We start from the raw sequence: 144,179 nt of genomic DNA, 5'->3' as shown, positions 1-144,179 counted from the left end.
ATGTTTGGCCTTTGGTCATCGGGCAGGGGCTTGTAAAGACCCGGACAGATCCAAAATGTGTTGGAAATGCGGGGAGACGGGTCATGTTGCAAGAGACTGCTGGCAGAAACCAAAGTGCGTGCTTTGCACTCCAGAGGACGGGAACGACCACCAGACGGGTGGCTTCAGATGCCCTGCCTACAAGAGGGCGATCGCAGGCCAATAACAATGGAGATTACCCAGATAAACCTGAATCATTGCGACACCGCACACAGTGATGCCACTTTTCCCTGAGGTCAAATCCGTAGATTTGGCTTCAAGTCTACTTATGCTCGTATATGCTCCATACTTTCCGTACGGGACTCTTTCGATTGACAAATCATCCTTGCCAATAAAGACAAAACAACTCACTAAATGCGTCACATGTTCAGAATGAAAATTAGTAAATACCAAATAAAAAAATCAAAAGGTACGTAAAATTAACAGTTTGAAATTCTAAGCGATAAATACAGACTTCCAAAAATGAGAAATCGGTGACGATAGATGTTTGATAATTAGACATGAGGGAAAAAATATATCTAACAACGATGTGACAATATTCAATTATGTTTCTTTGATATCTTGAGAAATAATAAAAAATGAATAGTCAATAATTTTTCGAAGAAATTATGTTAAATCCGTAGATTTTAAATGGTCTATCCGTAGATCCGTAGAAAAGACAGAAATCCGTAGATCTACGTATAAATCCGTTGGCATCGCTGACCGCACACCAACTGTTATGGCAGTCAACGACGGAAACTGAGTGTGATGTTGCGATTATCTCCAGCCAGTTAACTGCTGGACCAGTTAACCGACAGTTTGACCGGACGAAAGCCGGTAATCATTGGAGGTGACTTCAATGCCTGGGCTGTAGAGTGGGCAGTAGACTCACCAACACAAGAGGATATATTTTGCATGAAGCTCTAGCGAAGCTAGATGTACGTTTGTGTAATGAAGGCTCCGTTAGCACATTATAAAAAGATGGAAGGGAGTCTGTTATCAGATATTGCATCGGGAAACAGAACCCTGTGGTGAATCGTAAAAGCATGACCGGTAAGCGAATATGGAAAACGAACACCTTCGACAATGATCTCTTCGTTGAGGCACTTCGGTCGGACAGCGGATCAGAGAACACCGATGCGGGTGAGCTAACAAGAAGGATGGTTACGGTTTGTGACGCTACAATACCGCGAAAACTGAAGCCAAAGAATATACGTTGTTTAGCTAACTGGTGGAACGAGACGCTCCGCACGCTACGCGCTGCTTGTCTCAGAACTTGGAGACGAGAGAGCGAGAATGGAGCCAGACAGAGAGGAGCGTTTGGTGGCGTTTCGGAAAGCTAGGGCTGCTTTTAGGCGCGAGAGCAAGAGTAGCAAATCGAGTTGCTACAAGGAGCTGTGCCGAGAAGCAGATGCTAATCCCTGGGGGGATGCGTACCGAGTCGTGATGCAAAGATCGTTTGCGCGTTTTTATTCACAATAGATTGGATTTGATGCCAGCTACATCTGTTAAAAGAGAATAATTTTGTATTTACTAAAACATTCTTGAAAATTCTATAGCTTCAGCATGTTACCAGTCTACGGTTGAGAGTATGTTTAATAACTTGATTTCTTGGAGCTAATTGAATAGATTTTAACTAACATAGATTAAAAATGAAGGTAGTATATGAGGCAGTATAATAACTGTTATTGTATATTATTAACATACGAGAAGGCTTTATTGTACCAATGCAAGAATTAAAAAAAATATTTTGGGTAAGATTAAGTAAGGTACTGATACTAGTTCAAAATTTGTTCATTCTTAAGTCATATGTATATTTTCAGTAATACTACCCAGACAAACGCCGGTGGCCGGGGCACCGTCAGCTGGGTAATTAGTTCATGGTACAGCCCTCGCAGTGCACCGCGACGCCGATCGTGCCCGGGGTCAGCAGCTCAATACAAATCAATCATGCTGAAACCTCGGTCACGACAAGAGCAATCGAGTTGATATGGCAGCGAAAGTTTTCCGCTATACAGATATATACAAGATATCATCACCACCGGCTTATTGATCACGAGAGCGATCATAGGAGCCGATAAGATTCTCCTCTCTCGTACCGTTCGTGCACAGATTCGAGGTTGAGGTGGATTGGCTACCTGCTCGGTTCCCCAAGGCGTCCGATGACCTGTCTTTGCTAGCGACCAGCGGAAGACCATCAACCGGCAAGCGGAATGTCTGCTTCATGAAAAAAAGAACGGACGAAACGATTACCTGTTCACAGCATTTCATAAATCTCCGAGGAACACAAGAGGAAATATTTGGTTCAGCTAAACCCTTTCGAAGTGGGAAATTGTGAATGATGATTCGTAGTCAAGTAATAGATATCTGTATTCAATACGAACTCGGACAAATCACTTATTTTGTTAAACCCCATCTGCCGCAATAACTGGTGGCATAATCTCTAGAGCTACGTATCGGAGTTGGCATGGACACGATGTCAAGATTGATTCTACGTTGATTGCTATCCATTCAATGTTTGCATATAACCATTAGGGTGAAAAACTGCTCTGAAGTGTTGAAAATGAATAGATCCATAAACATCAAGGGTTTTGAAACGTTGATATCAGCTATGGATATTTCGCATGATGATCTTCGTCTCTGTTGCAGTAAATGATTTTAAATCTATATAATATTTCAGTTACGAGAATAGTGCTATGCATTAGATCAATGTCCAAATCATGCATAAGTCATACTTTATTACGTACCGTGATTTTTGTGAGGTCCCCGCAAGGATTACTTCGAGAGAATTGCACGATGCTTTCTTCATATGGAACGACTTGTTAAAATGAGCCTAATGGTTGCAAACTGCTCAAATAAATCATGCTTCAAACGCATGATTCCTTAAGCTCCGACTCTTAACTGTAGCAAGGTGCTCGATATACAACGAGATGAGACGGTAAGCATTAAATCCGATACGATCGATGGAATTTTTCTTTGCTATATTTTGGCGCTCGCAACGTTTCACGGGTGAAACAACGTTGGTTGGGTATTTCCTGCTAGATAATACAATTTATTACATTCCATAGCTATATTCAGTATGTCTCTTGACGCATGGAACCGTAGAAATAGTAGAGAGCACGTGAAACAGGTGGTTAGGACATAAATCAATTCGGTCGTTTAAATGTTTCTTTAAATTTATGCAATTGTTCGCTGAGCAGAAATGGTTTATTTGTTTCAAAATAGGAACATTTATATTCCCAAACATGTTCAGAGCAACCCTGAGAAATACGGCAAAAAATAGAGGAGCTTGTAGAAATATTAATCTGAGCTTCAACAAGTCGTTTTAATCTATAACTATAAAATGTAATTACTTTTTATATAAAATTTACTTCCAATATTTCAACGTTTTATTTTTTGTTGAGTTCATGTTAACGACCTAACTCAGATTTTTACTTATCACGACTGGAAACAACACAGTTCGAAAAATTCTTGTAATTTTACATCTTATCAGATGCACATAAATGGAGCGTCATATTTTACACAAATTTATATTCAAGACGATGAAAAATTGTGTTATTTGAAAATTACATGGCCTTAAAACGAATGGAATAAAAATCAAAAGATCGACAGCAACAACGCGACCTGATCCAACAACGCGACCTGAACATTAGATCACAAAGCACACCAGTTAGTCGACTGAGCCACAGAAGCACATATTTGCTTGGCTGGTGAATCGTGCATATAAATTCATACAGTCTCACTTGGTAGCCGAGTGCAAACTACACTCGGAACCAGTAAATTTTTAAACGAATGAAATATTGCGTCATTTGAGAAGTTAAGTAGTTATGAATTGTATCGTTTGTAGAATTATGTCACCTGTAAAATTCATAATTTCTTTCTGTGTATTCTATAGGATTGGAGCCACACTCGAACGTTTGGAAACACCAGTTCGTACAGTTAGCGATTCTAATAGACATTTCAAAGAATGCAACAGGTAAATAAATTTGAGTACTATTAACCCTTTGTGCCAAACACTGTCGAACACTGTTTGTTTGGGCATACATTAGCATAACCTTTTCAATTTTAAACAGTTTTATCCCAAGTTGATAATAATTCTTCGGTTTTAGTATTTTCGCTCTAAATGACGGATTAAAATTTTAAACACATCTCAACCTGTTGTTCCAAAACCTTTACTGAGATCCGAACAAAAGTAAAAAGCAGTCTATTTTTATAGACCCTATTATTTGACTCTAAATTTGCGAAAATTGACTCAGTTGAGAACATGAAACATGAAGAGCATTCCGGTTTTGAGTTTTTGACTACTATTTTAGTACTTCTGGAACCGGGAGCTGGGAACCAGTGTAATTGAACACAATTCACTAGACCAGAAACTAACATAACCTATTAATTGAAACAGTTTTGAACCAAATTTAGAAGGATTTTTATGCTTTTTTGGGCTCTGTATGACAGATTGAAGTTTCATACACACTGCCCTGTATTTCCGGAACCAGAAGCCGGAACTGGGTACAATTCTAACATAATACTTTTCATTTTAATCCGAGTTTTAAAAGAATGGTTTAGCCGTTTCTGATTAATTGGAGTGATTTCCGTTTCGAAGCACATGAGCACTTTTCCGGTACTTACGGAACCAGGAACGATGATTCGGTGTACTTAAAGTCAACGTATTTGGTCATAAACTACCCATACCTGACGAATTGAAAAATGTTACGTCTATTAGAATGTATTTGGCTTGATTTTCCCGTCTTATTTATGAAAACACGCTCCTGAATATGGAACTTTTATACTTATCAACCTGTAATTCTGGAACCGGAAGTCGTATCCGAATGAATCTTGGTAGTGTTATATGGGGTTTGTAAGACCTTTCATTTGAATTCAAGCTTGTAAAAATTGGACGAGCGGTCTCTGAGAAAGTCGAGTGCACTTCGAATCCGGATGAAATTTAATAGCACGCTATTGGACTACAAGGCCTTTAACCGGAAGTTCTATTCGGGTAAAATTCAATAGCAACCTATGGGACCAAAAAACCTTTCATTTGAATCTATGTAAGAGAGAATCGGTCCAGCCATCTTCGAGAAAATCGAGTGCACATTTTTGTTACATACACACATAAGTTAAAAATCGGTTTTCACAGTGATTGCATAACCTTTCTATATGAGAATCGTGAATCCATCATGAATAGTTTCCGTTTCGATTCCCAAGCTTGTGATAACTATTGTTATTCAAAGAAGACAAAATTCATTCAATTCGCTTTCACATTTCATTCTAGATAAAACAAATCCGCTCATGTTAGGAACGGCAAAAAAACAAAGTACCACGGAGAAAATAAAGTTGTTTGCTGCAGACCTTTGATAAGTGAACTTGGGAGCTAAATTAAGGAGCGATTGCATCTAAAATAAAACAACTGAGTTTGCTTCAATTGGTTCCGCCAAAATGTTTTGTAAGGAGTTGGAAGAAATTCAGTTCGCTAAGGACAACCACAACGTGCATTATGTGGATCATAAAAGCTTCAAGTACAACATACCAATTCATATGGAAGATAATGCTATAGACCTACGAGTGACCTTTCCTCAGCCGCTACACAGAAAGAAATTATGTACTTTACACTGACATAATTCTACAAACGATACAATTTATAACTACCGACCTTATCCAATGACGCAATATAAAATTCGTACAGAATTCTTTAAGCACCGAGTGTAATGTGCATTCGGCTACCAAGTGCGGATGTATGGATTCATATGTATCAATTATTTACTAAGCTTATATGAGCATCATGTCTATTCTATGTTAAATTAACCATGCCGGTTTTTGCCTTTCTCCTATAAAAAGGTTATGCAATCACTTGAAAAACCGACTAGTGAAAATTGGCCCGGAGGACCAAGTGTCGTATACAATTCGACTCAGTTCATCGAGCTGAGCAATGTCTCTCTCTCTCTCTCTCTCCGACGAAATTGTTGCAAATCATTGCAATCATTCTATCAAGACTAGCATTTTTAATTCATAGTGAGTTAGTTTGAAAGTTACCCCCTTTCCAAGCATATGGCAAGTTAATTTACATTTTTGCGTACAACAAAAATATCAGAATGGCAGAAAGCAAATGATGCCATAATAGTAATAAGCAAACTATGTAAATAATGGAAAATTAAATCATAATCCAATATATAACGCATTAAAATATAAATAACACAGCAATATTTATCATTTTCAGTACAAAATCGATCGAATGGATTAGACAAACAATTTTCAATGCTTTACAAATGATAAGTATTCATTGATCCAACAAAATAGCAATGGCAAATTTATAATTCTCATTTATCGGGTGGTTGTACTGAGCCAATTTCTGTTAATTATGGGATTTGCAGTTTTTGATAGTATATTTTAATAAAACGAACCAATAAGCACACAGTTCGAAAAAATCTTGTGATTTTACATTTTATAAGATGCACAATTTATATTCAAGAATATGTAAAATAGTGTGGTTTGAAAATAACATGGCTTCAATTCGAATGAAATAAAAAACAAAAGATCGATAATAAAAGGTGATTTTTTAAGAGCTTGAGAACTTTTTTAAACAATAAAACGCATAAAATTTGCAAAATCTCATCGGTTCTTTATTTTAAACGTTAGATTGGTACATGACATTTACTTTTTGAAGATAATTTCATTTAAATGTTGACCGCGGCTGCGTCTTAGGTGGTCCATTCGGAAAATCCGCTTTTTTATCGACAAATTTTGTTCAGCGATGAGGCTCATTTCTGGTTGAATGGCTACGTAAATAAGCAAAATTGCCGCATTTGGAGTGAAGAGCAACCAGAAGCCGTTCAAGAACTGCCCATGCATCCCGAAAAATGCACTGTTTGGTGTGGTTTGTACGCTGGTGGAATCATTGGACCGTATTTTTTCAAAGATGCTGTTGGACGCAACGTTACAGTGAATGGCGATCGCTATCGTTCGATGCTAACAAACTTTTTGTTGCCAAAAATGGAAGAACTGAACTTGGTTGACATGTGGTTTCAACAAGATGGCGCTACATGCCACACAGCTCGCGATTCTATGGCCATTTTGAGGGAAAACTTCGGAGAACAATTCATCTCAAGAAATGGACCGGTAAGTTGGCCACCAAGATCATGCGATTTGACGCCTTTAGACTATTTTTTGTGGGGCTACGTCAAGTCTAAAGTCTACAGAAATAAGCCAGTAACTATTCCAGCTTTGGAAGACAACATTTCCGAAGAAATTCGGGCTATTCCGGCCGAAATGCTCGAAAAAGTTGCCCAAAATTGGACTTTCCGAATGGACCACCTAAGACGCAGCCGCGGTCAACATTTAAATGAAATTATCTTCAAAAAGTAAATGTCATGTACCAATCTAACGTTTAAAATAAAGAACCGATGAGATTTTGCAAATTTTATGCGTTTTATTGTTTAAAAAAGTTCTCAAGCTCTTAAAAAATCACCCTTTAGCAGCGCGACTTAAACAGAGAAACATTAGATCATAAGCTCACCGGTTACTCGACTGTACCACAGAAGCACTTATCTGTTTGTTGAATAATTGATACATATAAATCTATACAGCGGCCCTTGATACAGGATTGCAAATTACACTCGTAGCATGTAAAATTCTATGCGAGTGGAATATTGCGTCATTAGAAAAATTCAGTAGTTAAGAATTGTACCTTTTGTATCGATATGTACCGTTATTTCCAATCTTAGGGTCAAATGAAAGGTCTTATGGTCCTACCAAAAATTACTGCATATTTTCGGATACAACAAAAAATTAAATCGTCATTTAGAGTGCGATGGCAAAACTGTACAAAATCTTCAAAATCAGAATGAAAACTACACAGATAAAAATATTTTGTGATTTTACATTTATTTACATGCACATATTTGGAGCAGGCAATCGAATGGAAATTTACATTACAAAACGAAGCGGTTTGTAAATATACAGTCTTGTTCAATGAAAAACTAAATGAATTTTAATATAATTTTACATCAATCATGGTTTTAAATCAGGTTTTCGTTTCAACTGATGTCTATTTCATAGTACTATCGGTTTAAATGTCGTGTAAGTTTCATCTTTTCTTTCTGTGTAGTAGAGTTTGTACGTTATGTTAGTTGGGGGCCGTGCGAACCGTCTTCGATTATATCGGTTCTCGGGTTCCAGCGCCGGAAGTGCATATAACAGTGAACCCACTTCGTTTTCTTAAGGATGACCTACGCGAGGAAAGCACTATTTCATTCTGTATGTTATATCAGTTAATGCACAAACAATCCCTTAGTTTCTTTCAAAAATCGAAGAGAAAATTTTGGATAGAATACCACAATATTATACATGGGAAAGGCATCATTACACCACTAGGTGGATTAAAACAGGTTTTTTAAGAGCTTATTATTTTTTTAAACAAAACTGAATTCGTTCCGTCTCTAGGTGTTGATCACTCCCTGCATCTGTATTGTATTATATGTATATACCTATGCATTATTCTCACCTGAATCTCAATCTCACCACAACTAGAATATGTAAATTTACCTGTAGATTGATACGTGTAGAATAGCTCCCTCTGTTAACGTCATAATGACAGGTAGAATTAGAATACCATCTCCTTTTTTGTAAAACTTGTGACATGGTAATGACTACCTAATGACAGACTATGGAATATTCGGGTATATTAGCTAGTGCTATTGAATTTTGTGATGCAGTACTTTAAAAGTGATTAAACAGAGCGGAAGAAGTAAAGTAGAATTTTGCAACGTTAGAGTAACTTAGAAGTGTTTGGGATAAGCAAGAATGTCAACCAAAGAATTCGAAAAATTTTTGAATGGTCCTCTTATTTCATGGGTGAGTTGTTTATAACAGTTGTCGTACTCATAAGTCATTGTACATAATATATTCAAAACATTATATAATATGTTCTCGATGTATTCATTATATTTGATTCTGAACAGATTGGATCATGCCTTCCTCGACACGAGAAAATTTCTGAATACGAATTCCTTTTAGATGGATCAATTTTGCACACTGTGTACCTTCAAATAGATCCCGAGCCACAGTATCACCCAATTAAGTCGAAGAATGAAGATGACAGTGTATGGGCTACAAGCAGCCTACAAAATTTGGATATTGTGGTGCGAAATCTACAGTGCCTCTACGATGAAGAGTTCAATCAAATAATATTAGTTTTACCGGATAGTGAAATTCTTTGTCAGTCACCAGAATCGCTAGCAGGCTTGGAACATATGAAACTGTTGATAACCCTCTTGTTAGGGGCAGCTGTTCAATGTCCAAATAAAGAAATATTTATAGCTCGAATCAAAGAACTGGATTTGAATACACAACTTGAAATAGTAGATATCATTAAACAAGTCACAGACAGTGAAGCTTTGGTACTTACACGTGAAGCGCTAGAACAACTTTCTCCGGAAATCATGTGTCAGCATATAGCTCGGTTAGTAAAAGAGCGTGACCAATATCATAACAAATGGATCTCGACAGTTGAATCTGCTTTAGATTTAACGGACAGTTGTAGCTCAAAAATTCTAAAACAACATTCTAGTACAATGGTGGATCTAAGCGATTACAAGTTCAGACTGAGAAAGTTACGGCAGGAACTTGAAGAAAAATCGGAAGTAATCATGGAAATCAAGGAAGAGCTTGATGACAAAAGTAATCAGTTTGAAAAACTTCGAATAGAGAGTGAAGTTTGGCAAACCGAAGCAAAACGAGCAGCGGTTTATCGAGACGAGATAGATATTTTGCGCGAACGAGGAGAGCGAGCGGATCGTCTTGAAGTAGAAGTGTTAAAACTGAGAGAAAAACTACGCAACGCTGAATATTATCGTACCAGAGTAGATGAGCTAAGGGAGGATAACCGCATCTTGTCTGAAACAAAGTGAGTAGTTTCTAGATAATAAAGATTTAAATTTACTCATTAATCTACTATTACAGGGAAATGATAGAGGAACAACTGCTCCATTCTCGGAAACGCAGTGATCAGGTTCTAATTCTTGAGATAGAGAATATCAAACTCAAACAAATGCTGGATGATTTCTCACAGGAACGTGACAAGTACAAAAGTAGATTGCAAGATCTTTTAGAAGAAAAGGACAAACTGCAATTGGCGATAAATAACTTATTGTCTGGGTCTGACACAGTTTTTCAATCAAATATAGAAGAATGCATATCGTACAATGACAAGAGCTTATCTGTGCAGTTAAGCACCGACGCGCAGGTAAAATCTTTAATAAATATGTTCTTGAATGCAGAATGTTAACATTAGTTTTTCAAACAAATTTTATTTTTAGTCCCGTGCCATCAAAATGGAGTTGGAAAACATGCGTCTACTAGCAGCTTTAAACAATCATCAAGAATCATCCCTCCACGATTCACATCGACTGAAGAAGGAGAAAACCAAACTTACTCTTCGAGTTGAGCAGGCGCAAGAAAACAATAATCGATATGGATCAGAAAATGTAGATTTAGAAAATGTCTTGCAAAATGCATTGAACGGGAATAAAAATCTACAAAATGCTTTGGAAGGCATACAGCAAATTCAGAACAAACAAAATGAAGATTTTGAACAGCTTTGTCAAGCAGATTTTGACAGGCAGATAGAAAGCCTTACTAGGGACAATGAACGATTCCAGAGTCAATATGAGAGTGTCCTGCGAAAAACAATTGATTTGGAGCGATCGTTGGATTGCAAAATGGAAGAAATTCAGTTTCTAAATGAAAAATGTGAGGAGTATAAGAATCAACGAAATGAACATCTAGATCTGCACATGAAAGTAGCAACATTAGAAAAGTTGATCGGTATTCAGGCAGAGGATTTAAAAAAGTACAAAGAAAAGTTGGAACAAAAGGAAAATGAATTGAACGAAACTGTCATAAATCTCAATGAAAATAAGAAAGACATTGATAAATTACTGGTTCAGTTGAACAAGATGCAACTTCAAGAGACCGATCTTATACAGAATACAACACATTGTAACATCTGTCGAGAACAAAAACAACAAATCTCAGCAATGACGAATAAAAATGAAAATTCAAGTTCACAAGTAGAGGCTGAAAAAATCCTACTCTTGCAACAGATCGAAGACAGAAAGCAAGCCTATGCTACTCTTCTACAAGACAAATTTACGTTAGAATGTCTTCATGAGCAACTGACCAATGAATATGAGTCACTCAAGAGCAATAGAGAGATTGTAAAGAATAATATTCGGGAATACAAAGTGGAAAATAATGATTTGAAGGAACGATGCCTGGTACTTGAGAAACAGCTGGAAGACTACAAACTTCAGTGCGCATCTATGAAGGATGATGTTACCAATCTAAGAAATTTGAAATCAGAAAACTCAGAATTGAAGGACGACTTTCGATGTTTGTTTACAAATAGTGAACGGCTTCAAACAGAATTGAAGAATGTTGAGGTCGAGTACAGATTTTGCAGATCGGAGAACAATCGACTAAAACTCCAGAACACGGAGCTATATGGAGACTTGAGTAACAAAATAGAGCAGCTCATGAATCTGGAAATCGAGTACACAAAATTACACCAACGATTTGAGGTTTGTATTCTTTGGCTAGAGTCGAGCTATGTCCTGTTTTAATAATCTTTTATTTTTTAGATTATTGTCCAAATGAATTCTAATCTTGATACAGACAGGCGTACTCTCATGGAGCACGTATCACAAGTGTTGGCTCAGTACAACGAGCTTTTGCTTCATTCTCTAGAGGATAAACAGCACTATCATGATGAAGAGAAGAACTTCACAGATTACGTAAATAATTTACTGCGTCAAAAGGAAAAGTTAGAAGAGAAAATCATGGATCACTATCGGAAGCTAGACAATTGTACACCGAAAAAGTAATACATTACTGTTTTTTATTAATATCAAGGTAGCCATTTAACAATGTATTTCATATTCCACAGGAAAACATTCGGTCTAAATTTCGTCAAAAAAGTCCGCAAAGCAGGCACAGAATTAATTAATCGAGTTCCTAATCGGGTAAGAACATTGAACTAGTGTACAAGTTTTCCTGTTTATATTTATATTCCAATTTGACAGAATCGTCGTTCCTGTATTGATGAACCTAGAATGACGCTCGTCCAATTCGTAGTTGGATCGGAAACTGACGGAAACGTGTCGGATAACAGCACAGAGGAATCCATTCCGATAGCAACAGATGCTAATCTGTCACAGTAAAATTGGGTGCTGTTGCAACTGCATCGAGCGTCTTGATAGAAAAAATCATCTAGTCATGTTGAAAATGACCCTCTTCTAAAACGAAGTCATGTAATTCATTGAATTATTTAAATAAGACTTTCGTTAACTCAATTTATCTAATTTCATCCCATACGATAATCAGAGGATGAATAGACTAAGTTCTGTATGATTATAAGATAAAGTGTGAAATAGCAAGTACTATAATATTTTTGATTTAGGTGTGTATTTCATGAAATAAAATAATTATTCATTGCTGGTATATGATGCTTTTCTAAATATTTGGCTACGCTGTGAAGAACATTTTCAGTAAATTTATGATGTAGGTTTGATCAATTTAGTATCACACTAAGCTTTTACTGGTTGGTATCAAAAATATGCTGGAAACAAACCATAACGTCCGTTTCAGACGCATTTATTCTACACTTGTATGAGAATATACGTCAAACTAGGTATAAATAAGAAATGCTGATTGCATTGAAATGTTAGATTATTATAACTGTTTAGATTATATATCTTCGAAATTTCATAGCAATAATCATAGCAAATATTGAATAATTCACAGCATTATTTATTGCATATGGACCAGATGACAGATCACATGAATTACGACAGGACAGAGGATAAACAGCACTATCATGATGAGGAGAAGAATTCACAGATTATGTAAATAATTTATTGTGTCAAAAGCAAAAGTTAGAAGAGAAAATCATGGATCACTATCGGAAGCTGGACAATTATACACCGAAAAAGTAATACATTATTGTTTTTTTGCCTTTCTCATATAGAAAGGTTATGCAATCACTGCGAATACCGACTTTCGAACCGAGGCCCGGAGGGCCGAGTGTCATATACCATTCGACTCAGTTCGTCGAGTACGCAAAATGTCTGTGTGTGTAGGTGCGTATGTGTGTATGTAAGGTTTTTTTGCACTAACTTTTCTCGGAGAAGGCTGAACCGATTTTCACAAACTTAGATTCAAATGAAAGGTCTTGTGGTCCCATACAAAATTCCTGAATATTATTTGGATCCGACTTCCGGTTCCGGAATTATGGGGTAAAATGTGCAAAAAATTGTGAAAATAAGTGCACTAACTTTTCTCAGAGATGGCTGAACCGATTTTCACAAACTTAGGTTCAAATGAAAGGTCTTGTGGTCCTATACAAAATTCCTGAATATCATTTGGATCCGTCGTCCGATTCGGGATTTATGGGGTAAAATGTGCAAAAAAAAGAAAATATGTGTTCTTATTTTTCTCATAGATGGCGCGACCGATTTTCACAAACTTAGATTCAAATGAAAGGTCCTGTGGTCCCATGCGTAATTCCTGAATTTCATGTGAATCCGACTTCCGGATCCGGAATTATGGGGTAAAATGTGCAAAAAATTGTGAAAATAAGTGCATAATTTTTTTCTCAGAGATGGCTGAACCGATTTTCACAAACTTAGATTCAAATGAAAGGTCTTGAGGTCTCATAAAAAATTCCTGAATATTATTTGGATCCAACTTCCAGTTCGGGAGTTATGGGGTAAAATGTGCAAAAAAAAGAAAATATGTGTGCTAATTTTTCTCATAGATGGCGCGACCGATTTTCACAAACTTAGGTTCAAATGAAAGGTGCTGTAGTACCATGCGTAATTCTTGAATTTCATGCGGATTCGACTTCCGGATCCGGAAATATAGAGTAAAGTGGGTTAAAATTGTATACCATCTCTGAAAATGGGGAAAAATCTTAAACAATTTTCTAAATCGACCTCAAATCTTTTCCAATTGATAGTTTTTATCAGTAGACGGTCAAACAAACTGATTTCGGTTATTCTTTTAAGAATCGAAGAAAATTATTGTGAAGAATACTACAGTATTATATACGATAGTATGATTGATATGAGAAAGCCATCATTACACCACTAGGTGGATTAAAACAGGTTTTTTTATATCAAGATCGTCATTCAACAATGAATTTTAAATTCCACAGGAAAACATTAATTTTATAAATGCTCAAATACTGGGGAAAGTGAAGAATTCCAAGCCACACTTTGATTCTGGCTGATAACTAACTCGAAAATTTGAGAAATGGAGATTCAACTGAATGAAAATATTATGTTTTAGATGATAAATTACAAAAAATATATTCTGAATATATTCAGAAAACAAACAAAAATTGTATTTTGACGATAATTTAATGTTAATTCGCATGAAAAATCATTTAAGAATAAATTAAATACATTAGGGAGCATTAAACACAGTGCATTAGGGAGCATAACATACAGTACTGTAGATGTTTGCTTTGAATGTCGCGTGCTGGAAACTTTCATGTTGCCTACTATCCGGGCAGTCACACATGAATGTCGCGCAAACCATACAGATGAAAGTCGCATGTGACAGTCATGAGCGAGCGCTTCATGAATGTAGTGGCGACAGTCTTACTCGTATTAGGTTTTTTACCGTCACTGCTAACCTCAATCGGATGAACGCATTTTGACAGTTCAGCAGTACTGTTTGTAAACAGAAATTTCTTTTGTTTGTTTATTGACAAATTGGATCAGACCATTTACGGTCCGTATCGCCTAAATAAAGTTTTAAAACATTTGTTCACGATTGAATACGGTTCGTTTTTGATATTTATTAAATAAAAGTGACTAGTTGCAAAGTGTAAAGATGATTGTTTTAGATGTGCTCTTCAAATTTTTGTTTAATCTTTTTTGTAAACAGTACCGCTGAACTGTCAAGGATGAATACTTGTTCATTTGTGTCGTCACGATAAAAAACCTAATTTGGCGATGAATATAACGAAAGAATGATAGTCATCAATAGACCCGGCTGCATTTCTTTTCGGAGCGAATTTCATTTCTGGTAATTAACTTTCATGAAGAAATTCAAAACGGAGTCATTAGTGGCTGTTTTCATCTCGATGCTGTTACATGAAATGGTCAAATTTCATACTATTATTGCGAAAGGAAATCGCATGATTTGAATGGAAAAGGAAGTGAATATTGATCGAAAATCACAACATTTTAACATTTAGGGTTGCCAAACAGCGCATATTTTCAATTTTTGAAAAAAAATGTAAAACAGTAATTGATTGTAAAAGCAAGATCTCAGATTTTTAATACAATTTTTTTATCGTATGTGCATTGTTCGATATATAATATAATATAATATTTTTGGAAAGATACTGGTTTCAATATCCAAGATGGCGACTTCCGGTTCATCGATATTCGTTACAAACCATCACAATTGGGGTATTTTTCGAACGCTTTCGATGAGTAGACGTCAGAAAACGATGTTTGAAGTCGTTCAATTTCCAAGTTGGCGACTTCCGTTTTATCGATATTCGTTACAAACCATCAAAATTTGGGTATTTTTTAAACGGGTTTGATGAGTAGAAATCGAAAATCGATGTTTGAAGTCCCTTCAATATCTAAGACTTCCGGCATACCATTATTCGTTACAAATCATACAATATCAATCATTTTACTCATGAAATTTCATGAGAAGCCATGGTTCATGATTTCATCATTAAAAAATCGTGGTACCGGCAATAGATTTTTACCCGTGTAAGTATCGTTTTCAACTTCTACTCATAAAATCCGTTCATAAAGTGCACATATTGGAATGATTTGTAACGAATATCTATATGCCGAAAGTTGCAATTCTGGATTTTGAAACGGCTACCAATATCGTTTTTTGACATTCACTTATCAAATCTGTTCGAAAAGAACTAATATTGTGATAGTTTGTAACGAATATCGATATGCAGGAAGTCTCCATCTTGGATTTTGAAACGGCTCCCAACATCGTTTACTGACATCTACCTATCAAATCCGTTCAAAAAACACCCATATTTTATGGTTTGTAACGAATATCGATACGCCGGAAAGCGCCATATTGGATTTTGAAACGGCTTCCAACATCGTTTTTGGCATCTACTTATCAAATCTGTTCGAAACATATTCATATTGTGATGGTTTGTAACGAATATCGATATGCCGAATGTCGCCATATTGGATTTTGAAACGACTTCCAACATCGTTTTCTGGCATCTATGTTACTTATATGTTCGAAAAATACCCATATTGTGATGGTTTGTACCGATTATCAATGAACCGGAAGTCGCAATCTTGGATTTTGAAACGGTTTCGTTTTCTAACATCTACTAATCAAATCCGTTCGAAAAATACTCATATTGTGATGGTTTGTTGCAGATTGATGCGGCTTACATCGATCTTATGGCGGCATTCGACCGGGTAGATCACGGGATCCTTCTAAAGAAATTGGAGTTACTTGGCGTTTCTACTCGTGCAGTTTGTTGGTTCAGATCCTATTTATCGCAACGCTGTGTGCGAATTTTAATTGGCTCGGTTATGTCGGATGAGTTTCGAACCTTTCCGGAGTTCCACAAGGTAGCATGCTTGATTCTTGATCTACATAAACGATGTGTCTCTGCTTTTGCCACTGCATTGTCGATTATTTCACGCAGACGACAAAAATTTTTAAAATCATCAAGTGCCTTTCGGACTGCATCGAATTACAAAAAATGCTGAATGCATTCCAAAATTGGTGCTCTGGACTTTAACGCAGAAAAATGCAGGATTATTTCGTTCCACCGTAAAAAGGCTCCAGTTGCTTTCGATTACAAAATCTTAGGACGCTTCCTCGCCCGAACAGAGCACATTAAAGATCTTGGCGTGATTCTGGATCGTGAAATTACTTTCAAGTTACACTGTGACAATATCATTCGTTAAGGAAACCGACAACTGGGCTTCATCTTTAAGATTTCGTCCGAGTTCCGTGATCCTTTATGTTTGAGATCCCTATATTGCTCGCTGGTTCGGTCATTGCTCGGTTTTTACCTTCGTCTGATCCAACGCAGCTACCGTCATACGAGGACCGTTGCCGTTTACTACATCTTGAACCTTTGGAATTGAGAAGAACATATGCTCAAGCATCATTTGCTGCGAAACTGCTTCTGGGTAGTGTGGACTACCCTGCTTTACTCGAGCGACTAAATTTGTATACTCCTGAGAGGCTTCTTCGACAAAGACGTTTTCTGCTATTGGATACTCGTAACACACAATATGGTCAAAATGAGCCATTCAGATCCATTTGCAACGATTCAATGAATATGCCGAAATTTCAACGTGTCGTCTAATGTTCTTTATCTTAGATTACTTAATCGTTTTCGTTTTGTCTATCATAATAATGTACTTTAAGTTTTACTTTTAACATTATTTTTTTTATTCATTAAGACATACATTGTCAGATGAAATAGTAAAAAAACAACAATAAACAATAGCTCCGGAACCGGAAGTCGGATCCGGATGAAAATCAGGAATTCCGTATGGGACCGTGAGACATTTCATTTGAATCTAAGTTTGTGGAAATCAGTCAAACCATCGCTAAGCAAAGTGAGTGAGATCCATTTTGGTATATGACCACAATTTACCGGGAACCAGGATAGCCGGAATCAGTTTGTTTGGTTGCCTTCTGATAATGACTGTCGATTTGGGTACCTTTGAGACTAGTTTAGAAATTTTTTTACGTGCTTTGTTTCGCCGGTTTAAGTGACGGTGTACAATATTGAACACACTTTACCTTATAACTCCGGAACCGGAAGTTGATTCCGGATGAAATTCAGGAATTCCGTATGGGACCATGAGGCCTTTCATTTAAATCTAAGTTTGTCAAAATCGGTTCAGCCATCTCCGAGAAAACCTAGTGAGATTATTTGACACACATGCACACACGCCACACACACACACACACACACACACACACACACACACACACATATATATATATATATATATATATATATATATATATATATATATATATATATATATATATATATATATATATATATATATATATATATATATATATATATATATATATATATATATATATATATATATATATATATATATATACACGTCTCCGTTTTGTCCGGAGTGTGAGTATATTGAAGAAACACCTGAACATGTGATTTTCGATTGTCCCCGGTTTGCGGAAGTACGTAGGGAAATGCTTGCCTTAAGGGTGGATAATATATCTGTGGAAATGTGCGTGAAGAGGGCATGTGGAATGCAGTAAACAGAGTGGTAACACAGATACTCGCGGAGTTGCAGCAAAAAAGGAGAAGGGATCAGTGAGTAAGCGTCGGCTTCGTCGGGGAACTCTCTGTCGCGGTAGGCTAGATCCTTCGGCGGGGACTAGTCGAGTAGCCACCACAACACCGACTTGTGTCGTTGGGGCGCCAGCGATCCAGAAGCTATGCTCCAACTGGAATCGCCGGACCGACCTCGGCACTCTCTCGTGTGTCCCGTGTGGTGTAACAGGGGACTCGGTGTCGGGAGAGCCTCTTTCGCCGGGGAACTCTCCATCGGTGTAGTCTAGATCTTTCATCGGGGATTAGACGAGTAGATCGTGGCGTAGCACCGTTAAGATAGTCGGGGCACCAGTGAACCGGAAGCCATCCTCCAACCGGCATTTACTAGTCGGTTTTAACCTTTCTATATGAGAAATATACAATGGTTTTAAAAATATTTACCAGGCATAAATTACGCAAAAATGTTGGAAAACCTTGTAGAGGATGAGCGATTATGCAGAAACAGTAATCTGTATATAAGTTAAGCTGAGAATATTGCAAATAATAAAGATTTGTGGATTTTGACCTTGTTATTCTTTTCCGTGTACTTTGCATAGCTGAGCAACCCTGCTTTGTGTTCATACATGTGCACGAGATGTAGAAAGAGCTAAGCATAACAAAATGCGAGACAAGTAGATCCATACTTGATGTCCTTGTCACTCGTTCAATGAGATAGCATGGATTTGTGCTTCAGTTTTTAGACGAATATAGATGAGAACGGACGCGTATTTGTCTGGATCCTGTCGAGTCACGACAAACCTATGTAGTTTTCAAAACACAAAAACACTGTTGGAATTGCCATCTTACGATGTAAACAACAAAATCACTTGATACGGGAACCTAAGGCTCCGATGTCTCGCTATCGACAAGAGATGCGAGGTAAAAATTCAAATATCTACAGTCAGCAAGTATGTCTGGCAGCAATTTCTCTATAAAGTATGATACGCTAAACTGACTTGGCGAGCAAAAAAATTAATTTTAACGAAAGTCTGCGAAAAACTCGATTTTCAAAAGTCTGCGAAAGTCTGCACAACAAAAAATGTCTGCAACACTATATACGAAATCTGCAGATTTACAGACAAATCTGCAGATCTAGCATCTCTGCTATCGACTGACGCATCACTTCCAGATTTATTGACAGCTAATAATGTGAGGGGAAAGATGCTGGCATTATCAAGTCATAACAGTTCGGCGGAAAAGTTCGTATTGTTTAATAGAAACACACATTTTTTGCCAAAATTCGTTTTTATTATTCAACATAATTGCCATCAGAGGCGATACAGCGATTATAGCGATCTTAAAACTTTTCGATACCATTTTTGTAGTACGATTTGTCCTTTGCCTCAAAATAGGTCTCAGTTTCAGCGATTACCTCTTCATTGCTTCTAAAGCTTTTACCAGCGAGCATTCTCTTGAGGTCTGAGAACAGGAAAAAGTCACTGGGGGCCAAATCTGGAGAATACGGTGGATGAGGGAGCAATTCGAAGCCCAAATCGTTCAATTTCAGCATGGTTTTCATCGACTTGTGACACGGTGCATTGTCTTGATGAAACAAAACTTTTCTCTTCTTCAAATGAGGCCGTTTTTTCAAATTTCGACCTTCAAACGCTCTAATAACGCTATATAATAGTCACTGTTGATGGTTTTTCCCTTTTCAAGGTAGTCGATGAAAATAATAATAATAACCTTACCGGCCGATTGTTGAGTCTTTCCACGCTTTGGGTTCGGTTCATCGCGTGCAGTCCACTCAGCTGACTGTCTATTGGACTCCGGAGTGAAGTGATGGAGCCATGTTTCGTCCATTTTTATATATCGACGAAAAAAATCGGTTTTATTTCGATATAACAGCTCCAAACACTGCTCAGAATCATCAATTCGTTGTTGTTTTTGATCGATTGTGAGCTCACGCGGCACCCATTTTGCACAAAGCTTTCTCATATCCAAATATTCGTGAATAATATGTCCAACACGTTCCTTTGATATCTTTAGGGTGTCAGCTATCTCGATCAACTTCACTTTACGGTCATTGAAAATCATTTTGTGGATTTTTTTCACGTTTTCATCGGTAACAGCCTCTTTTGGACGTCCACTGCGTTCATCGTCTTCGGTGCTCATATGACCAGTACGAAATTTTGCAAACCACTTACGAATTGTTGCTTCGCCCGGTGCAGAGTCTGGATAACACTCATCAAGCCATTTTTTTGGTATCGGCGGCCCTTTTTTTCATCAAAAAGTAGTGTCTCATCAACACACGAAATTCCTTTTTTCCATTTTTTTCACAATAACAAAAGTAGCTTCACTCAAAATGCAATATCTCACAAACTGATAATCAGACAGCTCAGCAGTTCATTACAGTTTGAATGTAATCGTCACATTATCACAAAACCAATATTTCCTCTTCACAGATAGTCTGAGTGCAATTGAAGCCATTCGCTCAAACATGACTGGCAAGACTGAACCGTTTTTCCTGGGCAAAATAAAACAGTGCCTAAACGACATATTGAACAATAATTATCTAATCACTATAGTCTGGGTCCCGGCTCATTGCTCCATTCCTGGCAATGAAAGATATTTTAGCCAAACGTGGTGCTATTGAGGGTGAAATTTATGAGAGACCGATTGCTTTCAACGAATTCTATAGCGCGTCTCGCCAAAGAACACTTGCCAGCTGGCAAGCTTCTTGGGATAAAGATGATCTGGGTCGGTGGATGCACTCAATTATTCCGAAAATATCGACAAAGGCATGGTTCAGGGGACTGGATGTGAGTAGGGATTTCATTCGTGTGATGTCCAGACTCATGTCCAATCACTACACGTTACATGCACATCTCCTTCGAATTGGGCTCTCCGAGACTAATCATTGTGCTTGCGGAGAAGGTTATCGGGATATTGATCATGTCGTTTGGACATGCGTGGAGTATCGTGATGTCAGATCTCAACTAATAAATTCTTTGCGTATCCAAGGTAGACTATCCAATGCCCCAGTTTGAGACAGTCTTGCTTGTCGTGACGTTCCATACATGAAACTTATTTATCATTTCATAAAGAAAATTGGAGTTTCAATTTAATAAAGGCCCCTTTTAAAACTTAGTTCTGATTCCAGCTGCGTCCATGAGTTCAACCAATAGCTAAATTAGAATAAAAGTAATGTAATGATACAAATAAACTCGAAACAGTTTATGAATTTATCAACAAAATGTCTGAAAATAACAGCTTATTTTATAATTTATAGAAGTTTATCGTTTGGTTCAAATAATATTTCCGAGTAGATTTCATAATTAATTACGAGTTACCTAAGATGATATTTAAGTAATAAGAGGAATATGTTTTAATACATTCAAATCGTTGTGACTATGTTAGAATTAAATTAGGATAAAAATTTTATGTAAAAGTGATGCTACGGCGAAGAAAAACTTATGTAAATTGCCTTAAGAAATAAACGTATTTATGAAAATAAATAAAATAATCAGACAGCTGTCAAATTTATACACGTATCTTTTGAAGGTTGGTACTAACTGAAAATGGTATGGATTTAATTCTAGTGGCGCCCTCTCATAGAAACGATACGAACTTTTCAGCCGATCTGTTACATACACCCCACATTCTCTCTCGACTCAAAAAAAATTAACAAATCGATACGGAAAACCATCTACCATTGAAGAACATATTTGTCAAGATTGTTTTGATTCCATGCTTGTCGCTTCTCAAGTAACTCATTGGACGTTAGGTAACAAGCTCACAAAGAGTTAGTACCTGACTATCGTACGATAATTGTTGTATCGATACAGTTTTATAACATGTTTATTCAGTTCCACTGTCTGCGTCAATTGTAAACTAATTGCTAACTTTTCCTAGCTTATGCGAAGAAAATATTATATTTGTTCTAGAAAGTATTATATAAGATAAATGACATAAATGATGATGATCATTTTACCAATGAATCGAGTGTTCGATTTCAAATTTATAGCATTTCACATCTATTTAATGATCAATTTTGAATCAGCATAAACCATAAATGAAACATTAATTTAATTTCTATGATTGTCACTAATGAAATTATCTTGAACAGAGCAGTGAAAATTCCTCCAACTCAATTGAAACCGAATGTGAACGATCTCTTCACCCTCTAACACAAACAATCTTCGCTGACGTACCGAATGGGCAATTCAACCACCGTCAGTTGATCTCTTGAAATAACGAAATATCCCTTTCAATAGAATGAGGAAACGTCCTTCATATGAGGTTCTTCTAAACATTCAAATTGGTTCAAGATAATAGATGATAGCTAAAATATCAATAACAGAATAAACAAAAATTAGTTGTTTTTTTTATTAAAATGATATTTTTATTCAGGCCTATTTGCGTACAAGCTTTACATAGCCGATTGTGCAAATTTTTTCAATGAATAATTTTTTGTATTGGATCTCGTTGTCACCCTTTTTCTAGGGGGAGAGGAGCTTTCATTTCCCTCCTGCGTGGATGGAATTACCTTACGTAGTTGCATACGTACAACTCGCACGGATACCGGGGAACAAATTACGCCATACTTCCCTTTCGATGGGAAGAACTACACCGTACTGCGACGTTTTCCCGAACGTACTGATCGCTGGTCTGCGGGGGAAGATCATGCACGCATACTTCTATTGCATTGTCCACCATGTACACAGGGATTTTATATTTAACATTGTTATGATCAATACTGTGCACCTTGTTGTTAACCGAAGCGAATGCAGTAGCATCTCTTTCACGTTTGAACATAATGTACACACAGTTAGACGCCTTGTTGAATTGACTGTCACCTACATTCTTAGTGCTAGATGCATTCGTTTTTTAAGTAAGATTTCAATTTCATTTGCTGCTGGTCTAACTTTGCAGCGTTTGAAATCTATACAAATTGAATTTGGTCTTGTAGGCCAAGTTTCAGGTTTTGTTAAATCGTATTTGCCCATTTCGTACACTCTATTGTTCACTACACTGTATTGTCTGTGAGAAGCTATTTCGCTTGTGCAGTGCTTCCAGAGTTATTGACAGCTAATAATGCGAGGGGAAAGATGCTGACATTATCAAGTCATGCATACACCCCACAGGAATCTCATAAACCACTTGATTATTGCAGAGAGCACAAAACTCGCAGTTGGTTTGTTCGACTGTTATTGAAAAAATCAGATGAATTTGGACATCATACGAATTGAGGAATGGACGAGGGAACGTGGAAAGCCAGCCCGAGTCACTTGAAAAAACTTTTTTCCTTCTGAAAGTCTGGTACGAGTTTGATGCGCTCTTCTCAAACAAACCTTCAGATGGGTTCAAACCCGTTTAGCAAGGTTTTTCATCATTTGGTTGGATATTATATTTGTTGTGTGGAGGGAGTCTTGCATTCCCGTGGTATACGCGTAAGCTCTTCGGCTTCCCTTCCTGATTGATGATTTCGGGGCCACGACAAGACTACCTGTATTTCTTGCTAAATACTCAAACTGATAGTGGCTACACATAAATACAAGTGATAGGTGGTTTTTATTTTATTTTATATCATCCGTAAATTCATTTTTTCTGCTGAGTGGATGACGAGTGGATGTACTATAATTTCTCCCATATCATCGTGCCAACGTCACTGAGTATGTTTGACACAGATTCAAGACATTCTTGAAACATATATTCAACTGGTGAATTACCTTTTTTATGAATTGAGTCATATGTGGATTTACTTAATTTTTAAACTTCATAATGATTTGCTATGTATGGGAGAGGTGACGATTAGTGCGCACCTAAACTTTTTGAAGTATTACAAATAAAATATTACTTTTATCAAGATCATAAACACGTCTACGAAAACATAAAACCTTGTTTTCAATATCCTCAAGTGAACGATTACAATTATTATGTTACTTACGAGTATAAAAGCCCCAAAATAGTCATGTTTTGTTCCTAATAGTGCGCAAATTAAGGTAATAGTGCGCAGTGGTGCACAATTATGCGCACAATGAATTTTACGTAGAATTCAAATACTCGAGTTTTCCGTAATACTCGGAACACTCGAGGATAACTTCGTTTGAGTCGAAAAGCTGTTACTAAACCAAAGAAAACGTGATTCTATTACAAATAAATATAAAGCTTATTTTCTAATGACAGATTTCATATTTACGTCTGTCGTAAAAAAAACTCGGCGGCAACCAAATGGATTTTATCCCGGATCCGGGATTCCAATACATGCACACGCCGGCAGCTCAGTCATCGCCGATGAGGAAAAAAAACGTTCCGGATAGTCCCGTCCCGGAATAGTGCGAATAGGCTTTTATTCTGTCTCTCTACCTGACCTGACCACCGCTAATTCCTAAAATAATTTGTCTTCGTATATTAGCCAGCTTATATGTTTTCCAAAATTATATTTATTTCAATTAGTGTCCTGTTCAAGTCAACAAATATTGGAATTAGTTTTGCAATGATGGTCTTCCAAAACTTCGACCAGTAACAATAATAACATATTTATTATTTATTTGACTCTTATGTTCAGAATTTAATGTTCGTTTTCTGGACAAAGAATTGACACAAAACTTTAAAATCGTATCTCCCAGTAATTGCCCATTGGGTTGTTATCGCCCATATAGGATGAAGTAGTGCCCGCAGGCAAAGTCTTGGCATTACATTCCTTTGGTGGAATTTCGCCTTTCTGTTTCAACAGACTTCGCAGCCGATTCTTAGTATACAGAATCATTGCATGGCTAGTACTATGGATCCTACTGACACTAAAAATCCTTCCAGGTCGAGACTCGAACATACGACAACTGGCTTGTAAGACCAGCGTCCTATGCATTGAACCGCCAACCCGGGGTGCCCGCAAGTGATCTGAAAGTATTACTGTGAGAATTGCAGATTGAAATTGCTCCATGTACAGATACCAATTTTGGATCGATAATTTCTAAAACTCATCAAGAACAGCACTTGACTTGACTTGAAAAATAAATACTCTAGTATAACACTTACCCTTACACACTATTCTCATACAGTTGTTTTACACAAATAAATATTATAAAAGTGCTTTGGTATACCACGATCCAATTTTCCAGAAACACGTTTTTGAAAGATATCATTCCTATCGGTTAATCTGTAAGAAGTATCACATAAAATTGAAAGGAAGCAAAGCTTTCCAAGTCACTCTATGAGGTAAACTTAAAATGTTACGGATAGAATTGTATTGAACATTTTTTTGAACACACTGTCCGTAAATGTTATCATTATTGAGGCGATTTTTACATTATCAAGTACATATCATATCCACATTGAGCTAATAAATGTTAACAAATATTTCTGATTCCTTGTGTCACAAGTTGTCATATTATCATACTATCTAATATACTCAAAGCGAGTTTTCACTTTCCAATGTTTTACTCTCAATAGCTTACAGAATGTGACTTTCGGTGTAGTGCAACATAATTATTTATTGTCATACGCCCTAATTTTATTACAACAAGTTTCATTTTGCGAAGCTGACGTCACCACAATTATTGACTCAAGTACCTGTATTAAATAGAGAAATAGTCTTCAATCGCAAACTTCTGAACAAAACATTGTCAAATGTGCAATTTGTTGTGGTTGAATGTTCCCCAAATCACAAAGACTAATACAAAGGTTGTTGATTCCTTCAAATTTACTCAGTAACTAAAACTGGCTCATTCATTTGTAGAGTTCAACCATTTTTGAACAATTAATCTGAACAGATTTTTATAGTAATTCCTAATCTAAGGCTCTCGGTAGACAATGTAAGTTGTACAAAATAGATTGCATGTCTGTTTGTGATTTGTGGTAAAAATGAACTAATTTCATACATTTTTCTTTATATTGACTAGTGGTTTTGTAACCTGTTAGCTGATTTTCATATTGTATTCCAGTTCCTTTAACAGAGTTAAAAGTCTAACATGTTTAACCAGACTAAACCAAACTGGCTCTATTTTTCATTCATCACATAATAATTGCTACATTATTTACAAGCGAAAAGTATCGGTATGTTACTTATCCTTTTTGGTTCACATACTGATACTGAATAAGTCTCTCGTGACGGAGGATTCGTTTGACGGTAGGAAGTACGTTTCGCTCTCGGTGTCATCCACCAATAGGCCGTGCTAGTCGCGAAGGTCGAAGCACTCACTGACAAATCGTCCCAAGGTGTGATAAAGATGTGGTCGAACACCAGCTAGACTATGGTCCTCGTCTGGGTAGGTCTGCAGAGAAAAATGGAGATGCACTCAGTCTAAAGCAAATAATCACTGACTATAAATAATTAATTACCACTAGTTTAAATTGAATATCGTGAGTTTCTAGTGCTCTCGATAACTGCATTGCCTGTTGGTAGTGAACATTATCATCGTACGTTCCGTGAATCAACATGTAGTTTCGATTTCGAAATTTGGAAAACAATGCGGTTAGTCGCGATTGTTCATAGCCTTGAGCATTGTCTTTCGGTAGTCCCATATATCTCTCGGTGTAGATGGAGTCTATGAAGAACAGTAATTTTTCATAAATCAAATAAATAATATTAAATAAAGCCCTTTCACCCATACCATAGAACGTCCAATCCGTCACTGGGGCAACCGAAACAGCACATTTGAATACATTCTGATCATCCTTAGCTAGTGCCATAGCAGAAGCATAGCCACCATAACTCCACCCCCAAATTGCCATCCGTGATGGATCAATAAAATGTAATTGCTCTGCTAACTTCTTGGCGGTAGTGATTTGATCCTCAACTTCAACTGTACCCAGATTGCGATAAATTTGGAACAGTAATTTGTCTCCGCGAAGACCAGAACCTCTGCCATCGATTTTTGCGTATATAACCGACCGGTTTGAGCTCAAATGGTGACCCCATCCAATGGACCACGAACTGGTTACTGAGTTGGAATTCGGTCCTCCATAGACATCTACCAGCATAGGATATTTCACTTTGCCACTAAGATCAGCTCCCGGTGGAAGAAGAAGCATTACTTTTGAAGAGAATCCGTTACCGAGATCGATTTCATAATACTTAACAGTTGGAAGGGCTTTATTTTCCAATCTTTCACGAAGTTGGCTGTTAGATTCTAGTGACTTTACCGGTTTTAAGGTTACAGCTAAAATAAAGAACGGGAATCGTAATTTTAGTTCAGTCGAAATAACTATACTAGGCATGCCTGTTAATAATATGGGATTTATTAATAGAAATAAATTTTTTAATTTTTCAATATATTTAAGGCGCACTACTTTAGCTCTAAGACGCCGAGGACATTTCTTAATAGTACTTTGATGATTTATGATTTTGATGAGTCTCCAGTTGGTGGTCGTCAGTAGCTGATGAGATGGATTTTACATGGGATAGTCCAGATGACGTAGGTATTTATCGATCGTGGCTGCATTTGTTTGTTTCTGTGGGACAGCAAGAAACACCCCCAGGTTACGAAGGCCAATAGAAATACATGTTGATGGTAACTAATAGGTTCGAGATATTGATTTCAAGTAGACGCCTTTGAAAGCTATGATTTTTTCTTCTTTCCGCATCAATACCATCGAGAATACCACGTCTAAATAATTCTTTGTCTTTTTAAGTGAACCATTTGTAAAGCCATCTTTTCACATCTTCATAGCGCGTGCGATATCGATGAACATCTCATCTGAGTTCCGACATGATGTTTTCGACCGCATTTGTTTTGCTGAAAAATGACTTTCTCTGGTTTTGTGCAGTATTCTGGTCGTTTCAAAAGCAATGCTGGATTCAATTCCATCATTTACTTTCGGTAGATATTTATATTTACAGATCTCTCTGTTTTGAGAAGGTTGTAATGAATTGATCGCACCAAGTCTTTCGCTCGACGCGTAATTGGGAAGTTAACTACCGCGTGAACCCCTAAAACCCTTCCTGTATACGCGTCTGATTGTCCCATATTATATAGGATTTCTTATATATACGGTAGAAATGCGCAGAATAATTTACTCTCACACTCGATTAGGTATTGCAGTTAATGCCGTTGGATGATCGTGGTCAACCCATGATTTTATGCGCTTGGGATTATAAAGATAAACCCAATTCTCATCTTCCATCACGATTCGATACAGGAAACTCTTCGTTTCTTACTTCAGGAATCAGAACGAATTGGCTGAAGTGGCACGTTTCCCTAGTTATGTGGAGATTTGTGCCTTGCCGTAGCTTCTCATCAGTTTCCTGATGGGAAGGGAAGGATAAAAGAAATATGAATGGAATTGTTGAATAGGTGAGATGGGAAAACTGCACACAACATAAAGAAACAAATCGTTCTGCATCCCCGAAAGGATGATGAACGATCTGCAGGTGCCAAAATGCACAGTTAATAAAACCTCCAACCCCCGAGAGGATTTAGAGATTTCACAAAAGCGACATCATTCTACATTTCCGGAAGAAGGCAGAACATTTCGCAGTATGTATGGACAGAAGTAAATTCGGCATCCTCTAAAGGATGCCAAATAATCTGCTAAAACCTTTTTAAGGACAATACAGGAGAAATTCATTCATTCCAGAAAGAACGATGAACCCTTTTAACTATAGATCCTTACCACATTGGGTGAAAAGCGATAGAATAACCTTCATTTTAGCTCCGCATACACAGACTCAACCGTGTATGGGGAAGCAAAAACCCTGACACGAAGTTGCGTCAATGCGGGACAGTTATATATCAAATGATATGAAGTACGTAATCACATTCACACAAATCACATGAATAATACTCAGCACGTTGAATAGTAGCCATATGATAATTGAGTATGCAATGTCCAGTAAGAGCTCTGGCCAGCAATGCAATGCAGGAAAAATGCAGTAGACACTTTGACTTTTTCAGAATTAAATCAGGTAAAAATGCTTTTGTCTGAACGATAGTTTGCAAGCTGCACCAGTTGCAGGCATGTTTGGATGCAGCCCAAGAACGAATCTTGTGCTCTATCCAACTAGTTCAAAGTGGTAAATCTGGTTCAGGATCAACAAAATCATTCGTCGCACCAGCTCTAGCCAACTCATCAGCCCATTCATTTCCAGTAATACCAGAATGGCCGGGTACCCATAAGAAGTAAACATCGTTTAAAATGCTGAAGTCTTCAATTTGAGTTCGACATGCGATCACTAGATTCGACCGTGAATCATTCGAACTGAGTGCTTTTAAAGCTGTCTGACTGTCGAAACAAAAATAAATGAAGAGCCGATTGTATTCCACACAAAATCGCGTGGATTTCTGCTTGGAACACAGTACTGTCGCGACCGCCTTTGGGAATAAATTTGACAATTATTTCCTGTCAAGCTCTTGGAATATATCCTGACGCAAGACTGAAAGTAAGTATTGTCTTCAAAACAAGTTTTAAATGTTCATCCTGGGAAAACTCCATCCTTTCCAGAAGAGTTGTATGGAGCAAAATTCTCAACTGCCCATTTGTCCGATTCAATCGTCACAACGCTTCGAGCAAGGGCCCAAGAATCGTAACTACCCGAAACTGTCCTTGATGGGTCCATACATCTTGGAAAGTGAGTGTTAAAAAGATAATGAAGTACATCACCTTCATCAAACAAGTACTCACCTTCTGAGGTTCTGAAGAAACCGACATTGAAGTCCTTAGACTTCGAAAGTAACTTATTTAATCTACTAGCCTCGTTGAGACTAGAGACATTTATGCAAAGGCTTTTCCAACCACTTCGCTCAGACGATCGAAGAGCATTTTGGTAAAACCTTCGAACCGACTCAAATGCCACCGACCCATCTCTGGGTCGGTGGTTTCAAGCTCTTCTGCATAGTATCCTTTGTCTAGCAAGTTCAGCAGTCCACCAAGGAGTTTCTGTAGTAGTTCGCACAATCCGAAGTGGACAAGCCTCTTCATATGCTGTAAATATGAGTGAGTTTGTCTCGTCGTCTCGTTGTTGGTTGGTACCCGAAAAATCTAGTCGCCAAACCCTCTTCATAGATTTCCCAGTTCGTAGATTTGGGATAACGATATGTGACAATATCAATTTTAATGTTTGAATGATAAAAACCTGTTTTAATCAATCTAGAGGTGTAATGATGCCTTTCTCATATTACTCATAACATCAAAAATATTACTGTGGAATTGGCAAAAACTGTACATTAAATAGAAATAGGAAAGTTTGGTCGGACTTAATTTAACAAATTCTACAAATCCTGTTTACCCTGTAGTTCCGGAACCGGAAGTAGTATTCACAACAAATTTAAGAATTCCATATGAAACTGTAAAACTTTTCCTTTGAACCTATAAGTTTGTGAAAAACGATTTGGCCATCTTGAAGGAAAGTGAGTGAGACCCTTTTGCAGTTTTTCTTCCGAAACTGGATTCAGATGACCGGTATAGCCTAAGTTGCTTTGTTTGCCAGCAACAAATAGGACTTAAAAATTGGAACAGTTAAAGCTAGACTAATTATCGCATGCTCTATTTCGAATAAATCAATTAAAAGAAATCTAACAAACGAAGCGAACCTGCGTTTCTGTTACTTCTGCATATGTAAGTTAAGCTAAACAGCATGAATCAGCAGCATAAAACATGTAGTAGGATTATTATTTTTATTTTCATTATTGACATCACTACACCACCGGCACGGTAGTACTGCACTACCGGAAGTTAAAAATCTATATTTTTTCAAATAATTTTAATTTATTGACATTTGTTTAATCTTTCGGTCGTACTGATCATAAAATAGCTATAATTTTTATCAACCGCAGCACTGTGTTTTACCAATATTACACACTAGTAGCAGACATCCGTAACCGTTTCGATTTCTTCATAGCGTGTACGAAATAGAATAAAGCACTCATCGTTTGTTTTGTGTTTTCTTCTTCTTTCGGTGTGGTAGGTATTGTCGTTCTATATGGTGATTCGAAAACTTTGAAAATCGGTTCAAGCATCGCAGAGAAATCGAAGTGAGTTCTATTTTTTAAGTTTTTCTGTACCACTTTCGGTGCTTCCGGTACTGCAAAAGGTGGGACCAATAGTGCCGAATTCTTCTTTTATGCCCACAAACCAACAAGCTCTGCAAACCAGAAGAATTTATCAGACAGTTTTATGGGATTTGTACCTGTTTTTGACCATCGTTCGTGAAAAATACTAATGAAATAATTTTTTATATAAATCTAGGAAATGAAAAATGCCATGAAAAATAAAACATTTATTTCAGAAAATTAGCATAGAATTTTAACGACTGAAAATAAAAAGCAACTAATAACATCGTGGGATCTCGAAGCCTCCAGAGATCGGTTTGTTGTCATTGCCATTCAACCGAAGCTGAAGTCGAGATCCGAGAACTCCCACAACACTACCGATGCAGGTTGAGTTCGCATCACATTGGTCCAGTGTCTCTAGTTTCATACTGATTCTGAACTCGTTTTTCGGTGGACCAACGGCCTGTTTGAAGCATTCGACAGGAGCGGCACACTTCCGGACTCACGCAGGCACTCGGTCCAGTTGAACACATGGAAACTTTCATACTGGAATGGTCCGGTCGATGTAGTAAAAAATTGTAAATAAATAACATTTCTCGCAAATATCTACACTACTCCCACTTTGAGGGGCACTGTTCACGATTTTCAAAATCGAGTTTTTCACACTGGAAATTCACGTAGATTGTTTGACGTTTGGTCAATTCACGTAAATCTTATGTGATGACTCTATTCATTTTAGGGGATGTTCGTGTAACATTCAATTTCTTCACGTAAAACATTCAATTTGACATTTGAAACCAGTTTACATGATTTTTCAAGTGAATCGAACGTGAATTTTTTATTGAGTGTGATGTTAAAGTAAAAAGCCTGTTTTAAATACACTTCACCCTATCACTCGGATCCGGATGAAAATCAGGAATTCCGTATGAGACCGTGAGACCTTTCATTTGAATCTAAGTTTGTGAAAATCGGTCAAACCATCGCTGAGAAAAGTGAGTGAGATCCATTTTGGAATATATGGCCACTATTTCCAGTGATTCCGGAACCGGATACCGGGAACCAGGATAGCCGGAATCGGTTTGTATAGTTCCCTACTGATAATGGCTATCGATTTGTGTAGTTTTGAGACCAGTTTAGAAATTTTTTACGGTTTTTGTTTCGCCGGTGTGACGGTGTACAATATTGAACACACTTTACCTTATAACTCAGAAACCAGAAGTCGGATCCGGATAAAATTTCACAGTAGCTTCAAAGATAATATAAGCTTTAATTCAAATCAAGATTTGCGAAAATCGGTTCAAGCATCGCTGAGAAATTGAAGTGAGTTCTATTTCTGGAGTTTTTCATCACCACTTTCGGTGCTTCCGAAACTGGAAAAGGGGGGACCAGTAGTGACGAATTGAGTTTAAACTAGAATTAAGCAAACTAGAAAAAAATTTCAGAGAGTTCTAGGGGATTTGTACCTGTTTTTAACCATCGTTCGTACAAAAATACTCATGAAATTGGTAATTTACATCTTTTCACTCTTTAGTTCCGAGTCGAATCCAGATAAAATATTTTACATAGTATCAGAAAACAATAAGACCTTTCATTTGGATCTTAATTTGCGGTTGAGCTGTTTTAGAGATAATCGAGAGCAAATTTTTTCTCAAATTCTCACATATTACCATATAACTCCGGAACCGGAAGTCGGATCCAAATGAAATTCAATAGCAGGCTATGGGACCATAATATCTTTTATTTGAATCTTAGTTTGTTAAAATCGGTTTAGCCATCAATGAAAAAAAGTTAGAGCATATCTTTTTGGCACATATCATCCTATATCTCCGGAACCGGAAGTCGGATCGAGATGAAATTCAATAGCAGGCTATGAGACCATGAGACCTTTCATTTTAATCTAAGTTTGTGAAAATCGGTTCAGCCACCTCTGAGAAAAGTGAGTGCATATTTTTGTTACATACATACATACATACACACACACGGACGGACACACACACCCAGACATTTGCTCAGTTCGTCGATCTGAGTCGAATGGTGATTGCATAGCCTTTCTCTGTGAGAAAGGCAAAAATGGCTCAATAATTTCGACGGTGAGCTCATTCTTGTTTGCAGAGACATCTCTTGAAAAAATCCCGCATTATGTAGTGGCACACCTGGTATATCTGGTACACTAAAATTAACTCACCCTTATTGTTGTAATTCCACTCAAACATTTCGCTCCAAGGAACGTTTGGTCCCTTAGCTTCCAGTATCAAAAAGTTACCTTTTTTACTCATCTGTGCAGTGAAATACTGCTGCTCAGGGCTTGAACCAACTACACAGCTCAAACATTGCGAAACAGATCCTTTCTGTCCTAAAATTGCATACACATGAAGTACATGCGAATCCTGTTCCGTGTTAGCTGTGTAAAATATCAAATTGCTCTCTGAATCCCATTTCAAGATATCTTGCACAACGAACTTCCCTTTAGTTATGGCTTCACTGCCGTTAGAGGCAGTTGATATCAACATTACATGCCGATTCTGTTCGGACGATGAGATGAGGGCAAACTGTGACCCATCCTTGTTGAAAATCGGCGAACTAAACAATTCCAACCAACCACCATCACTCTTAAATTCTTGTACCTCGCTGCATATGTTGCTTCCATCGCACGACTTGACTATAGCGTGGTTCTGAATCCGGTTTTTCCAAATCGATATTACACGATCATTGGTTGCCCAACCAACGGATGTAATAATATGATCTGCTTCTGGTGTTATCAAAGCCATAGGAGGATCAATCTCGATTTTAGTTGTTGGATTTGCTAAATCAACTTGATACAAGCGTACTACCGGGTTTGGCGTTCCAGATTTCGGATAGTGGACAGCAAGCTCGTGCGGGTATTGGTATCCTGGAATTCCAGGTGGGCCGTAGATAGGAATCTTCATAAGTCGTGTATTCTCATCGCTAAACTTAATAAAAGCTATCTTTTTGCCGTCCGGTGAAAACCATGTGGCAATATTAGTAGAGAATACTTCCTCTTCATACACCCAATCGGGAATACCATTATAAACGCTAAGAGCACCATCGTCAGTTATTTGCACTTCCACTGCATCCGGTGATGATTTGTAGTAAATATTGTTTAAATGTACAAAAATTAATGCGTTCCCCACGGGGCTCCACTCAACGACATTCAGCTCCTTCTATAATGTGTAAAGTGTTCGATGGTTCACTATGAAACAAATTCAAATCATTATTAAATTTACTCACCCGTTTGCCTCCAACATTTATGGGGATCACTCTATTTTGTTCCATGTCCACAATATCGTAAACAGCCAAAAAACTGTGACGAAATATCTTGCGATAGTTCTGCGCCACTAGCAAATATCGCTCATCCGGTGACAAATCGAACTTGAACCCCTCCAGCAAATCTAAATGATTCAATCCGAGCAGAGTCTTCGTCTCGTTCGTAATCGGATCGTACGCAAGCACCTGTCCCATTTCATCTCGTGTTATAATCTTCCCACTCGGGGTCCACGTACCTCCAAAATCTCGTGCGACGAACTTTCCGGTTAAGAAATCTTCCAGTGTAATGGGATCCAAGTGTTGAACGATTGGACTGCTATCGCCATTATCGGATGAATCGTTGCCGGTGAACACTACGATCAACGTGATTACTACGGCGAGTAATATTGCAACTCCACCGCCTATAAGTAGGTATTTTTTGGTATTCCGTTTTTTTGAGCCAACAAGTTCCTGCAATTTTTAATGAAAAATAAAAACATTCAATCATTTGGTTTGAACGTGAAATAAGTCATTTAATACTAATAGGATTCAATATGTTTCGTTGATAGTAGCCATTCACGCCATACATATATCAATCAGTTGACATACGTATCAGTACATGACTATCTTTATCGTTTACTAAATCCCATAGACAGTACATACATTTTAAGAACCCACCATTATCAGTTGAAACCGCAATTCAATTCTGATAACTGCTTTTTCTTCTTTCTTCTAGGTGGCGTCACCTCACTTGAGATGACGCCAGTTGGTGGCCGACTATAATTGCCAGATATCTGACTTCGTAAAAATATCATTGTATATTCACAATTTTGCTTGAGCACCTGATGTTTGCAAAGTGGGTACCATGTATTGTTACAACATGTATTGATCGTTACGATGGTTAAATTCCATGAATTGAAATAAGAATTGCTACCGCAATTCTTTTTTCCCTTTTTTTCTTTTTTTCTTTTTTTCTTTTCACAAATTAAAAAAAGGATGATGAGGTCATTGCTGAGACTGTAGCGTTTTTCGAAGCTAAATAGAAATCATGGTATAAAAATGGTGTAGAAATATTGGAATGCCGAAGGAATAATTCTATCGTTCCTCATCAATAGGACCTAGTAGCAAATGTAATTTTCCTCTTTACTTTCTCTTTTGATTACGGAGTCAATTTCTTCAATGTTTCCAATACTAATCGGAAGTGTGAGATATTGACTTCACAATTATGCGTCAAATATGAAGTTAATCCAGCAACTCGAGTAAGAATAAGTAAACAATGAGACACTTATAGTTAGGCTCTTTTGTACTGGAACTAGAGATGGGCAAAACAGTTCATTTCAAAGAACAGTTCAGCACTGCAGAGTTCTCTCAGAAGACCTAGTTCTCCAGAGCCGCTCGTTCGTTCTTTTGATAGTTGGTATGCTTGTGCAAGCACTAAACGAGAGCTTAGATTTGTTAGATTAAGCGAACAAAAAAAGTGAGGTTTCGTGATGACGCTTTCTTATTAGAGAACTATCGTTCCAAAAAAAAAGAATCATTGATCATTCATTCTTTCACAAGAACTAGTTCCTTTGAACCGTCCACGATCGCATTGCCCATCTCTAACTGTAACGATATAATAGAATTGTTTCTAAAGGAGAATAAAATCGAAATTTGGAATAAATTGTCGTTTTATTTGTCATATCATGGACTTTTTGATCAACGTGTAAAGTCATAGTTACCGGTGAACCTTACTTAAAGAAATACTCTAAGAAACTATTGGTTCAAGAAATTGCTCTCGGAAACCATTTATTATCATCAATAGGATAATTATACCAATATTTAATCTCATCATCCCATTCATGTTTCCAAGAAGCAATAAACTATTTTCATATAGGAATATAGGAATGAATAGTGGACATAGGAAGATTAAGTACACGGCTTCCTTACAGGTTGATGAAAAAATACAAAATTAAATTGCCATTTTTTTGCGCGTAAAAACATTATTACGCACAATCGCTTCAAATGCGCACAAATTCTGAATAAATACACACGTTTTATTTTTTTTCTATATTTGAAACACAGATAAAACGCTGCTGGGGCTGCCAGTTTATTTTGTTATAATTTCTAGATTTAAATTTTAAAACTGCCATAAATTCTGCATCTAGAACTAGAACACTCCTGAACATGCCCTAATCATGCGAAAAACATCAAAACAATTTGCAAACAGTTTCAACAAGACTGTTTTTAGCTTTTTAATGGATTGTTTTGCATTGACACTTCTCATGAATTTTTGGTTAATAAATTTGTCAATAAAACCAATTTCATTTGTGTTTTCTTTGTGCTGTACTTCAGTAATGATGGTGATAGGTAAATAGAAACAAATCTTCTGATTTAATAACAAAATTAGTTGTCAATGAGAATTTCGTGTTGGATTGAAATATTTCTGGTTTTTGTGCAGGATATTCGCCAACTAAACACATTCTCTAAAAATAATTTTTTTTTTCAGCAAAGTTAATTCTCAATTTTAACTAATTTCATAGTTACTTTGGAAATTTTGTTGTTAAAATCAATCGCTATTTGAAATTCTAGTTTTTGTTTTGTCGTGAATACGACTTTACTATGAGCGCCTTTTCGAAATTAGCCATATGAAAGAATGGGCAGAACTTAAGCGTGAATATCTCGACTTGTATCAATGGCAGCAACATAATTATTTCAATATTTCATCAAAAATATGATCAGGAATTTAGGATAATATTTGGAACAGTGTGAGATAACCACAAACAACTCAAAAACTAAGTTTCCTCAACATTTGAAAACAACGCGGAAAACTCTTTACTTTCGTTTGAGTTTTTCGCGCAAGGACGACAATTTAGAATTTATAAAAACGTTATAAAAGGGGAACCGTGGTCGAAAATCGATCATTTCTTTTTGTGCGTTGGATGGAAGCGGACGTTAACCGAGAAGACGCATTTAAACAGCGGCATCGGAGAGCGCACCTTCATTCGTCATCTAACACTCGATGTGGATAGACGAATAACCTACTACGACTAATTTCGATTTTGTTTTATTGTTTATTCGCAGTTGTCTACCTACCCAAGCTATGGGTAAAAACCGCCATAGATCCGAGAAGGATCCAAAGGATGCTAAGCGTCTGAAGCCAAGTGATTAGGTAAACGACCGTTTGCTGAGTAAAAACCAATATGCTGATCTGCCAGTTGATGTCGAAGAGGAACTGCAGAAGAAGGAAAAAATGCCGCCTTTCTACCTGAAGGGCTTCCCACCAACTCTACGCTCGGATTTCAACACACTGATCAGCAAAGGACTACAGGCAACAATCCGTTTATGTACTGAAGGCTACAAAATAACTGTCCCGGCTTTGAACCACTACAAAGGAGTGGAATGTTATCTGAAGCAGACAAAAGCGGAATACTTCACACACGATATTGCCGCCAACAAACCTATGAAGGTTGTACTTCGAGGACTACCCGACATGATGGAAGCCGAACTAAAGCAGGCACTGCCGGAGGCTGGACTAAAGCCTTTGATGGTGTTTAAAATGAAGCGACAAAATACGGACAAAAAGTTTAGAGATCAACTGTACCTGATTCATCTGGAGAAGGGCTCCATCACCATGAGTCAACTGAAAACGATTAAATCGTTATTGCACATAATCATCGAATGGCAAAACTATAAACCGGTACATCGGGATGTCACACAGTGCACGAACTGTTTGAACTACGGACATGGAGCGAGGAATTGCCACATGAAAAGTCGGTGCGGGAAATGTGCCGAACCACACAATACCAACGATTGCCTACTAGATGACATCGCTGTAAAATGTGTGAACTGTGATGGCGACCATCCATCTACTAGCAAATCGTGTCCCAAACGTGCTGAGTTCACAAAAATTCGACAACAGGCGTCCCGCAAACAATCAACGCGCAAGAATGTTCCACAGAAGGATGAAGTTAATTTCCCACGGCTCCCACCGAAGAGGGATATTCCGAATTTGCCGCCACTTCCTCGCAGCAATCCTAAAGATTCAGCCGCTGGATCACAAAAAGAATCTTCCTCAAAAATCTCTCCTGGATGGGGCAACAATCAACCACAAGCAAAGGATGACTCTGGTGATTTATTTTCTGCTGAACAACTGATCGTCATTTTTGAAACAATGACAACAAAACTACGAAACTGCCGAACGCGGTTAGATCAAATCAACGCCTTAGGCAAATTCATCATCGAATATGCAATATAATGAGTTGGTTATATTAAATTGGAATGCTTGCTCACTCAGGAGCAAAACTGCTGAATTGTCCGACTTTCTTCAAGAGAAGAATGCCGATATTGCTATTTTAACTGAAACTCATCTTAAACCTGAAATTTCTATTTTTATTTCCAATTACAGGATTCACAGGCTCGACAGGGCAACTACCAGAGGAGGGGGAGTTGCCATTGTCATTAAACGATCCATTCAGCACAGGCTTCTGTCAGCCTTTAAATTGCAACTCATAGAAGCCATCGGAATTGAGATTACAACGACGATGGGACCCATCATCGTCATTGCAGCGTACTGCCCCAAACAAACCAATCTTCGAGATGGTACGTGTGCATCATTGAAGCGAGATCTGGCTATGCTCACTCGACGACAGAATAAATTCATCATTGCTGGGGACCTGAACGCACGGCATGAGCTGTGGGGAAACAGAAGACAGAATCGAAACGGATTTGTACTTGCCGAAGATTATGAAGCTGGACAATACAACATCCTCGCTCCGGATCAACCAACGCGACTTTCCAGATCGGGAGTTCATTCCATTTTGGATATATTCATCAGCAACATCGCCATAGACAGCTCTCCGGTTGTCTTCAACGAACTCTCTTCCGACCACTTTCCAGTAATATTGACGTTGGGATCTTCACCAGACACAGTGCCTTTTCAACCACGGAGGAACTATTATCGCACCGATTGGGTCCAGTTTCAACAAATCGCCGACCAACTTATTAATATCGATTTGCCACTTGATTCCCCGATGGAAATCGATGCAGCCCTATCTTCCTTCCAGCATTCAATCACAGTCGCTCGTGATAGGACGGTTCCAGTACAACATATGCCGAGTTCCTCTCTTCAAATCGACAGTGTCACCAAGAAACTCATCCGACTTCGGAATATCTACCGGAGGCAGTATCAACGAACTGGCATCCTAGATAGGAAGATTACTTATAACAACTTAACTAGGATAATCCAGGAAAGGATATCTGAGCTTCGCAACAGGAACTTCCAGCAAAAGCTTCGAGAAATTCTCCCACATTCAAAGCCCTTCTGGTCCTTAACGAAGGTGCTTAAGAAAAAACCGAAGCCTTTTCCTCCTCTGATGTCACCCCAGGACGCAGCTGAAGGAATACCTTTAATCACACCAGTAGAGAAGGCAAATGCGCTAGGCCAGCAGTTTGTGTGTTCTCACAATTTAGGACTTAACATTGTTAGTCCATATGAAAGAGCCGTTGCTGATAGCGTAGCTGAGGTTGAACAATCAGACAGCTTGGTTCCTGAGGAAAGTAGAGTCACTGCGAATGAGCTGATGGCTTTTGTGAAAAAATCCAAAAATATGAAGGCCCCCGGTTTCGACAACACATTCAACATTGAGCTGAAACATTTGAGTATTCGCTCATTTGTCTTCTTAGATAAAATTTTTAACAGGTGCTGGGAGCTTGGTTACTTCCCTTCAATGTGGAAGTTAGCTAAAGTTATCCCAGTTTTGAAACCGGGGAAAGATCCTTCCTTTTCCAAGAGCTATCGACCCATCAGCTTACTCTCTGCCCTATCCAAGCTGTTTGAAAAGTCAATACAAAGGCGAATTCTTGCTTTCGCAGATGAACAGGATATAATTCTAGAAGAACAGTTTGGGTTCCGGAAAGGAAGATCCACCATCCACCAACTCACAAGGGTTAACAACGTCATCCAGCAAAACAAATCAGTGTCCAAAACGACTGCCATGGCAATATTGGATATTGAAAAGGCATTCGATAATGTGTGGCACAATGGACTGGTGTTCAAACTGCATCGGTATAATTTTCCCATGTATCTTATTAAAATTATCAAAAATTATCTTGCAGATAGAGCATTCCAGGTCTCTCTGAATAATGCACTTTCAGAAAGATTTACTATTCCTGCTGGTGTACCCCAGGGAAGTATCCTAGGTCCCATTCTATACAACATTTTCACATCAGACATTCCACCTCTTCCAGGTGGTGGTGTTCTGTCACAATTTGCTGATGATACTGCCATTTTTTACAAAGGTCGTGTCATTAATGCTCTGAAGAATAAACTACAGACAGGTCTGGACGCTTTAACGAAATATTTTACAAGCTGGAAAATTGTGATCAATGCAGCAAAACCTCAGGTCATCTTGTTTCCACATTCAAGATCTCCAAAACTTGTTCCATCAGACGAATGCCGAATACGATTCGGTGATGAGGTCATTCAATGGTCCGACGAAGTTATCTATCTAGGACTCACCTTTGACAAACATCTGATATTCAGGTCACATGTTGACAAAATCGTTCAAAAATGCAGCATACTCATTAGGTCTCTGTATCCGCTGATTTGTAGAACATCTAAACTATGCCTGAAGAATCAGATGGCTGTCTATAAACAAATCATCTACCCCGCAATTGAATACGCAGTCCCTGTTTGGCGGGGCTGTGCACGAACACACAAACTTAGGCTTCAGCGCATTCAAAGTAAGATCTTAAAGATGATTCTAAATCTACCCCCTTGGACAAGGACTAGTGAAGTACATGAGATGGCCTCATTGGATATACTAGAACAAAAATTCGAACAATACTGCACGAAATTTGAAGAGAGGTGCTCAATCTCTGAAATACAAATAATTCAAAATTTGTACTTATTAGGTTACGGATAGTTATAAGTAGGTAGACATTTTATAAATAATTAAAATAAATATTATGATTAAACATTATTATGTAAAACAAGAGTAACTAAAACACCTAATATTAATAACGAATCGTATGAACAACAAAGATGAAAGGCCAAAGGGTCAAAACACTTGTACTGTAAAATGTTGATGTAATACACAAAAATAAGAATAATAAACAGATATTTATGCGAAAAAAAAGAGCGCACCTTCTGCGTGGTTAAAGACCTCAAACGCTCATTTGCCTTCCGGTTTGTTTGCAAAGCTAGTTTCAATTCAAGCAAGAACGATTGCACCAGACATCAGAGCTGCTGGTCGTTTGCATTGAAGAGAAAGAAAACGAAAAACGAACGTTGTACTTAATGTTTTCGTGATCCACATAGTGCATATTGTTATTGTCTTTTGCGAATTGAATTGCATCCAACTCTTTATAATCCTGGATGTAAACAACATTATTTGTCTTATTGCATTGAAGTAAACGCACACGTTTAATGTCAAGATGCATTAGCTTCTTAAGCAAACCTTCAAGTTCTCGTATAGACACGGAACGACCGAAATTAGCTCTATGCCTAATTCGACTTTCTGTTTCTGGATTAGTTGATTTTAACAACAAAATTGACAAATTAACCATTAAATTAGTTGATTTATTTGCTGAAAAAAATCTTGTTTCTAAAGAAGATGTTTAGTTGGCTAGACACAAACCAGCACAATTTCATTTGAACACGAAATTCTCGTTGGTAACTTATTTTGTAGTTGAAATTAAAAAAAATACGCTGTTTAATTGCCACCATCGCTGCTAAAAGACAGCACAAATAAAATAGTAATGGAATGGGTTTAATTAACAAGTATATTATATAAAAGCTCATAAGAAGTGTCAAAGCAGAACCATTCATTAAAAAAACAAAAACAGGATTGTGTCTGTCAAATTGCTCAAACATTATTTTGATATGTTTTATATGTGCTATGGTATATACTTATTTAAATTTCTGATTGACTGGTATGTACAGAAGATGGTAAACTCCTAGTGAAAAGCGTTTTTATGCAGGATTTGTGTGATTCTTAAAATGATTGTAAATAACATCGGTCTTACATGGTACAGCGAAATGAGTTCTGGATTTCAAAGATGCTGGTGATGACAATCAATTGAAAAAAAGTTTTTGTTCATATCAGCAGATGCGTTATGACTCTAATGCTAATTCTGTATGAATTATTCATTTAGACCTAAGTAACAAAAGAAAACAAACCGAGCTGCTTATGTCATTTTGTTGGGATTGTTCTGATACACGCACTACCCGAAAACTATTACACAATTCACTACATATTCATTAAAAATATGTTAACACATTTGACGTATGTCGAAATCAATGAAAAATAATCGTTAGTTGGCAATGTTTTGACCAAGGTAGCAAAGCATAAACAAACGTGTATGTGGTACTTACGACAAAGTTTTTCGAGTTGCTATTGGGCTTGTTAAAACGTGATTAATCCACCTAGCAGTGAGATGATACCTTTTTTTATCAATACGCATGTGTTTTTTGCATGGATATTCTTAGGTGTTTTAGTTCTCATGACATTATTTTAATTATCGTCGTTTTAAACGGCAAATTGAGATTTTAATCACTCATTACCCTGTATTGCCGAAACTGCAAAACATATCGAATTTCAATCTTAGCGTGCGACAATCGATTGAACATTCCATGAGATGTCGAAGTAAGTTCCACTTTAGAGTTTTTCGTCATTATTTATGGTACTTCCAAAGCCGGTATTCAGGAATTAGCATAGCCCAAAATGATTCGAATGGCCATAAATTATTACGCCAAACAATTTACATGAAATTTATAAACTCATCATCTGTAATTCCAGAATCGGATAAAATTCACCAATTTTGTATGGGACCTTAAGTCCTGTAATATTTGTTTTTGAAGTTCGATTTGGTCTTTTTTGAGAAAATGATTGAGCTTTGAGAATCGATTCGATACTGGAACCGGAATTCTAAAATCGGTGTAGCCGAAATCAGTTAAATTCACCTGAGCAGTGTGTAGACATCTTTGAGAAATTGTAGTGCGAAATAAAATTTGGGGGTACATTCCGAATCGAAAACTGAATACCGCTTAAACTGAAATAAATTTATTTGGTAATCGACTATCCAAATCTGCAAACCCGATAAACCGAATTAATTTATGTGAAATGGACATTTTTATACTAATCACCCTGCATTTTCTAAACCAGAAGTCGGATCTGACTAAAAAGTAAGAGGTTTTATAGGATTTTAAGACCTCTCATTTGAATCATAGATGATTCTTAGATTTCATTTGAATCTTAGATCGGTTCAGCCATCAACGAGAAAAATTAATTGCATTATTTTAATTTCGTTTCACATATCATCCTGTGGTTCCGCAATCAGAAGTCGGATCCAAACGTAATTCAGGAACCTTGTTTGGGAGTATACGACTTTTCATATGAATCTGAGTTTGTAGAAAACGGTTTAACCATCTCCGAGAAAATTGAGTGAAATTATTTGTCACACACGCATTTGCTGATCTCGACGAACTGAGTCGTATGGTATATGGAAGTCATGTTTTCCAGCATTTATTGCTGTAAATAGTTTAAATCAATATAATTATGGAATTACTTCCAACTCGATAATGCTGGTATCATCTGGTTTACATATGCCATATTCGAAAGATTATGTTGCCAAAAATGAACCGTGCTAAAATTGGTCCGAGGCAAATTGTCATAAAAAAGGATGCTGTACACAGTCTTTTTGGTACTTAGAAACAATTATATGTAACAGTATAAAAAATCGTGTTTCATGTTGCTCCCAAGCATTGCTTTTTCATACAGCGCTCAAAATTCCTTCTACTGGAATAAGGCTTACACAAAAATATCGATATCTCCGTTAAAAATGGACGGATTTTAACAATCTATGGCTTGTTGGATAGGTATTACCGAGCGAAATCTAAGTCTGGAAACATATTCTGTTTTCAAGGTCAAATGTGACAGATACTGTCAAAAAACAAATGTCAAAATTTTGACATAAAACTTCGTATAACTCAAAAAGTAAACATCCGATCTCAAAACCATTCAATAGCGTTCTGGGTGACGTATATGTCATTCGGCCCTCCGGGCCTCGGAAAATTTTTCGAAAGTTTGAGCGAATTCTATACCTATTTTTTATATATATAAAAAAAGGTAAAAAACGCTGAATAATTTGGAAATAAATTTATTTTTATTTCAATCGTTGAAACCGTTATGTATTCTTCGTCAAACGCAAGCGAGAGTTCACAAAACATACTAAAAACGAATCGACAGTCGAGTTTGACTTTCACACAAATGCGAGTAATAAAATAACGAATGAACACTGTGACGACCAAACAAACAGAATAAAACGACTTATGTGTCAAGTCAATCAGAAAAAATATCTAATGTATTCGATCAAATTACAAAATGATGTAAGTGTAAGATGATAAGAGTGTTATTTTTGCTAAAAAGTTATCTGACTAAAAATTGTGAATTAGTCACTATGATACGTTGCACGCAAATTGAAAGATTTAGTAAAGAGAATCAATTGTTTCAACTACTTATTTTTAAATAGGAACTAAAAATGTGCGATTATTTTTCAACATCGCCGAAATGCTACATTCATCGCTCCGAAAATGTCAGGCAGAATTATTCCTGAAATATTGACGAAGGCATGGTTCAGGGGACTGGATGTGAGTAGGACTTCATTCGTGTGATGTCCAGACTCATTTCCAATCACTACACGTTAGATGCACATATCCTTCGAATTGCACTTTCCGAGACTAATCATTGTGCTTGTGGCGAAGGTTATCGGGATAATGATAATGTCGTTTGAACATGCATGAAGTTTCGTGATGTCAGGTCTCAACAAAGGGGCGAATAGGGTGTAACACTTTTAAAAAATCATTTATTATTTTCTTTCTTTTTTCTGATAGTAAAACATTTCAAGAATATTCAGTGAAATTTTGAAGCCTATCGGAACAAAACTCAACTAGTTATGGGCCGTTATCTTTGCCGATCTCATACAACGAAGAAGTAAGAACTGCGCACACAGGCCCAAGATTTCTGCTTCGAATGACTTAGAAACATGACAAAACATTCTCGAAATGTTTCATTATAACAAAATACAAAAGAAGAAATATGGCATTTTGAGAATGTTAGAGCCTACGTGCTCCCTTGAGTAATAATTTGTTTGCTTCGATTTTATAGACAATACACATTAAACGCGTTTTTCTCGAAAGCAAGTTTTGAAAGTCCGTGTTCATCGTCATTCAAAAACTACTCATATTTTGCACATATTCTACATATAAAAAAACAGACCCCAACGTTTTCCTTTTCGTTGTTTGTTACTATGGGGAGGTTTTACAGCTACAAAATCACTTTGGGTACTTTTGAATTTAAACAACCACCAAAAATTCAAAAAAATAAAAAAAAAATCAAACAGAAACGTTGGGGTCTAGAAAATTCTCACTATTCTATTCTAACTATGCTGCTTTGATTTGTTCACTTCTGATTAGTCTGCGCTGAGATACAGTGGACACCCCAAACATAATTTATAAGAAACTTCCTCAAAAATGCCTCTTCACCGACGTATTTCTCGATATTTTTCCACGAAAAAATTACAAAATGTTGCTCGAACTAAGCTTTTTATCATAGAAAACATTTAAATTTATTTTGTTGAACGATAGTTCTGACAAAATTCGCAAAACTGATGATTTTTTCATCATTTATTATATCGTTTAACATTTATTTTTTATCGTTTTCGTTTTCGCTAGCTGGCAAGATAAGTGAGACAGAGATGCCAGGTGCACAAATTAATCAGCGTTTCACGGAATTTAAAGCAAAACACAAGTTCTCGCTACTTTCAAATGCTCTGTTTTCCTTAGCAAGTTGAATGTTTTTCGGGGCTCTTCGGCAGACTGTGATCGGTTTCAGAAATCGGTGGAAATCTGTGTTATTTTTAAAATCTGTGCATGTTGAAAATCTGTGAAACAAAGATGTAAACCTGGCATCTCTGCTTAGCATTCCTACACTCAAATAAAAATTCGTAACGAAAATGAATATTATACGAACATACCCTAAAACAAATAGAGTCATCACATAAGGTTTACGTGGTGAAAATGGCGAGCAGAGGCCCTCAAAGTGTAAGTAGTGTAAATATTTGCGATAAATGTTATCTAATTACAATTTTTTTGTCTGCGTTAGTCCGGAAATGTGCCCGCACCTTAGGGATGTCAAAATATGTGCTTTTTGCACAAACCAACAAAACTCCTAAATGTTCAATAGGAATTGACCGTTAGTGTAGTATCCGTGTATCGACATGACATGAAATGACATGAAATTGTTTGAGAAAATAAGTGAAATGTGAAAACATCATGGCTGCAACACAAAGTGGATTGCGGAAATTATTTGACGTGGACCAAAAGTCACGAAAGGCGAAGTGCAATCTAGTGGCACAACAAATTTATGGAAAAACTTTTCAGTACATCATAAAATAATGCCGTAGTCGACAATATTATTTTATTTCTAAATGATTGCTGCGCAAGTATCATTTGATACTTACAGGTATCGATACTTTATTGCCTTTTGATACCTTGTATCGATTCCCAAAATTTTGGTATCCCGATACCCTAGGTATCGATACTTTACATTCCGAGTACCATCCCTACTGGTCCTTCTGAATGCTTCGAACAGGCCGTTGGTCCACCAAACACGAGTTCAAAATTGGTATCAAACTAGATACACTGGACCCATGTAAAGCGACCTCAACCTGCATCGGTAGTGTTGTGGGATTTCAAGGATCTCGACTTCGGCTTAAGTTGGATGGCAGTGACAACAAAAACGATTTCTGGAGGCTTGTCGATTCGAGATCTAACGATGCTATTAGTTGCTTTTTATTTTCAGCCATTGAAATTCTATGCTAATTTTCTCAGGTACCTAAATTTGATATGAACTTATACTGTCCATACTCGCATATCAGTCCCATATCGATTTTCGCCAATATTGAGTTAGCTTGTGGAATGAAATCTATCCTCTATGTACTCGCAGAAATTCAATAAAAGTTGAGGGTTTGTTCAGTACAATGTGAAAAAATATAAACTCATGTCTGTCCCATATGCAAAGTACCCGCATATCAGTTCCATTTAGTGCAAATTTCAATAATTTTATTTGTTGCAATATTGGAATAGCAAAAGTGTATTAGCGATATTTCATATAATACTAATGATTTAGGATTAGGTAGCACAATAAATAAAAAAATTCGGAAATATAATTTTAATCGTCTTTTTCTCGACATGCCGATTTTCCATATGGGACTGATATGCAAGTATGGGTAGTAGAGATAAATGTGATGTGAACAGTGATTTACATTTTACCTATGAGACACATAACTTTTACTGGATTATGCATTAAACAGCTTTAAAAGCTGCCAATAAGCCATCGTCCAAGTACCATGCGCGCTGGTGGTTTTAGGAAATTTTCGATGGAAATCTTTAAAAATTTTCCAAAACCAAAAACCTTTGAAAGACTTTTATCGATCTGCTTGTCTAAAAATGTGTCTGAATGTTATCCTTCCAGCCAGAAAAAAGGATTATTATTATGTCATCGCCTTATTGTTCTAAATAATTGTGAAATATCAAAAAACACTCATTTGTTAGAGCTATTTTTCATAACACTCGGAAAAACTTCCGAATTTTTAGCCAGTTTTGCCCTGCAGGTAGATAATAGTTTTTCGAAGGTCTGTATGTTTTTGGTTTTGCAAATTTTCAAATATTCCATATTTCTCAAAACCACCCGCGCGCATGGTACTTGGACGATGATCTTAAATGCCAGTCCATTAAAACCTACGTGAAAAGTAGGGTGGAAAATATTCACATAACTTTTCACGTAACTATAACATGATTATTATTTTGAGTGTAGTAATAAATTAAATACACGATGTAAAATGATATGGTGAAGAATTTACATCCGTCGAATCACGCCCAGTTACAATTACAATTATGAAACTGAAAATTACAAATAATTTAATGTATATATAAAGTATATGACGGAAATACTTTATCATAAAAATACATACCCGAGAACACGACATATTAGGCCTACAATAAAATTCAGACATTAAGTTTTAATGTTTTCAAACATTAGATCTGGGTGCCGAAAACGGTTTTTTCTCCACCAGTAGATTAAAACATTCTTAATATATTTATACATCGTGAACAGAGCTGCCAAATAAGTCATGAAAATCTGTAGAAATTAGTGATTTTCATTTGTAATAAGCTTAGGCTCATTTGAAAGCCACTATTAAGTCATTGATCAATTTCAAAGATCGAATAACTCTCAATTCTAGTTCCTGAGATTGAATGGAATAAATGACGTAAGCTGCAAACCATACTTTTCATATCAGCATTCTATTTTCTCGGAAGATAATGCTCAAGCCCAATTTTACTATTACTTATGTTTCCGGTTCAGCGAATGTCACCGAGTAAGCGACGTTTTTCAAAGTTTTTCAAATTTTTAAAATTTTCTTAATCTTATGTAATCTTTGATGCAAAATATAACGTTTAGCGTGGTTTTTATGAATATTACCAGTTCGTATTAGTTGGAATCAGTAAATATATTACCAAATCCAAGAAAGATTGTTGTTATTATTAACTGTCAATTATAATTGAAATAGCAACAATGTCACTAAATTCTTTAAGTTTTTTCTGATTTTACTAAAAATATTAGTTGAATGAAAGAGGAGCGTGTCCTTGCTAAGAAATAACAGCATGTAAATGTTGCAAAATCAACTAAAAAATTAGAAAATTCAACCAATTTTTTAGCATTATTAAGGGGCTCAAAAATAACAAACCTGAATTAGCGAATGTAAAAAACTAAAATAAGCAAATCAACGATTTTTTTCGCCAAAAAGCTGATTTCGGTCTTTGCGCGGAAGGTCGAATTTAGCATAGCCTGAAGTCAACAATAATTGTATTCTTTCGTAGCGGCTTTGTTTTATCGACTGACTTGGATGGGATGTGAAAGCTAACTGCCATGGAAATTATGATTCTTGTGAGATTTAAGATGGGACACTGACCCTAAGCAATCCAGTATTGATTAATCGGGTTGTCATAACTTAGAATATTTCACTACAATTATAGTATTTCACTAAGAAGGACATCTTCGAGAATTTTTTTTTTCGGCCATATCTTTCCGGAACCGAGCAACGCCGGGTCATTCAGCTAGTATATAATACTAATAATGTTATCGTTTTCTCAAACTTGTGTGTGTCCTTTCCGTTGATTCTATATAATTTTAGAAATGGGGAATACTTTAATGAGGTCATCATATTTATATATTTTGTTTATTTTACAAATTGATTTTAAGTTGTAATATAAGTTTGATTGTGATTTCGCCACACAGATGTGGTGTGTACACACATGGAGCATGTATGTATGAGCAGCAGTCATGTATGAGTATGAACAGTAGTCATGTTTGATCGAGATCCATTCTCAACCTCAACATAATTCAAATTGTATTTCACGGATCACGGATTAGGACGAATTACGAAATATCGGTAGCACGCAGCGAGTTGAACAACAGAACACTTTCTGAACAGATTTTCAATTCGACTGGCTCTTTATTCTTTTGTGGAACCAATGCTTTAACTCTTATACACCTATAGTAAATATACATAGAAGTATAGAAACAAACTATCAAACATCATCAACGTGAGAAATGATGCACTATCGCAGCAAAATGAACACTCAACTTATGCACTTATGGCATTGAACTATTCTCTTCCGTAGCCAAGCAAGCAGCATAACGGAACAAACGCATTACTTATAAAACATTTTCAACTGCACATATTTAGGCAATCGTTAAACCTATGAATGGCTATTCGCTACGGCAAAACAGCTACTCAACTGTGGATTATTATGGTCAACCACGTGCTTGTTAATGCTACAAAAACAGGGAAGCACCCAGTAGAAAAGAAAATCGAGTTTGGTCAGTTGACCGCTCATTGGTCACCAGTCGAATGCTACATTTTTTCATTTCCTGTCAAATATAGTCTGCCTCGAGCAGGGACGGGAGTGATTCCAGTTCGATATGAATGCTTCAACCAGTCGTGTATTTCCGAGGGATGGCTAACAGCAAAGTTTCCTGAAATGCTTACATAAGACCTGATCCTGATACAGTTTCCTGAAAATGAAAGCTGTTTGATTGAAATAAAGCAGATATCCCACCTTAGCAGAACATTGTTATGTAGTTAACGATTCGCTTTGCATTTGCTCTAAAAAATGCTGTTCGTTAAGCTTTTCAATAGTACAACAATTTTGGAATTGATTCATATATAACCAGTTACATATTATACTGACACAAAAACAACAAGCTGAAATTAAGCGACGTCATGACTGGTTAAGTTTCGTGACCGGCATATGATCAATTCCATGCAATGTAGTGACCACGCAAGTGCAGTTGGAAACAGTAAACAGAAACCATACGCGTTTAACTCAAACAGTGAAAGTAATTGACTTCTCGATTTAGCATGATTATTTTGTCATTTGCACTGCTGTCCATGTTGCTTTGCTTGTTGAAAATATACTTGAAAATTGGATAAACTGAGATGAATATTCGAGAATTCGAATGGTCATTGAAGATGACTTTAGGGATTAACATACGTGATGAGTAAATGACATACGTGATGAGTACGACATTCTTCGAATTTCTGGTACCCTAAAAAGTCCTGGCATTATTTTTTTTTTGCATGTGTTATGATATATACATATTTAAATTTTCAAACCGATATCTAAAAACTTAGTGGAAAGTGTTGTTTGTGCACAATTGTTGTGAATGTAAATAACAATGTTTTTCCTTTTGCAACAGTGAAGTGAGTTTCGTGTGCTGCACTCTAATGGTATATGTCAAACAAAATTCGTTGTATCTTCCAACATGACAATATTACAGCTGGTTTATTCAGTAGAAAGCTGCATCGAAGCAAGAAGAAAAGTAAGCTTTCTTCTGTTCACAACACAGTTTTGGATCTAGAAAATAGGGGTTGGATGGGCGGTTGCTTTTCTCTATAGCTCCTTGTTGTTTTCGCTTGAACTACGCTGTCCGGAGTACTATTTGTATTTGGTTATTGCTTTCGGAGTGCAAAAAGTTTTCATTAAGAGAGTCACTGTCAAACAATTGAACGAAGAAAATAGTGATTTTGAATAAAAATAGTTTCGCTGATAGCAGACTGCCTGCGTTTCATTTTCGTTTATGTCTTTTCCGTAAATACAGCACAGGAGGCCGCTATCATATTTATACCTGCCAAAATAGTAAGGACAACCTCAAATGCATTTTTTCTGGGCAGTAGTGTGCCGTATAGTGGCTAGTAGTCATTACAGTATGAACCATTTTTCGGTGACAGCTGCAGCTGACGGAATTTAATCTTGGCTGTTATAACCAAATAAAAATTTGACAGTTCTCCACTTTCACCATCTACCGACCAAATCGGTAGTCTGCAAAATCGGTTTTATTCAAGACTGTTTTCGTCGTATATCGTGAACTGTTCTGATATTATAATATAATACATTTCATTATATTATTGACAAAAAACAAAGTGATATGAAAACTACCAAATGATAATCCCTTATGAAATATTTGGCTATGGATAAGTGCGTTCATTTAAACATGTTTTTTTTGTGATTCGGAGATATATACTGAGAAACTTTGTCAGCATTGTTAGAAATTATAATTGATTTCTAATACCAAATTGAAATAGAGCAAAATTACTCGAATTATCAATGTGGTGATAATATTATTTAGTATATTTAGTAAAAATAATGTATATATATATATATATATATATATATATATATATATATATATATATATATATATATATATATATATATTTTACTAAATAATAACGGATAATCTATTTTGGAAAAAAAAATCGACATTAAATTTGTTGCGAATTACAAGGGATTTGACATCACATTTCTCTGAAGTTGTAGAAACCTCTATAGTTAATAGATATAAAATTCGAGTTGTTGTTTACGATTTGAAACAGGCAAACAATATTATAACCTGTGAATTATTTACTTTTGAATATCGAGTTTACATTCTATCGAAGGAGGTGGAAATTGAAATTGGTGTTGTCACTGAAGCAAATCTGACAGCCGATGATATAATTAAAAATGTAATTGGTCGTTTCTGAAACTCCATGCTTGAGGAAGTTAAGATACTCGAGTGCAAGCAATTGTACTTATCATCTATTGTCGACGGAAATATCGTCCCTCAGATTCGTTTCGAGTAACATTTGCCGGATCAGCGTTGCCTAGCCATGTCTCTATCGATAAAATTCGTCTTCCTGTTCGGGTTTTCGTACCACATGTTATGAATTGCACAAACTGTAAAAAAATCGGACATACAGCTACTTATTGTAGTAATAAGTCTAAATGTATCAAGTGTCAAGGGCCCCATAAGGATAATCTTTGCGATAAAGATATTGAAAAATGTGTTTATTGTGGAGAGAGTTCTCATGATCTCACAGTATGCGCTTCATTTAAGTTGCGTAAAGATAAAATTAAACTTTCTTTAAAAGCATAGTCTAAGCGCACATATGCAGAAATGCTTAAAACAATTATTGATGTCCCCTCACTCGAAACAGAAAACGGTTTTTCAAATCTAGAGCCAGAGGGATCTGACTCTGATGAAAAAAGTGAAGTCACTCCTCAAGGTTCTGTTAAGAGGAAGAAGTCCTCCATCCAATTACCAAAAAAGACACCTAATATTACACCTTCAAAACAAGATCCCCGTCACTATTTTTTACCTGGAGCTGTTAGTGGAATGTATTCAACAGTTTCACTTTTTCTGTACCATTTAATTCCACTATTTCACTCTCACGTTATTACACTTTCACACAGTCACTATACTTTAATGAAGCATAACAAACGTTACAATACATATACGCGTATTTCGGAATGTTACTTACATCCTTCTTCAGTGTATCGGTTTTATAACCTTCCAACAGCTAGAACTTTTTTGAAACAGTTATCAGCTCAATGACCAGTTCTTTCAGGTTTTGTATCATTTGATGGATGGTTTATCTTCCGCCGCATATGATCACTGTCACTGTCCTGCAGTCAATCACTGTCCTGCAGTGGAATTGTCGAAGCATCACGCAAAAACTTGATTCATTTAGAGTTTTATTGCATGGTCAAAAATGTGATGTATTTGCTTTGTGCGAAATATGGCTTACATCAAACATAGCTTTAAATTTTAATGACATGAAAATAATACGTCTCTGTGGAGACTCTCCGTATGGCGGAGTGCTTTTAGGAATTGAAAAATGTTATTCCTTCTATAGATTAAACATTCCTTCGACTTCTAGTATAGAAGTTGTTACTTGTCAAATAAACATTAAAGGAAAGGACATTTGCATTGCTTCGGTATATATTCCTCCAAGAGCTCAAGTTGGACAACGACAGCTTAATGAAATTGTCGAAGCCCTCCCTGCTCCACGATTGATTCTGGGAGATTTCAATTCGCACGGAATTATGTAGGGTTCCGTTTACAATGATAACAGATCATCCTTAATGTATAATATTTGCGACAATTTCAACAGCAGGTAGCATGACACGGATTCCAAGACCTCCTGCACGTCCACAGTAGTTTTTCAAGTGTCTTAAGTTCATTGGAAGAGCTCCGTCCACTTGAAAAATATGACTTCCTCGTTTGCTCGATTCTGGAGGCAGCAGAACAAGCCCAAACCAAACGATTTCTTGGTCCATCATCTAACAGAAGGCTTCCAAACCCTTAGTGGGACAAAGAGTGCTCAGATGCTAAACACGCGAAACAAAATGTTTTCAAGACGTTTTTAAAACGAGGAGGAGGAACTCCTCAGAGTTTTGAAAAATTCTTGATTTTAGAAATCAAGTACAAGAGCATTCTTCGGGTTAGAAAATGTAGCTATTGGAGACATTTTGTCAAAGGTTTGTCAAGAGAAACCCCAATGAGCACTCTTTGGAACATGGCCAGACGAATGAGGAAACGTAACGTGGGAAATGAGAAAGAGGAATACTCGAACCGATGGATATTAGATTTTGCGAGGAAAGTTTGTCCAGATTCTGTTCCTACGCAAAACATTATTTGGGAGTCTTCTCCAAATAATGGATCCATTGATAGCCCCTTTTCAAAAATGGAATTTTTCATAGCAATCATTTCTTGTAACAATAACGCTCCTAGGTTGGACAGAATTAAATTGAACTTGCTGTAGAATCTGCCCGACCTCGCAAAAAGGCGTTTGTTGGAATTATTCAACAAGTTTCTTGAGCAAAATATTGTTCCACCTGACTAAAGGCAAGTGAAAGTTAACGCCATTCAAAAGCTTCCAATCATAACTCATATAGACCCATTTCAATGTTGTCCTGCATCAGGAAATTGTTCGTAAAAATTATTCTTCGACGTCTCAACACTTGGGTCGATACTCATTTTGGCTTCCGTAGAAATAAAGAGACGAATGACGAATGCCTTGCATTACTTTCGTCTGACATCCAAATTGCCTTCGCTCAAAAACAACAAATGGCATCTGTATTTTTAGACATTAAATGAGCATTTGATTCAGCTTCCATTTATGTTCTTTCAGACAAGCTCCACCAACATGGACTTCCAGCGGTTATAAATAATTATTTGCACAACCTTTTGTCAGAAAAGCGCATGCTTTTTTAACATGGCGATTTAACAACATTCAGAATTAGCTACATGGGCTTCACACAAGGGTCATGCCTCAGTCCGCTCCTTTATAATTTCTACGTGAATAACATTGACAGCTGTCTAGTAACCTCATGTACACTAAGACAATTGGCAGATGGTCGTCTTTTCAAGAAAGCCTGATCCCGCGCAGCTTCAGCTTCATATGATGGGAAGAATGATAGCGCCGGTTTTGAATTTCAAATACCTCGGGGTGTGGTTTGATTCCAAATGCACGTGGAGAGGACACATTAGATTTCTGATAACAAAATGCCAAGAAAGAGTAAATTTTCTTCGAACAATAACAGGATCTTGGTGGGGTGCTCATCCGGAAGATCTAATAAAATTGTATCAGACAACGATACTTTCAGTGATGAAATATGAGATTCGTTCCGCTGCAAGCTCTCATATTATAAAATTGAGCGAATTCAGTATCGTTGTTTGCGAATCGCCTTAGGCTGCATGTATTCGACACATACAATGAGTCTTGAAGTTCTGGCCAGAGTTCTTTCATTAAAAGATCGCTTTTGGGAGCCTTCATCACGACTGCAAATAAGATGTGAGGTACTGGATCACCTGGTTATTAATAACGTCGAAAGACTAGTCTAGCCCCAATCTCAAACAAGATTCGTGACAGTATATATTAATCATATGTCACAGGAAATCAACCCTTCAATATATATTCCTATCCCAGTCAGCCTCCTAAATGTCCCTGACTCAACTTTATTTTTCGACACATCCATGCAGCGCGATGTGCGTGGAATTCCGGATCATCTACGCTCGATGGAAATCCCAGAAATATTTTCAAATTCAGGCGTATTGACTCTCAGAAAATGTTTTACACGGACGGATCACGAATTGAAAAGACTAGTGGGTTTGGTATGTTCAACTGTAATGTTTCGGTCTCGGTTAAGCTTAAAGAACCTGCATCTGTTTATTTAGCAGAGTTAGCAGCAGTTCATTTTAGCTTGATTGTAATTATCACATTATCTACAAATCATTATTTTCTTTTCACAGATAGTCTGAGTGCAACTGAAGCCATTCGCTCAAACGCTACTGGCAAAAATAAACCGTTTTCCTTGAGCAAAATAAAACAGTGCCTGAACGACATATTGAATAATAATTATCAAATCACAATAGTTTGGGTCCCGGGTCATTGCTCCATTCCAGGCAATGAAAGAACCGATATTTTAACCAAACGTGGTTCTATTGCGGGTGAAATTTATGAGGTTGCTTTCGACGAATTCTATAGCGCGTCTCGCCAAAGAACACTTGCCAGCTGGCAAGCTTCGTGGGATAAAGATGATCTGGGTCGGTGGATGCACTCATGTCCAATCACTACACGTTAGATGCACATCTCCTTCGAATTGGACATTCCGAGACTAATCATTGTGCTTGTGGCGAAGGTTATCGCGATATTGACCATGTCGTTTGGACATGCGTGGAGTATCGTAATGTCAGATCTCAACTAATAAATTCCTTGCGTACTCAAGGTAGACTATCCAAAGCCCCAGTTCGCGACATTCTTGCTTGCCGTGACCTTACATACATGAAACTTCTTTATCATTTCATTAAGTCCATTGGAGTTCCAATTTAAATTTTATTTTATGTTAGACTGTCTCTTCCATGAGTTCAACCAATAGTCAACTATATGATATTGAATAAAAGTGATGAACTGATGCAAACAAACCTGAAATAGTTTTAAGATCATGTACAAAATAAATGTACTTTATTTAATTTCATTTATAATAGCAAATCACTTGATGAAAACAGTGTTTGTATTAACTAATGGATACCAACATACTAATATGATATTTGAAATCTATTACGTTTAAAGTACTATGTAAAACTAAGTATATTGCCTATGAAATAAACGTATTTATGAAAAAAACAATAACGACTTTCGTTACATTCAACATTTTCAATTAGTTGTAGTCACCAAAACTAATACCAAAATCAACATATAATATTGCTAATATCAACTAATAATATCAATTGAAATCAACAAAAATATTATTGAATTTAGGAGCACCTTCTCTTGAATCCAACCATTCATATTTGTTGAAAACAATATTTTATTTTGCTAGGTCAACTAAAAAATTATTTAAAGGAAAATGGAGTGTATCTTAGCTAAGAAATGACAGCACGTTGAATTAGTGAATTTAACTAAAAAAAATTTGCGATTTGAACTATGGTTCTGGCATTTTTAAAGGAATAAGAGTTAACAAATCCAAATTAGCAGTATTAGGATTTTTTTAGTTGTCCTAAAAATCTAAACTAAAATCAGTAAATCAACTATTTTTTTTCGCCAAAATGCTGATTTCGGCCTTTGCGTGTACGTATTCTAATTAGAATGAACACGTTAACAAATCACCGTCAGCCAGTCAGGCTAATTGTGGATGCAGTTTTCAATGTTTCTCACACGGAACTGAATTCACTCTAAAATTTCATACATTCACTGATTTCCATATCTCAATTACTTATTACTTATTATGTTAGCACTAAATGATATATTTGACAAATCTCTTTCATCTAGTAGAAATTACCTGTTCAGATTGTCCAATTTCTATAGAATTCCCGGTCGACGCAGCCATAGCGTGAGATCAAATCTACAGTCTTTCCGTGTTATACTGCTAGGCAGTATATTGAAATCTCACTTGTTCCTTGCAATGAAACCTGCCCGTTTTTGGTTTTATTCTGTTGATAATTGCTTCCACAGATTACACCACTCTTCAAAAACCTGCTTCGGATAGTACCCCACTCACATCTCACGGCTTTAAAACTTCAAGTAAAAGAAATGTTTCTCACGTGTATAGCACTTCTATAACTGCTCGTCACCCTTGAGAACAGTTTGATGCATGTGCTGCAGGTAGATTATACTACTTTACAGCTCAGGCGTTAGTATACTATTTCTTACTAATGGATAAACATTTCGTTGAAGGTAGCAAGTGAACTTTTCACTATCACATCAGCTCGTCTAACTCCGCCACTAATACTACTGTTTCTGCTGCAACCGTTGGTGCCATCGTTTGAAATGCTACCGCTAAGTCTCAACTGTGTACACGATGGCATACGTTACGTGTTAGACATGTTTCTTCGTCATCAATATTTAATACCATTTATTGGAAGGAAAATGGCACATAAATGTAAGCAAAAGAAAAGAGATAAATACCGACCGCAGACAAATGATGACGGTTGACCATTTCCGATTTTGAAATAGTGATTTCCGGGTAGCGTGGGGGTACTGTGGTGGGTTGTGCATTCTCTGATTCGTTTAATTCGGATAGAGATTTCGTAGCTAAATCGACGTACTAAATCTGATGGGATTTGAAATTCAGCTTGAAAAGTAATCAAATTTTGGAGTATATATTCAGAAGAGCACTACTACCGTTATTAGTTTTAATATTAACATATAATAATATCGCATCTTAATTGTAACTGAACACGATAGTCTTTTTTCAAATGGGCCCAATTCGAACAGTGAAACAGTAGAGCACCTAGCACCTTCATCAAATATCATAGCGGGCGTATTTTGCCAAAATTGCTTTTTATCTGTGATGAGTTTGCAGTTCATGTCATTCAATTGAGGCTTTGCAAGGCTGCTCAATCGACAGAGGTAGAAGTAAACAAAGTGTGGAAAACGGATACTGTTTGAATAGGACTATCAACACCGGAAACATGATATCTATTCACAAGGATAGGAGTATAGCTCAAGGCTTTTCAGAAATTTTCAGCGAAAATTTTATACCTGCTTCTTCAATACAGTACACGCCGGAAGCCATGAATTGGATAAAACAAATCGGAAAATTTCTTCGTGTAAACAACAATAAATATGTATAAAATATTCAGAACGACGATGTAACAATGAGAGATTTTATTTGTTTACTTTCTCTTTCGATCATTACGGTACTCTTAGCAATCCTTCTCTCTAATTATTTACCGATAATAATAACTAAAGCTATCACCTTTTAATCTGCGTTGAATAAATTACCGAAAAAAGCAAGAATATTTCGCAATAATCGAAAGAGAAAGTAAACAAAGAGAATCTCTCAATGGTACATTCAATGTTTTGAACATTTTATACAGCAATATACTGTGTTTGAGTATCGAACTGTTACGGATGCACCCGGAAATGGTGAATTGTTTTTAATTTAATTTTTATATATACTTCACTTTCATTTGCAACCCGGGTTGGCGGTTCAATGCATAGGGTGGTGGTCTTTCAAGCCAGTTGTCGTACGTTTGTACCCGACCTGGAAGATTCTTAGTGTCAGTAGGATCGTAGTTCGACCCATGCAATGATTCTGGACGCTATAAATCGGCTGCGAGGTATGTTGAAACAGAAAGGCCATATCCCACAAAAGGAATGTAATACCAATCATTTGGCACAACTTTTGCATAAACATTCTTACAGTAGAAAAAGAAAATTTGCATTTTCGGAATGCCATTTTGACTCTAACCTTACTTCTGAGAAAAACTTAAGCAAGAATTGTTTTGAAAATCTTAAAATAAAATGTATTCCATAAACGGTTGATCCGATTCCTTTGATGACTTCGACAATGATTTGCCTTCAAATATGTGAATTGTTATGCAAGGAAAGGTGAGAACTGGTTTAAGAAATTTATGTATGACGCTTTATCAGAAGAATACAGAAAACATTCCACTATCACTGTGCTCTTATGATGTAATGGAAACCAAAACAAATAATTCAAAAGACTGCTACCAATAAACCGGTTTTTCATTTGATTGCATCACGCTGCCGCCAGTGTGCGAGCAGCATTTCGATGCGCAATAGTATGTCAATAACAGTAGAAATACCATAGCTCTCGCAGTTTGTTTGGAGGAATCTGCTACTTCTCGTATTTGTTTATAGTGTTCAGCTAAATTGTGTAAATAGTAGTGCCATACTTTCATATCTTCCGAGGTAGCGAAAAAAGTCAAATATACCAATTATTTCCATGTTTCACTTTTATGCACTCAGAAAAAAATTTAAAAAATACATGAGTGGTTTGTTCGGGATAACAACAGTTTTCCCCGATTTACATGTAGTTTTCTAATACTCCCGATATCAACTGATCATACAAAATGCAAGATAATCACTGCGCCAATAAAATGTATAGGCAGACAGTTAAAGTTTAATGGTACCGATATCCAGGCAACCGTACTGTAGGCGTGCTTAAGATGGCGGATGGTGACCAATTCGAATTGTTTTTTTTTTTCATTGTTCCCTTTTTACAACTTGTTAAAGAGCGATGGAACTAATTACACCACACAACACCAAGCAGAAAATATAATCGTCAGAGTATGTAAAATCTAAATAAGTATTTTGGACTATGAACCAATTATTCCACTGCCTAAATAAAAATCCAGCGCAGAATTTTTCTGCTAGTCGTTCTATAATTTTCATTTTCTGTTTCTACAAAAATGGTCTCTGGTTAGGTGAATATCGCATAAAAAGAAAAAAGAAATATTGACTTAGTCGTCAAAAAGAAAGAGTAAGAAAAAAACACATTCATGACAAACATTTTTATTGGAAACCCATAACGAACCTAACCAATTTCAATCTGCAATTACAAACAACCAAAATTGCTAAATGGGACACATTTCGATTGCTTAAATATGGCTAAACCGATTTTTCTAAAGTTACGCTCAAATGAAAGTTCTATAGTGCTGTTCTTTTTATTTTTTTTTATCCGGATTTGACTTCCAGCTCCGGAAATATAGTGTAATGAGAGTTGAAAGTTTTAAACAGTCATTTGAAGAGATAATGAATGCAAGCATACTTTTGTTTTAAATTTGAATTAAACTATTCCAATTTTAAGATTTTGTTGTTGGGTGCTCATGCTATCTCATTCCGTCCATATCTGTTCCATGTTTCTAGTTTCAGAAGTGCCGAAAAAAGCGGTTAAAAACGTCAAAATGAAACTAATTTTCAAACTAAGATTCAAATGTTAGATCTTGTGTTCCTATTAACTCTTGCGTAATTTTTTAGATCCAACAATCAGTTCAAGGAATACGAATTGGTGAGTGTTTAAAATTTCAAACTGTAATTAAAAGTGACGATTAAGAAACAAAAAAATATTTTAATTTGAGCTCATTTCAATTTAAAGGTATCGTTATTTGCTGGTCCGTGTATCACACTTCAGTTATAGTGGTTCCGGAAGCACCGGAATAGTGATCATAAACTCCAAAGTAGAACTCGCGTCATTTTATACAGAGCTACGGCTTCACAATTTTTCACTGGCTTAGATAAAACTGAAAGGTCTTATGTTCATAAGGTTATTGTTTGATTTTCATTAAATACGACTTAAATTTTCACGACTTTTTGTAATTGTGCAGTGCAAACCATTTTCCCCTTTTTACTAAATAACTTTGTTTATAATGCATGTTAATAATTGAAAAAACATATTTTTTCGAAAGTTCTAAATCTTGCACATTATATACCTGAGAACTACACCTTTTAATGTAATTGTACGAACTTCATTCATAACACCTGAAGGTTTTTCCTACAATCCAATAGGTTTTAGTTTTTAACAAGTTATTATGCAGAAATTTCAGTATCAAATGCAAAAGAGGCCAATAAATTGACAAAAGATAAAGAAACAAAGGTAAGCTCCCAATTTTACATCCGTCCTTTTGTTTGTTTAAAAAAGATTGCTGCACAATTTATATACCTTACAATTGTTAAGTTCGTTCAATGCATGAACTTAAAATTAGTTAAAATAGTCCAGAATCCAATGCATCTACCAATCCTCCAGAAAAAAAGCAATGCGCAACTTTATACCGCATACAGTACAACCTATTGCACAATACGTACAGTAGACCTAAAGCCAAAGCAAACGCAAGGTACAGAAAAATAACTAAGATTTAACGTACAGCAAACCATATCTACTTGGTTCAATCAGTACGATGTTATGTACTTGTGACTGCTTTTTGTAAGCGATTATGAGAATGTAGTCACTATTCCCTGCAGGAATCGGTTTGGATGGGATTTAAATGAAGAGGTTCTGAAATTCTTTCATCGGTATCTTGATTTATCTTGATTTTTTTGATTTCCCTTATGGTACGACATAATATCTTGTATAGCTGAAGAGCTTTTCTAGCGCTGAACTCCAGTTGAAGTGAGTATTTCATCAGCGATGTATTGTCAATATATTTGAACAGTTGTCAATCAACAGTTTATAAATCTGCACGATTCAATGTTGAGTGCCAACAAAAATTGTGAAAAATAACTTCCAATCCACAAGTCACAGCCACATCACAAGAGTAACTGACGAGATTCCACCGAACACCAGTACAAGCAAAATTTTACACCATGCCAGATAAAATTTATTGGCACTAATTCCATTGACTGGTCTACTATCATTTGCACAGTTTTATAACAGCCAACTCGTGAAGCCATGTACTCAATCACAATTGACAAATGACCAATCCATCGCCACCACACACGCCAGTGATTCCAACAGTCCGTCATCGTTATGCAAATCTCAACTTGGTGAGGCGGCATCCAAACAACGCAATCGTCCATTACCACACCTGGGCAGAGTTTTGTGCGTTTGGTTAAAAATATTTCACACCCCGAAGTGTTTAGGACGATCAGTTTGTAGTCGTGGTATTCCTGCATGATCTAGTGGGTAAACTACCCGTAACTAAATCCGATTGTCGAACATGTACGCATAGGTGCATAACAGCCAAGTGATGAATTTCAGCTCACAGTAGTAGTGGACAGGTTGGAGTCGAATTGCAACTAAATATTAATTTCATTTGAGCAGATAATGTTACATAAAATTCTAAATACCATCAGAGCTGAAATAGTTCAAGTTTTTATTGTGTCGCTGAAGTTAGCCTTAATTGCACTACACGATCTGAGCCACCGAAACACGAGCCAATAAACGAGACACAACCACTCACGCCCGAAAGCAAACGCAGACTACCAGTGAAGCTGAAACCGAAAGCAGAGCTAGCTGCTGTATCCAGACAAAGCTGGACCGAGTCGTGTTTCATGGAACCACGCATTAGCTTTTGCCACAGGTAAAGTAGCATCAGAGAACGGGTGTGGGGTATATGGTGTATGGGAAAACGATTCTGAAGTGTTAACGTAAGAGTCGACCAATGAAAAACAGTGGATAGATAATTTTTAATCTTAATTGCTAATGAATTAGTTGATTGGAGCCTTCAAAGTATTGATAAGATTATTGTACTATGAAAGGTTTCTTTGCAGACAAAATTGTCCAAAATTTTGTAATTCAAACCCATAATTTCGTAATTCGAACCCGTATTTTCTGAAGCTTTGCCTAAATTGAAATCATGAAAAAAGTTTTGTTTGTTGGTCAGGTTCAAACACCTGTGGAAAATAGATAAGTTACCTTTGATCAAATCTTTCTTTTCTTGAAAAAATGCCTGAATATTACGATAAATCACTTCAAACGGTTAAAATCATCAAAGATAAGAGCTAAAATATTTTTATTGCAAGGACTGATTTAAACATGAATAATCCTATGTGAAAATCAATAAGCTATAAGTAGGAGTATATCAAATGAGTGTCCAAAATTTGAAATGCTATATTCATTATTGAAAATGAATTTAATGCAGATTTGAACGCAAAAAATACCAATTCTCAGAACAGTACCAAATTTTATTTCTGCAACATAAATAAAATATATCATTAGATATTGAATAAAAAAATCATTAGATATCAAACATACTGAATATTGTTCAACTAATGTTAATTCTCATTCATTTTCCCTTCTGAGATTTATTCAAGAATTTGAGAAATTAGAGCAAACAGTAAATCGATTCATCTAAACTTTCACTCAAAATAGTGACATATATCGTTTTTCTACCGAACGACCTGGTATTGTCTTTATACTGCGAACATCATGATGCTCTTCTCGATATAACGAGATGGTAAGTGTGACATCACGATATATAAGCAACAGAGTGCCGCGTGGTCGTCGTATGCAGTCGAAAAGCACGTGAATCTGCAGTAAACAGTGAGCAGATAAAAAACTCACATCAACAGTAAAACAGTATAACATTGAATACAAAACAACTTGTTGATCGCCGCTCTCGATGGAATCCTTCAAAGCATGTTGTGTGCAATTTGAGACGTGGTCAGCGTAGCCGGTAGCAGAAAGAAATCGTCCTAGGGTGGATGTACTAATAGTCATCTAATTGGTCGTGCCACCACCATTTTTTGCAGATTACTCATTCTAAGAACTAATATCAAATACAAATAATAATACGGAACTAGCTGATGTTTATAATCTACGTTTATCAGAATATTAAACATTTCAAAAACCAATCAATTCTCAGACAATTTTTCAATTGTAGTCTCTGAAACAACGAACGTGCACGCGGTAACCGGTATGACTATATAAATATAAAATTCCAGCATTGAACCATTCACTATTTAATTTGCTTTGGAATATCGTGATGTTTCGCAATGCATTCTAGTATTACTCGTAGAATTAAGGTAAACGTATTTGTAAGTTCCACAATAAGTTTAATCTTTTGTTGTGTCTTCTTCAAAAAATTCAGAAGGATTCTAACATCCGCTCGATCCTCCCCATCCCTTTACTGTCCACCATCTTCATCGAAATTAATTTCACCTTTATGACGTCGTTAATCGTTTCGCCCCCACCCTCTCCATTTCTTCGTCATATCGGCTGTCAACTAATAAGATCTTTTTGTCGATCTTACTCGCTCCCATCCTCCCTGTTAAATCGTTTTTATTCATCATTTGCTTCTCTCTGTTATTACCACCTGAAGGCAGGATTCCCCAGAATAGATCACAGTAACCCCAATGCAACATCACCACAATAGTCGAAATTATACTAGTCTTAAGTAAATAGTTTTTTAAAATTAGAAAATGCCCTCGACATCTTAGAGCTTAAGCAGTATGCTTTTAAACTTATATTATTAAATAAAAAAGTGGATTCCGCTGCAATCGAGAAATTCAAGCAGTCCTAGAAAGTGCTGTCATAGCTGGTAGATAATTTACGAATAGTTTGAAAATCTTCTGAAGAGTTTGGATCGTTGGTATCATTATTTTGTAAACATTTACAATAAGATTTCTCGAATTCAGGCTCTAGATACCAGAACTACTGTGTTGGGTGATTGTGTAAAAGCAAGCATTCATTGGTAATTTCAGTGATACAATTATATCATTTTAACGATAGTGTTTTGCCTTTCTCATATAGAAAGGTTATGCAATCACTGTGAAAATCGACTTTTGGACCGAGGCCCGGAGGGCCGCGTGTTATATACCATTCGACTAAGTTAGTCGAGTACGCAAAATGTCTGTGTGTGTTTATGTGTGAGTATGTGCGTACGTGTATATGTAACGTTTTTTTTTTGCACTAACTTTTCTCGGAGATGGCTGAACCGATTTTCACAAAATTGGATTCAAATGAAAGGTCTCTTATGTAATTCCTGAATTTCATCCGGATCCGGAAATATAGGGTAAAGTGTGTTAAAAATTTTATACCATCACTGATGAAGATGCGCTTTGAGCAAAGAGTGGTTGGACATAAGTCTTGACATTGTGCGAATAAAGTCCCGATTCACATCCAATCCTCGGACCCAAGCTTTCGTCGATACCTGAGATATAATGGGATGTAACCACCGTCCTAGACATCCATCATTCCAGGAGGTTTGCCAGCTGACGAGTGCCTCTTGACGAGAACAACTGAAAAAATCATTGAAGCAGATTGATCTTTCAAAGGTTTCACCTTGTAATGCACCCACCTTGGCCAGTGAGTTCGCCATCTCATTGCCCCTTATGGAACAATGTGATGGGACCCAAAACAAGGTAATCCGGTATGATTTTTTCAGATAAAGCACTAAGTTGTTCCCGTATTTTTCCCAGGAAAGCCAAATTGTGTATCTGAAAGCAAGCCACTTGAAGGTCGCGTAGTGATTGTAGTTTTGGGTACTCGTTCGGTCTGGACTTGAATCGCGGTGTTGAGGATCAAGTCAGCTAGTTATTTGTATTCTCCTTATAGCGAATGTTTTTTGTTTGTGCACCAGTTGAAACCAAAATCGGCAAGTGATCACTACCGTGGGGATCAGAGATTACCTTCCACTTGCAATCTAGTTGTAGCGAGGTCGAGCAAAGAAATAAGTCCAGCGCACTAGGATGTGTTGGCGGTTTTGGATTGCGTGTCATTTCACTCGTATTTGAAATGGTCATATTGAAGTTGTCGCACAGATCATAAATTAACGAAGATCGGTTATCATCACATGAACAGCCCCACTCCGTACCATGCGGGTCAAAGTCTCCTAAAACTAACCGCGGGGTGGGAAGAAGCTCATGTCTGCCAGTCGTCGATGCCCTATCGAGACTCTGGGAAGGATGTAGATATAAGCTATACAAAGATCTTTGCCTCTGATTTTGATTTGGCAAGCAACGACTTCAATGCTCGGAATCGAGGGTAGGTCGATTCGATTAAATGAATAGCATTTTTTGATCCCCAAAAGAACCCTCCATAGGAGTCTCCTCGATCCAGACGTATAATGTTGAAATTGTGGAAGTCAAAGTTTATATTTTAAGTAAGCCATATTTCACACAATGAAAATACATCGCAGTTACGTGAATTTATAAAAAAAAATTAAAAGAATCTAATTTTGGGATGATACTCCTGCAATTCCACTGCAGTATAGTGATCATACTCTCGATTTCTGTAAGTATTTCAGCCATCGATAGATACGATCGCTGCAAAAAGGGGTCATTGTTCTGTCAACTGCTTTAAAAATGTTCTTACTGTCGGTAGTAAAGCCATTAAAATACCTTTTAGAGGATCAGTTATGCTGAAGGCTGTTAATATCCAGTCCACGATATCAGAAAATTTCAGTAACCCAGAATTTATTGGACTTTCTGGTTGTGATTTTGGGTCACTTGGCTTTTTCAGTGTCCCTGGAAGTCCTGCAAATTCCTGGTTGTAATTAAGTTTTCTGAAATACAGGAGGTATTGGCTTCGGTTCTGTGGCCTCATTGTTTTGGTTCCGTTTTAATGTTTTAGTTTCTTGTATTTTAAGACCTTTACGAGGAAGCTTGGGAGAGGACATAATTGTACGTTTCCTAGCTGAACAGAAGAAGGTCCTTCGTCGTCATTTGAAACATCTACTTCAGTCGACAAAAAATTAAGTAGCTCGTTTGAGGATTTCCGCGTAAGATCGTTTTGAGTGCTCCCTAACGATTCGCTTGAGCTTTTCCTCGCGTTGCTTATATTTAGAGCACTCAAAAAGGGCATGCGTATTCTCACCACAGTAAATACACTTTTTGATTGACTTCCTGCAGGACTCCGTGTCCTTCACCACTTTTACCACATTTTCCCAGAAGGGGAGCGGGGATATCTATTTCAGATGTATCACTATCAGGATATTCATCCAAATGTACTTCATCTCTAGGTTTGTCATCATCTTGTTCGAGGTTCCCCTCATCGGAAGACATATTTTTTGTGCAGGAGAAACATAGTCTCCCAAACTAGCAAGGAAAATAGGAAAAAAAGATAGGATAGTGACCATTATGATCCAGTCACTCACTGCTGGTGCCAATGCTATTGAAGCGACAGGTAGAAATAGTCACAAGCAAGTATGTACACCACTGTCAGCTGCCGGTGTCTATCACTCGATCAACCACTAGATCTAAGAGAAACAACAAAAATGTTTCCTCCAGCCCTTGCTAGGGAAACACCTTCGCACTCGAGGTTTTTTTTTTTTTTTTTTCAATAACTATTTATTGGAATATGAGTTAAAATTAAATTATTAAGATTTAAATTGGGTGTTCAGCCACAAGTGGTGACTTTTCAGCCCTGTTATATATATATATATGATTTGGTTATTACCATGAAGACATCATTTGCTTCCGCAATTCTGAGATTTTTGTGTAGGGAAAATTCTAAACCTACTTGTATTGTGTAATGGGGAAAAGGAACTTATATACTAACTTACTAACTAATACAGAGAGTGAATCGATTCAATTGAAGATTGCATCGATTTTTGTCGGAATTTGCTTATAATATTATGTGACATTACATCTAATGGTTCTATATTTGTGAGTCTGTGTAACTCATTTGTACTAAACCAGGGAGGACGCTTCAGAATCATTTTCAGAATTTTATTCTGAATCCTTTGAAGCATTTTCTTCCTGGTAGAACAACAGCTTGACCAAATTGGTACCGCATAAAGCATGGCTGGTCTGAAAATTTGTTTATAAATTAACAATTTGTTTTTTAGACAGAGCTTAGAATTTCTGTTTATAAGAGGATATAAACATTTAATATATTTATTACACTTTGCCTGGATTCCTTCAATGTGATCCTTGAAAGTGAGTTTTTTGTCATACGTTAAACCTAAGTATTTAGCTTGATCAGACCATGTCAATTCCAAGCCATTCAATTTGAGAATGTGATTATTGTTTGGTTTAAGAAAAGAAGCTCTTGGCTTGTGAGGAAAGATAATTAATTGCGTTTTTTGCTGCATTTGGTTTAATTTTCCATTTTGACAGATAATCACTGAAAATATTTAAACTTCTTTGTAGGCGACTGCAGATCACTCTTAGATTTCTACCTGTGGCTAACAGACTTGTGTCGTCACAGAATAGCGATTTCTGACAACCAACGGGTAGATTTGGAAGATCAGAAGTGAAAATATTATACAAGATTGGAGCTACACTCGAACCCTGCGGAACACCGGCTCGTACGGGTAGCAATTCAGATTTACAATTCTGATAGCTAACCTGAAGAGTACGATCAGTTAAATAATTTTGAATCATTTTGATCAAATAAATAGGAAACTGGAAATCAGACATTTTTGCTATTAAACCTTTGTGCCAAACACTGTCGAATGCTTTTTCTATGTCTAGAAGAGCAACTCCAGTGGATAACCCAGAAGATTTATTTGATTTTATCATGTTCGTTACTCTGACAAGTTGATGAGTAGTTGAATGTTCGTGACGAAATCCAAACTGCTCTGGTAAAAAAATTGAATTCTCATTTATGTGAGTCATCATTCTCAACAAGATAATTTTTTCAAAAAGTTTACTGATAGAAGAAAGTAAGCTAATTGGGCGATAACTTGATGTTTCTGCTGGGTTTTTATCAGGTTTTAGGATAGGAATTACTTTAGCGTTTTTCCATCTTTTTGGGAAGTAAGCTAATGAAAAACACTTGTTGAAAATTTTAACCAGGAGTCTCAAGGCAACACCGGGAAGATTTTTAATAAGAATATTAAAAATTCCATCATTACCAGGAGCCTTCATGTTTTTGAGTTTCCTAATAATTGATTTAATTTCATCAAAATTCGTCTCAATAATGTCATCGTGTGATAACACTTGGGTTGAAATATGATCATATTTCAGTGAGACTTCATTTTCAATAGGACTCACAACGTTTAAATTAAAATTGTGGACACTCTCGAACTGCTGAGCAAGTTTTTCAGCTTTTTCACCATTTGTAAGAAGTATTTGATTTCCTTCCTTGAGAGCAGGAATTGGTTTCTGAGGTTTCTTAAGAACCTTAGAAAGTTTCCAGAAAGGTTTAGAATATGGTTTAATTTGTTCAACTTCTTTAGCGAAATTTTCATTTCGCAAAAGAGTAAATCTATGTTTAATTTCTTTTTGTAAATCCCTAACTATGTTTTTCATAGCAGGATCACGAGAACGTTGATATTGTCGTCGACGAACATTCTTCAACCGAATGAGCAGTTGAAGATTGTCATCGATGATAGGAGAATTTAATTTAGTTTGAGCTTTGGGAACTGAAAGATTTCTAGCTTCGATAATATAATGATTCAAATTATCAATTGCTGTGTCGATGTCCGCAGAATTTTCTAAAATAGTTTCATGATCCACATGATTTTCAATGTGAGATCTGTAATCCAACCAATTAGCTCTATGATAGTTGAAAATAGAACTAATTGGATTAATTATAGCTTCGTTGGAAAGTCTGAATGTTACTGGAAGATGATCTGAGTCAAAGTCAGCATGAGTAATCAGTTCACTACAAATGTGACTTTGATCTGTTAGAACCAGATCAATTGTAGACGGGTTTTTCACGGAAGAGAAACAAGTAGGATTACTGGGATGAAGAACTGTGAAGTAACCAGCTGAGAGTTGATTATGAAGTATTTTACCATTACTGTTATTTTGCCTACAATTCCACTGGACATGCTTAGCATTTAAGTCCCCTATTACGAAAAATTTCGATCGATATCTTGTAAGTTTTTGCAAATCGCCTTTAAAGAAATTTAATTGTTCGCCGGTGCATTGGAATGGCAAATATGCTCCAGCGATGAAATAAATTCCATGAATGGTTTCAACTTCGATTCCCAAGCTTTCAATAACTTTAGTATTGAAAGAAGGTGAAATTCGATGTTTAATTTGCCGTTGGACAAAAATGGCAACTCCACCACCCATTCCAGTAAATCTGTCAAATCGATGAACCACATAATGTGGATTACTTTTCAATTTTACATTTGGTTTAAGAAAAGTTTCTGTCACAATGGCAATATGAATTTTGTGAACTTTGAGAAAATTATAAAATTCATCTTCACTCGATTTCAAAGATCGAGCATTCCAATTTAAAATATTCAAATAATTATTTAACATCACTGTTAAATTTTAAATTCATTATAATATTATTTGCAAATTTCCATCCGATTTGAAATGCTTCAAAGAGTGATGAAGTCGAATTCATTTGGATGATCATTTGAAAAAGTTGATCTTGTAGGTAGATCATTTTATTTTCAGTTATATCGCCTAAATCGACTTCATTTAAAGAAGCGAATGGCATTGAAGGAATATTTGTAGGTAGACTGCCATTAGAAGAAGATGATTTGGCCGGTCTACCTATTAATAAATTGTTTTCGTTAGAAGAAGAACTGCAAGGCGGTCCTGTGTTTTGATTATTTACATTAGAAGAAATAGGTGATAGATTTCTACCTAATATACCAGCATAACTGACATTAGAAGAAGATGATGACGAGGTCGATCTACCTGTCAATAAATTGTTTTCGTTAGAAGACGAATTGGCAGGCGTACCTGTTTTTTGTTTCGAAGAAATCAGTGCCTTAGAAGAATTAGGCGTGGCACTTGTAACGGTTTTTTGATTTTCAGGTATGTTCTGTAAATTTAAGGTCGTTGATTTGATTTTTTCCCTGACAGGACATTTCAAATAATTGGATTTATGATTTCCATTGCAATTTGAACATGAAAATTCATCAGTGGTTTCATTCATTGGACAATCGTCTTTCGAATGCGATTTACCACAATTCAAACACCGTATATCCATATGACAATTTTTGGTTCCATGGCCGAAGCCTTGGCAACGACGACATTGCGTTAAGTTTGCTATACGATTATGCCGTTTATAATGTTCCCAATGAATTTTAATGTGGGAAATGAAACGTACTTTTTCTAAAGTTTTCAAATTGTTCACATCATTTCGATTGAAGTGTATTAGGTAAAGTTCATGGGAAATTCCACAGCGTGGTACCATTCGCTCTTTTTTTCATAAGTATTACTTGGGAAGGGGCAAAACCAAGCAATTCTTTTAGTTCATTTTTAATTTCATCAATACTTTGATCATTTGATAATCCTTTCAAGACAGCCTTGAAGGGTCTGTCTGATTTTATATCATATGAATAAAATTTATGAAGTTTCTCGGACAAATATCGAATAAGACGTTCGTAATCTTCCAATCCATCCACCAAGACTCGACATTCTCCTCTTCGTCCGATTTGAAATGAGACTTTTACTTCCGGAAGAAAAGTAGAAAGCTCAGTACGGAATGCTTTAAAGTCGGAAATCATCACCGTCACTGGTGGCATAGATTGATGTTTCTTCCCAGAACGACAAGCGTCCATTTTGGGAATTTTTGAAGAATTTTCTTCTATGTCGCTACAATCGGATTCAGGAAGAATCTCATAAATATTGTTAGACGGCATAGGATCAACGGAAGGGAAATCCGTCCGTTGTCTTTTATTTTTACACTCAGATTCTATAAGATCGTGAATGTTATTAGAAAAATGTTGAATAACGGATTGTGATTTATTCCGTATTGAATTATTTTTAGCCTTAGGCTTGTTGCCTTTCCGGTTGGACGCAGGCATTTTTGAAATTAATGAAATTTTAAATTAAATTAACTAGGCTAAATTAGTCTTCGATTAGACTCCTAGCTAGCCTTAAAAAAGGCTGATTAATTTCTTAGTCACTCTAATATCACTCTTTGTATCACTTAGTCACTCTAATATCACTTAGTCACTTAGTTAGTGATTCAGGTAGCCTTGAAAAAGACTGAAGCCTTGAATCAATGAAACTCTAGGTAGCCAGAAAAAAATTCCAGGAGCCAAGAGCTATACGCGTGCGGTGCGAACGACTGTTCAACACCGACTGTCGAGGTTTTGTACTCGATACCGTAACGATACGGAGCGAAAAAACAACAAGTGTATCGCGGACGACTGCTCGGATACGAATGATATTTATTTATTCGTCAAACAAATGTAGACAACAGACAAAAAACTACAAGGATCAGCCCCATGGGGTTGTTCGAGCCATTGATGTGGAACAAGGCAACCAAAATTTCTAATGATCTACAATCAAACAGTTCAATCAATCGTCACACTTTTGCATTCGCAAATGCATGAGAGTCTGCTTAGATTGAACTTTATTAGGAACCAAAACCGAACACGCGAACCCAGAATATAGACTTTATTTGTCGTGATTTGTATTTGTTTTGTAGCCGATAAAATTGAACTAATAGCAATTGGGCAATTATATGTTTGTACGAGATATGGATATCGATATTTAAGCTTGCGATACGGATATCGATATTTAAGCTTCTCTTCGCCAAACTTGTGTTCAAGTTTTGTATGCAGGCAGTTATTTTTATAGCGTTTCTCTACCATTGCAACCATTCTGCGATTTCGGTTGAAGCAATTTTCTTATTATCAATCGAGTTGATCTTATATAAATTGAAAATTAATCTTATGCACTCCAAATTTACCCTGGGGTAGTTGTCAATTTCTCAGGCGAAACGACATAACATGGAATTTCATCCGAACTTGCATGACACAAAATCAGAGCATACCAATTAAAGCTTCAAATCGTTTTATGGCACTTTTGGACTTGCTGTATTGCAACAACCTACCCCAAGCATGCTGCTCATTGGACTGAAACGTTAGCTATAATTTTGCTTATATTTATAGATTCGCGTGCTCCCAGCAGCTGCGCTTTAGCATCGATTGACCAATCAGAGCAAAGCTTTCCCTTTGATATATCGCTTACTCCTTCAAAACCGTCGACTATGGCAGGGAAATCCAGTATGCCGGGGATTTTTTGCAGAAAAAATAGGACACTGCTAGCTAATAATCAACATTTCAATGATACACAATTAAAAACACATGCCTATGAACATTCAAATCAATACGTAGAAATATTTCCAATCAAATGGTGACATAATATTAATAATTTATATAAAATTTACTGAGCTGTAATTGTTCAAAACCTGACCACATTTCTACGTGTATTTTTCTTGAGTTTCTAGTTTGCACGCCTATATAGAAAACAAAAATGTGTTCCACATTAAAAAAGTTACAATGAATTCTTATAGCATCATTATTTCTACGAATTGGTTTCAATTTTTCTTTTATTTGTTTCTTGGACATAGATTGATTTTTTGTCAGTTTTCGTTATAAAAGCGCATTTGTTTCATTTTTTCGCATAAGCTTAAAATTTTAGTTGTTAAAGCAATTATTCAGATTGTACTCGACATAATTTTCTTAAATCAATGACGACATTATTTCTTATATCCGGAACTGAAACTCCAGGAAAAAGCATTCAAAAATGTCAAAAGCAGACCCTGTCAGCTTGCAATGAAATCAATCTTCAACTCAGCAACGCCATTGCACGGCATCACACTGAACATAGCATCCATTGTATGGGTGCGCAGTACTGCTATTTTCGCGCGCACGAATTTGACATTTCTTTCGCCTACTTGTATGTGGAAGATTCGATGCGAACCGCATGAGCCATTATCGCAAAAAGGATGTTGCCAATTATTTATTCGTGAAGTGTGAGAGCTGGCTATCTTATTAATATGATGTTTTTGCCAAAAGGTTCGTATTAATTTCTCATATATGAATGGTTTGCACAAACTTATGTCGTTTTCGCTTGAGAAAACTGAAACTGACCCAGGGTAGTTTCATCAAACAAACACTTTTCACGAAACTGTGTTGATTTCGCACTTAGCAACGGGGGTTTGAGTAAAACTGATTTAAAAACCAGGTTGGAAACTGACTCGATTTTCAGTTCAACAACGTTGAAACTAGGTTCGAAACTGACTTCAAACAAACGGTTTGACAGCAGTTAGGGTGGAAACTGGGTTAGGTTTGGCATCAAGCGAAAACAACATTAGATTCAAATAATAGGTCGTAAGCGCATGTGAAAATCGTTACCGTGAATTGGTATAGCAGAAATATAGACATCATAAGATTATAACAAGCAATTTCTGCTTTGATTGAAACAGCGAACGATAAAACAAGAATATTACTTTTTTGAAATTATTTTTTGACAATATTAATAAGTGGCTGAACTTTTCCTTTGTGCACTACCATAATCACAAAAAAAAACAATATATAAGTTGAACATTGATCGCGGCATATTGTAATTCTCATTAATTATTAATTTAAAATAAAAACTAGGGGAAGATGGGGTAATACGTCACCTAAAGTAAGATTTATATATCCTAATTATAGGCAATAAAACGTGGAGGTTTTATTAATAATTACGAGCAAATACTCGCAGTATCCATTGAAAAATACATGAAATGTCTTATTTTAAGAACGTCCTTTGAAATGTGTGTAGGGCAAAACGCCCGGTAGTGAAAAACAAGATAGATTTACACTTTAAATTGCGCGAAATCATAGGTATGCAGGATAATCTGAAACAACAACCGGGCAAAACGCATGGCCACAACGATGTTCTTGAAATTTCAAAAATAGTTTTGGGTTTTACGAGTTTACGAGAGTATTATTTTCCGGATATAGGTTTGTGTACTATAATTCATTAAATTGATAGCTTATATAATATTTTTTGTAAGCGGATTCCTAAACATGTTGCTCCACATAATTTGATTTTACCCCCATAAACATGAGACGATATCTTTGATGATTATTCAATTGCATTGCAAATACATCATCTGTCTTACAACTAAATTGAGAAAAATTAAAGGATTTTTATAACAGATTTGGTTACATCATTAAAATCGTTTTCATAATTTTAGAAAATTACTACGGAACGAACACCAAAAGTTACATATAAAAACGACATAATTAGTTTTTGTTTATTTTTCCAGATATGCATGAAATTTTATAGTTATATCTTGTCATGATGGACTTACAGCTTCACTAAATTTCTTGCTGCGAACTAGTCACAAATCAGCAACCGTGACAAATATTGTTACTTGGGACAACAGTAATTTTGAACGAATTTCCACTTCTATGCTGCACACAGGGTATTAATAAAAGTTTGAATGAGCTTGAATGCCTGTTCTCTGTGCCTTTCTTGTGTTTGTTGAGATTCATTTTACTTCCGGTTTCAGAAGTACAGAGATGAGTGTTAAAAATATCAAATTGTCAGTTTGAATGTGAGTTCCAAAACGAGGACTCACATCGATATCTCAAAAATGGCTGTTGCGAATGGTTATGCCGAACTAATATTCAAACGAATTATCTTATTGACTCAAAGATACCTCTCGACCTCCATTTTGATCCGACTTCCGATTCCGAAAATATAATGCGGCTTTCAGATTATAAAATACAGAATGACCTAGGTCATCCTTAAGAAAACGAAGTGGGTTCACTATTATATGCACTCTCGGCACCGGAACCCGAGAATCGGTATAATCGAAGTCGGTTCGTAAGACCACCAACTAACATGACGTACAAACTCTACTAGTTTTTATTCAAATTTTGAAGATTTTATACAATTTTGCCATCGTACTCTAAACGATGAATTAAATTTTTGTTATATCCGAAAATATGCAGTAATTTTTTATGAGACCATAAAACCTTTCATTTGACCCTAAGATTGGTAATAACGGGTTTGAGTCCAGTTTACAACAGTTTTTACGGTTTTTGTTTCGCCAGTTTAAGTGACGGCGTACAATATTTAGCACACGTTACCCTATAACTCCGGCACCGGAAGTCGGATTCGCATGAAATTCAGGACTTCTGTATGGGACCGTAAGACCTTTCATTTGAATCTAAGTTTGTGGAAATCAATCAAACCATCGCTGCGAAAAGTGAGTGAGATCCATTTATGAATATATGACCACTATTTCCGGTGCTTCCGGAATTGGAGACCGGTAACCAGGATAGCCGGAATTGGTTTTGTTTAGTTGTCTACTTATAATGGCTATCGATTTTATGTAACAGTTGTACTATTTATGTACCATTTAATTTCACTATTTCACTGTCACGTTATTACACTTTCACAAAGTCACTATACTTTAATGAAGCATAAAAACCTTACAATACAGATACGCGTATTTCGGAATGTTATTTACATCCTTCTTCAGTGTATCGGTTTTATAAGATACACTGAAGAAGGATGTAAATAACATTCCGAAATACGCGTATCTGTATTGTAACGTTTGTTATGCTTCATTAAAGTATATTGACTTCGTGAAAGTGTAATAACGTGACAGTGAAATAGTGGAATTAAATGGTACATAAATAGTACAACTGTTGAATATATTCCGCTAACAGCTCCAGCTAAAAAATAGTGATTTTATGTAATTTTGAGACCAGGTTAGAAATTTGTTTTAAGGTTTTTGTTTCGCCAGTTTTAGTGATGGTGTACAATATTTAACACACTCTGGCCTATACCTCCGGTACTGGTAGTCGGATCCGGATGAAATTCAGGAATTCCGTATAAAAGCGTGAGACCTTCCATTTCAATTTAGGTTTGAGAAAATCGATCAAACCATCGCTGAGAAAAATAAGTGAGATGCATTTTATAATATATAACCATTCTTTTCGGTACATGCGGAACCGGAGACTGGGAACCAGGATAGCCGGAATCGGTTTGTTTAGTTGCCTACTGATAGAGACTATCGATTTGTGTAGTTTTGAGATCGGTTTAGAAATTTTGTTACGTTTTTTGTTTCACCGGTTTAAGTGACGTTGTACAATATTGAACACACTTTACTTTATTACTCAGGAACCGGAAGTCGGATTCGGATGAAATTCATGACCTTTCATCTAAGTTTGTCAAAATCGATTCAGCCATCTCCGAGAAAACCTAGTGAGATTATTTGACACATACACACACAGACATTTCTCAGCTCGATGAACTGAGTTGAATGCTATATGATACTATAACTTTTTACTAGACGGTTTTTCAAGTGATTGCATAACCTTTATATAAGAGAAAGACAAAAACATGCGAAACATTCAATACGGATCTTAAAACTGGTCCAGTTGATGTTCAAACAAAGTTCGTAAGATTTCCTTCCATCGTCAATAGTTTTTGAATTAAATCACAGCAACACAACAACTATTGTAATTAGTTCGTTGCGTTCTTTTGCAAAAGTTTCGTTATAAATAAACCTATTACAAGTATTTCATCACCGAAAATCTTGTATCTATTTCTCATATGAACGTGTTAACGTGTGTGTATTAATTTCAACGTTCGCAATCAACGTTATGCATCCACTGTGAAAAACGACTTTTGGACCGGGGGCCGGAGTGTCGAGTGCCATATACCATTCGACTCAGTTTGTCGAGTACGCAAAATGTCGGTATGTGTGTATGTGTGTGGATTTGACCGATACCGTCAATTAAAACGGCGAAACAAAAAATGTGATCTATTTCTAATCTGGCCTCGAAACTTCTCCAATTGGTAGCCATTATCAGTGGACAGTTAAACAAATCGATTTCGGCTATTCTCGTTCCAGTTTTCCGATTCTGGAAGCACCGGAAATAGTGGTTATGTATTCCAAAATGGGTCTCACTAACTTTTCTCATTGGTGACTTGACCGATTTCCACAAACTCAAGTTAAAACGAAAGGTTTTTATAGTTCCATATTGAATTCCTGAATTTTGTCCGGACCCGACTTCCGTTTCCGTAATCTTACAGGGAGAAGATTGTTTAAATTTGTATAGCGTCACTAAAAGCGGCGAAGTAAAACACGTACAATAATTGCTAAACTCGCCTCAAAACTATTCCAATCGGTAATCAGTCAGTCAGACGGCCAAACAAATTAATTTCGGCCTTCCTGATTCCTGGTTTTCGATTCACGACCGGAGATTGTAGCCATAGACTCAAAAATGGATCTCAGTCCCTTTTTTCAAACCTACTTCGAATATACCGGTTCCTGGAATTCGGTTTCGGAAGTACCTGCAATAGAGGAATTTACTTCGTTTTCTCAGATATGACCTAATTATGTAGATTATTAGTTTGAGGACAATCCTTTTTGTTTTTCAAGAATCAAAGAAAATTATTGTTTAGAATATTTATATATGCGTATATGTGAGATATTAGAAAAGCATCATTACACCACTAGGTGGTTTAAAACAGGTATTTTATGTTCAACTTTTTTGATAAAAAGTCAATTAACGTTGTTCATAAATAAAAAACTGTATCGGTCATTTGAATTGTCTTTGCATTATTTATTTGATGTACAATTTCAGAGACAGTATAATTCAAATTTAGGACGAAATGGCAGTAAAGTATATCGAATACAACAGCAACGTAATAAAATGGTAACGCAATTTAATTGATCCATTTACGCACATGTCGTTGCTATCGCTGTCTTATGCAAAATAACAATAGGTAGTTAGCATACATTCTACGAGTAGACTGTCGTGATAGGAAAAAGTGCATTGCGCAATTTCAAAAGAACATACAAATAAATTGCTCCAAGCTCTAGTAGACAATGTGTATTACACTTCATGTCCAATTCAAGGTTAAAATCCTACTATTTCACTACAGTCAACAATCAGAGCATAAATTCCCACCTTACCTGAACCTTGACCAAACAACAATAGAAAATATCCCATCCATAATTTCAATCTTCACCTACCTCGTACATGTCAATCGTCTTTCTGTTCGGACTGTGATCAGGTACTGGATCCAACTGCCGTAGAGCCAATAGTTCCGTCTTGTCGGATCCACCTACAACCCACTCTTCTATTTCACTGAATGTGTCGGAACTATCATCTGCACTGTTATCCTGCACATCGTCTCGCTGGGAGAGTTTCTGATACTCAACCGACACCAAAACACCACTACTCATTCTACACTATTCACTTCCGATCGGTAGGCATTCGAAACTACGGCAAAATTAAATCGAATCCATTCGACAAGCTAGGAGGTCAATTTCATACTTGTGTTTCTAAGAATTTGAAAAAAAAATCCCACGTTTGATTTACAATCTACAGAAGTAAACTTATTGCCATCATTTTTTATTTACGTTTGATTTACACTCTACAAAAGAAAACTTATTACCATCATTTTAATTCTAACATCGCTGATCTAGAATTGTTTACTTCTACAATCATGTCAAATCAAACTGAAACCAATTCCATTGGCATATTTTTCCTGGAAAACAACTGAACTGAGCAACGATGACAACGAATATGTCTCAAACAATATGTGCACGTATTTGTCCTGCTGACTCATCGTTTACCGACAGATATTGTGGAGATATTCATACAATTAGGACTATTTGCGCGCAAATAGGTCACAATGACTCGCCACGTAGGTTCCACACGAGAGCACTTATTGTCATTTGCACTTATGCTCTGATTACTTTGAAATTCGACCTTTTAACCGAGATCTGTTTTATTAATTGTCGAAAATTATTTGGTCGGGTCAGCCGAGAAACTAATTTTATGTGTAAATTTGTACATTCAAGCACGATGTGTCAAATATTGTCATTTTCTTCAAATTAACAGACCTTGACGACTCATCAAAATATTTCAGAATGCCCTCGGCATCTTAGAGCTAAGGCAGTGTGCCTCATTACATATATTATGAATGAATAAAAACATATCTTCTAGGTCACATAGGCCACAGCTGCCGGTTTTAGCAAATTTTTCACAGTTTTGATGTGGAACACAATTTTGTTTTCTATATAGGGGTGCAAATTGGAAACTCAAGGAAAAATATGTAGAAATGTTGTAAGATTTTGAACACTTACAGCTCAGTCAATTTTGTATCAATGATTAAAGTTACCGTTTGATTGGAAATATTTCTAAATTTTGATTTGAATGTATCAAGCCACGTATTTTTAATTATGTATGATTGAAATTTTGATTAATAGTGAGCTGTGTCCTATTTTGTATGTTAAAATGCTATACTGGCTTACTGGATTTCCCTTACGGAGACGATGGTTTTGAAGGAGTAAGCGATCAATCAGCTGAAAAGCATCGTTCTGATTGATCAATTGATGCAAAAGCGAAGCTGTAGGGAAGTACGCGCATCTATAAAAAAGCGAAATTATAGCAAACGTTTCAGTATCACGTGTAACATATCAGCTGCTAGACAACAAGATACAAAGCGCTATAAAACGATTTGAAGCTTTAATTGGTTTGCACAAACCAATTAAAGCTTCAAATCGTTTTATAGCGCTTTGTATCTTGTTGTCTAGCAGCTGATATGTTACACGTGATACTGAAACGTTTGCTATAATTTGGTTTGGTTTGCACAAACCAATTAAAGCTTCAAATCGTTTTATAGCGCTTTGTATCTTGTTGTCTAGCAGCTGATATGTTACACGTGATACTGAAACGTTTGCTATAATTTCGCTTTTTTATAGATGCGCGTACTTCCCTACAGCTTCGCTTTTGCATCAATTGATCAATCAGAACGATGCTTTTCAGCTGATTGATCGCTTACTCCTTCAAAACCATCGTCTCCGTAAGGGAAATCCAGTAAGCCAGTATAGCATTTTAACATACAAAATAGGACACAGCTCACTATTAATCAAAATTTCAATCATACATAATTAAAAATACGTGGCTTGATACATTCAAATCAAAATTTAGAAATATTTCCAATCAAACGGTAACTTTAATCATTGATACAAAATTGACTGAGCTGTAAGTGATCTTGTGTCATGCGAGTTTGGATTAAATGTTTTGTTATGTCATTTTCATCTGAGAAATCAACAAGTATCCCAGGGTAAATTTTAAGTACTTAAGATTAATTTCTAATTAAAATAAGATGAACTCGATTAATTATCGAAATCGCAGAATGGTAGTACTGGTAGAGAACTTAACGCTATAAAAATAACTGCATGCATGCAAAACTTGACCTTGGCGGAGAGACGCTTAAATATCGAAATCCGTTACGCTAGTATGCATATATTTGGGTTACTGATGTAATTTCGTCGGATACAAGGCAAACAGAGTCTGAGCTCGCGTGTTCGATGATGGTTATTAATACGCTGAGATCTTTTTTAGGCGGAGGATACGTACCGCGTAAAAATACCGTGTTATTTCGGGAATCCGCATAGCTTCGGGAATCTTCGTAAAAAGCCGTGTAACAAACGCATATAAAAAAACGTGATTAATCCACCTAGCAGTGAGATGATACCTTTTTTATCAATCCGCATGTGGTTTTTGCATGGATATTCTTCGGTGTTTTAGTTCTCATGACATTATTTTAATTATCGTCGTTTTGAACGGCAAATGCCGAAACTGCAAATAGTATCGAATTTCAATCTTAACGTGTGACAATCGATTGTACATTCCATGAGATGTCGAAGTAGGTTCGACTTTAGAGTTTTTCGTTATTATTTACGGTACTTCCAGAGCCGGTATTCAGGAACTAGCATAACCCAAAATGATTCGAATGGCTATAAATTAATACACCAAACAATTTACATCTTCTATATCGGTATGAATTTTAAAAACTCATTATCTGTAATTCCATCGGATATAATTCACCAATTTTGTATGGGACCGTAAGTCCTTTAATTTGAATTTTTGTTTTTGAAGTTCGATTTGGCCTTTTTGAGAAAATGATTGAGCTTTGAGAATCGATTCGATACTGGAACCAGAATTCGAAAATCGGTGTAGCCGAAATCAGTTAAATCCACCTGAGTAGTGTGTAGACATCTTTGAGAAATTGTAGTGCGAATTAAATTTTTAGGTTCCTTCCGAATCGAAAACTGAATACCGCTTAAACTGAAATAAATTTATTTGGTAATCGACTATCCAAATCTTCCAACCCGATAAACCTGATTAATTTATGTGAAATAGGCATTTTTTACTAATCGCCCTGTATCTCCTAAACCGGAAGTAGGATCTGACTAAAAAGTAAGATGTTTCATAGGATTCAGTTCATTCAGAATCTCAGATCGGTTCAGCCATCTACGAAAAATGAGTTGCATTATTTTAATTTCGTTTCACATATCATTCTGTGGTTGCGCATTCAGAAGTCGGATCCAAACGTAATTCAAGAACCTTGTTTGGGAGTATACTACTTTTCATATGAATCTTGTTTGTAGAAAACGGTTTAGCCATTTCCCAGAAAATTGAGTGAAATTATTTGTCAAACACGCATTTTCTGATCTCGACGAACTGAGTCGAATGGTATATGGGAGTCCATCATTTATTACTGTAAGTAGTTCAAATCAAAATAATTATGGAATTTCTTTCAACTTGAAAATACTGCCATCATCTAGTTTACATGTCATTCTCGAACGGTTATGTTGCCAAAAACGAACCGTGCTGAAATCGGTCCGAGGCAAAATGCCATGAAAAAAGATGCTGTATACAATCTTTTTGGTACTTAGAAACAATTGTATGTAACAGTATAAAAATCGTGTTTCATTTGTCTCCGAGACAAATGTGAGTCTTTATAATCAAACGCGTAAAACTTCTACTACTGGAATAAGGCGAAAAGTCGTTTACACGAAAATATCGATATCGCTGTTAAAAATGGACGGATAATGGATTCAATAGCGTTCTGGGTGACGGGGAGACCTTTCATTAGTGACTAGTTTGATCAAAATCGATCCAGCCATCTCTGAGATCTCGACCTCTTTGTTGACATACATACATACATACATAAATACATACATACATACATACATACATACATATATACATACATACACACACACACACAAGGATATTTGCTCAGTTCGTCGAGCCGAATCGATTGGCATATGACATTCGGCCCTCCGGGCCTCGGAAAATTTTCTAAAGTTTGAGCGAATTCTATACCAATTTTTTATATTTATAAAAAAAGGTTAAAAACCGCCTGTAATAAAAAAATCGAAGAAGACTCTCGTGCAATCGCGCTTTCAAAACCATTGCGATTGATTGAACCGTTTGATTGAAAATATTGATCATTAGAAATTTTGGTTGCCTTATTTCATATCAATAGCTCGAACAATTTCATGGTATCCTTGTGATTTGTTTTAAATATTGAATAAAAAGATCAAAACGTTTGTTTGGGCATACATTAGCATAACCTTTTCAATTTTTAACACATTGACCCAAGTTAATAGAAATTTCTCGTTTTTTTGCATTATCGCTCTAAATAACGGTTTAAAACACCAGAAGTGAGATCCGAACAAATGTCAAAAGCAGTCTATTTTTTAGACGTTGACCTTTTTATTTGAGTCTAAGTTTGTGATAATAGATTAAGCTGCTTCTGAGAAAATGAAGAGGCTTCCGTTTTGAAATTGTTTCCATTGGCCAGCAACTAACAAAACTAACGATCGTCTATTTTTTTCGACGAAAAACAGTACATTTTGCACAAAAATCGAGAAAATACAGTACATCGACATTAAAAAATAAAATTCGTAGTACGCATTTTATTTTAAATAGTGAATAAAAATTAATTTAAATAATTATCAGATGATCTATTTTCATCATCATAATAGTTTTTTTTTATTTTCCTATGCAAATAATTATTTTTAGTTCAATGAAAACTGAAATAAATAAATGAATTAGTCATCAATCGACATTACAACCACATGTACTTGAAAAAATTACAAAACATTATTTGCAGAAAACTTTATCTTCTTAGGTATATTTAATTTGTTTTAGAATACTTGCGATTTTTTGTTTCTAATCAACAAATGTGAGCAAAATTGTTGTTGCATGCTTTGATAAAAAATGGACAATAAAAAGATCATGATACACACTAAGATTTGATTCCGTTGTTCGGTAATTTTTTTGACGAAAACTTTCGGCAATCAATGGAAATTACGTATATTTCGGTACATGAATTTCATTTTACAACAATTATGCAAGCTTTAACCGGACGATCAGTTTTACACAAGTTTTCATTATAGAATTCTGCAAATAGCAAGTAGATATTCATTCGATAAATCTAAATAGTCGCCGTCCGTATGGTGAAATTATTTTTCAACAATCGAATTTCTGTATATACTGATTGTCGTGATAGCTAACTGTCAAACAGTTATTAAAATTTTCAGTGTGTGTCTTTTTATTAACCAAACGAAAAAAAATCTTGAAGGGTTCGTCGAATGGAATGAGGTACAAGTGCACAAGTTTTTGAAACAAATAACTCAAAGCTATTTGTTTACTAACAGGCAGAAAATAATTTCATATCACTATGTCCACTTGCTGCCAATCCATTTCGCTCGAGAATAATTTCAGGTGGACTTGACGGGTTGGGCAATGCTCCAAAAGGCGTTCATAATTCCAGTCAACCGGGAAATGAAGTTATATTTTCCTTTAGTTTTCCTAGACATTTTTTATATTTTTTCGTAAATATATAGTGCACCGTAGTCACGACTGGTTCGAATTTTCTTCACTCGTTTTTAAGAAAAATATTCAAATCCGAAAAAACTAATCGTAAGTTAAAATACGTGTTGTTTTATGAAGTCCGAAAATCCATTCAAATTCCGAATTTTAACCAAAAGTAAACAAACACAAAAAAAACACGAACCATTTGTTAGGTCCATTTGGTTTACAGTTTATGACAGTTGTTTGACAGTTCAGCAATAACCGAACGATCAGTAATCAATTCAATTACCGAACGGATTAGCGAATGTTCAGCTTTTGAAAATTCGGTAAAAAATAACCGAATTCTGCGAAATTTTATAAGTGTGTAGAAAAGGAAAGTAAGAATAGCTAGCCGATTGTTGTTTACATGTGTTTATATTCGCCACATGATGCTACTGTTGTCTCAGATATTTTGTATTTCAGCAAATCGGAATTCGATGCATAATAGACTTAACATTTCATAATTATTTTTCGATTTGAGAAACACAGTACATTTTAATGGGAAAATACAGTACAAATCAAAATACAGTATTTTTAAAGGGGAAAATCAGTACGCATAATTTGGGTCAGAAATACAGTACAATACTGTAAATTACAGTACAGATGCGAACGTTAAGCACAACCTATAAGTTGAAACAGTATTTAACCAAATTTAGAAAAATTATACTTTTTTGCATTATTGCTCTACAGGTTGCAATTTCATACACACTACCTTGTATTTCCGGAACCGGAAACCAGATCTGGATAAAATTCTACATCAACTTATGATCGTGTCAACGTATTTGATCAACAATTAACCATACCTGACGAATTGAAGAATTATATGGTTATTTGAATGATTTTGGTTTGTTTTTTCCTTGTCATGTATAAAAATCACGCTTCTGAAAATGAAATGTTTATACTTATCAGCCTGTAATTCCGTAGCCGGAAGTCGAATCCGAATGAAATTCGGCAGGGGTTTTAAGACTTTTCATTTGAATCTAAGCTTGAGTAAATTGGATAAACGGTTTTTGAGAAAATCGAGTACAGTTTTTAAGTTCATTGTGCACATTTTACGCCGTAGCTACGGAACCGGAAGTCGGATCCGGATGAGATTCAATAAAAACCTATGAGACTATAAAGCCTTTAATATTAATTTAAGTTAAAGACAATCGGTTGAGCAATCTCTGAAAAAATCGAGTGCACTTTTTCTTCATTTTCGGATAGTTTACCCCGTTACTCGAACCGGAAGTTCGATCCGGGTAAAATTCAAGAGGAACATATGGGATCAAGAGACCATTCATTTAAATTTAAGTTTGGGAAAATCGGTCAAGTCATCTCCGAGAAAATCGGGTGCACATTTTTGTTATATACACACATACTCACACAGACATTTTCATACTAGATGAACTGAGTCGAATAGTATATGACACTCGTCCCTCTAGGTCTCGGTTTAAAAGTCGGGTTTCACAGTGATTTGAAAGCGTTACTCTATGAGAAAGGTAAAAAAATTCAAATAATCAATTCTTTTTTTAAGAACTGATTTTATTCACCACCTTTCGGTTTGGCCCGCATATATATGTGTTAGTTTATTTTGGTAGCATTGTCGTTTACTTGGCGTTTACACGAAGAAATAGTTTACTTTTTGTTTAATATGTTAATATAAATTCATTGGTCGGTTTTGAGAACTCGGGCGTGAATCTTTGCAAATACATGCAAAACTACAGCATCTAAATCACTCCAAATACAATTAATATTCCTATCTTTGTTTAATCTATTCAATTAACTTAACATGATACATTGAACTCACTCATGGTGATACACTAACACTTTTCTCGGGAACACAGTATGTATTCACATTCAAAGCATAATTGGGAAGGAAGATTTCTGCACGTAAAATATGCACTGTTTGAATGCATTGACGGGTGGCCGTAGTACATGCTCCTCGGTAAGAAGAAACATAATAAACAGCCATTTATTCACATTACTTTTGGCTCACAAAGTGGTACCAACAGTGTATACAACATGCAGCATTACAAAATAACAAGAAAAACACAACGATAATATGTGCACGAAAAACACAACGATATTACGTGTGTCCTGAGTCCGGGCAAAAAACGTACAGTTATCAATCTAGTTTATCACCAAACGGAGACCAGTATAAGCAAAAGTTAATTAGTAACGATTTGTATCACGGCGTTTGACATCTTGTTGCGAAATTCCAACTTCACCCACTTACTCCATGTCTGTCTTGAGTTGTTGATTGATCCTGAACACATCAATAGTCGACCGCATAAAAAGAACCCATCAAAAGATGATAAGCATGGTTCGCTTGTAATTAATGGGGATGCACGACAAACCACCACCGTCACAACGTTGTTCCGTTTTTCCGTTTCCGGATGACACTCTACTGCGGTAATTTATCGTCTTAATATGCCAACAAATCCATACGCGACAGAATAACTGCCATCTTTTGGAGTGATCGAAGTACTTTGATATGTAAAGCTCATGGATTACGCTTGCATTACTTCACACAATATGACTTTCGCTCAGAAAACACGATCGTTATACTACTACAAGAACGTCATGCGAAGATGATCATATGATTCTACGGAGTCGCGGAAAGACACTCGCGATGACACGAACACATTGGCGACCTAAATAGCCTTGTCATTGTAGAAATTACTTGATAATTATTTACTACTTTTGAGTCTGCATCTTTGCACTTTGCGCCTTTCACTAACCCACCAGCATCCATTTCAACTCACTTTACCTCTCCACCGACAGTAAGCATTTCTCTTGTAGCGGCAGCGCGAAGATCACGTAATATATTTTTTGCCTACACCTGTATCACAATCGATTGATGATGAGGTTAGTGTAAACCGGTTACACTACAAGTTTAAATTTACCATCTCCACACATTGCATTGAATAATTCTACATTGTTTCCAACAAAAAGCGGTTGTCTGTGCCTTAGTTTTCACTTAAAATGAATCTAACATTCGACGCGTCCAGCAGCTCATCCAGCAAGACACTGGCATGGTACTACGAAAGCTAAGCATGAATCAATGTTTGCCGATTCAGCAAGACATGGTTGTTAGTGTGTCTCTACAGTGTAACACATGTATCTACTGAAGCTGCTCGCCGAGAGGGCAGCTTGTGAGTTCGCAACAGCTGAGAATCGACATTCACTCGAGTGGCACGAGATACACGAGATACACGAGATACAGCACAAGTAGTGATAGTTTAGCGAAGAATAGCGACTAGCCGGATTGTTATGCATGTACTGAATAGAGCTGTTGTTGAGAGGATTTTACAGAATATCCAATCAATATTTCTGTTAGGAAAATTTACTGATAAAACTAAGGCATATGATTAAATAATTGTGTTATACCACATTCGAAATAGCTCGGATTAGAGACAATTTTGCCAAAATTTCAACCCTCTTACTGCCATATTTACGAAGCTAGAGTTTCATTTCTTACTTTTTTAACTATTTCTATTTTTTCACCACAGCAAAAAACATCTTCTAATCCGCCTAGTGATGCAACGACGCCTTTTTCATATTATTCATATTCTCATATTTATTAAGATGTGATTTATCAAAACGCTTTCTTTTGATTCTTAAATAGAAACATGAAAGTTTGTTCGAGCATTAACTTACAAGCCCTACAAAAATAAAACCAGTTTTGAGGATTTTTTACGTTTTTCGCTTAAGACTATAAGACCTTTCATTTGAACCTAAGTTTGAGGAGATCGTTTAAGCCATCTCTGAGAAAAGTGTGTACTTCAAAATTGACCGCTATTTTCGGTATTATCGGAAGCGAAAACCGCGGATCGACATAGCCGAAGTCGGTTTGCTCGGCTATCCTCTAATAAGACCTGTCGATTGGAATTGGTTTAGAAAGTTTTGTTATAAAGATTTCCGATTTTTTTGTGTTCTACTTTTGCTCTCAATCATAATTTTTCTTTCGTACATTACTTAAAATATACATATTGACGTATTTAAATAAATAAATAAAAATAAACGTTGAGAATCTACCCGAACAACCATGGACTCCACAATTACTTATAACATCAACTTTCTTGCTGCATAAAGTACACGCGGAACATTTGAGAACTTAAAAGTACAGAACCAGCTCCGTGTGAACTTTCTCGCTGCATTGAAGCTAAACAATGTATTCTAGATATTGCTTAGAAGTTCGTTCGGTTGCGTTGCACGAACTTTCAAATGTGAATAATTACTTAAAAAATGGGCTGCTTAGAAAGCTGCTAAGAATGCTGCTTTTCCGGAAGAAAAAGAGCCACCAAGAAGACCAAGATCGCGAAGCGATGGAACAGCTGTACCGCGCAAATGACACACGGAGGTTCTATGAGAAGGTGAACCGCTCAAGTAGAGGCTACACGCCACAGGCCGAAATGTGCAGAGATACCAGTGGTAACCTTCTCACGAACGAACGTGAGATGATCGACAGGTGGAAGCAGTACTATGACGAGCATCTGAATGGCGAAGCACAAGATACAGAGAACGGCACAGCAATCAATATAAGTGCACGTTCAGCAGACAACAGATTCCCAGCACCTGATATGTCGGAGATAAGTGAGGAGATCGGTAAGCTGAGGAACAACAAAGCCGTGGCAATAACCAGTTAACAGGCGAGCTGCTCAAACATGGAGGAGAGGCACTGGCTAGAGCGCTGCACTGGATGATTTCTAGGATTTGGGAGGAGGAGATTCTACCGCAGGAATGGATGGATGGAGTGGTATGTCCCGTCTACAAAAAGGGTGATAAGCTAGACTGTTGCAATTACCGCGCAATCACATTGCTGAACGCCGCCTACAAGGTACTCTCCCGAATCCTTTGTCGTCGTCTATCACCAATAGCTAAGGAATTCGTAGGGCCGTACCAAGCGGGATTTACTGGAGCCCGCGCCACTACGGATCACATATTCGCGATAAGACAAGTACTCCAGAAGTGTCTTGAATACAACGTACCCACGCATCACCTATTCATTGACTTCAAAGCGGCATACGACACAATCGATCGAGAACAGCTATGGCAGATAATGCACGAATACGGTTTCCTAGATAAACTGACGCGATTGGTCAAAGCAACGATGGATAGAGTGATGTGCTACGTCCGAGTATCTGGGACGTTCTAGAGTCCCTTCGAATCTCGGAGAGGGCTACATCAAGGAGATGGACTTTCTTGTATCTTGTTCAATATTGCCCTGGAAGGTGTGATTCGAAGAGCGAGGATCGACACGAGTGGCACTATCTTCCGAAAGTCCGTACAACTTTTTGGCTTCGCTGACGGTATTGATATTGTGACACGTAACCTTGAAAAGATGATGGAAACCTACATCGGACTGAAAGCTGAAGCTAGGCGTATCGGACTGGCCGTAAATGCGTCGAAAACAAAATACATGAGAGGTGGATCGATCAAGTGGAGGGTGATCTCAGAAGCATCCGTGCCTTGAGTGGCTGGCGACGAGCAGCCATGGACCGAGTTATGTGGAGACGTATGCTTGATACAGCAAAGGACACCCCAGGCCTATAGCTGTTAGGTAAGGTAAGTACCATAGTTAACAGCTTTTTGGCAATATTTTCATAGGTTTCAAGTGATTTGCACGGGATTCTTGTATCCTGACCGAAAATCACATAAGAAGGTATCTTCATAACATACATTTCAGCAACAGCAACGGCTGAATAAGATGGTCAACTCCATTTTCGATCGTTGGAGAAGATGGAACGGCTGAATATCCATGTAGTACCCAAGTCGACGTACCCGCCCAACGTCCCCCAGCTGAGTCCCATCGAGAATTTCTGGGACAACCTGAAGCGTAAGATCTACTTCAACAATTTTGTCACTAAAACTGAGGATAGGGATCTCTCCGCCATGGCGAATGTTCCGGTTAACTGCCGGAAGGCTGCTCGCGTAGAATTTTTTCAAGTAAGCTTACCTTCCATAGGAAACTTATCAAAAAAAATTATCTGTCTTAGCTTTTTTTATCACTATCCGAGAAAAAAGTTCATTTTTGCCTTTCTCATAGAGAAAGGTTATGCAATCGCTGTGAATTGACTTTTGAACCGAGGCCCCATTTGACTCTGTTCAACGAGTACGCAAAAGGTCTGTATGTGTGTATGTGTATGTATGCATACATGTTTTTGCACTCGGAGATGGCTGAACCGATTTTCATGAATTTCCTTATTTTTAGAATCATGATTTTTATCAATTTTAGATTCAAATGAAAGGTCTTGTAACCCCACACAAAATTTCCGAATTTTATTCGAATCCGACTTCTGGTTCCGGAATTACATGGTGATATGTGAAAAAAAATGGAATTAAGTGCACGGCTGAACTGATTCTCACAAACTTCAAATTCAAATGAAAGGTGCAGTCGTCCCATACAAAATTTCCACTTTTTATGCGGATCCGACTTCTGGTTTGGGGATTATTGTGCAAAGTGTTTTGAAAAATGTATACCGTTAAGGTGACCATGGAAGCGAGCCACATATGGCAACCAAGAAACCGCCTACCCTCCCACTCCACCTTCCGCTATTTTGCCCTGCTCTTGATGTAAACAAACCATGAAACACATTTTTTTCTACGTGTAGAGGTAAATATGTTGCGTAGAATTGCTACTGCAATTTGGTGACATAATCACTCATCGTATTGATATATGTTTACGATAAATTATCAACTCTGAAGAATGATTTGTGCAAAACTTTTTCGGACCTTCATTAGAAGGTTTCTTCTTAGAATGTTATTATTTTTCACTCACCTCAAGATTTCAACTGCTGTTTATAGCTCTGTGACATAAGTAAGCTTTATGAAACACTTTTGAGTTGTTCTTCACTGATGAACTTATCATCTGCTCTAAAAATTTTATTATAAAACCTTTGAATAACTCACAGTTCTGGTTTTAAAAATTTTCCGAAAATCCACGATAAGAAGTTTGCTGGCCTGCTTTAGTATTGGTAATACCACCCTATTAAATTGGTAGTGATGCCATACATAATTAGAGGAAAAAAACCTTGCAATGCACTAAAAATGGCAATATTTTTAATTAGTCGCACATTGATATAGTTAAAATTACGGATCAAAACTACTTTCGTACGTCACCATCTAAAATTTCAATATTAAAAAAAAAACGATAACATTTGCCTAACTTCCATTTCAAATACTGCTTCCCCTCCTAGTTATCCGCAACCCTGTTGTCTTATTTACCGTCGCTATGGAATGCAAAAAATAAACAAACAGTTCAAGTATTGCAATCTTTTCGAAATGCCTCGTCCATATAAGAAGAAGAAAGCAGCGCTCATTCGCGAAAATCAATAGAAAAATGGATGGAATATGTTGATAGAGTGTGTTTTGGGTAGCGAGTTTGAGCGGGACTCATCAGTTCAAACAGTGGAAGAACTGCCGGTTCAAAACAATACCACGGAATTTAGAAACTGTACTTGATCCAATAATTTGGTATCAATAGGTAAAGTTCTAAAATATTTTCGTCAATATATGAAATTATTTCTTCAAATTTGCATGATAAATCTTTTCAGAGCAAATAGCCAATTTATCATCAAGCCCTCTCGTCAACAAGTGCCACTTGACTGTTCTCTGGGTGAGGTTGCTTCCCTATCCGAAAACGATGATGTTGTCGACAAAATGGAAAATGTATAATTTGTTGATTTGTATTTTTTGAATATGTGAGCTTCATATTCAAAAATTAAAATAATACAAAAAGCCATGGCAACAGAGTTTGTTCTGATTTCGTGTGGTGTTGCTATACTTAATCCATCAATGTAACAGCTTCCTTTTTACTTTGTAATGTAAGAAAAATGCCAAGAACCAAACGAAGGCAAATAGTAAACTATCTTCTTTGGCACAATCAATATATTCTCATGATTGTAATTTGTTAACTCCAGAATGAGCATGAAGATGAGATAAGTCCTCTCTGTTCTGCTAGGTGATTTGAATAGTTTCAATGTTTACATTTTGTTCTTGCAGCTGTATTCCTTTCAGCACTTCCGGTGAAACTCTCAACGGGTGAGCACGTTGCATCGTGTTAGTCCGGGGAAAATTCGAGTATTTCGCAAGAAAGAAAGGATTTTCAGCCGTACTTTGACGATTCGACGCAGCCACACAGCGAGATTTTCGCTTGTAGTCAAGTGAAAAGAAAGTCCACTGGACTATAAACGAAAATTAACTGGCAATATAGCCTTAGTTGCTGTGCCATCAATTCGGCGTCATCTCAAATGAGTTGACGCCAACCAGAAAGGAAGAAGAAGATTCCTTTCAGCACACAAATATTATTTCATTCCTCTCCACTCACAAATACTATTACTATATGAAAAAGTATTGTTTCACCAATACTTTTACATTTATTTTCCTTGGCTTCTGTCCACGGTCACCTTATGCCCCGTTTACACTTCTGCTGGCTGCCAGCATGCTGGTGTCAGTGTACTGCCCTCTTAGGAAAAAAACGTTCAACGGTGGTCCTTCGTTGGTCTAATACTTTGGATCATTGGACCACAGTTGAACGTTTTTTCCTAAGAGGGCAGTACACTGACACCAGCATGCTGGCAGCCAGCAGAAGTGTAAACGGGGCATTAAGGCGGCGAAACAAAGCACGTGAAAAATATCTTAACTGGCCTCAAAACTATTCCAATCGGTAACCATTGTTAATAGACAACCAAACAAACCGATTCCGGCTGGAGAATGTGGGACTCTCCACAGGACTACCACTGTATAATTGGAACTATCCACTAAAACAACTTGGATCTCCCACCCTACCTCCCCGGAACTATGGTTAGGTATTACTTCGGGGTGGAAGGCTATCGGTGCTCAAAGCACCCTTCCCGGACTTATGCATCGCCATTGACATCTGCGACGTTCTCTTCAACTTTTGGACCATTTATCTCTCGACATTGAGTCATTCGTTTCGCTACAGGGGATCGACCAGGAGGATTTCGAGGTCGTGCCGGCGATTCCGATTGGAGCTTAGCTTCCGGTTCACTGGCGCCTCGACGACCCAGGGCTGGTCTATGTCACGAACTGCTCAGCTAATCCCCGACGATGGATGTAGCCTACACCGACGGAAAAGTTGCTCAGTTAATCCCCGACGATGGAAGTGATTCCGGTTGGAGGATGACCTCCGGTTCACTGGCGCCCCGAGGGAGTCTAAAAAAAGGCCGAAATACGAAAGGCCGAAATACATAAGGCCGACGATGTTCTTATCTACCACATAAAGCCGAAGCATAACAGGCCGAAATGTATATAATTTTCTCACGAAAAAGTTACATTTTTAGCGGTAATCCACTTGTCTATAATTAAACTACATATTAGTTATAAAAAATTGATTTCTTTTACTTGAGTAGAAAAGATTTTTATTTAAATCCGGCATTCTTTTCCTTCTATATTTACACACTAGATCAACATAAAAAGAGCTGAGCCCTTTTTCGATTTGTTTACTTTTATGATTCCTGTGTGAATTATGAAGTTACGCCCTTGCGCATTTTTCCTGAAATTGGTTGGTTTTTGCGACTAAGATAAATCTGCGGGTAATTTTATCGTCTCATTTACTATTTCCAGAAGTAAAATGTTCGTAAACCATCTAAAATAAAGAAAATAAATAGTTTCGCCTTCCTTACTATCAATTAAAGTATCGCTCTGTTTGTTGGCATGGAACACGGAGGGCGAAACTAACATAAACAAATGGAATGACAGTTTCACCCTTTATAGTTCTTTGTATAACTAAAATTGAGATTTTTGTAGAAACCGTATTTTTAGGCAAAATTGTAGGATTTTGAAGCATTTATTGGTAGGAGAGAGTAACTCGATTTGTTTACTTTTGTAATATTCGCCCTACTTTGAAAAAACAGCTGATTTTTTCAATATTCCTCTACCAACAACTGTCTTTCGTGATCACCTTTGTTCGTTCTTTTTCGCTGATCTAATTTTTTACCAGTTTTTAGAGTTGTGTGTTATTATTGTGGTATAAAGTATTTGGTAAGAATCCTAACGTTTAGTATATTTAGAAAATAATTACATTCCGACCTGAAAAACTGCTTCGCCTACTAGTGTTACAATTGTAGTAGAAACACCTAGAGAAAATGAGCAGCTATCAAAAATTGAGAATTGATTTAAGTTTTGTTGACTGTGAACAGTCAGGCAGCTAAGCCGAAGATTTTCTTGCATAATTCAGAAAGTCGAAACGATTCTTTCAAAGGAAAGACCGGGCAAACGGTTTGCTTGCGTGGGGCCGCGGCGTCCCCACGCAAGCAAACCGTTTGCCCGGTCTGCCCGTTGAAAGAATCGTTTCGGCTTTCTGAGTTTCGGCCTTTTGAGGTTCGGCTTTCTGTGACGTACGGCTTTTTGTGTTTTCGGCTTTTTGTATTTCGGCTTTTTGTTTTTCCGCCTTTCGTATTTCGGCCTTTTGTAGTACTTCCCGCCCCGACGATCCATACCGGAGTTTTGTCGCGATCTACTCATCTAATCCTCGTCGAAGGATCTAGACTACGCCGACGGAGAGCTTCCCGACGAAAGAGTTTCTTCCGACACCAAATCTCGTGTTATGCCACCGGGACACTCGAAGGAATGCCGAGGTCGATCCGGTGATTCCGGTTGGAGCATAACTTCTGGTTCACTGGCGCTTCGACGACTCAACTTCGATGCTGTGACTTCTACTCGGCTAATCCCCGACAAAGGATCTAGCCTCTAGTAACCGTTGCTTCCGATACCCGTGAACGAATCCATCGGCAGGATGCCTGGGTCGCTCCAATGATTCCGGTTGGCACATCCTCTGGACTAGGTTCTCTGGTGTAGTTTCTCTGCCACATACTTCCAGTAGACCATTTCGTTGTGTCGCAAAGCGGGGACAGGCAAACAGGCAACACGTTTACAGGCATATTCAACGTGCTTCTGAAACTGAGCTTGTCGTCAAGCATCACACCCAATTGCTTCAGTTATCTATTGGAGGGGATCATGCAGTCACCAGCATGTGCCGACGCCTCTTGCTCTGATTATCTGTTGTTTACCACCATCATGTCTGTTCTATGATGCGCTAGTTATAGTTTCCTGCTACTTAACCAGTCTTCCACCATGCTGATCGAGTGTGATGCGCTCAGTTCGACCTCTTCGATGGATTCTCCGTAGACTGCTAGCGTGATATCGTCCGCGAACCCGACTATCTCGACGCCCGTGGGGAGCCTCAACCTCAGTTCGCCATCGTACATTATATTCCACAGAAGCGGGCTCAGGATGGATCCTTGTGATACTGTAGCCGTGATAGAAGTGCTGCGTAAGCCTTCCTCGGTCTCGTAAAGCAATACCCGGTGCTGAAAGGAGCTTTCCAGACTCTTGTACAGTCCTTCCGGTACTCCCAGTCGCAGGAGGGAGTCAGCGATATCCGCACAACAAGCACTATTGAACGCGTTATTGACGTCTGCCTTTGCGGAACCCGTACTGTTCGTTAGGCAGTCCATCCGCCTCCTCTATGAACGGGGCTAGCCTGTTCAGGATGATTCTCTCCAGGAGCTTCCCTGTGGTGTTGATCAGGCAGATTGGTCTATATGCCGACAGATAACAGTACCAATACCGGGAACGTGCGCTCGTCCAGACATCTCTGCATGACCTCCCTGAACATGTCCCGTTTGTAGATTATATCAACCTTTAGAGCCGCGTTCGGGATAGCATCTGGCACAGGGGCTTTCTTACTGTTGAGCGATCTCGCCGCTGACAACTCTTCATTTGTCACTCTTCTAACATCGTTTGTTGGTAGCGGTGCTGGCGGCCATGGAGACGTGTCGCGGTGAGGGAAGATGACTCTTATGATCTTCTTCATTTACGCCGGTCTACGTCCAGGGGGTGCTAGTGCCCCTATCGCTTTGACCAGGGGTGTTTGGAGTTGACATACTGACACAGGTTATCAAAGCAGACTGCACGGTCGAAGTCGACAACCTTCCATGCTCGGGTTCCGGAGGCATTTCCCCTACAGCTGTACCTCGCTAGGCTACCTATCTTGTAGCGTATGGATAGGTGGTCACCATGGGTATAGCCATCTTCCAATCTCCAGTTTAAGTCTCCGGCTAGGCCGAGACTGCAGAAAGTCACGTCGATAAACGACTCAACTCCGTTCCGCTGGAAGGTACTTTTGCACCGTCGTTCCCCAGCAGCGTCTAGCAGCGTCTGCCCTCTCTGGTTAGTGTGGCGGCTACCCACCGCCGTTGCCCATGAGTTGAAATCTCCTCCTATCACGACTGGTTTTTTACCCACCAGGTCTACGGTCAGCCTGTCGACCAGTGGCTGAACTGGTCTATTGGCTACCTCAGTGGGGCGTAGCAGCTGCAAAAGTATACGCCATTTATCTTCGCAATAGCTACTCCCTTGGCTTGCGTTGTCACCACTTCCTGAATTGGAAAATGACCCGTGGTCCAGATGGCCACTGGCCCGGATCTGTCCGCAACCCAGTTTCCATAGTCGGCGGGGATGCGATAGGGGTCCGAAAGGATAACGACGTCTGTGCTCCATTCTACAACCGACTGATGCAGCAATTGCTGCGCAGCTGCACGGTTGTTGAGGTTTAGCTGCACTACGTTTAAGCCATCTTATTTCCTCCGCCGAAGGGGCAGACGGGACCGCCCATGGCGTGGTTTTGAGCCTTCGTCTTGCCCGCGCAGATCACACACCGTGGTGTTTTGTTGCAAATAAACGCCTTGTGGCCTTCGCCACCGTAACGCTCCGGTCTGGGCCTTTGCAGTCCCAAGACTTGTGGCCAGATTCGAAGCACTTAAAGTGCATATCCACCATCGGCGGTTGATATGCAGTCACTGGAGAAACCGGTCAACCATCTTTTAGCTTGCTCACTTTTAGGATCTTATTAGCGTCCATGACTGTGAAGACGTCGGCGTATTTCTCCTTGTCTGTTTTGACAAGCAAGGCTTCTCCTTTGTCTCTATCCCTTCTCTCGTTCTATGGGGACTTTCTTCTTTTTTCCGGTCACCTTGAGCCAGGGCCGCTCCATGTCTGGTCGGTCCTTGTCAGGATTCTCCTTATCCCTTCTCACCAGGCTCGTGTTCGGTCTCTTTACTAGGCTCAGCGACCAGGTCCTTACGCCTTTTGGTCACGCGTATGTGACCTAGTGAGTCCTTGCCTTCCTACGCACTTTGTTCCTCTCTATTGTTAGGCGAAGTGCGTAGTCGATGGTCGCCTGACTCGGGTTACTCTGGAATGAGAAGAGCTCCGTTTGGGAGTACTTATCCGTTCTTTCGTCTCCCTCCTTTCGGGCTATTAGAGCCTCCTGGTCCCTCTTGGCCACATCCACGGCTTTTCTCAGCTTCAGCAAGTTCAGCTTTTGGTCCTTGCTGATGTTGGTTGGCTGCTCTGCGACCGCCGTCATACTCGATAGAGTTTCACCGAACCCCGACTCCAGGGTCTTTGGTTGATCCACTGATTCTACGAGCGCATTGCTGTCGCTCGTTTCGTCGGCTACCACTGTTCCTTTCTCCTTCGCACCCGTTTTAACGGGTGGAGATTTCCTCAAACCCTTTCTCGCAAAGGTGTTTACCTCCTCTCCTTCCTTATTGTTTTTTTTTGTTTTTTCCGTTCCATTTTTGATCCCACGAGTAGGGGGTTTATTCAGTACCCTCCCGCCCAGATGCTCCCTACCGAGCAGGATTTGACTTGGCAACAGCCCTATATTGATGAAGGCGCAGCCCTATATTGAAGTGACCTGGGGAGGGGTGGTCAAGTCCTTGGACATGGTCCCTGCTGCCCCAGTATGTATGTGTGTATGTGGCCTGACCGATTCTCACAAAATTAAATTCAAATGAAAGGTCTTGTGGTGTCATAAAAAATTTCTGAATATTATTTGGATCCGACTTCCGATTCCGAAATTAAGGTGAAAAATGTAAAAAAATTGTGATAATAAGTGCACCAACTATTTTCGGAGATGGTTTTCACAAACTATTTTTTGGATTTTTTTTTATCTGACTTTCTGTTCTGGAGTTATGGGGTAAAATGTTTAAAAACATGAAAATATGGTTTCTAACGTTTCTCAGAAATGACCCGACCGATTTTCACAAAATTAGGTTCAAATGAAAGGTCCTGGGATCCTTTACGGAATTTCTGAAATTTATCCGGATCCAACATCCGGTTTCGGAAATAAAGGGTAAAGTGTTAAAAATGGTATACCATCACTGGAAAGGGTGAAAAAACGTAAAAAAATATAAACCGACCTCAAATCAAATCCAATTGATAGTTTTTATCAGTAGACGGTCAAACGAACCGATTTCGGTTACTCTTTCAAGAATCAAAGAAAATTGTTTTGAAGAATACCACAGTATTAGGGGCCGTCCATAAAAGACGTCACGCTTTTTTGACGATTTTTGACTCCCCATCCACCCTTTGTCACAAATTGTCACAGAAGTAAAGACCCCCCACCCCCCGTATGTCACATGTCACGAATTCAAAATAAATAAAATTCATCTCAGTACATTCTCAATATGTATGACAAACCATACAAATATGAGGAAAAAAATCGATTTATTACATGTTGTCATTAGATTAAAAAATATCCCTAAAACTACAAAATCATCGGAATTATTTTATTAATATCAATTATATAAATTTACAAAAGTATTTAGTTGGAATTGATGAGACATTTAAATAATCTGTTTTATTCCTCCTAGGGGTACACAGATATATTATTGTTTTAGGCAAAGAATAATATTTCCTTAGTGTAGCAAACAGGGCTGAGAAAATAAAGATCAAAACCTCATCAAAACGAGATCACTGTCGGAGAATTATTCATGATCAGTTGATCAGTGAATTTTAAATCACATCGATCAATATCGGTACTGATCTTCCGTCACACAATGGGTAGTGATTTTGAGCTAAAATGATTCTTGATTTATGTAAGTTGAATCATTGGATGATTCGATAAGCTTTGATGTTGGTGGAGGAAAATCACATATGATCAAGATAAGACATGACATGATCTACGTCTGAAATCGTTGATCTCCCGCCCTTTTTCAAATGGAGTACAATTGAATAAACTGCATCAGAATCAGATAAGAGAAATTCTTATGATATACTATTATCAATGCTAGAAAATCAAATTACTGAAAACATTGTCAGTGCATAACTTAAGTTAAACCGTTTGAAGGCATCTTTTTCTTTTTTACTCATATTAGGCAAAATTTATTAATTTCGCTAATTTACTCGCTCCTCCGTGCACTTTTGCTGATCACAACAGAAATGATTTCCTGCATCATTCATTTCCGAATTTTCAAGAAGAAGCTTTTACATCAACAAATACATTTTTCCTATAAAATGTAAACGTTTATTGTGGAGATTTTTTCAGGAAATAGGGCAACACAGCAATATAATTAGGTATTTCAAAAATGCGCTCATTGAAAATATTGGACGTCACATTCCAAAAACCTCCCCCCCTACCCCCTGTCACAAAAGGTCACGTTTTGTGAAACACCCCCCTCCCCCTTGCGGCATGACGTCTTTTATGGACAGCCCCTTATCTATTGAAGCACGATTGATATGAAACAGGCATCATAACACCACTGAGTGGATTAAAACTGGTTTTTAACATAGTAAGGTACAGACGATTATAAAATTGATTATAGTGACACATTACTCGATTGATTGGAGTAGAAAAAAGTGCTGTGTCAACAATGATCTATTTACACTTGATGGCACGAATAGTCGGCAGAATGATGTAGTTCTCAAATTTTCTTTCATAAAAACTCTTTAAATAATAATGACATTTAACGTATTGTATTGCCCGATTTCGTAAACTAATATCAAATAGTTCAAACATCAGTTCATTCCTTGCAAGGTGCAAAACTAGGTTTTCCTATTCCACTTTCATATATTTTTAGATGTAAAGTTAATTTGAGAATATCATATAATAAATAAACATTCAGACGTCCGTATGACTACGATAATAATAATTGATTGAATATAGAGTAAAACATGTTGGACGCGATTATTTTTTAACAGCAATAAACGTGAATATATTTAGCTTGTTATACCAGCAACAGGAAAATAAAAACATTTGCAAAGAACCGCAAATATATAAGATGTACATAACATTCAATGCTAGTCATACGTCACAGTTCTTTTGGTGGTATAATAACAAACTCAATATTCATTTTAACTTCCAAAGAGGATCTAAATCCTTAAAGGGATCATTGATCGCTTCTTCTTTCTCGATGGCGACACTCGTTTGAACTGATTTCATCTGATAGGATGTCATAATACCACCTATAAAAAAAAGATTTTATTGTAAATGAGCTTTTAATGAATTTGAGAAGGTAACTTACGCTTGTTAAGAATACTGTACCCATTGTTCAATACGATATTGTAGGATAGCTGAATATGACTGGGATCACGAAGCGCACCTCTTCGCTGGCAACATATTCGGTACCAAATATCCACCACATCTACGAGTGAATAAACCAAAATAATCGGTAATAATAGATTAATAGTAGTATTAGAAGCGATGATGATATGACATTTACTTATTAAAACTGGTTTTGTTGATTGTGTTGCCAAAACCGATGCAATCGCAACGGCCAGCAAACTTGACCGATCCGATCCATTTAGACAGTTGACAATTAATGGCGTTAGTTGTTTAACGTCCTGATTTTGCTGACGATAGGCACCGATCACATTTTGGGCAATTCCTAGAATACATTCAGCAGACTGCTTCGGCCACAATTTAGTTTGCAATAGAGACACATATAGAATCACATCGGATCCCAGCATGCAGACTCTTAGTACCCGTTCGGTACAATGCGTCAGATCGAACTGTTTGATCAGCGATACTGAGATATCACCATAATTCAGCTCCTGATTGATTTCGCCAGGCCAAAACGTATCTAAAATCTAGTTGAATGAGAGAAATAATCAGTGATCAGTCTGGAAGTCGAACTCTAAAATAGCCAACCTCATTTGGAGTATGCAGACACAAGGCCACATTGGCCTTTTGAGACCAAATCATATTCCAGAAATCGTTCACGGTGTTTTGCAGAGGCGTTTGTGCTAGTATTAATTGTGGACAACCGAAACCAAGATCCTGAAAATCGATAGAATAACTGATTAGTGCTACTTAGTCTTCACATAATCATCAATTTTGCAAAAATGTATCCCAATTGGTTCTAACACACAGGGTTAGCAAGGAAATTCAATTGATCTATGATATATAACGTGACTTACCAATGAATTATCCTTGTGAAACTTAGAAAATTTGAATAACAAAATAAAACATAAATAGAAATTAAATTGATACTCAAAATAAGAGATTTTATTCTTTGGGAAATGTTGACTATTTGGGAAGTTATTGAACACGAAATGGAGAGAACTTATAATTTGCCTCTAGTATTTGAATACGCAAAGTTTCCACCTCAAAATCTTAACAGATCTATGAATGCTAGGGTTTACTGTGCGATCTTTCAAAAATTCAATCCATTAGAGAAAGCATAGAAGTATTCCCTCAACTTGTTTATATACGGAAGGATTTGCGATCGCAAAACAACTAAAATATAAGTTGTTTTTTTCTGAATTAAATTTTTTTAAATTTGTTGTTTTATTATAAACTAACTTTTTTGATTTATAATGGTGCCAGCTTAGCAATGATACCCAATATATTTGAACATCGGACGCACAAAAGCTGTTGATTGGGTTTCGGGCAAGATTAAAGCTTACATCGTGCCTCGCTAGAACAAAAGAGTGAAATATAAGGAGTGTATCGAAAAAAAGCTATCCACAATTTTTTCTTTCAAGTTATGATAAAAAACGTTATTTTATTCAAATTAAAAATTGATCCTTTATTGTACGAGGTTAAACTTGAGCATAATGAAAACCGGATGAAATTTAAGTTATTCCGTCACGAATTTTCGAACTTTTGATCGAATGCTTTTCATCAAGCTCCGGACAAGTGTTGCATCGCATTTTTTGGACGCTTAAGCACAAATTTTTTTGATCTCCTGCATGTTCCCAGCTGCCTTACCAGTCTTCTTGAATACCCTCGTCACGATTGCCCAGTAACGTTCGATGGGTCGAAACTGAGGGCAATTTTGTGGATTGATATTTTCTCAACGAAATTTATACCTTTTTCCGCAAGCCAATTGAGAGTGGTTTTGGCATAGTGAGCCGACGCTAACTCCGGTTAAAACAGTGGAAGTGTACTATGCTTCTTATATAAAGGCAGCAATCTCTTCTGGAGACATTCAGATCGATAGATTTCTGCATTTATAGTTCAGGTATGTAAAAAATGGTTGTCTTCAAACCACAGAAATATATTGCTTGCCATACCAGTACCTTTCGACCGAATTTCGTCCGCATCGCTCACATCCTCCCCAAAGACGGCAGTAAAGCTTTGTGGACCAGGAAGGGTTTTTGATTCCTGCTTTACGTAAGTCTCATCGTCCATCAAAACGCATGCATCCGGACACTTCAAAAGACGCGAATACAATTTCCGCCTTGTTGCTGCTCGCTTCTTCTGTTCTACATTTTGTTTCGAGATTTTCTGTTTCTTGTAGGTCTTCAGGTGAATTCGACTCTTGATACGCTGGATCATTTCAACACTCGTTCCTGCTTTTTGGCAAAATCACGTATTGACATTGATTTGTTCTTCATGGTTAGAGATACCATTTTCTGGTCCAGTTTCGGGTTGGAAGAACCGATTTTTCTGCCTCTTCCTGGTAGCTCATCAAAATGATAGTGTTCCACAAACTTATTAATGATGGTTTTAACACTGGCATGATGATTTTCAAACCGCTTCGTCAATTTTCGCATAGTAATACCCTTCTCACTTAGCCATGTGTCCAGAAAATAATTTTCATTTTCTTTTCAATACACGACATTTTGAAAACGCAGAATTTCAACCGCACAAACAAGTAAACAAACGAAAACTGATAGCCAAACGCACAGCATGCTGTGATCTGAGCATAAAAAACCATCACAAATACATGCATACAACACAAATGTATGTGGATAGCTTATTTTCGATACACTAAAGCTTATTTTCGATACACCAAAGTAAGGAGCACGACGGATGCCTGACACTCAGGGTACGGGTATATAGGGGTTCGTTTTTCTGGCCCTAAGAGACGAATGACCTCAAGGTTAAAACCTCTATGATCGAAACAAAAAAAAATCCGATACTCTTTATCACACTATCGGGACCCAATAATTCCTTGTTTTGGTATCTCTTCGCTCTTTTGCGTTAGCGATACATAATGTGAACGTAAATTTTTTTTTAGTTTAACACGGTTGATACAAATGGTGCAGAACTGTCCGATGACGGCTCGATTGCAGTGCCGATATCATGTTCAATCGGGCCGATAATCGCACCGATATGGATCGACACCATCCATTGGGTATCCACCCAAATCTTCCAGTGACATACTACAAACGTGTAATGAAACGATAGCAGTGGCATACACCCCAAATAGAAAATGAAAAACGTTCAAAAACCATCATTTTTCATTTTGAAAAATTTAAGTGGCATTTAAACATCACTGTTGTTTTACCGTTGAATTAAAACAACAGTACTATTAGTGACAACATTCTACTAACAGCTCAAACAGAAATTTAGTGATTTAAACATCACTTATGCAAGTGACGTTCTTGCCATTTTATGTAAGTGAATGTATAAAAAAAACCTTTTTTATCACCCTAGTAGTGTAATGATGCCTTTCTCATTTTCATTTTCTCCTGTATATTACAGCATTCAGATTCTGATGCAATTTATTCATTTGTATTTTATTTGAAGATAGAATTACTGGATAAATTGTACTTAATAAAAGTGGAATAACTCATCAATAATGAAATAAGATATAATAACTAATTTAGATGCTGAACAGTAATTGTACAATTTCTTGATTCTCTAGATGAAGTATCAAGAAAATATGAAGTATCCCTATGATAGCATAGAAACGTCAAGACAAGATATGATAGTAAAATTGGTTATTATTTTGATCTTTGTTTGCCATTCACATCTCCCCGGGTGCACTAATATGACCTACACATTTTTTTACGATTCTCTGTGACGATTTGAATATCCGAGAAAAGTAAGTGACATTATTTTCACATTTTTAATGAATTATTTTCACATTGTTGGTGCATATCACCCTGTAATTCCGGAACCAGCAGTCGGATCTAAATGATATCAAAGAACTTTGTATGGGGCCATAAGAACTATCATTTAAATCTAAGTTTGTGAAAATCGGTTTAGCCATCTCTGAGAAAAGTGAGTGACATTGTTTTCATATTTTTAACCGTTGTGCACTCGAAAAAAAAAACACCTTTAACCACCCGAATGGGTACCCGGGTACCCATTTTTTTAAATCGCTGTAAGTTGAGCATTTTTCAACCGATTGAAGTAATTTTAGCACTGTTGGATTCAGGAACTTAAGCTCTTTGGGATTGGTACCCATAAAGATGGACATGGTGCTCCTGGTTCCCAGGAACCCGGATATCCTAAATGAGTTCCGACATCGAGGCATTTATACACGGATTTCACGTATTTTTGTAATCTTATTGTAACCAGCACTGTAACGACATTTGCAATAACTGTAATCCTTAAATTTTAATTGAATGAATAAAAGATGGAAAAATTAAGCACACGGGAAATTTTTAATTCTGGCAACAAACATTTCGAAACATCACGAAGTTACTTCCCAAACAGTTTCGTTCTCATTTATATTTCCTTTTTTTCGTTCTATGAGAGTAAGTCCAGAATAGGCCAACTACCCTTTAGATGACGTCATTTTTCTACAAAAGGTTCATTTTGGTACGGCCTTTCTCAAATAGCTGGTTTGGAAAAGTTTCAAATTAGTAAATGACATTTATGGTGGAAAACACAAGTGTCGGAACATTCTACGGAAATCCGGATTAACGGGAACCAGAAGAACCTACTACAGCAATATACACGGCCATCGAAAAGTGGATAAATTTCTGAATTTACCCGTACTGAAAAAATTCAAATCGGATGGAATTTGCCTTAGTTACAAGCATTTTTATTTGTGGGTACCCGGGTACCCATTCGGGTGTTTACGTAATAAAAAAAATTTGAGCCCCCCCATTCGACCCCCCTTACTGTAAAATGAAAAGTCAAAGCATGAGAAGTTATGGTCCAACTAGTTCTTGGAATTGACCGAATTGCAGAATCTTAGTTTAAACCTAACTCAGAAATTTCTTATTTTGAAATTCGAAAAGGTACCCGGGTACCCATTCGAGTGCATAAGGGTTAATGCATTATTTTCATATTTTTGGTACATATTACAGTGTAATTCCGGAGGCGGAAGTCGGATCCAAATAAAATTCAGGAACTTTGTATGGGACTATAAGACCTTTCATTTGAATCTAAGTTGGTGAAAATCGGTTCAGCCATCTCCGAGAAAAGTGAGTGATATTATTTCACATTTTTAATGCATTATTTTCACATTTTTGGTGCATGTCACCCTGTTATACTCGAATCGGAAGTCGGATCCAAAATAAATTTAGGAACTTTATATGGAACCAGGAGACCTCTCATGTGAATCTAAGTTTGTGAAAATCGGTTCAGCCATCTCCGAGAAAAGTGAGTGACTTTATTTTCACATTTTTGGTGCATATCACTCTGTAATTCCGGAAGCTGAAGTCGGATCCAAATGATATTCAGGAACTTTGTATGGGACTATGAGACCTTTCATTTGAATCTAAGTTTTCGAAAATCGGTTTAGCCATTGATAGTCCCATAAATGATTTGCTAAATTTTATCAAGGCCGACTACCGGTACATTTTTCCCACATTCAAATCGTCGTAGAGAACCATAAATAAATTTGTAGTTCATGTTAGTGTATGGTTGAATGAACCGAATGTCACTATGCCGATATCCAGCTTTCGGTTCTGGAAGCACCGGCAATAATAATCAAATATGATAAAATGAGCTCCACTTTACTTACTCACATATGATTGAATAGATTTTCAATAAGTTAAATTCAAATGTAGTGTATCAATGTAGAAGTATTATGAAACAGAAATCTTCAAAACTATTTTCTGAACTTTTCAAATTGCAGTATTTCGGGGAATTTCTGCTGTAATGTACAGGAGAAAATTAAGATGAGAAAGGCATCATTACACCACTAGGTGGAATAAAACAGGTTTTTTTACTGAATGTTTAACAAACTTATTTCCAAGGAGACAAATGTGTTTCTGAACGAATAAAAATAAAGAACTGTCAATCTTTATTGCACTAAAAAAAGTTTGTACAAATCGACGCCTAGAAAAATTTGTTTTAATCCACCTAGTGGTGTATGATGCCTCTCTCAGATCAATCATACTATCATGTATAATACTATGGTATTCTTCAAAATAATTTTCTTCGATTCTTAAAACAATAACCGGAATCGGTTTGTTTGACCGTCTACTGATAGAAATTATCAATTTGAGAAGATTTGAGGTCGATTTAGAAACCTTTTTACGGTTTTTCGCCCTTTTCAGTGATGGTATAGAACTTTTAACACACTTTACCCTATATTTCCGGATCCGGAAGTCGGATCCGGATGAAACTCAGGAATTACGTATGAGACTACAAGACCTTTCATTTGAACCTAAGTTTGTGAAAATCGGTCGCGAAAAGTTAGAACACATATTTTCAGTTTTTTGCACATTTTACCCCAGAACTCCGGAACCGAAAGTCGGATCCAAATAATATTCAGGAATTTTGTATGGGACCACAAGACCTTTCATTTGAATCTAAGTTTGAGAAAATCGGTTCAGCCATCTCCGAGAAAAGTTAGTGCAAAAAATTAAAGGGTTGTATGCAAGACACGACCGAGCACGATTACATTAAAAATGAAATAATTCTAAGGTATCCATAATAAATACAAAAATAATAATGATGGTGGAAGCACTAAGCAGCGACAAATTACAAACTTACTCTAATTTTTCATTTCAAATTTTTTTAAAAAACCCTTAATTGAAAGTCAATTAAGATGATTTCAAAGTAACTTAAAAGACCAATTTTGGATACGAACAACCTCAAGATATAAATCTGGACAAAAGAAACGATTTTATATCAGAACAATTTTCAAGACAGAGAACGTACAAACTTATTCATTTTATAAACAGCAAATAGAGAAGATTTTATATATTTTATGATAAGACACTTGCTGTTTTGATGTAAATGATAATTTAACTGAAACTGGCGGTGACCCGAGTTTAGTGAGGATTCAAATGATACATGTACAATCGCAGATCAGCTTATCTTGAGTTTATCTCTAATACTACATTTTATTGCATCTGTTAATTTTGTATATAAGTCTGTGCATTGTTTGTACTAAGCTCCGAATCTTTTGAAGCTTGTTCAAATCGATACTGGATAACGATTTGCTTTGCATTGCTTTGTTTTTGTTACACTTTTTCTGGATCCCTTCTATAAGATCATTAGTCTGGATCTCTTCTATAGGATTCTCAATTAATTTCTAATTATGGAATTAGGTTACACGATTATTGTTTAGTTCAATAATAGGGCTTAAGGAATTATGCAGAGAGATAGTTCATTGTGTTTAGGAACATTCAATGAAAAATAAGTACCTGTGATTATCATCATAACACAACTTTATACTGAATCTAACATCATTTGTTTTGATTTGCATTTGTTTTATGACCGACGAAATTACACCATTATCCCATATATATGCAAATATATCTTTGTACATACTAGCGATTTCGATAATTAAGCTTCTCTTCACAAAGCTTGTGTTCAAGTTTTTTATGCAAGCAGCTTTTTAGCGTTAAGTTTCTCTACCATTCTGCGATTTCGGTTGAAGCGAAAAACTATTTCTCATTATCAATCGAGTTCATCTAATATAAATTAGAAATTAATCTTAAGCACTCAAAATTTATCCAGAGGTAGTTGTCAATTTCTCATGGGGAAACGACATAACATGGAATTCCGAGCTTGCATGACACAAGATCAGAGTACACCAATTAAGGGCTGAGGCCAGTGTATTTTAGGGCGTTCTAAAGGGCTATTTTCACGCTTCAAATCTTATTTTCTCAGAAACGGTGACGAATATCAAAAAACCCAACTGACAATCTCTTAGAAATTTAGTTTAGATTATTCTGTGAAAATTTCAAAATGATTGTTTGACTTTAGCGGTCGGGAAAGTCTTTTTTCTGAAGGAAGAGTTACATAGCTGAAAACGGCAACTTTCTTCTTGTTCATTAAATATCTCGCCTTCAAAAGCATGGATCAAAAATCTATCCTGACAATGTCTAGATAATTTAGTTTAGATGCGATTAGTGCAAAAAAACATATATGTTGTCGCGATAAAAATTAAGTGAATGTTATTTTTGTAATGGTAAGTACGTTTCTATGGCGGCACCATTTTTCTGCTCTTGTATCCTGGTAACGGTACGAAACATGAGAGAGAAATAAAATTGGCTCATCAAGGCTGCCAAACAAGCGGTAGCTTTATTGGATTTTATGTGATGTAGTCAAACTTGTAACCGAAAATATCAAAACTTTCTTGGCCACCCGGTCACATCGAGTCATTTCACACATTTACGAGAGAGCATGGAGAGAAATGTAATACGCACAACGAGCGACACGGTTTTACGCTAACAACTGGCATTAGCCCTTAAAGCTTCAAATCGTTTTATGGCACGTTTTTGTCTTGCTGTCTAGCAACAACCTGCCGCTAGCATGCTAGGAGTAGGACTGAAACGTTAGCTTTAATTTCGTTTCTATTTATAGATTCGCGTGCTACCAACAGCTTCGCTTTTGCATCGATTGACCAATCAGAGCGATGCTCTCTCTTTGATACATCGCTTACTCCTTCAAAACCGTCGTCTATGGCAGGGAAATCCGGAATTTTTAGCAGCCAAATAGGACACTGCTCGCTACTAATCAAAATTTCAATCATATATAATTGAAAATACGTGGTTTGATACATTCAAATCGAAACATAGAAATATTTCCTATTAAATGATGAAATAATATTAATAATTGATACAAAATATACTGAGCTGTAAGTGTTTAAAACCTGACCACATTTCTACGTGTAGTTTTTCTTGAGATTCTGATTTGCACCTCTATATAGAAAATAAAGATGTGTTCCACATCAAAAACTACAAGGATCAGCCCCATGGGGTTGTTCGAGCCATTGATGTGGAACAAGGCAAACAAAATTTCTAATGATCGACATTTTCAATTAATCGTCATACTTTTGAATCCGCAAATGCACGAGAGTCTGCTTGGATTGATCTTTATAGGAACCAACACCGAACACGCGAACCCAGAATATAGACTCTATTTGTCGTGATTTGTATTTGTTTTATAGCCGACGAAATTACATCAATAGCCCAAATGTATGCAATTATATGTATACATGTTTGCGATACGGATATCGATATTTAATCTTCTCTTCGCCAAGCTTGTGATCAAGTTTTGTATGCAAGCGGTTATTTTCATAGCGATTCTCTACCATTACTACCATTCTGCGATTTCGTTGAAGCGATAAACCTTTTCTCATTATCAATCGAGTTCATCTTATATTAATTAGAAACTAATCATAGGCACTCAAAATTTATCCTGGGGCAGTTGTCAATTTCTCAGGCGGAACGACATAACATGGAATTTCCTCCGATCTCGCATGGCACAAGATCAAAGCATACCAATTAAAGCTTCAAATCGTTTTATGGCACTTTTTGTCTTGCTGTCTAGCAACAACCTACCTCTAGCATGCTAGGAGTAGGACTGAAACGTTAGCTCTAATTTCGCTTTTGCATCGATTGACCAATCAGAGCGATGCTTTCCCTTTGATATATCGCTTACTTCTTCAAAACCGTCGACTATGGCAGGGAAATCCGGTATCCCGGAGATTTTTGCAAACAAAATAGGACACTGCTAGCTATTAATCAACATTTCAATAATATACAATTGAAAATACATGACTATGAACATTAAAATCAATACGTAGAAATATTTCCAATCAAATAGTGACATAATATTAATAATTGATACAAAATTGACTGAGTTGTAATTGTTCAAAACCTGACCACATTTCTACGTGTATTTTTCTTGAGTTTCTAATTTGCACCCCTATATAGAAAACAAAAATGTGTTCCACATTAAAAAAGAATTGTTACTATTTAGGCATTAGCCCTTCGAAAAATAGAATGCAGAACCAGAGTTGTCATTTATACAGATTTATCTTTATTATATAGATTTTTGCGTTCACATGCTGATTTAAATCAGATAACAGATTTTATACAATTTTTCTAAATTTAACACAGATTTGTGAAGATTCATAAAAAGTGAGAAGTAAAATGTTAGACTTTTCTCTCTGAGTATCTGTTAGTATTTGATTGCAGTACTTCTTTAAAAGTTTATTAATCAACAGACAAATCACATGTTAAAATGGAAATCTTTTGTGCAAATATTTGATGATGAACACTGATAAACATTTATATTGAAATTTTAAACCAACTTGAACCGATTCATTTCATTAGTGAAAACAGATAGAGCAGATACATATTTTCTATGAAAATATATGGCATCTCTGTGCACAGCCGATGAAACACACACTATGGTGACGTATAGCGGAAAGAAACAAGTGCTACTACCCGTATAGCGTTTTGGCTACCTGGGCAGCCATGGCCACCAGGCGGCTACCAAAATTGATTCAGCGACGGTTGTCAAATCCATTTTGCCAAAACAAAGTCGCCTGTATCTAAGTTAGCCGAGCGTTTTTATCTTCTCACCTTCGCTGAAAATGTCAAAGATTTTAATGTGGAAAAATCCTGGAGGATACGGTTGTATCGTTTGAGTTGTATATCTGGCAGCGGTGAGGCAGTCGGTCACCAGAATGTCTGCCAACCATATTTTTCCAGCTGGCAGCGTTTAGTCAGCCATCTGGCATCCATGCGTATGCGGGTAGATTTGCCATAATGGTTATTTCATTAGTATTTAACACGCTCTTTCTGGTAATATTCGAAGCCGAAACAGTTTTATTGAAATATAAATATCAACAATATAATTAAACTTAAAACGGATACAATAAAATACTTGTTGATGATAATTTGAAGGGAAACAATTTTTTAAGTAACATTATGAGAAAACTTGATAACTTTGCGAAACCAAATGAGATGAAAACAAAGTTCAATCAAGTGAACTAAGTGAAAAACTTTCATCTCAAAATTCTTGAAGACTTTTATTGCTTGTCGGGTAATTTTTGGTTTTTAATCGTTCACTAAACAATTGGCAGGTGAACATTACTAATTATGAAGTCATCCAGCATTCAATAGTAGTGTAATTGTGCGAAATAGTGATCATGTTTTGAGACGAATCGATTAGTAGATATTCAGAAACATGACGAAGTGTATATTTTGAGACGAAAATGTGTCCTAAATTGAAAAGTGAGTTTGTTTTAAATGAAAAAAACGATCACCGAAGAATTTAAAACCATTTCTTGCAATGAGAAAGTGTGATAATAGCTTGAATAATTATTTTAAAACATTCTACATTTTGGTTCAGGTAGGTTGTAAGATATAATTCATGTTCAAAATAATGAGGTGAAGGGATGAGATGGAAATATGAGCTCAGATGAAGTAGGGAGCCGTTACCTTATATCGTTTTTAAATTTGAAAGTCGTTCACCGGTGGTGTCATCAATTCTCAGTTATTACAGATACACTAGTGGCAATGATTTTCAAACGTCTTATGAGATGAACAATAAGAAACAAAAGAGTTTTCTTCGTAAAGAGGTTCAAAGGAACAATTTTACTACAAATGCTCTAAATCTGCCTCTGAGGTGTATATTTCGCTAATTTGCTCTTCCGCAATGCTAGACATTTACTTTTTTCGAATTTGTCTTGCCTCAGGTAAAGCTAAGCTGTCGAAACATTATTCTGGCTAGGTTGAATGATTTTCGTTTTTTTTTTTCAAATAAAACAAATATGAGACTAAGTAGACTTTGCACAAAACTACCCCACTCTCCCTCGTAGACAAACGTAGACTTTCATTAAAACTTTCGCTCCCCCCAGACAGTCTATGTGGTTTATGCACGACCCCTTACCCGTTTATGGTGTGTGGCATTATTCGATTGGTGTGCATGTCATAACTAAGCTGCTAACAGGATAAAAAAATGACAGTTCAGAAAAAACTCTACTCTTAAAAAAACGAGTGCACTGTCGGTAGTAAAATATTAAAATAATAATAACTGCGATATTCTCGATGCCCGTAGTGTGCTCAATATGAACAATAATATTTTTTCCTCATTTCAAACAGTGATTATATTTTCATTAATGTTTGTATTATCATTCTAACTATTATTAATCACAGCATTTGTTGCATTAATGAAATTACTCCACCACCACGGCATTATCGAATAAATATCAAATACATCACCACTACTGATTTACTTATCAACCACTTTACGCACACTGAACATTTTCAGAAGGGTTCAGTGTTTGTTCAACGGCGAATTTATTCATCATGTATTCTGCAAAGTGTTGCGACGGTTATGAAAATTCATTTCCCAAAAAGCTTCTGTTCGAGAATCATATCAGATATATTCAATGTGCGAACTTTTTTTCTTAAATATCATCGAGCAGAATGTTCGCTAGTGAACTTTTGACAACTTTTTTTTTTTTGTTTCAATTATAGAGGTTTTAACATTAATGTCATTCGCCTCTTCGGGCCAGAAAAACTTTCTGACCCTATGTGCGGGGTTGGGAATCGAACCCAGGCGGGCTGCGTGAAAGGCATCGACTTACCCATCACGCTATACCCGTCCCCTACTTTTGACAACTGATTTTTTGTCATGTGAAATTAGTTTCAGTGAGAATCGCATTGTACACTCACTGAACTTTTCTTCAGTGAGTTTTCTTGGCATTTCGTTGTAGTGACGATATTATTCTTTCAAAGTCTTCTCGGTGTGTGGAATTGTTGTCCTATTGAAACACGTAATCTTCATGATTGCTCTTGAACATCTTTATAACCGACTTCAGAAGTTACCTGCGGTAAATTATGACAATCTCGTCGATTTTCAATTTTTTGTTAAACTGCTCTGAACAGCCAAACTATCCCGATGGGTGTTCAAACATAAACTTTTTTCGTATGTCTTACGGTAAGTTTATTTTTGATCAGATCGACTATTGATCTGTCCCGTTGGTTTATAGTTACTAGTAATACCGGTTCGTAGTAGTCATCGGCATTTTAATAGAACTCGAATCGCAGGATTTGTCCAGCCCGCTGCAGTCCGTCGTACTTCATCAACTACCCGATACCAATTCGTTCTAATATTTGGTACTAAGTTTTCGATAATATTAACGAATAATTGAGTATTGAAATACAAAATAAAACGAATAAACTCGTTATCAGTTTTATACGCAATCATTACGAATTCCATTTTGATAGCAACAATATCTCGTTCTATCTGTTCTACTGTTCTGATATAAACTCGATAACACCGATATCGTCCGTAAGCCTAAGAATCTGGATACTTGTAACTTTAACCGCTTTGTGCTATCTTCAACAAAATTTCACGATGGTAGCTTCGTCATCAGGCTAGATATCGCAGCCCTGACAAGACGTCAATACCGAAACAACAACCAACAATAAAACAGAAACGATTTTTTTGTTATGAATAACAAATATAAAGAAACGGCATCACTATGTGAAAAATGCGCATTACTTGCGGCATTTCGTGAAAAAGATAATTGCAGTCGAGAATAATGAAGCCGTAAAGTACACTTGTTTAGTATCTACCGCGCTATAAACTTGTGCCGGGCATTGATTTATCCTTATTTATATTCAAAACACAATCGGGAAAGCTTAATTTAATGAAAATGCAATGATCCTCTGCTTACAAAAACATAAGACCAGCAACCTATCAAAGCCGATTATGGAATTGATTCTGCAGTAAATGACTTAATCATACTAACCTTTACAAACACTGCATTAATGTAGTTATCGGTATCCGTCGGCAGGGTGACTCTGGCATGATCGTACGGTACACAATCAATAGAACGGTTTTTTTCTGGGAACAATCGGGCCACACTAACCTGTCGTTTCGCTTCTTCTTTAACCTGTAAAGAAAAAAACGATCCACCATCACCGCGTCTGTCGTAGCATCACTACACTACACTAACCAATAAATTCTGCAGTTCCTTCCATTTTCCATCGAGTGGAGTGGTCCCGTTTAAAGTTTTCACATTCAGTGAATCAATAAACTTCTCTAATCGCTCGATCTCCTTATGAAACCACTTGAGTGTAGTTTGATCCTCGAAGGGATCCTTGATCGGTTGTACCAGAATGCTATTATTGATCACGCTTCCTGGCCGACAGGGACTCGCGGAGCTATTCTGATCTAGTTTTTGTAGTACATCGGGGAGAGAAGGCCTGCATGCTGTTACAGCCTGTACAGATGCACTCTCCCAGTCGAAATTCTGATCAATGGAACTAAGATCCGAGCAGATGGACAAATTATCCAGACTCGGTTTACGAATTATACTTGGTTCGGGAGGGTTCGGGCTGGTGATTAAAGGCGTTGATGGAATGTCCGGCACAACTTCTACTTTGGTCGGGGTAAGAACTTCACTTTTTATGTTATCCTCTTCACTAACGACAGATGATTGGGGTTTTAATATGGGAACTTCTACTGGCACCACACTGAACTCCAAACCGGATAGTAGATCAAGATTTGAGGATTGCTTGTTGGTTGGTTGGTTTTGGGGAGTTTGTAGTACTTGCGGTTGTGTTTGAGACGGCGGTTCCGCTTTAGATGCTACTGTGGAGGATTCTTGTTCGGGAATGGATTGAGATTGTGAGTAGTACTGGCTTGAGACTGGCGTTCCATAATTATAATTGGATGTAGTTGAAGAGGTAAGCTGAACGGGATTGATAGAATTTGGATACTGACCATCCACTGAATTGCTATAAATAGGCTGCTGGTATTGAACACCGGAGCTGTTGTAGACCGGATCTTGTCCTTGCAGATAGTATTGCTGGCTGGTATCCTGACTAACTGGAATTTGTTCGGACTGCTTATAGTCGTACGTTGTTGCTTGTGGACTGTAGTAAGCAGCAGCAGTTGCCGTGGAATTTGGTAACACTGGTTGAGTTGTGGGTTCAGTGTGATACTGATTTACATATGAAATTTGTTGTTGCTGAGCTTGATTAAAGTTGTAGGTCGGAACTTGTGTTACCTGATCAGTGGGTGTTGTAACATTTGGGCTTGTAATGGATCCATAGGGCACATGATTCGAGGTATATTGGTTTACGTACGACGACTCAGTGGTTGAATTATATGTGTTTTCACTGGAATATTCATATTTACTTGTTTGTGGATTATAAGAATAGCCAGGATAAAAGTAAGAAGCATTTGACAATGTCGCATTGTTTGCTTGTGGATCGTTAAATTGCTGTGTGTGTTGAGAATTAGATTGGGTTTGTATTGTCTGTTGTGGTTGTTGATAGTACTGCCCTGATGGATCTGAATATTGTCCAATTACCGGATTATTGTATGAACGATTTGTTGTATTTGTTGGGTATTGCGGTTGGCTTGCGGCACTGTTGTCAGTCTGGTATGTTTGATTTGATGTATAGACAGAGTTAGGATCATTTATCGCAGGCGTTTGAAGATTCATCCCACCAAATTGCTGATTCATTTGATTCCAATATTGCGTTTGAGGTACAGTAACAACTGAGACCACTTCGCTTGAACTTGTGGACAAAACAGGTGAAGGTTGCGATGAAGGGTAGGGACTGTAATCAATTGGTTGTCGATTACCATAGAAGTTAGTAGTCGAATTTTGGTAAATTGGATTCACGTAACCGGTAGTTTGAGGCTGAGTCTGCGTTGATGTTGCTGTCGATTTGATAGTCGATTGGAATGTAGAAATCGGCATTGATTGTCCATATCCCACCTGCTGCTGCTGTTGTTGTTGTTGATAGTATTGGGTGTAATCAGTCCCATTTGCATGCGCCACATTACCAGTAGTATTTGAGTAGTAATTATAGTTAGAATACGAATCGTGGTAGTGACCTGAACTACCGGAAGCTGTCGTTGAAACTGGAGCATTACTCTCTGACCCAACTGGTGTCGGTCTTACTTGCGGTATGTATGCAGAGGCATTTACATCAGCTCCAGAAGCTTTGATTGACGCCAAACTTATATTACCTGATTTCAAGTAATCTTTAAGTTTGGGACTGGCACTTGTCTTAGGATTATTTCTGGTCGACTCTTGTTTTTTCATAACATTACTAGACTTCAACTTTTGATTTCGTTCCTCATCTTGTACGTCACAAGCCGCCTTTACTCGGGAATATAATTTTTGCACATTTGCCTGGAGTTTCTTGTAGAACTCTAATCCCTTTGAACTTTTCGACAGAAGATCCTCGTACACGTCGTATGATCCTTGCATCGAAGAAAAAAATTGCTCCCGTTTTATTTTACATTCACTGATTGATTTGATAATTGGCGCACAACGAGCATAAATGTCGGTCAGAGCTTTCAGAATATTGGCTTGGGCTTTCAAATTAGCCTCCAACAGGGTAACTAGCTGATCATGTTTGTTGAGTTCTTTTTTGAATAATTCTTGCATCCGTTTTTTGCTATCCGAGCCACTTTCTAGAGCTATCAACTGCGATGTAATGTCGTCATTAGTTATGTTTGTGCGCAGATCCTGATATAATTTTGCACGTTGTTTTTTCATTTCGTTGACCTACCATAAAACATATTAATTTTACCGTTTCAAAGAAACCTCAGTAGTACTCACCTTCGCCAAAATTCCCTGAAGCTCCTTTAGCGTTGATTCATCAAATTGTTCACTGCTACTTGGAATCTGCTGTCTGATATCCTTTAAAGGCTGAGCCAAAATCTTCAAGTTATGCACATGAAGACCCATCGCTTTGCGCAACGTATCATTACTTTCACCGGCCTTATTATGAGCTTCTTGATACTTGGCAAATTCTCGGTTCAACTCGACTATGTGAGTGCCACCGTTCGAACGTTGACCAATCTTTTGCTGGTAACTGTCCTCCTGAATTTCATCCTGCTTCAAAAGATGTTTAATTTCCTTCAACATCAATTCTACGTCCGTGCAAATTTCCGCTAAATTTGACATTGATTGAACTAAATCTGGAATAGCATTGGGTTTGGAATTTAAATCAGCACAACGGTCAACGAGTCCCTGCGGCAATCTATCGTCCTCAGAACTGGTTGGATTCTGAACGTTGATCGAATCCAAATTGAGCGAGCTCATGAAGGATGCCAATTCCATATCTTTGTCTTCAATCTGCGAGCCTATTTTCCGCAGAAGGTCTGCTTTTTCCTCGCTGTACACCGAACTACTTTCGTGAGCCTTCATCGGTACTAATCTACGGAAAATATCTTCGCCTATGGCATCTGGATCTGTAACATTGAACGCAATTCCATGTACTAGATTTGCTCCCTGAACAGCCGAAATTGAACCAATCTCTGGAACTTCCTCATGATATATAAACTCGTTTTCGTTCTTAGCTGATTTCCGTTTCGCTTCGACTACGTCCATGGTGAACTGAAGAGCATCGTTGACTTGATCAATATTCGGTAGCCCTTTGGATTCTTTTTTTGCCTCTTCCAACTTATCGAAAGAAGTCTGGTAGAGCACAACTCTTTCCCCCATTTTCTGTTGTTCTTCTGATTGTTGTCCTTGGTAAAGTAGCAAAATGCACGACAAATAAGAAATCTTAAACTTGACATACTTTCGCCATTCTTTGAAATGTTTGCTACCGACAATATCCTGAATACGTCCATCCTCTCCATTTTGAGTGAGCAACGCGGCAAGGGCTGAATTGTAGTACGTAACAATTTGAGCCGTCACTTTTGCAATTATTCCCGATTTTCGGTTATCGCACAAACTCTTTTCCATGATACATTCTTGTGCCTGGGCAAAACAAAGCGCTTGCATGAAAATTAATAACTCCGTGGACAAATCTCCTTGTAACAGTAAGGCATAGTTATCTTTGATGTAGCCAAACGCCCAAGCAGCACACTGAAAATGAGTACAAGCTTTTTTCATACTTTCTGGATCGGAACGATTTTCTGCAGCTCCGAGTTGGGTATGCAAGGCTCCGAAATTATGCAAAATAACTGCCATCTCAAATTTTAAATTGCTCTTTTGTAATGTTGCACCACTGTACAGGTCCTTCCAACTGAAGCTTAACATTTGCTGACTTTCTGGTAACTGGTTTAATAAGAAGCGATTCTGAATTGAATGCAGCTGACAGTAGTAGCGTTTCATTAGAGCTGTTCCATCGATATCCTGGGTAGGTCTTGTGGCAGATCCCCGCAATTGGTCCAACTGGTAGCATTCTTTTGAATACGAATCTGGATCCTCGTGATAATATTCGGAAATGTACTACAAACATAATTTGATATATTTTTCAATTTGCTAATAAAGTCTAATTAAATTTGCAAGCAAATATTCGTCATTGTCTCATTCACTTACTTGTTTCAATGATCCGAAAGTGGTCGGTTCAGGTGAAATTTTCAGCTCGAAGCTGACCATCGGTATTCGAGGGACAGCTTCCATGTCGTATAAGGTGATTTCACAAAGTTCTAACCATCAATTTTCTGAAAAATAGTAACTATCGAAATGAATCTGCACTTACAAATTTTCACAAAGCCGATGACGTTTGGACGAAAATTTCCTAAACATCATATAAATATGACATCCTGCCCTAAGACAAGACCTGACAACTGGCTTCTTATTCTTCCTTCCGAATCATCCTTTTTGTCATTTTCGCCCTGTGGAATAAATACCAACGTATCGGCTACAGTGTAGCCATATTTACAGATTTTTTTTAATCACTATGCTAGGAAAAAAATATTACATTTCAATTTTTAGACTTTAGGTTTTTGATTTGAAATAAACATAAAACATGTTTTGGTGAATGCATTTCTTTATTATATAATAATGCTTAAAAACAATTAATTGAGCTTTGAAGACAAAACACGAAATATCTCATGTTGAACGAAAAATCGAATCCATTGTTGACGTATTACCGGATCTTTTGGAAACCGGTAAAAGTCAGGTTTGGATAGAAATGCTTAATGCGACCAAAGTGTGGAACACAACAGTTCATTCTTCTCGTAAAACTAAACACACTTTCGAGTTCACACTAATTTAACAAATCTGTGTAACTTAATTCACTAAAAAGAAAAATGGCTTGATGCCTATTTTAATTACACAGTCCTGCCACTTTAAACATTTATTACCGATGAGACTGAAAAAAAGTCAAACATTCTCCGAAAATTTTCATTTTCATTGGTGAGTTAAAATTGTACATTTTAATAAATTTGTTTTCTGATTTTCTTTATACTTGGCATCATTGCTCGCGTACCCTGCAAAAGTTTTTTCCTTTCACAATGTGCAGGTGGCAACATCAAAATCAGCCAATCAGAAACTGGTCCATTTTGGAACAAAATCAGCCCCCCCAGATGTCAGGTCTTGTCTTAGATCCTGCCCATCCTGCATATCAGCAGGGATGCCAGGTTTTTTATTTTTAACATATTAAATTCAAGTGTTCCCGAATAAAAAATATTATAGAAAAACAATGTGTTTTATTGTTAAAGAACCATTTGAAACATTACAATGACCATAGCAATTATTGTAAAAATAACAGCAGGAATATTGTTCAATATATTGTTATAAACTATTAAATCAATTGTGGAAAGACTTTTCGCAGTAGAATGTATAGGTTGTTAAGTATCGTAACAATAGAATATCTTGAATTTTTCCGTACTTGTTTTTTCGCAATACAATAAAATTCACAGTTTTCAAACAGTAGAGAATAAAAAAAATAATATAAATCCAGTTATTAGAATGTATGGTAATTGCATTGTTCAGAATTGTGAAAAGCATATTAATTTTACAATCGATTTAATGGTTGTTCCATTGTTTAACAGCTTTTATTTCAATTTTCAATTGATTATGAATCGTGATATAAAAAAACAAACAAGTTAAATTTTTCGACATATTATATTCAACCAAATTCATTATCACAAAAAACGAGACACACGACAATTGACATGTGTGAAAGCGATTTTACATTAGCAAATTACTTCGTTAAATGTTCTGTTAAAGAATTCACATCACCGGTAAAATTGCGAGCTGCTGCATATTTTGCCGCTTTATTTAAATTTGCGATTTTTTCTGCGATGCCCTTATTAATACGTGTTGGATGAGCCAATGTAGATATTTGTGCAAAGTTATTAACTCCAACTCGTGAGGCGACACGCCTTCGCCTTTCCATAAAAGAAAAGTGCCATATTCTGTCCAAACACAACGTCAGTTTTGGAAGCTATATTGATTTCTTCAATTTGTTGAACAGTTATATCAATTTCAGGATCGGTTGTGAATGTCTATAAATAAACAATGTGTGAAGAAACAGGAAATAGTACACAAATTATATTTACCAATTTAGCCTGTGGGTCTGATTGAGCTTTTTTAGTTTCAGAATTAGCAAATACAACCAGATCTTTCATCTCAGCGATGTGATGTTTCTGTTTTTCATATTTTTTGTTTAGAGCTTTGAATGTTTCAATTTTTTGTTATACTTATCCAGTAAATCATAGTATTTGATGCGATATGAGTCTTCTTGTACCCTCTGACTGACAGAATCATTGAACTTACAGGAATTTTCGTCAGATACATGGGATTTATCGATTACTTCCGCAGACTTTGAATGCGATGCGACAATGCATTGTGCATTAGATCTCACATCTTCAGCTGTTTTTTTGAGAATAATACTTGTCGGATACTGTTGATAAAGAGTCTATATCAAAATTAACTGGTAAAGGGTCGTGCTTTGAATTTTCACGTCTTTTTGATAGAGAGCATCCTTCTAAAGCATTGTTATTTACACCAGTTTTAACCGGTGTGACCAAACTCCTGAACTTTTTTGCTGAATTTGAATATCTAGTTAAACTAGATGAAAGCTGACTACTTTCTGCAAAATCATCCGAAACATCAAATTTATTCGATTCAATTGCATGCAGTTCCGCAGATGTTGTGATTGCCAATCTATTCATAACATGGCCATCGATTTCAGTGTCATCCGCAGAATTTTTATTCGCATGAGAATTATATGAATGTTTTCTGTCTTCCTTAAATGATTGACTCAAATCTCCTTTTTGGCTTAAATCTAGTGGATCAATAGAGTTCTCACTGTTAATATCTGCCAAACTTCTGGTCATAGTTACTGGCACGAAGGTAAGACCACTTGTGGAGAATAAATCTCCATTTACTTCCGGTCATTATCGTTCCAAGCTAAAATTTACATTTTGATTCGCCTTCAATCATTGGATTGGAAACAATTTATTAAAAACTTACCATTTCAGTAACGTAATTTTGATTACGGAGCTTAGCTTGCTTTCGAACGCTTTCTGGACCATCATTACATGCGCGTTGTTTTGCCTTTTTATCCACGCGTCTTACTCGAACTAAAAATATATAAACTACGAACGGGTTGTTAATATAAAAAAGAATCATGTTAACCAGTTTTGCGTTTCGAAGACATATTTTAGTTTATCTCAAAAATAATCACCGGAAAATTCCACGCGTTACAACAGAAATTTTTATATTTTTTCTTCACTTCAATTTACACGATCAAATTAAAACACATATTTATATGTAATGTCCAATAATAATTAAATTTATGATTGAATTAAAAACCGAGTGAGCGAGTGAGTAAAAGGATATGGAATTTTGCATAACTCGACTTTTGATCGCCGCCCTGTTTAATTATGGTTAAAATTAGACAGAAAACAATTTTCGATATGAAATTTTGGGAACGTAACGTAACAACAAGGCCGTGCACAACGCGATTTTACTAAATTTTGTACTCTTTCTGTTAATCGTGTAACACAGATAATCTGCTACAAACAGAGATGCCAGATTTTTAGATTTTTTTGTTAATATGCAAATTTTTTAGTCGAGTTTTTAAACATTTTTTCGTCTGCAGACTTTTGACAGATTTTTTACACACAATCGTCAAAATTTACGGACTTTTCAAATTGCTGCGATCTTTTTTTGTAGCCCAATTTTGAGAACCATGCTAGATAAACATTTCAGACTTATTTTTGCACGCCGCCCGCAAATATTGACAAAATTTACCTGGCATCTCTGACTACAAATTGTTTTTGGCAAACGCAAAAAATCTTCGAATAAACTAAACCGAGAATATGAGAAAATCCCGAAACTCACGACTGGATACGCTATTTTGCGGCAACAAAAACTTGCCATAGGCTCGGTGATATCGAATGGTAAGAATTGTACTAATTCCTAGTGTATTATTTATAAAATATAAATTTTAGTTATCAAAACCGACACAAATTGACAAAACTATACAATCCCCTGAATCTTCGATCCCTCAGTGCACAAACGGAATCAATGCACAATATGGGTTATCGAAGATAAAAAAAATCATGATGTGTACGCGAAATCCCATTTATCTCCAATTTCAGTCGTCTCTGATCAGCAGGTACTTTTATTTTGTTTTGAAGTCATATATTTATTTGTAGTTATTGAAGTTTAAAAACTCATTTTAGGATATATCATCGTAATCTTCAGAATTATTAAGCGAAGAGTTATGCAAAGATCAAACGTCAGATGATGCCACTTGTACAAACAATTATAATTCGGTTGCTTTCAGTGATGCTGAGAACAGTTTCGAGTTTGCGAAATGAATCTGGGGAAAATATTCGGAAGATGAATCTAACTGAACCTGCACCGGAATGCCCAAACCGCGAAGAAGAAGAGGTAATATTTTAACAAATATCAACCTGTATGTTTTTGATCTCTCTTCAATCACATTTCAACTTAACACTTAATCATACTTAAGTGAAATTTCGATCTCGTTTCAGCATTGCTACAAAAATGATTTACTTCATCCACACGGATATTCATGGATATTTAACAGAAAGCAACCAGATACGTTACAAATATATGGATGCATATAATAGAAACCACCCAGATACAGTCAGAGCGATGGATTTGTGCATGAAACGTGGTGTTCCTGTAAATGGTGTCAAAGGAAAAACTATTGAACACAAAACAGTCGGTGTTGAACAGTCGTTCGCACCGCACGCGTATAGCTCTTGGCTCCTGGAATTTTTTTTCTGGCTACCTAGAGTTTCATTGATTCAAGGCTTCAGTCTTTTTCAAGGCTACCTGAATCACTAACTAAGTGACTAAGTGATACAAAGAGTGATATTAGAGTGACTAAGTGATACAAAGAGTGATATTAGAGTGACTAAGAAATTAATCAGCCTTTTCTAAGGCTAGCTAGGAGTCTAATCGAAGACTAATTTAGCCTAGTTAATTTAATTTAAAATTTCAAAAATGCCTGCGTCCAACCGGAAAGGCAACAAGCCTAAGGCTAAAAATAATTCAATACGGAATAAATCACAATCCGTTATTCAACATTTTTCTAATAACATTCACGATCTTATAGAATCTGAATGTAAAAATAAAAGACAACGGACGGATTTCCCTTCCGTTGATCCTATGCCGTCTAACAATATTTACGAGATTCTTCCTGAATCCGATTGTAGCGACATAGAAGAAAATTCTTCAAAAATTCCCAAAATGGACGCTTGTCGTTCTGGGAAGAAACATCAATCTATGCCACCAGTGACGGTGATGATTTCCGACTTCAAAGCATTCCGTACTGAGCTTTCTACTTTTCTCCCGGAAGTAAAAGTCTCATTTCAAATCGGACGAAGAGGAGAATGTCGAGTCTTGGTGGATGGATTGGAAGATTACGAAAGTCTTATTCGATATTTGTCCGAAAAACTTCATAAATTTTATTCATATGATATAAAATCAGACAGACCCTTCAAGGCTGTCTTGAAAGGATTATCAAATGATCAAAGTATTGATGAAATTAAAAATGAACTAAAAGAATTGCTTGGTTTTGCCCCTTCCCAAGTAATACTTATGAAAAAAAGAGCGAATGGTACTTCTAAACCACGCTCTGGAATTTCCCATGAACTTTACCTAATACACTTCAATCGAAGTGATGTAAACAATTTGAAAACTTTAGAAAAAGTACGTTTCATTTCCCACATTAAAATTCATTGGGAACATTATAAACGGCATAATCGTATTGCAAACTTAACGCAATGTCGTCGTTGCCAAGGCTTCGGTCATGGAACCAAAAATTGTCATATGGATATACGGTGTTTGAATTGTGGTAAATCGCATTCGAAAGACGCTTGTCCAATGAATGAAACCACTGATAAATTTTCATGTTCAAATTGCAATGGAAATCATAAATCCAATTATTTGAAATGTCCTGTCAGGGAAAAAATTTTAAACGCTCGTTCGCTTAGACAACAAGTCAAATCAACGACCTTAAATTTACAGAACATACCTGAAAATTCTTCTAAGGCACCTGCCAATTCGTCTTCTAACGAAAACAATTTATTGACAGGTAGATCGACCTCGTCATCATCTTCTTCTAATGTCAGTTATGCTGGTATATTAGGTAGAAATCTATCTCCTATTTCTTCTAATGTAAATAATCAAAACACAGGACCGCCTTGCAGTTCTTCTTCTAACGAAAACAATTTATTAATAGGTAGACCGGCCAAATCATCTTCTTCTAATGGCAGTCTACCTACAAATATTCCTTCAATGCCATTCGCTTCTTTAAATGAAGTCGATTTAGGCGATATAACTGAAAATAAAATGATCTACCTACAAGATCAACTTTTTCAAATGATCATCCAAATGAATTCGACTTCATCACTTTTTGAAGCATTTCAAATCGGATGGAAATTTGCAAATAATATTATAATGAATTTAAAATTTAACAGTGATGTTAAATAATTATTTGAATATTTTAAATTGGAATGCTCGATCTTTGAAATCGAGTGAAGATGAATTTTATAATTTTCTCAAAGTTCACAAAATTCATATTGCCATTGTGACAGAAACTTTTCTTAAACCAAATGTAAAATTGAAAAGTAATCCACATTATGTGGTTCATCGATTTGACAGGTTTACTGGAATTGGTGGTGGAGTTGCCATTTTTGTCCAACGGCAAATTAAACATCGAATTTTACCTTCTTTCAATACTAAAGTTATTGAAAGCTTGGGAATCGAAGTTGAAACCATTCATGGAATTTATTTCATCGCTGGAGCATATTTGCCATTCCAATGCACCGGCGAACAATTAAATTTCTTTAAAGGCGATTTGCAAAAACTTACAAGATATCGATCGAAATTTTTCGTAATAGGGGACTTAAATGCTAAGCATGTCCAGTGGAATTGTAGGCAAAATAACAGTAATGGTAAAATACTTCATAATCAACTCTCAGCTGGTTACTTTACAGTTCTTCATCCCAGTAATCCTACTTGTTTCTCTTCCGTGAAAAACCCGTCTACAATTGATCTGGTTCTAACAGATCAAAGTCACATTTGTAGTGAACCGATTACTCATGCTGATTTTGACTCAGATCATCTTCCTGTAACATTCAGACTTTCCAACGAAGCTATAATTAATCCAATTAGTTCTATTTTCAACTATCATAGAGCAAATTGGTTGGATTACAGATCTCACATTGAAAATCATGTGGATCATGAAACTATTTTAGAAAATTCTGCGGATATCGACACAGCAATTGATAATTTGAATCATTATATTATCGAAGCTAGAAATCTTTCAGTTCCCAAAGCTCAAACTAAATTAAATTCTCCTATCATCGATGACAATCTTCAAGTGCTCATTCGGTTGAAGAATGTTCGTCGACGACAATATCAACGTTCTCGTGATCCTGCTATGAAAAACATAGTTAAGGATTTACAAAAAGAAATTAAACATAGATTTACTCTTTTGCGAAATGAAAATTTCGCTAAAGAAGTTGAACAAATTAAACCATATTCTAAACCTTTCTGGAAACTTTCTAAGGTTCTTAAGAAACCTCAGAAACCTATTCCTGCTCTCAAGGAAGGAAATCAAATACTTCTTACAAATGGCGAAAAAGCTCAAAAACTTGCTCAGCAGTTCGAGAGTGTCCACAATTTTAATTTGAACGTTGTGAGTCCTATTGAAAATGAAGTCTCACTGAAATATGATCATATTTCAACCCAAGTGTTATCACACGATGACATTATTGAGACGAATTTTGATGAAATTAAATCAATTATTAGAAAACTTAAAAACATGAAGGCTCCTGGTAATGATGGAATTTTTAATATTCTTATTAAAAATCTTCCCGATGTTGCCTTGAGACTCCTGGTTAAAATTTTCAACAAGTGTTTTTCATTAGCTTACTTCCCAAAAAGATGGAAAAACGCTAAAGTAATTCCTATCCTAAAACCTGATAAAAACCCAGCAGAAACATCAAGTTATCGCCCAATTAGCTTACTTTCTTCTATCAGTAAACTTTTTGAAAAAATTATCTTGTTAAGAATGATGACTCATATAAATGAGAATTCAATTTTTTTACCAGAGCAGTTTGGATTTCGTCATGAACATTCAACTACTCATCAACTTGTCAGAGTAACGAACATGATAAAATCAAATAATTCTTCTGGGTTATCCACTGGAGTTGCTCTTCTAGACATAGAAAAAGCATTCGACAGTGTTTGGCACAAAGGTTTAATAGCAAAAATGTCTGATTTCCAGTTTCCTATTTATTTGATCAAAATGATTCAAAATTATTTAACTGATCGTACTCTTCAGGTTAGCTATCAGAATTGTAAATCTGAATTGCTACCCGTACGAGCCGGTGTTCCGCAGGGTTCGAGTGTAGCTCCAATCTTGTATAATATTTTCACTTCTGATCTTCCAAATCTACCCGTTGGTTGTCAGAAATCGCTATTCTGTGACGACACAAGTCTGTTAGCCACAGGTAGAAATCTAAGAGTGATCTGCAGTCGCCTACAAAGAAGTTTAAATATTTTCAGTGATTATCTGTCAAAATGGAAAATTAAACCAAATGCAGCAAAAACGCAATTAATTATCTTTCCTCACAAGCCAAGAGCTTCTTTTCTTAAACCAAACAATAATCACATTCTCAAATTGAATGGCTTGGAATTGACATGGTCTGATCAAGCTAAATACTTAGGTTTAACGTATGACAAAAAACTCACTTTCAAGGATCACATTGAAGGAATCCAGGCAAAGTGTAATAAATATATTAAATGTTTATATCCTCTTATAAACAGAAATTCTAAGCTCTGTCTAAAAAACAAATTGTTAATTTATAAACAAATTTTCAGACCAGCCATGCTTTATGCGGTACCAATTTGGTCAAGCTGTTGTTCCACCAGGAAGAAAACGCTTCAAAGGATTCAGAATAAAATTCTGAAAATGATTCTGAAGCGTCCTCCCTGGTTTAGTACAAATGAGTTACACAGACTCACAAATATAGAACCATTAGATGTAATGTCACATAATATTATAAGCAAATTCCGACAAAAATCGATGCAATCTTCAATTGAATCGATTCGCTCTCTGTATTAGTTAGTAAGTTAGTATATAAGTTCCTTTTCCCCATTACACAATACAAGTAGGTTTAGAATTTTCCCTACACAAAAATCTCAGAATTGCGGAAGCAAATAATGTCTTCATGGTAATAACCAAATCATATATATATAACAGGGCTGAAAAGTCACCACTTGTGGCTGAACACCCAATTTAAATCTTAATAATTTAATTTTAACTCATATTCCAATAAATAGTTATTTAAAAAAAAAAAAAAAAAATTGAACACAAATGTTACTGAACAGGATATTCTAGAGTGAGAAATTGTTGAATGTTTTTGTTGAGGATTGTGAAATTTTATACAGAATTGATGAAATGAAGTACAATGTTCATTTACTTTTGCATATTCCGTCTTGCGTAAGAAATTTTGGTCCGCTGTGGGCATTTTCACTTTTTTGCTTCGAGGATATGAATGGAGTTTTGAAAAAATTCATTAAAGGTCCTAAACAACCCATTATTCAAATTGCTAGACGATGTCTTCTAGCACAAAAGAGAAAGAAATATATGAAAAACAATATTTTGTACTGTTCCCGAAAAACTATATTTCTTTCTAATTGAAATACAATAAAATGTATTGAAACCAATAGAATTGACTGTTTACCAATCGTTTCTCCTGTAAAATGAATGGTTAATTTTTATACGGGTTGTTTACATCTCGGTTAATTTTTCTAAAGGGCGTATAGGCATGTCACAGTTTCTCTTTAATCACTCCTCTGTTTGAAAGTCGAAAATATCGGGTATCATTTCATGCAAAAAAGTTGAGTGATAAACGTGGAAACCGCTTGGTAATTTATAGAAGAGAAAGTAAACAAAGAGAAACTGTCACTTGCTTATACGCCCATTTGAAAAATTAACAGAGACATGTGAATCGATCGTACAGATTTTTACTAGTGTATAGTGATGTTAGATAATTCTCGGTTAATTTACGTCTGCTTAGCGGTTCAAATTGAACTGCTTTATGCAAAATTCGGCAGTTCAATTTGAACCGCTAAGCAGACGTAAAGTTTCTGCTATTTGCAGAAGACTTTATTCTTTGCATCGAAATGAAGTGTAAATACTGATGTGCCGAACGAATGCCGTAGCCATGGTATTTTTGACTTTTCACTTCTAGCTATTTCGAAATTCAAAATAATGCTTAATTCGACATTAGAGGAGGTTAGAATAATATGCGCAAATGTTTAAAAGTTTTGTGAATTTAATGCCAGTACAAGAAAAATAAGAAAGTTGGGTAACGATCTGTTTTATTTTCGAATCAAATTTTATAATATTGCCCATATTGACGTGTTGCTGCTTATGTTGACGCATCGGAGTGACATCGATCATTATGGTAGTCATGATGAAGTGTGTATCGGCACCGACCGTCGTACCGCCATCGCACCGCTGCTGATTCCATTACTAATGTTTTCTCAGTTCATATAGCAAACTTCTAACGGAAATGTCGATATTTGACTCAGGGTCCTGATCAGGAAGGAATTCTCACGCTGCAGTGGCAGATGCATCGCGTCGTAGTCGTTTCCGGAGCAAGAATGATCAGCGAGGATGAAATCAACAGCCGAGTCAAGAAGTAATCCTCGACACCTATCAGACTACTCAATCCTCGACACCTATCAGAATCAATCAATCACTGAGATATCTTGCTACTTCTTCCTTCTGACTCCAGTGATTTGGATTCGGGAAGTGGAAGAGGGTCGCCGTTTCCTGTGTTGTGTTGTTCCCCGGCGACTGATAATGGACTCATTTTTCCTATACGAGAAGTTCATTTACATAATGATTCGATTTCACTGAAAACAAAACCGTTATCGAGACTATAAAGCTTTTATTAATTGCCTTCAAGACCAATGTAAATGAAAAATTACGCACAATCACAAAATACAAAAACTTCGCATCCATCACTCCAATTACGTTATCCACGTACGATTTTTTCCGCTATAGTGAAACTTTATGTCCTAATGAAAGATTAGATGCGTTTATTGACCATTCGTATAGTCAGCTTACATAAAATACATAGTCGGTTGAACAACACTATACGATTATGTACTTGTCACTTGGATTGTGTTCATATGAGCAATATGAATAGTGTTCTCAATCTTCTCAATCTTCTAGACAACTGTATATGTATTCATGGTAACATTGATATATTGTAAAGAGGAACTTACTGATATGGTAGCAATAACTACATTAGCGATTTCATTTTCCTTGTGATTGTGATTTTATCTATTTGATCTTAGTTTTGAAATGAATTGTCAGAATGACCATACTAGATAAATCATGAATACAAATAGTATTTTCAAGTTAGAGTTTTTGTTATATAGTACTTTATACAATACAGATGGTGAATTATCTCATATCATGGTCATTGTTACTATTTAACCGTATAGGTGAAAGAAGCATGGCAAACAGGTGACGGTTACTATAACATTTTTCTTAGTGTATGATTGTGAATTTAAAGTTGTTGTTTTTTAAGTTTAAAATTTAATTTAACTCGCCTGGCATCTCTGCTTACAACTGTCAAAATTGAAGTCTTCGATAGTCCCACGACTAAAGGGCCTAACTGCAAATGAAAGCCTCTCTTTGTTTACTTTCTCTTTTGATTATTACGGAGCCATTTTTGAAAATTCTCTAAAGTTTCCAATATAAATCGAAAGATTGTAGTTTTACCTTGAAAGTTTTACGAAGAGTAAAGCGTCAAATATAAAATTAGTTCGGTAAATCGTGGAAGAAAAAGTAAACAAAGAGATACTGTCATTTGCAGTTAGGCCCTTTTGCCGTGGGACGGTCGTCTTGTCTTAATTCCAAACAGCGCCCACTGGTGGGCAGAGATGCCATTTATACAGATTTATCTGTATAATACAGATTTTTACATCCTCATACAGATCTAATACAGAATACAGATTTAATACAGATTCCCAAAGTTGAATACAGATATATACAGTTTTCGCAAGAAATAATAAAGGAAAATTAAACTGTTTCTGTCTGAGCTATCTTTTAGTATTTGATTGCAGTGGCGAGATGGAAGTTTAATAATCAACGGACAAATCACAAATTAAAGAAAAAATTTGTGTGCAGATATTTGATGATCAACACAAAAAAAAACATTTATATTACAATTTGAAGCTTTATTGTTAGGCTAAGGCCATATACGAGAAAGTAGAGCCAAACTTGGTACTGACCAAGGCGCTTTACTTCCCTCTTTTGGTCTGCTAATGTCATCCACCAGCTCGATTCAGCTTTTTGCGTTTATTCTATCTGCGGCCTGAGAGTCAACCTTTAAATCAAGAAAAGTATATGGAATTGAATTTTAATTGTGGTTGAAAAATCATTCATATTGAATTTCGTCTTTACATTTTTTTGTGAACTAGGAAGATAAAACATAAATGCTCCTTGAAACTCCCATTCTGTAACCATAATCTGTTAAGATAGCGTACAACATCATTGCGTTGAAGAAATTTCATTTTATTAGTGAACACGCAGTTATATACAAAATTTTTATACAGGTTAATACAGATTTTCTCTGAAAATATCTGGCATCTCTGCTGGTGGGTCTAACGCGGTCATCTTGTGAAAATTGTAGTTTGCTTTTCGTTAAATTAAATTTGCGAAAATTACTCTTTTCGTGATCGGAATCCTGTTTTTAGTTATAGTTTGGGTAGAACCGTGAATGTTTATCAATGTCGTTTGAAAGAACCAATCCATTTCTCTGCGATATAATGCTGATAGATTCACTGTTCTAATTGTATTCGGAATCAAGTTTTTTTTCACTCCGAATCATATTCCGTTTTTCGCTTTCGTAAGTCTGGAGATCAAGTTTTTTTCCAGCAAAACTGGATCTGAACATTATTTCAAACCGGAAGTGAGAGGTTAATTGTTATCGAGGAAGTGCGGTAGGCCGAACATAAAAGGCTCGTTTGTACGGCCCAGGTTTATAGGAAAAGTAGCAAAGGTCAGTCTTTTGTAGTGGTGGTGGTAGTGGGTGGTGAAATGCACTCCACCCCGTTAGTTTTATTTTTGTTATGTTGCGTTGTATTGACGTTGAAAATTACTTTTTACATTTCTTCTTCGATGCTACAGCAAAGTAGTGTCCTCGATTCGGTCGTCAATAATTGGTACTCTCCTTTGCACAATCGAGTTATCTGTTTGTTAAGCTGGGATACGCCCAGATAATTGTGCATACGCACGAGTGTTTCTCATTTTTGCTAAAATTCGCTTATTTTTATTTTTTGCACTCCTGCAGATAGATACCGTGTGGGGTTGGGCCTCTGCCCCGCTGCGCCTAGCGGCAAACAGAATGGGCGACGTATTAATTTCTGACCGTCCCCCATCTCCAGCGAGGTAAGTCACGAAACAATCACTTTTCACATTGGCTTATCCCGGTTATACATTATCTCGTCAGTAGACTGTCCCACACATCGGAGAAGCATCCGCGGGTAACACTAACCGAGTTGAATGTTCTTCGGCGACATAGAGAGCTATGCGATGTAGTCATCAATGTCAGCGGACGGAAAATTTTTGCTCATCGGGTAATCTTGTCAGCATGCAGCCCGTATTTTCGAGCCATGTTTACGGGAGAACTGGAAGAGTCTCGCCAGACGGAAGTTACTATTCGGGATATTGATGAAAACGCAATGGAATTGTTGATCGATTTTTGTTATACCTCGCATATTGTGGTAGAGGAATCAAATGTCCAGACTCTGCTTCCGGCGGCATGTTTATTGCAATTGGCGGAAATTCAGGATATATGTTGTGAATTTCTGAAGCGTCAATTAGATCCCACCAATTGTTTAGGAATACGTGCATTTGCTGATACACATTCCTGTAGGGAATTACTACGAATCGCAGATAAATTCACGCAGCACAATTTCCAGGAAGTGATGGAAAGTGAGGAGTTTTTGTTACTTCCAGTTGGGCAATTAGTGGACATTATATGCAGTGATGAACTAAATGTTCGCTCGGAGGAACAAGTGTTCAATGCGGTAATGGCTTGGTTGAAATACAACGTAGCTGAACGTCGACAACATCTGGCGCAGGTTCTTCAGCATGTAAGGATGCCTCTGTTGAGTCCCAAGTTTTTAGTTGGAACGGTAGGATCAGACCTACTGGTTCGATCCGACGAAGCCTGTCGTGATCTGGTAGATGAAGCGAAAAATTATTTGTTACTTCCACAAGAGAGGCCTTTGATGCAGGGACCGAGGACGCGCCCTAGGAAGCCTACACGACGAGGTGAAGTATTGTTTGCTGTTGGAGGTTGGTGTTCAGGTGATGCGATTGCATCTGTCGAACGTTTCGATCCGGAAACAGCAGATTGGAAAATGGTAGCTCCCATGAGTAAACGACGTTGTGGTGTCGGAGTAGCGGTCCTAAATGATCTGCTTTACGCTGTTGGCGGTCATGATGGCCAGAGTTATTTGAACAGCATTGAAAGGTATGATCCTCAGACTAACCAGTGGAGCTGTGATGTTGCTCCAACGACTAGTTGCCGAACCAGTGTTGGTGTGGCTGTACTAGATGGGTTTCTGTATGCCGTTGGCGGTCAGGATGGAGTTCAGTGTCTGAATCATGTCGAACGGTACGATCCTAAGGAGAACAAATGGTCGAAGGTAGCTCCTATGACAACACGCCGATTAGGCGTGGCCGTTGCCGTACTTGGAGGCTACCTCTACGCCATTGGTGGCTCTGATGGCCAGTGCCCGTTGAATACGGTAGAAAGGTACGATCCCCGACAGAACAAGTGGTGTGCTGTTAGTCCTATGTCAACCAGACGGAAACATCTCGGCTGTGCGGTCTTCAACAATTTCATTTACGCTGTCGGTGGTCGAGACGATTGTATGGAACTGTCATCCGCCGAGCGTTACAATCCGCATACGAATTCATGGAGCCCAATTGTTGCCATGACTTCCAGACGTAGTGGGGTAAGTGGTAAAAGGAATTCAGATGCAGTTAATAGTTTTCATAGTCTATATTTGCGTATTTTTGCAAATTTTCAGATTCAGATTCAGGTTTCGATTTAGTAATTTATAGTTTATTTAGTGAGTCGATGCATATCAGCTCTTCATAGAAAACAGAACATTTCACGAAAAGGAAATCTTTAATCATAGACCACTAAGCTTATTGTTGAGAGTTCCTGTTTTCGTCTTTCAAATGTGCTACCTGAAATCTTTTATCGATGTGACAAGAAATGGTTAAAATGTACATAACTACCGTAAAAGTAGAATCGTCCTTTCATTAGCTTTTGTTATGTCGAGCAATATTCTATTCTACGGTGCTGCGTTGGTCGTTAGAATTGAACGAGAAAGTAATTTGAGATTTTGTCACTTCCGTTTTTCCAAAACAACGTAAAGACTCGTGTTGAAGGAAATTTTACCATTTATTGGTAGGGTTTTGTTCAAAGAAAAGGAAAAAGGCCTATTCGACCGGTTTGAAAAAAATTTTCTCTGTATTCGTCTGGTTTTCATAGACAGATTAGGAAAACATAGTGTATATGACATTTCTCAGGTGTAAATTCTGAATGACGATATATTTTTTTCTCGTAGGTCGGTCTGGCGGTAGTAAACGGACAGCTCTATGCCGTAGGCGGCTTTGATGGTACTGCTTATCTAAAAACCATCGAAGTGTATGACCCGGAGACGAACCAGTGGCGTCTGTGTGGCTGCATGAACTACCGACGGCTAGGCGGTGGTGTTGGAGTGATGCGGGCACCGCAAACCGAGAATTACATGTGGTAAATGGGCTTTGTTTTTCTTTGGTATATTTTTCTGTGCCATTTTTTTTAGGTTTGATAACCTTTTGTGTCTCACATTATTTAAAGCTTTATCATGCCTTACCATAACTGAAAGCTTTTGTCGTTTTCTCGTCTTTGCACAACAATTCTGACACATTTTCTAAGTTTAATATTTTAACCAAACGACCCTCTGACATTATTCACCATTCATTTTTTGATATAACTCGTTCTCTTTTACATTTTTAGGATACGAAAAGATTCTGTTGTTTAACATTCATGCACACTCGAACTCGACTAGATTGAAAGGGAAAAAAGTAAACGAGATCTGTCGCACATGTTCGTGGGCTTATGCTACAAAATCAAATCGTTGGTTAGCTTTTTTCGAAGTGGTAGACATTTTTATGATTATACAGTATCAGGGAACCTCAAAATACGAAACGAAAATAAACAACATATTGCTATTAACGCTAAGCGTCCTTTAAAAGAATTTCATACTCAGAACTTCTTGCTATAAAGTTCATGTTTGTTACGAAATTTCACAGTGACAAGTCAACAAATTTCATTTCAGAGGCACACACGTCATCATAAGCTATAATCATTTATGAAAACAGAAACTCACAGTTGCACATAGTAGATATTAGACAATGTTACACTAATTTCGTTCAAATATTATGTTATTCACATCACATGGAAATCGCTAGCTATGGTGTATGAATATCACATGTTTTTCAATATGGTACGCGAAAACTTGTCTTGCTTATTAAATTTAAATTTGATTTGTGTATACTCTTAAGATTATTCAATCATTTTGATCATCACGCACTGGCATGTGCTGCTGTGTTTCATCAGTGTAAGTTTGTTTATTGTTTAATTGTTCAACATCAGAAGCTCATACATTATAAATTGTTTGTACCATAACTCTTATTCATCCGATCTCATCTCGCTTCTTTCCAACATTTTGATCTGTCGAATTCTAAAGCTTAAAACCTTAAAATAAATGAAAATCCTGAGTAAAGTAGTTAAATTTTACAGAATTCCTCTTTAATAATGCAAGTAACGATTCATACTGAAGACATTAGGTGATCAATTTAGTTTTTTGTCGGGATAAGAATTATACTTTGTATTAGAAGAGTGCATGGTTGGTCATCTGAAGTATATAAATAGGTTACTTTATTTAGTAATTTGACGTAGTGGATTGCAATTGAATCCTGCTTATCAAACTTACATTGTTTTTTATGTTATTTTTATCAACTTAAGAAATATCGTGAAGATAAATTATTGCTAAAGAAGTTGTTAAATAAAAACTGTAGATAATAGAAATATTTTCATTTTTAAACTTGAAAGAACGCACAGCTGCACATAATACTTCATATGATTAACTATTTTTATCATTGAGATTCCAGACTCCCAAGTTCCAATGATACATTTGATTTTATTTTAGAGTATATTATTTATTGGAATATTAATTTATAATATAGGGGGCGGGTATAGCGTGATGTGTAAGTCGATACCTTTTACGCAGCCCACCTGGGCTTGATTCCCAACCCTGCACATAGGGTCAGAAAGTTTTTCTGGCCCGAGGCGGCAAATGACCTTATGTTCAAAAACCTCAATAATCTAAACAACAACAAAAAAAATTTTTGAATTGAAATTTTATCGATTTTTATCTGAATTGATTTGTAATACTATGTGACATTCAATCTAATATTTGTGAGTTTGCGCATCTCATTTGTACTAAACCAGAGAAGATACATGGCAATTCATGCAGAACTAGTATCAATTAGTAAAATGACGGAATTGGAAAAAAATATCTATCCCAAAAAGCAACGTAATTCCGAGTATTGAACGACGTTCCAGGTGTGTTTAATGGTATGTCCGTACACATATTAGACACAAATGCAGTGAATAATCATCGTCATATAATTTTAAAACTAGGTGGATTATTTCTTAAAACTTTGCATGGAACAACTTGCAAGACGTTTTAACTATGTGAAGCAATTAATGCAAAAGAAACTCACGATACCAATTCTGTTACGGAATGACTAAATTGGAAGAAGTTTTTAAACACTTAAACTATATTTTTATTCAAATCATAATAACGCCCTTTTGAAATGTAATAAATTGAACTAGAGAACCAAAATTTTTGTAACGCTTGGGAACAATGGGATCTGTCAAATTGTTATACGGTTGGTTGTACTTGAAGTTTTCATGTTCCACGTAGGGCACATTTGTATTGTCTTTAGGGAATTGAATGACATCCAACTACCTATGGGGCATTCCACACAAAATCAGTCCCCAAATTTATTTTCCATATAACTATTTTTTCGGTTAAGAACCCAAAAATTATTCGAAACGCATTTTGTTTTTCTCATCTAGAAATGCTATACAATTACTGTAAAAAGCGACTTTCGGCCCGGAGGGCCGAATGTCATATACCATTCGACTCAGCTCAACGAACTGAACAAATGTCTGTTTGTATGTGTGCACGTATGTTTGTATGTATGTGACACTCGATTTTCTCAGAGATGGCTTAACTGATTTTCACAAACTTAGATTCAAACAAAAGGTCTTATGGTCCTATTGATTTTTATTTTTATCCGATTTTCGGTTCCGGAAATACAAGGCAATATGTGCAAATCTATGAGAAAATGAGCACTCAATTTTCTCGTAAATTTCTTAATCGATTTTTACAAACTAAGATGCAAATGAAAAAATTTGAAATTCTTTAAAAAGTCCCCGAAATGTTGATAAATGAAAAAATTTAAAATTTTTAAAAGAATTACTGATAAATTCATCTAGTTGGCAGACTTTGTTAGTGAGTGGATATAGAAATCTACTTTGGGGCTACTAGTCCCCGGTTTCTGCTTCCGAACGTACCGGTAATAGTGTAGAAAAGCTCCAAAAACGGAACTCACTTCGATTTCTCAGCAAAGGTTTAACCGATTTTTACAAATCATGATTCAAATTAAAGCTTGTAGTATCTTAAAATATTCTGTGCAATTTCATCCAGATCCGACTTCCGGTTACGAAATTATAAAGTAATGAGTACAAAATGATGCAAAATCGGTACGCATCGGTACGGGCTGGTACGGAAGAAGAAGTAAACACCACCGCCTAGCACACAGCGTGCTTTGTTCAATTTTGTATAGCGTGCAGGGTTGCCACACTTGAATCTATATTCAAAACTAAAAACTATTGACAGAATCTTATAGTGATGTTTTTGAAAATATAAGTAATTTGAGAAAGGCATCATTACACCACTAAATGGATAAAAAAATTTGTTTTTGACATTAAAAATACCTTACTCTTCACTATTCGAGGCCGGGTGTCAATTAAAAATTTTAAAAATAGCCGCGTAATCTTTTTCTGTCATAATTTTGAATGTTAATAGCTCAGTCTTTTGATGATGGATTGATATGATTTAACAACCAATCGAATCGGAAACTTTTAGCTTGAACATGTATGGCAACGTCGTTTCAGTATTTCAATAGAATACTATTGAAAAATTGGTTAGAATCGCCCTATGTTTTCATCCGCCAATCCCAGCTGACCAAAATGATGTCATTTTCTTGTTCGGCATAGGAGGCTTTGCGTCATGCATAAAAACACTGCATCGATCTGCGTAGTATGAAGAGGAATCTATAAATATATGCTGCATAATATTTCTTTACCTATTTGATGCTCGCCTGTGAATGAAACAAGTAGCTCGTCCAGTGAGGTAAATTTAGCATTGTGTGTTGATGCAATTTCGTGCTGTCTACTTTTAACTTAAACATGTATGGCAACGTTGTTTCAGTTTTTCAATAACATACTAATGAAAACTTGGTTAGAATCGATCTATGTTTTCATTACCCATCACAGAAGAGCGAATGATATCATCTTGTTGATTTTTCGTGCACCGCCGACGGTTTCGATCGTTGGTTTTCATCGTTCTTTCTGCATCGCATGTGAACGTTCAACAAGGAAGGGAATTTTTAAATATATATGCCATGTTACATATTTAACTTCAATCGGCAGCCAGTCACTAGCGTAGCAGCTAGCTTGTCGCTCGCTGGATGCTTGGTTGTTGTGGCGCTTCGTCGTGTTCGCTTGAGTATATTGAATGTATTAGCTGTTGATTCTACGGGAACTAACAGGCCAATTCTAAACTTTCGGCGATTGATTTTTAGGATCAAATTTTTTTCTTTGTATTTCATTATAGTAAAATGTTTCAAGAATATACTGTGAAATTTTCACAATTATACGAAATTATAAAGTAATGAGTACAAAATGATGCAAAATCGGTACGCATCGGTACGGGCTGGTACGGAAGAAGAAGTAAACACCACCGCCTAGCACACAGCGTGCTTTGTTCAATTTTGTATAGCGTGCAGGGTTGCCACACTTGAATCTATATTCAAAACTAAAAACTATTGACAGAATCTTATAGTGATGTTTTTGAAAATATAAGTAATTTGAGAAAAGCATCATTACACCACTAAATGGATAAAAAAAATTGTTTTTGACATTAAAAATACCTTACTCTTCACTATTCGAGGCCGGGTGTCAATAAAAATTTTAAAAATAGCCGCGTAATCTTTTTCTGTCATAATTTTGAATGTTAATAGCTCAGTCTTTTGATGATGGATTGATATGATTTAACAACCAATCGAATCGGAAACTTTTAGCTTGAACATGTATGGCAACATCGTTTCAGTATTTCAATAGAATACTATTGAAAAATTGGTTAGAATCGCCCTATGTTTTCATCCGCCAATCCCAGCTGACCAAAATGATGTCATTTTCTTGTTCGGCATAGGAGGCTTTGCGTCATGCATAAAAACACTGCATCGATCTGCGTAGTATGAAGAGGAATCTATAAATATATGCTGCATAATATTTCTTTACCTATTTGATGCTCGCCTGTGAATGAAACAAGTAGCTCGTCCAGTGAGGTAAATTTAGCATTGTGTGTTGATGCAATTTCGTGCTGTCTACTTTTAACTTAAACATGTATGGCAACGTTGTTTCAGTTTTTCAATAACATACTAATGAAAACTTGGTTAGAATCGATCTATGTTTTCATTACCCATCACAGAAGAGCGAATGATATCATCTTGTTGATTTTTCGTGCACCGCCGACGGTTTCGATCGTTGGTTTTCATCGTTCTTTCTGCATCGCATGTGAACGTTCAACAAGGAAGGGAATTTTTAAATATATATGCCATGTTACATATTTAACTTCAATCGGCAGCCAGTCACTAGCGTAGCAGCTAGCTTGTCGCTCGCTGGATGCTTGGTTGTTGTGGCGCTTCGTCGTGTTCGCTTGAGTATATTGAATGTATTCGCTGTTGATTCTACGGGAACTAACAGGCCAATTCTAAACTTTCGGCGATTGATTTTTAGGATCAAATTTTTTTCTTTGCATTTCATTATAGTAAAATGTTTCAAGAATATACTGTGAAATTTTCAAACCTATCTGAACAAAACTCAGCAAATTATGGGCCTTTATCTTTGCTTATCTCATACTGCGAAGAAGTAAGAGCTCTGCGCACAGGCTCAAGATTTCTGCTTCGATTGACTTAAAAACTTTTTCACGAAAAAATGACAAAATGTTGTTCGAATAATGCTTTTTATCATGCAAAACATTTGAATTTATTTTGTTGAACGATAATTCTAAAAAAAAATCGCAAAAATGATGATTTTTTTCATCGCTTAGACTCTACTCCCCCCTTAATGTAGACTGATACTGACTTGGATTTGATGATTGATCAATTTTGAAAACTGGAAATGTCGGAGCAAGTATTGTAAAATGACCTATGCATCGCAACAATTATTGAGAAATTTAACATCTATCGCGGTAACCTACGCTACCCTTGCCTTTCTCAAATAGAAAGGCTATTCAATCGCTGTAAAAACCGACTTTACAACTGAGACCCGGAGGGCCGAGTGGCATATACCATTCGACGCAGTTCATTCAGATCACAATATGTCTGTCTGTGTATGTGTGTATGTATGTATGTATGTATGTGTGTATGTGACAAATAATATCACTCAATTTTCTCAGAGATGGCTGAACCGACGAAACTTAGATTCAAATGAAAGGTCTTAAGGTCCCATACAAAGTTCCTGAGTTTCATTTGGATCCGACTTCCGGTTCCGGAACTACAGGGTGATATGCACCAAAAAAAGGAAAAAAAATAGTCAGACACGTTTCTCAGAGATGACGTGGCCGATTTTCACAAACTTAGATTCAAATGAAAGGTCTTATGGCTTAATACAATTTTCTTGAATTTCATTTAGATCCGTCTTCCGGTTCCGGAATTACAAGGAAATATGTGCAAATTTATTAAAAAAACGCGCACTCAATTTTCTCGGAAATTTCTTAACCGATTTTCGCAAACTAAAAAGCGAATAACAGGTTTTAAAATTCTTTAAATAGTCTCCGAAAAGTTGATCCAGATCCAACTTCCGGTTCCGGTATTTCAGTGCGATTTGTGACAATTTACAATTTCATGAGCATTTGCCTTTCTCATATAGAAAGGTTATGCAATCACTTGAAAAACCTACCAGTCATATACCATTCGACTCAGTTCATCGAGCTGAGCAATGTCTGTGTGTGTGTATGTGTCAAATAATTTCACTAGGTTTTCTCGGAGATGGCTGAACCAATTTTGACAAACTTAGATTCAAATGAAAGGTCTTGTGGTCCCATACGGAATTCCTGAATTTCATCCGGATCCGACTTCCGGTTCCGGAGTTATAGGGTAAAGTGTGTTACATATTGTACACCGTCACTTAAACCGGCAAAACAAAAAACGTAAAAGAATTTCTAAACTGGTCTCAAAACTACACAAATCGATAGTTATTATCAGTAGGCTACTAAACAAATCGATTCCGGTTATCCTGGTTCCCGGTGTCCGGTTCCGGAAGTACCGGAAATAGTGGTCATATATACAAAAATGGATCTCACTCACTTTTCTCAGCGATGGTTTGACCGATTTCCACAAACTTAGATTCAAATGAAAGGTCTTGTGGTCCCATACGGAATTCCTGAATTTCATCCGGATCCGACTTTCGATTACGGAATTATAGGGTAAAGTGTGTTCAATATTGTACATTGTCACTTAAAATATTTTCGGATGCAACAAACATTTAAATCGTAATTTAGAGTGCGTACTAGAAGAGTTTGTGTGTCATGTTAGTTGGTGGCTGTACGAACCGACTTCGATTATACCGGTTCTCGGGTTCCGGTGCCGGAAGTGCATATAACAGTGAACCCATTTCGTTTTCTTAAGGATGACTTACTCTATCAAAGCATTGTTTTATTCTGTATGTTATGCATAAACAATCTCTTGGTTTCTTTTAAAAATCGAAGAGAAACATTTTGAATAGAATACCACAATATTATATACATGAGAAAGGTGTCATTACACCACTAGGTGGATTAAAACAGGTTTTTTCACAAGCGATGGCGAATCGAGGTGCACATTTTTTTAAAACTTTCTTCTAAATTCACCTAGTTGACAGATCTTGCTAGTTAGTGAATATATAAAACTTTTTTGGGACTACTAATGCTCGGTTTCTGCTTCTTAAAGCAACCATAATAGTGAAGAAAATCTCCAAAAACGGAACTCATTTCGATTTCTCAGCAACGGTTAAGCCGATTTTCACGAATCATGATTCAAATTGAAGCTCTCATGGTCTTTAAATACACTGTGTAATTTCATCCAGATCCGACTTCCGGTTCCGTAATAATAGGGCGATGAGTGTCAAAACATTTAAATCGTCATTCAAAAAGACGAAGTAAAACTGGTACGCGTCTGTACGTGCGGCTTTGCTCCGTTCGCAGCGTGTTCAATTTCATAAAGCGTGCAGGGTTGCCCCATTAAAATTGATATTTCTCAGGTGAACAAAATGTAAATTTTTAATTCTTTTATTCAATTTGTATCTACTTGTTAGTGTTATTACAAGATCATGATAACTATGTTTTTCTATAAAAGTATGCTTATTGCCTTTCTCATATATAAACTTTATACAATCACTTGAAAAATTGACTAGTGAATTGGCCCAGAGGGCTAAGTGCTCTATATGATTCTTCATCGAGCTGAACAATGTATGTGTCTGTGCATGTATGTGTGAGAGTATGTGTCAAATAATGTCACTCATCAAATAAAAAATCTCGTAGTCCCATAGGTTGCAATTGAATTTCACACCATCATTTAGAGCGACGATGCAAACAAGGGTAAAATTATTCTAGATTTGACTTAAAACTGATTCAATTTGTAGGGGTTATTAGTTACTTATTAAACGAGCTGACTTCGGCTGTGCTGGTTCCAAGCTCCCGGTTTCCAGAAGTACCGGAAATAGTGGTCAAAAAGTTTAAAAAGAGACTCACTCAATTTTCTCAGAAATTATTTGATCGATTTCCACAAACAGGCTCAAACAAGAGTTCCTATAATCTCATAGGCTGCTGTTTAATTTCATCCGAGTTCGACTTCCGGTTCTGGAACTATAGGGTAAAGTGTGTTTAATCATTTAGTGCGGCAATGCAAAATAAAGAAAAGTTCTTATAAACTTGACATAATTGTTTACAAATTAAAAAGGTTATGTTAGTTTATACCCAAAAAAAAGTTTCTTATTTTATTCCAAATTGAAAAAATAATTTCTTCAGAGAATCTTCTAGTGATATTTTTGGAAATATAAGTAATATGAGAAAGGCATCATTACACCACTAGGTGGATTCAAACAGTTTTGCTTTAATCATTCATATTGACACTGGTGATAATTTATAACATTCTGATAAATAAAGTCGAATTTTGACTTCGAAGGAATCAAATACTTTCAGAAAATTACATGTAATTCATTCAATTTCTACGTTTTATTATATAATTTGTTATTTTTTTCGCAATGATTTACTACTACAA

At 36.7% G+C, this 144,179-nt stretch overlaps 4 protein-coding genes and 1 long non-coding RNA gene across 17 annotated transcripts; 3 read left to right on the top strand and 2 right to left on the bottom strand.

Moving 5' to 3' along the window:
- The first annotated feature begins 8,811 nt into the window (after positions 1-8,811).
- On the top strand, positions 8,812-12,306 carry LOC131439264 (girdin-like). The gene is made up of 8 exons (XM_058610068.1): positions 8,812-8,862; positions 8,970-9,913; positions 9,970-10,252; positions 10,326-10,966; positions 11,072-11,588; positions 11,649-11,887; positions 11,954-12,029; positions 12,090-12,306. Exons 1-8 carry the CDS (start codon positions 8,812-8,814, stop codon positions 12,225-12,227), a joined length of 2,889 nt encoding a protein of 962 aa, XP_058466051.1. The 3' UTR covers positions 12,228-12,306.
- Positions 12,307-25,807: 13,501 nt separating this feature from the next.
- LOC131439643 (venom dipeptidyl peptidase 4) lies at positions 25,808-88,053 on the bottom strand. 11 transcript variants are annotated; one of them, XM_058610910.1, is made up of 7 exons: positions 87,917-88,053; positions 79,340-79,651; positions 34,579-35,064; positions 33,515-34,511; positions 26,953-27,501; positions 26,681-26,886; positions 25,808-26,613 (listed from the first exon to the last, which is right to left on the bottom strand). In XM_058610910.1, the coding sequence occupies exons 2-7, from the start codon at positions 79,550-79,552 to the stop codon at positions 26,515-26,517; spliced, it is 2,550 nt and encodes an 849-aa protein (XP_058466893.1). In that variant the 5' UTR covers positions 79,553-79,651; positions 87,917-88,053; the 3' UTR covers positions 25,808-26,514. The 11 variants fall into 11 exon arrangements, with proteins under 11 accessions (XP_058466893.1, XP_058466899.1, XP_058466900.1 ...); XM_058610916.1 differs by lacking the exon at positions 79,340-79,651 and adding an exon at positions 57,800-58,035 and having other exon boundaries at positions 87,917-88,050; XM_058610917.1 differs by lacking the exons at positions 79,340-79,651; positions 87,917-88,053 and adding exons at positions 57,800-58,035; positions 87,776-87,893.
- A 12,721-nt stretch (positions 88,054-100,774) lies between these two features.
- LOC131434797 (tyrosine-protein phosphatase non-receptor type 23) lies at positions 100,775-119,749 on the bottom strand. 2 transcript variants are annotated; one of them, XM_058601949.1, is made up of 9 exons: positions 119,510-119,749; positions 117,797-119,419; positions 115,169-117,742; positions 114,962-115,105; positions 102,240-102,260; positions 101,971-102,099; positions 101,543-101,909; positions 101,345-101,464; positions 100,775-101,285 (listed from the first exon to the last, which is right to left on the bottom strand). In XM_058601949.1, exons 1-9 carry the CDS (start codon positions 119,591-119,593, stop codon positions 101,170-101,172), a joined length of 5,178 nt encoding a protein of 1,725 aa, XP_058457932.1. In that variant the 5' UTR covers positions 119,594-119,749; the 3' UTR covers positions 100,775-101,169. The 2 variants fall into 2 exon arrangements, with proteins under 2 accessions (XP_058457932.1, XP_058457933.1); XM_058601950.1 differs by lacking the exon at positions 102,240-102,260.
- Positions 119,750-123,208: 3,459 nt separating this feature from the next.
- Positions 123,209-124,069, top strand: LOC131439173 (uncharacterized). Its single transcript, XR_009231070.1, has 4 exons — positions 123,209-123,327; positions 123,379-123,545; positions 123,613-123,823; positions 123,928-124,069. It is a non-coding gene; the product is annotated as an uncharacterized LOC131439173 (long non-coding RNA).
- An 8,009-nt stretch (positions 124,070-132,078) lies between these two features.
- Positions 132,079-136,593, top strand: LOC131436114 (kelch-like protein diablo). 2 transcript variants are annotated; one of them, XM_058604608.1, is made up of 5 exons: positions 132,079-132,498; positions 132,790-132,887; positions 132,949-134,464; positions 135,086-135,273; positions 135,520-136,593. In XM_058604608.1, exons 2-5 carry the CDS (start codon positions 132,844-132,846, stop codon positions 135,542-135,544), a joined length of 1,773 nt encoding a protein of 590 aa, XP_058460591.1. In that variant the 5' UTR covers positions 132,079-132,498; positions 132,790-132,843; the 3' UTR covers positions 135,545-136,593. The 2 variants fall into 2 exon arrangements, with proteins under 2 accessions (XP_058460591.1, XP_058460593.1); XM_058604610.1 differs by having other exon boundaries at positions 132,080-132,498; positions 132,952-134,464.
- Positions 136,594-144,179: the final 7,586 nt, after the last annotated feature.

This window comes from Malaya genurostris, chromosome 3, assembly GCF_030247185.1.
Source record: "Malaya genurostris strain Urasoe2022 chromosome 3, Malgen_1.1, whole genome shotgun sequence".
Lineage (NCBI taxonomy): Eukaryota > Metazoa > Arthropoda > Insecta > Diptera > Culicidae > Malaya > Malaya genurostris.
Note: the sequence above shows the minus strand (reverse complement) of the source record. Positions and strands in the feature narration are given on the sequence as shown.

What these genes read in the sequence shown, in the direction of transcription:
- LOC131439264 (XM_058610068.1), top strand. Translation starts at nt 8,812, where the DNA reads ATGTCAACCAAAGAATTCGAAAAATTTTTGAATGGTCCTCTTATTTCA. An exon ending in ATGGTCCTCTTATTTCATGG is followed by an intron (nt 8,863 to 8,969) that starts GTGAGTTGTTTA and finishes GATTCTGAACAG; the next exon opens with ATTGGATCATGCCTTCCTCG. An exon ending in GACAATTGTACACCGAAAAA is followed by an intron (nt 11,888 to 11,953) that starts GTAATACATTAC and finishes CATATTCCACAG; the next exon opens with GAAAACATTCGGTCTAAATT.
- LOC131439643 (XM_058610910.1), bottom strand. Translation starts at nt 79,552, where the DNA reads ATGAGTAGTGGTGTTTTGGTGTCGGTTGAGTATCAGAAACTCTCCCAG. An exon ending in TAAATGTTGGAGGCAAACGG is followed by an intron (nt 34,512 to 34,578) that starts GTGAGTAAATTT and finishes TACACATTATAG; the next exon opens with AAGGAGCTGAATGTCGTTGA. An exon ending in GACGGATTGGACGTTCTATG is followed by an intron (nt 26,887 to 26,952) that starts GTATGGGTGAAA and finishes TGTTCTTCATAG; the next exon opens with ACTCCATCTACACCGAGAGA.
- LOC131434797 (XM_058601949.1), bottom strand. Translation starts at nt 119,593, where the DNA reads ATGGAAGCTGTCCCTCGAATACCGATGGTCAGCTTCGAGCTGAAAATT. An exon ending in TTCAGGGAATTTTGGCGAAG is followed by an intron (nt 117,743 to 117,796) that starts GTGAGTACTACT and finishes GTTTTATGGTAG; the next exon opens with GTCAACGAAATGAAAAAACA. An exon ending in TTAATGCAGTGTTTGTAAAG is followed by an intron (nt 102,261 to 114,961) that starts GTTAGTATGATT and finishes AAATTTTCTAAG; the next exon opens with TTTCACAAGGATAATTCATT.
- LOC131436114 (XM_058604608.1), top strand. Translation starts at nt 132,844, where the DNA reads ATGGGCGACGTATTAATTTCTGACCGTCCCCCATCTCCAGCGAG. An exon ending in TGACTTCCAGACGTAGTGGG is followed by an intron (nt 134,465 to 135,085) that starts GTAAGTGGTAAA and finishes TTTTTCTCGTAG; the next exon opens with GTCGGTCTGGCGGTAGTAAA. An exon ending in CAAACCGAGAATTACATGTG is followed by an intron (nt 135,274 to 135,519) that starts GTAAATGGGCTT and finishes TTACATTTTTAG; the next exon opens with GATACGAAAAGATTCTGTTG.